This window comes from Chionomys nivalis, chromosome 4 (assembly GCF_950005125.1).
Source record: "Chionomys nivalis chromosome 4, mChiNiv1.1, whole genome shotgun sequence".
NCBI lineage: Eukaryota > Metazoa > Chordata > Mammalia > Rodentia > Cricetidae > Chionomys > Chionomys nivalis.
In genome coordinates this window covers 59,954,873-60,099,051 of record NC_080089.1, presented here as the reverse complement: position 1 = coordinate 60,099,051, position 144,179 = coordinate 59,954,873, and the positions used below count along the sequence as shown (strand labels likewise).

General features: G+C 45.4%; 1 protein-coding gene and 1 pseudogene across 2 annotated transcripts; one reads left to right on the top strand and one right to left on the bottom strand.

Moving 5' to 3' along the window:
* Window positions 1-51,959: 51,959 nt before the first annotated feature.
* Uaca (uveal autoantigen with coiled-coil domains and ankyrin repeats) lies at window positions 51,960-139,653 on the bottom strand. 2 transcript variants are annotated; one of them, XM_057767641.1, is made up of 19 exons: window positions 139,458-139,653; window positions 92,130-92,263; window positions 86,885-86,973; window positions 83,635-83,699; window positions 82,819-82,876; window positions 81,352-81,422; window positions 81,146-81,252; window positions 77,669-77,850; window positions 75,749-75,786; window positions 72,101-72,169; window positions 70,099-70,206; window positions 68,504-68,536; window positions 67,716-67,814; window positions 65,022-65,058; window positions 63,858-63,910; window positions 58,878-61,595; window positions 57,212-57,364; window positions 55,487-55,552; window positions 51,960-52,113 (listed from the first exon to the last, which is right to left on the bottom strand). In XM_057767641.1, exons 1-19 carry the CDS (start codon window positions 139,539-139,541, stop codon window positions 52,042-52,044), a joined length of 4,236 nt encoding a protein of 1,411 aa, XP_057623624.1. In that variant the 5' UTR covers window positions 139,542-139,653; the 3' UTR covers window positions 51,960-52,041. The 2 variants fall into 2 exon arrangements, with proteins under 2 accessions (XP_057623624.1, XP_057623625.1); XM_057767642.1 differs by lacking the exon at window positions 139,458-139,653 and adding an exon at window positions 95,049-95,506.
* Window positions 109,002-109,481, top strand: LOC130873096 (40S ribosomal protein S15-like; annotated as a pseudogene).
* Window positions 139,654-144,179: the final 4,526 nt, after the last annotated feature.

Here is a 144,179-nt window from a genome sequence, read left to right as displayed (position 1 = left end):
CCTACCTCCAACTGCCTCTTTTTCTCTCAATTTCTGCTTTCAACCACCTCTTGTATAGATGCCTTCAGTCATACACACACCACACACACACACACACACACAATGCCCTTCTGGAGGAAAGCTGGGAGGAGCACAGGAAACCTACACACCCCAGTGAGCACCTAGTGAGTGCTCTCGCAGCTTAGCTCTGATCCAGTGTCGTCAAAGGCAGGCCAGAGCCTGGTCAGCCTAGGAGCACAGCCTGACAGATGTCTGGTGCCTGGGGAAACTCGTACATCAGCCACTTTTTCCTCAGACTTTTGGCAGTCCTCGTTCCATTTCTTCATATTAATAATGAAAAAGGAAAAGCCCTCAATGATTGTGCAGCGAAATGAATCTGCAATTAATTTTAAATAAGCTTCGAATCCCACTGTGGAGCCCTCCCTTGGTATTTTAATGGGACATGGTTTCACTAGATAGGCACACCATAAAGATCCTGAAACACAAGATAGACAAAATCCTCTTAGGCGTGCTAAAGGGTAATTTGGTTTTTCTCAAAGCTACGTTTTTTTTTTTTTTCCAAAAAAAAAAAAAAATACAGGATAGAAATAAGCCAGCTTTTAAGGAAATATTAACTGCTAACCCATAAACTATTCCAAAAAGCAACTTTCCTACTCAAAAATCTAGCATATGGTTTTCAGAGCTTAACCTCCTTTTGTATTTTCATTTTTTCTATGTCTCTCTTAAGCCAAGAACTCAAAATTCTTATCAAAGGGGGCTTAGGGAGGCCTTCTCTCATGGGTCTGAAATTTACTGACAAAACCCTCAGGCTACAGGATCTGTGTGTGTGTGTGTGTGTGTGTGTGTGTGTGTGCGTGGCTGTATGGGTGTGTGGTTGTGGGTGGTTCTGTGTGTAAATGTGGTGTCTGTCTGTCTGTCTGTTCTGGTTCTAGTTGGTCGCAGGTCTCTTGGCCAGCCTGGGAGCTCTGTGCTCTCAGGAGGAGCTGCTATTCAAATCCACAGAGGACCTTTCTCTCTCCTACCTCTGGGACACTTTCCAGCTCTATGTTTCCCAGCCCTGCCTCCCTCTGTCTACCCCCTGCCCTGTTCCTCCCCCTCTGATCCCAGGCCAAAATTTGGCTCCAATAATAACAAAGAGACCCAGAAGATGAAAAGCTGAAATCCTTTCCTTTCCAGTCGAAACCAGGTGTGATGCTGGCGGGGAGAGGTTCCAAGCCTGGCAGAGCCAGATGAAGGCATGCGAAAGCAATAACCCGAAAATGAGCCCCACGTGAGGCCAGATGCCCGCACCTTTCACTTATTTTGCTATAAATGAGTTTCCTGGGGCAAAATAATTTCTTCCTTCAAAGAAAACCATAGTCAGATGCCAAAGAAGGGAAGGGAGAGGTTGGGAAGAGGAGAGAAAGGTTCCGGGGGAGGAACCTAGTGGTCCAGCTTCCAGGGCTCCACAGGGCTCAGGCAGGCCCATTAGGAATTCTCTGGCTTACAAACCGATTCTCTGCTGTCTGCAGTAGTGAGAGAGGTCGAGAAGCTTCCCCCAGCCTGCTGGCTGGTGGCACGTTCCTCAGAAGGGACACAAGGATGGTGTGCTGCCTCTTGGAGGGACAAGAACACAAGGCCCCGGAGACTTGGGGACTGGAAGGCTTTCTCCAAGGGATGCATCTTGCCACCAGGTAAGGCTCGAGACTTGGGTGCAAACCTCAAACAGAATTACAAGGCTGCCCCCAGCAGCTTCTTAGTCCTTGGACATGCTCAGATGAGGGGACTTGGGAGATAGCCCTACCTGGCTAGACACCCTTGACATGGGGTCAGAATGGGAGTTGCTTCTGCCCACCACTGAGAAAAAAAAATCAGTTAAGAGTGAACGTCAGGTTGAGCCAGAGCTGATGGACTGGACACCAGACTAGAAATGGACACTGTGGTAACCAAAAATGGGGATAACTTAGTCAGGAAGGCAAAGGTAGCCTGGCTGGAGACTTTCCCACTTTCCAAGACTGGAGCCACCATCTTGAACCTGCACGCTCAGCATCAGACCAACCCTTCACCTTGTGTTGGGGATCAAGCTCTGAGGTCCCGCAGCAGTGAGGTGTCCACCGCCGAGGGAGATGGAAAGCTGAAGTAAGAGGAAGGAAGCTACACCGAAGAGGGTAACTACCGCAGCTGTGGCTCCCCAGTTCCACTAGGGAGTTGAGGACTGTTCCCCTGCCCTCCCACATCCTTCAGAAGGCCCCACTAAGTCGACTGTGATAAACAGTGAGTTCAGTCAGGAATGAGATCGTGGTCTTCTGCAATGGCTTCGATGAGAATCAACAGGGACCCCTAGATTGTGAGTGTCACGAGGTTGATGCAGGGTTAGGCTGTTAGGCTGTCGGTATTGATTGTGGCAGTGATAATATGGACCTGGAGCCAGAAATCCTGCACAGCCTCCTCCCAGCCTCAGAGTTTCCATTCTCCAGGGCTCTAAGAGGCACATCAGCAAGGCCAGATGCGCTGGCTCCTCTGCATTTCCATCTTCCCCACATCTTTACATGCACCCAGCTCTTTCCTGTCTACCTTGTTCTGCCCAAGAAACGGAGGGTAGATTTGTTCATAGGCAACTGGCCCTCAAGTGAGTCAGAAGTCAGAGGGATAGCAGTTTCATTTACGACAAGGTCAGAGGCCAAAGAAGAGAAGGAGGGCAAGGAGAAGGGTTCCGCTGGGGGAGGAACCTAGTGGACCAGCTTCCAGGGCTCCACAGAGCTCAGGCAGGTCCATCAGGAGTTCTCTGTCTTACAAACTGGTATTCTGCTGTTTGCAATGGTGAGAGACCTAGAAGCTTCACCCAGCCTCTGGGCTGGTGCATGTTTCTTGGCAGAGAGCTGAATATGGTGGTAAGTCCATCGTAAGTTGAAAATAGCTTTTAATACAATAATCAACCAGGCATTGTAGCTCAGTCCAGACTACAAGTATGTTCAGAACATGTCCATTAGCGTACAGTTGGGCAAAGTTATCTAACATGGACTATTTTAAAGGATCAAGTATCTCCTAAAATTTATCAAGTACTTGCATCCAGAAAAGCTAGCACCACTATGTACTGTGACTGTGAGCTGTTTCCCCTCATTACTGAGAGCTACCATTTTCTGCATTGTCCAGCATCAAGCCCTATGGTAAAACCAGACACTGTGCTTGGTTCTGTGATCCCAGCACTGGAGAGATGGAGACAAGGTGATCCCTGGGGCTAGCCAGCCAGCCAGCTCGGCCTGCTAGGCAAGTTTCATACCAGTAGAGACCCTGTCTCAAAAGCAAAGGCGGGTGGCACCTGAGGAAGGACACTGAATGTTGTTCTCTGACCTTCAAATGAGCAAATATACACACACACACACACACACACAGATGTGCACGCACACGTACATGCACACACAGAGTATCATAGTATATAATCAAAATGTAAAATTTGAAGTATATTTTCTATTGAATGCATATTGCTTTTGTACTGTTATGAGCTGAGCCTTTGTACCTTGGAGACCATCTCTATCCAATAAAGGAGTAGCCAGCAATGTCATTCATTGCAGAAAATTTGGGGCAAGAGCAGGGAAGCCCTGTAGGGTCAGTATGAAAGCAAACGGGACCTTGATGTGAGCACTTTCTGTAAATGACCAGGGCATCTAGATGGTAGAGCAAAAGCTGGTCATTGGAAGAAAGTCTTTGAGAAGTTCTGGTAGAGGAGTAGAGAAATGATGTTACACCTAGAGCAAAAGATGGCCTGGAGGAGGGGTTTGTAGCCCTGGCTGTCCTAGAACTGGCTCTGTAGATCAGGTTGGCCTCTAACTCTGCGATCCGCCTGCCTCTGCTTCCTGAGTGCTGGAATTAAAGGCTTGTGCCATCACCACCTGGCTCAAAGAAGGGTTTCTAAGACGGGAGGCTCAGAGCACTTTGCCTGCCTAAGGGATGCTTTAGAAAGAGAAGGAAGAGAAGGTGGTTGATAATACAAAACAAGGGGATGACTGCGGGCGATGGGGGAGGGCAGCAGGAAGCCCTTGGAGACAAGGGAGTAGAATCCAGAGTGGGTGGATGGGCAAGCATTTGGAAGTAGCTGTATTAGTCAGGGTTCTCTGGAGGAACAGAACCAATTGTGAGTGTGTGTGTGTGTGTGTGTGTGTGTGTGTGTGTGTGTGTGTGTGGAATGCATTCATTCAGCTTTTGTTAAAACAGTAACAGGTTATCTCACACCCGAGAGGCTGAGAATCGGGTAGCTGTTCAGTTCATCATGATGGGCACCTTAGTCATTCCAATCTGGGGCTGAACCTGAAAGTTTCTTGGTGCTTCCATCCTGGGTCATGATGGAAGACTGGAAAGACTGGTTCTGAGATCAGGGGTAGGATGTAGCAGTTAGAGCGCTGCCAGCAGCCACAGTCAGAGCCGCACCAAGCAGCCACAGCTGCAGCAGCAATCAACTGGCAGCAAGAGAGAAGACTGTTAAGCAAGCAAAAGCTGAATAATCAGCCTAGGTCCCCTCTTATCTGGGCCATCACACTCGAGGAGGGAGTTCCCACATCAATCAAGGCATCCAGCGCAAGTCTTCAAATGAGGCTCCCTACCCAAGTAACTCTAACTTGTGGCAGGTTGACATTACAACCAACCATTTGCAGAGGCAGAGAAACTCCCTTCATGGTAACTGCTTGCTATTCCAAAGACAGAGAGCCTACCAGATGGCCCCGAGGCCTTGCATGTGGGAAGTGGATGAGAAAGGTTGAGCAAACAAACAGAAGCCAAATTTTGGAGACTCTGAGGCCAAAACAAGGGATTCCAAGCTCCTCCTGAGATGTAGTTTGGTTAGGACGCTAGAGCATGTGGCACCAAGACTAGGTAGGTGTGTTGCCAGGAGATGGGATGGCGTTGGGACTAGAGTGGAGTCATGGATTGTGGAAAGTGCAGATGTTGGAAAGGGGGCCAGCTTTGAGTCTAGATGAATCTGCATTAGAATCCTATTGCTAAAGCCAGTAGATGTGGGGAAGGATTCTGTTTTTATGAGCCTCTCTTGTAAAATAAAGGGAATGGGCATTCCTATTAGAGTGGGTACCATAAAGATGACAAGATATTACATACTTAGCTTAGCAATGAGTAAATCAGTGCTTAGTGAATAGTAGCTACTAAATCAGAACTTCTGGGAAATGGGGTTTACTTTTAATGAGTTCATGGTGGTGATTGAGTGGTCGGTCCCTGAGGTCATGAGGGAAGGAAGCTTGTCTTAGGTTTCCTGTGACCTGCACCTTATAAGGAGAGTATGAAGTACTTGTTGAGCTGCTGGAGAGAGCTTAGTCTATAAAGTGCTTGCCTTGAAAGCATGTGGACCAGAGTTTGATCCCCATCACCCTCCTAGAAAAGTCAGGCATATAGCCTGGCAATGGTGGCACATGCCTTTAATGTTAGCACTCAGGAGGCAGAGGCAGATGGATCTCTGTGAGTTCAAAGCCAGCCTGGTCTACAAAGTGAGTTCCAGGACAGCCAGGGCTACACAGAGAAAACCTGTCTTGAAGAACAAAAACAAATAAAAAAGGAGTCAGGCATAGTGGCATGTGCACTAGGGAGGTAGCAACAAGGACATTTAGGGTTTGGGGCCAGTCCCATGTCTCAGTAAGAGATCCTGTCTCAAAAAGCAAGACAGATGGCCGTCGTGAGAAACAATACCCAAGACTAACATGCAGCCTCCACATGCATGAACATATGTAGGCACTGCACACACACACACACACACACACACACATTTACCTATAGGTTCACATGCACACACACAAAGTATCAGAAGTGTTTACTGCATAATTTGATGGTAGACACCAGAATAGATAGACAAGTAATAAATGATAAGTAGATAGCGGGATACGACAAATAAATAGAATATAGATAAAAAGGTAGATAGAACTCGCCACAAAAATTTAGTCCTAATTTAGAACGTTACAATTTAGAACTTTCTTTATGAGACTTTACCACCTTCCTATAAAACACCAAAACCACACCACGCAAGTGGTTTCCTGTTCAGGAGGAAAAGCAGCAAGGAGCACCGAGCGATCATCCAGCTGCTTGCCAGGCCAAGCCAAATGAGCCACAGACTAACAGCTCTTGCAGGCTTGTTATCTCCTAATAGGGCCCACCAGGGTTTTCGGGAACACGCCTGCATAACTGGGCTGTCTACAACCAGCTTTCTCTCTGGCAGCCTCAGCGTTCCATCGGCCCTAATTACACAAAATCTACTTCTGGATCAGATTCCTCCTTCCCATCCCCAGATAGGGTCGGACTCAGACTACAGCCCGTGCGCCCCCACTGCCCTCGCAGTTCCCTCCCCACCTAGCAGGATTTCCAGCCCGGCCAAGGTCACGGCTGACTCAGGCAAAAGGAATGGCTCTCCAGCTGGCCCCTCACCGGTTCTCACCAACGTCTTGTCATCCGCCTAATTTATTAGTGTCTGAAAACCAAAGCTTTGAAATCCATCTAATTTAACTTCTTCCCGCCTGCCTGGCAACTCTCCTGAAGTTTAAATAAGCCAACATTGAAGTGTGTGGGGGCAGATGCCGGGCGATCGAGAAAGAGAAGCCAAGGAGAGGAAGAATAGACCGCCTGACATTTTGTTTCAGGAGACTCATTTGTTAGGCTACTCCAACTCCCTCCTTGGCGTTCTAGGTGATTGTGGGTTTAAATATGCAGCCTCCTCAGCCAGGGTCGGCTGCGCATGCCTTCTTCCTTCCTGCAGACCAGAAATTTTGAAGGCTTAGAAGCAGCCAAGCTCAAAAGGCACAGCCTCCAAAAGGCTGGGAAGCCAGGCTGCACCTCCAGCCTGTAAGTCCTCTAGCACGGAACCTCCCGCCCTCCAGTGGCTGCAAGGGACTTGAATTTTCTTTTTTTTCAGGGATTCAAAGCTGATATTAACAAAGTCCACAAGCAGAATGACAATCTAAGTGACCCAATATTTACAGGTTTCATTTGAAATGGTGGAGTTTGGGTTTGTTTTTTGGTTTTGGTTTCCCTTCCTGCTGCTGGCTGTCTGTGTCAGCACCATAAGGAAGATGGGGTAGGTTTTAAGATAAGTTCAACCTGACTAGAGTTCTTCCAGAACCAGATCTAAATTCAGAGTGTTTTCCATTTTTGTTTGTGAATGATGACAACAGAGTGGAAGTGACCAGGGTTGGGATCCTAGCCTGTCCATCACCTGGCCACACAGCCTTGTTCTGTGTGATCCTGGCAAAACTATTATCCCCCAGTAGTGCTGTGTTCTTTTCTATAAACTGAGTCAGGGATGGCCCCCTCTTTAAAAGAAGCAGAGGAGATAAAGGATGTCGCATTTAAGGCCTCTCAGGCTCCCGACCCAGAGTAGCCGTTCAGCCTGAATCAGGTCTTCCTCTTTCGTTCTGACCTCAGAGGTGTCGAGAAGTCTCCTGGAAAACACACCACATCGCTGTTAGAGCGGTCCTTTGCCAAACTGCATAAATTTAGCATGCCATGCCCACCACACACCCCTTGACACTCAGAAGAGAAAACCTCTCTGGGTTCTCATGTACGGTTACAGCCCCTCACTTTACAGAACAGAAACACTAGCATTTAAGACTCTCAGCCAGATAAGGAACAATCAATAAAAAGAACTGATATGTTAAGGTTTTTAACTGGAGGGATTATATTTAATATGGTGAATCAACTCCAGCAGTCTTACTCTTGCTGTGGCGGAACACCATGACCAAAGCAGCTTGAGGAGGAAAGGGTTCATTTGGCTCACACTTCTGCATCACTGTTCTTCATAGAAGAAGTGAGGACCAGAACTCAAACAGGGCAGGAGCTGATGCAGAGGCCATGGAGGGGTGCTGCTTACTGGCTTGCTCAGCTTGCTTTCTCATAGAGCCCTAAGACCACCAGCCCAGGGATGGCACCTAAGACCATTGGAAAACACAGATATTTATATTATAATTCGTAACACTAGCAAAATTACAGTAGTGAAGTAGCAATGAAAATAAGTTTATGGTTGGGGGTCACCACAACATGAGGAACTGTATTAAAGGGTCACAGCATTAGGAAGGTTGAGAACCACTGGCCTAGAAGCTGTAGCTATGGCTCAGTGGGTCACACACTTGCCTAGTATTCATGAAACCCCAAGTTCCACCCTCAGCATCACATAAAATGGGGCAAGGTGCATACACCTAGAAACCCAGCACTAGAGAGTAGAGGCGGGAAGATCAGGAACCCAAAGCCACCCTTGACTACGAAGTGAATCTGAGGCTAACTGAGATATGTGGGAATTTAAATGAGACAATAAAATAGAAAAGAAAAGAAACCTAATTTTCCATGTTTCCTGAAAACCCTTTTTTAAAATACAGGGCATAGCTGTCTCAAGTGCTGAGTCACGGGCTGTCTGGCCCTACTAGACCATGCAAACCTTTAGACCCATCCTAGGCTGTCCTAAGGATTAAGCATTAGCTTTAATTTGGTTCCCAGGGAACAACACAACAGGAGTTCATCTATTCAAAGACTCAAACATACAACCAATTATATTTGAAAATATAATTGCATTTATTTTCCTCAACTCAAAGGAATTCCAGCCCTCTGAAGTCCTGCAATCTTCCATCATGTTCCCCTCATACTGATGTCTCATGTCCCTCTAACTAGGTTCTTGCTGAAGTTCTGCATTCCTATTCTAACCAGGCTACTGGGTCGGAAGTAGATCCCAGTGGGTAGGTATCCACCTTGTTTGCCTGTTTCTGAAAGCAAGCCAATGGCCTCTCATCCTCCCTACAGTAAGTGGTTCACTCTGGTTTCTCTTCGTGTGATAAACACCATGACCAGAAGCAACGTGGGGAAGAAAGGGTTTCTTTCAGCTACTTCCACAGCAGTCCGTCACCAAGGGAAGCAGGGCAGGAACCTGGACCAGAAACCACGGAGGAATGCTGCTTACCATCATGCTGTCTGGATTGCTCTTATAGAGCCCAGGCCCACCTGCCTAGGGATGGCGCTGCCCGTGCTGAACAGCTCCCCCTACCCGCACACATATCAATCATCAGTCAAGTCAATCTCACAGACAATGCGACAGTCCAAACTAATCTGTGCAATTCCTCAATTGAGGTTCCCTCTTTCCAGGGACCTGGGATTGTATGAAGTTGATAATAAAACTAACCAGAACACCAAGTGATGTTATAATGGTCACCTTAGTACACATATCTCTCTGAGACTCTTTGCTAGTCAAGAGAGGTAGGCTAGGCCCTAGTGAGCTGGATACTCCATTATACTTGACAGCCCCATTGCTTTCTGTGACAATGGACTGTCAACCATGTGTACTGGCTCCTTGGCATCACCCAAACCTGGCAAATGCAGCTTCCCAAAGTGTGTCACCCTGCTGGGTGATATGGGCCTCTCGTTTGGCTTTGGTTTTCCCTCCCTGCGATTTTTAGGAGTGTGAAGCATCTCTCTATGTGCCCTATCCACCCTCCCACTTCTGTGAATCGCCTGCTCATCTAGCGTGCCTGTTTTTATACTATTCTTCATCTTTTTTGTTATCAGTTTTTAAGAGTCCCTTATATATTCTGTATGTTACTTTAATGCCATCATCTTCAAAATTTAGTTTCAAAGGATTTCAAACCACATAAAAGTTGAATGCATATTATTGCATAATAGACTTGGCAGTCATCTCTCCATATGACCCACCATAGATAGATAAAAGACAGAGGTAATCCAGCCCTTAATTGGTTATAACCCTACGCACTGACTGGTCGATTATCTTGGCTTTGTTTTCTTGTCTGGGTAAAAACAAAATAGGAACATAAAATTTACCATGCTCACCATCTTTAAATGTGCCACTCAATAGTGTTAAGTATATTCATATTGTTGCAAAAGTGTGTAAATACATGATGTCAACACATTCGAAAGCAAGCTATAGACTTGTGATTCGTGTAAATCTCGTTAGGACAAAGGCTTTCCCCGCACATCTAACACTAATCTCTAGTTTGACTTCACTGTCAACAGCCTCAATTATCTCACTATTTCCTGACCTTTTATCTCAATCTGTTACCGCCTTCACTTCATCCTTGAAGACCTTCATGCGACAAAATCTTTCATATTTTTGTCATCAAATGTGTCCATTTGTTTTTCTCCCTGAGGATAAAGGTTTCACCTGTTCAGTTTTACAGTTTTACCTTTTGAACTTAGACCTGAAATCTAAATAGCTTCACCTTTGTGCAGGGTAAGAAGTGAGCCCTCAGCCTACTCTTTATAGTGGACACGTTTTTGCTAATGCCACGTGTTCCCCCAGTCTGCTTGTGGAGCTTTCTTAGACATCAGGTTCCACGGGTATGTTTGCCTAGCTCCTCCCTCCAGTGCTCCACCTGCCATGAGACCAATACTCCACCTGCCATGAGACCAGTGCTCCACCTGCCTTGAGACTTGTGCTCCACCTGCCATGAGACCGATGCTCCACCTGTCATGAGACCGGTGCTCCACCTGCCATGAGACTAGTGACCTTCATTTTCATGGTTTTGCCTCCTGCCTGTGTATCCCCTGCCCCACACATCAGCTTCGCTCTTTGGACTCTCTATTTTTCAGACTTGATAGCTTTGTTGGGCAGGGGTTGGGAGTGGGAAGGGGGAGCGTCTATAATTCTAGACAAAATTTAAGTGATGTTTTCTCAGTTCTTCAAACCCTGTATCCACAGCCAGCCTCCACAGTAACCTTGAGTCACAGTTGTCCAGCCGCCTCTGCTCTTTCTGCCTGATAGATTCCTGGACACTGTTATACATGAACATTCTGTTCTTGAGAATTACTGCCTCACCATATCACTAAAACTTGCCAAAGTTTGTTTTGGAAAGAAAAGTTCATGTTGAAAGTGTCTGTGAGTCCCAGTGTACAAGGTCATATATGTGAAGATCGTTTCCAGCCTGCAATTCCAGCCCTTGGCTGGTGGAGGCAGAAGGATCAGGAGTGGTCTCTGGATGCAGCTTCTTCCTGTTTCAAAACACAGACAACCGCAGGGCCTATAGTGGCAAAGGTTGTCGTCCGAGATATTCGGGAGGCTGAGACAGCAGGATCATCAATTCAAGCCAGCTTAGGCAACTTAGTGAGGCTCTGTTTCAAAATCAAAAGTATAAGAAAGGCTTCTGGGTGTATGGACATATGACGACTGAAAGGCCAACACAGGTTGCATGAGACCCCCATCTCAAAACAACAACAAAGTGCCTCCATTAACATCCCCAAACACATTGACCTTCTTTAGGGTTCCAGTGTACCACAAATAATAAAAAAACAGAGACAGATATTAGAGTTCAAGCCAAAAATCAGAAAAGCAAAGCAGCCAAGTCACTAGAGAAGTCTTACCTCCCAAGGCTGGGCAACCACAGCCTAAGCTGACTAAGCCTCTCTTTCCTCCCATTTTATATTCCCTCTAATCTAGTCTAGGATTAAAGGTGCATGGCTCCCTAGTACTGGAATTAAAGGTGAGGCACCACCACCTGGATTTGTTTCAGCATTGACCTCGTGTAGCTGAGGGTGACTTTGAACTCACAGAGATCCACCTGCCTCTGTCTGGGATTAAATCCTGGAATTACAGGTGTCTGCCACCACTGCCTGACCACTAGTGGCTTATCTTTGCCCTTCTGATACTCAGGCAAACTTTAATTACTAAAACATAAATAAAATATCACTATACTCTCCTGCGGAGGAAGCAACACAAAGAAGCTTCCTTTTAGTTTTTTTTGCGGGGGACTGAACCCTCTATTTCCCTAGAATGATATTTGAGCACTGAAGAACATATGAAGAACCATGGCTTCCAGGCACTGGAAATATCTACTGAGCCCTGAGTACCATCAAGACAGGAGGATGTCTCAGAGATACCCCCTTGCCTCATATGGCCTCTGTCAATGATCCCCCAAACCTTCTCTGTTCTTTCCACGCACTCTGAGACCCCTACAGTCATCCTGTGGTTATACAAGGTGACCTGAGAAAGGCAAAGGGGACTCCATCTGCACAGATATGTCACCAAACCTTTCTCTGACTCTTTCAACTTAAAGCTTTACCAGGAAAAACAGGCATAGTTACTCCCAGACTTGACCCATGTGTCCTCAGCAGGGTCATTTCCTCCTTGGGGCTTGGGGACACAAAGAGAACAAGTGGAAGTTGCTGGAACCCAGGACCTTGAAGGAGAGCCTCACAGAACTGGACCCTGACATCTCAGAGAGGACATCAGCCTGCTGGTATGAGCCAGTTAAGGATTCTGGGAAATGGGGAGGAGAGGTTTACAGGGTAGAGTTATGGGGTGCTGGCAAGACTAACCGCTGACAGACAGCAGGAGCTCAGAAGGGAGGCCTCTCTGCGGCAGGGCTCTGGCCTCTTAGAAGGGTGTGCTGGTGCCAGGCCTCTCTGGGGTGTGGCGAGCCCATTGTGGGAACAAGGGAGATAAGGGCTAATGTGCCACAAGCCTTGCACTTCCTTGTGTTTGCCGATGAGTAACTGATTTCTGTTGCAATTACTTCCACCCTATGGTGGAATTCTCTTCCCTGACTACGTGCCTCTTGGCACGATTCTAGAGATAGCTGGGTGACTAACTTTGTTCCAGCCCTCGGCTGTGCTGGGCTGAGCCAGGTGTGGAAACCGGGCCGATCTGGCTTGGGGTGGAGACAACAGTGTTGGCAGAGCCCTATTCTGCAGTAAATGGACGGAACCACAGTGCAGCCCGGGGTTTTTCATCTTGGTCCTCAGACTGATGAGGGATACCGGCTCAGGTGAGGATCCCTGGGCACATCATCTCACTGACCCACTGCAGAACTGCTCATAGTTTAAACCTGGAAGGACCTGCCTTGATGAATTAACGACACTGAGTCCAGGACAGGACTGTCTGTATTCCCCTTCAGCATCTAAGCTGGCAGGACTGGGGGCTTCAGTGCAGAGGCTCACAAAGGTCTGAGGAGACCCTTGGCATACACAGGTGTGAGGTGTTCCATTGCCTGTCTCAGTCAGATAGTGATGCTCCTGTCTGTTCTGGTCCTCACTTCGTAGCTTCTTCTGTTTACCCTAGGTAAGTTAATACTGTTTGATTTACCCAAGTGATGTTTGTATCGGGGTTTTCCTTCATCCAAGCCCACTGCTAACATTTACATACACGCTATAGCTCTTGTGCAATTTCCTGCTGCCTGAAGAGCTTACGTTTTAAAATGTAAAAATGGGTGGTGCAGGGGGAGGGGTCTTCTCATTGTTCCTTTGCTGTCATCTCCTTTCTATAAGGAATCAGCATGGAATGGCCTGGTTGCTTCTCCCAAAATAGAATACAGAGTCAAAGTGCTGGGTAGGTGGATCAGAGGTTAACGACGCGCTTGCTGCAAAAACATCAGGACCCAAGTTCAAATCCCCAGAATTCATGTGAAAAGCTGGGTGTGGCCTTGACTCCAGAGCTGGAGACTCCCAGAGAGACAGGACCCTTGAGTTCACTGGCCAACCAGCTTCACTGAACTGGTGAGCTTCTGGGTCAGTCAGAGACCCTGCATCCAAACCTAAGGTAGAAATACAGGAGGACACCAGGCATCCACCTCTGGCCTCGGCATGTGCACACACAGTCACACACACCCCAACCCTCTCTCTGTCCCTCAACAAGAAGATAAAGGCAGAGTGAGGAAAAGTTACGTTACACACATGTGCTTTGGATTTTATGCTTATTTGGTTTTAAAATGTGACCTTGAAATATTACATCATACCGTGGCCATATAGTGGTTGGTATGCTGCATTGTATAATATTACATATGCCCAATTCACAGAATAAAGACAAGCAGCTACAGAGTGAATATCCATGTAGCCACTATGCAGGGCAGGAACTGTTAGGAACTATCAGGAATCTCCGGATAACCCAGGCGTGTTGGCAGCATCGTCTTTCCCACATGTCCATCCCTCCTGCCTACTGAGGCTTTGGACTCAACCCTCTAAATTGCCCTTGAACTTCAAGAATCCCCGAATTACCTGGATAATAACTCAGAGGGGCTTTCCCTCTCTTACCCCATCACTGCTATCTGTTTTCCCTTCCTTGAGCAATCTTTGGAAAGCAGAAGTAAATACCTGGACTTAGTGTGTGTGTGTGTGTGTGTATGTGTGTGTGTGTGTGTGTGTGTAGCTACTTCTCTGAATGGAAATGGCCCCTTCCAGGTGGAAGAGGGCAGGCATGTGAGAGGAATAAATGAAACTTACCAGGCTCAGGAAGCACCAGAAACTTATAAGATTTACAAGGCCTTTCCCCGAGGAAAGAGAGAGGTTGAGGAGAGGCCTCTGGCCAGGCATCTTGGCTGCAAATTGTTAAGAAAGCCTCAAGGATGACACTTTTTGGAGCCATCTCCCATGCTGGGATAGACTTTCCCATTATGCAGCTGTATTTGACTCACCCATGTTCCTCTGTGTTAGCCCTCACCCTGTTCCTATAAGTAACCTCAGTAAACGTGTTGGCTCATAGATCTGGAAGTGGGTTGCAGCAGTTCTTTGGTCTGCTGGTGGTGCCCCATCTCGGGTGAATAGATGTTTGTCCATGTCTCCCTTGGAAACCACACAACAGAACTGGCACCTGAACCAGGACAGACAGAACTAAAGATGAACTGAGAGGGGAGGCTAATTGATACCTGCAATGGGTTATAATCGAGGCTGCTCTCTCCAAGAGTGGAGCACCTACAGGGGTAATCCTGACATATTGGCCTGGATGGGTTTTGGCCAACTTGATCCAAGATGAAGCTATCTGGGAAGAAGAACCTCAACTGAGAAAACACCTCCATCAGATTGCCTATAGGCAAGTCTTTCTGGCATTTTCTTGATTAATGATTGACGTGGCAAGGGGATCCAGCCCAATAAGGATGGTGCTACCCCTGAACTTGTGAGCAATCCATGAGGGGGAAGCCAGTAGGCAGCATTCCTCTGTGGCCTCCTCTGGAATTCCTGCCTTGAGTTCATGCCCTTACTTCCTTCAGTGCTGGACTGTGACCTAGAAGTCTACACAGAAATAAATCCTTTCTCCCCAAGCTGCTTCTGGTCCTGGTGTTTCAATCATAGCAGTAGAAAGAAAACAGAAGATTACTACTTCCTGCATGTGGTCTGTGATGGAGAACCTCCTAACTGTGGTGATGAATGGAGAGCCTCCTAACCATGGTGATGGGATGGAGAGCCTCCTCACTGTGGTGATGGGTGGGAGAGCCTCCTTGCTGTGGTGATGGGTGGGAGAGCCTCCTCGCTGTGGTGATGAATGGAGAGCCTCCTTGTTGTGGTGATGGGATGGAGAGCCTCCTCACTGTGGTGATGGGATGGAGAGCCTCCTCACTGTAGTGATGGGTGAGAGAGCCTCCTCACTGTGGTGATGGGTGGGAGAGCCTCCTCATTGTGGTAATGGGTGGGAGAGCCTCATCACTGTGGTGATGGGTGGGAGAGCCTCCTCACTGTGGTCCACCTCACAAGTATGGGTGTACCCTGAAGTGGCTGATAGACATAGACTATATCGCCATCCCTGATAGTAAGTACGTGGAGCTACATCATGAGACTGGCAACTGTTGTCCAACCTTTGCCGTAGGCATGAAGCAGAGGCTGAGTTGACTGCCCAGAAAAAAGCTTCCCTGTGTTGGGGAGGGTTTCCAATGGGGAAGTGCATACAATTACTTCTTCTTCATTAGCCTCTGACTTGGCAGAGAGGATGGAAAATGGTAGATAAGTTGGAGGGGCTGGCTTGCAGCTTTACAGATGACCAGTTGCAAGGGAGAGGGCAGATCAGAAGATAGAACTGTACCACAAAATCCTGGGATCCCGAAACTTGAATCCCCTGGGAGGAATGAGACAGTGAGGAAGGAGGGAGCAAGACAGAAGGTGTCCTTAGATACAGCCTTTGACACTGAGGAAGGGAAAAATCCATGATTCCATACACAGTCAGGGCCTGAATGATGGTCCAGTCCAGGAAACCATGATGATCAGAGCTCACTATGCATCTAAACTGCTTGAGTTAGGAAAACTTTCAGATAAACAGCCACAGAGCTGCACACAGCCTGGCTCAGGAGGCCATGTGGCATGGTGTGGATGGGATCAGCCTAGTGCAGGGAGCAGAGAAACTGAGTCATATAGCTACCCATCCCTCCTAGAGACAAAGGAGGCATGACCCAAGACAGCACGAGAGCAGCCAGTCCCTGACACAGACAAGAGCTTCGGGAGAGAAGGGTTTATTTTTGGCTTGCAGTTTAAATGATACAGTGCGTCTTGGTAGGGGAAAGTGTGGTGTGGGCGGTGGCCTGAGGCAGGCAGCTGATCCCCCTGCACACAGGAAGCAGAGAGCAGACAGGAAGTGGTGCCAAGGTATAAAGGTTCAAGGCCCATTGCTGGTCACCCACTTTCTCCAGGGGGCTCCACTTCCTAAAGGTTCCACATCCTTTCAAAAACTGTGCCAACAGCTGGGGACCAAGGATTTCGATACACGAGCCTATGAGAGACATTTCAACACCTCTGTACCCAACATTGCTTTTTTGGATGAAGCAACTGATACGTCTGATAGGATTGTTGCATGCTGTGCTGGGCCTTGCTAATGTTTCTGTTTTAGTATTCTCTTAGCCACCCAAGGCTAACAGGCACTTAGAATGAATGGCAGTGGGCATTCAGAGACACTGTCGGTCCTCTGTAAAAAGTTTTCATTATATAATGCTGACCCTTGGGTATCTTACAGATGTAGAAAAACATCTGGAAGGACAGTAAAAATAGCAATTAAGGAATTTAAATGAGGTACCCTAAGTGAGGGGAAAGAACACTCCCAGGATCCATAAGGTTGTTGGGTAAAAACCCCAGTGCCAGGATGGTCTACTTCTCTCTGAGTTTTTGTCTAGGGTCCCATACGTAAGTCTATTGTCGCTGCTGTTAGCTGATGACAGAACTAGATAATAAGACTCTATTGCTAAAGACACTGTACACATTGGCTATAGGACATGGAGAAATCAGCCTGGGACTCTGCTGGAAACTTCCTCCTGTATGGTTGTCATGCATGGAGATAGAAGTGTGCATACTGTTAGGGCGGAGCTGCTACTGATAGTCCCGCTCCATCATGGACTCTTGCGTGCTACAGTTCCAGGTACAATGTGTCCTCTGGTGACATAGTGGTGTGACTGGTATGGGTAGAACCAGCTACTCTCTGATTGTATCTATCTAAGGCCCATTCCATGGACAGTAACTCGTTTCTAGCACTCAGCTAGGAGAGAAGCCTATGACGTTGAGGTCATAGGCCCCAGTGGAGAAGCAAAACTAGTATCTTGTTAAATGGGGGGGGTATGATTGGCCTGTCAAATTGCCGTATAAACATTTTCACTATAATCTATAGTAAGAGTAATCTATAGAATACTGTTGCTGTTGGCCTTAGTCTGTCATGAAGGAAAACTTCTTTGTTGTGTGTGGGGGTGGCTGCTGAGATGCATAAATGGTCACGCCTATGCTGTGGCATAGGACACAATGTTTTGACATAGGTGGTGGAAAAATAATCAGACATCTGCTGTATTCATATGCCAAGGCTTAGGAACATTATAGAAATGGGGAGGAATTCAAGAGCCAGAGGAAGGTATGCAATGTTTTATAACAATATCCTGTCAATTAGAATATTCTCACCTGGAGGAAAGAGGAAGACTTTTAATGCTCACAAAGGAGACACAACTGAAAGCACTCAGAAGGTTCCTGAAGCAAACAAGATTTACAAGCTAAGGCCCCAAGGCCACATAAGTAGTAATAATGGTGGGGAGAAGAGACTGTGGCTGGATACAGCTTTCATGAGTCATCATTTATGCGAGGGTCAGCTTTTCATTGGAGTCAGCTTACCCAGACTCTGGTAAACCATCCCTTTCTGTACTTCTCTGAATAGTAAGAAAAACTCATTGGCCTACTATGGTAGACTTAAGTTGGATGGTTTCCTTGGCCTGCCATTGGTGCCCTATCTGAAACTGATAAACATGTCTCCCCAGAAAATGTCCTATAACACAGACATTGTAGACCAGTTTCCTGGGTTGGGGAACTGGTCCTTGTCCTCCTGTGTTTTACACCCAGTTCTTCCTTCTAATGCACTCCACACTGAACCAACAGTGACCGGAGCTCACAAGTCACTTGTACCTATATAGAATCACATCCTTCTACTGACTTCCTGCCTCCCACATGGTGGTTTGGATAAAAAAAAATACCCCCATAGTTGGAGGCATTTGAATGCCTGGCTGGTGGTGCTGTTTGGATAGGGCTTAGGAGGTGTGGGCTTGTTGGAGGAAGGGTGTCACTTAGAGGCAGGTTCTCTCTGCTTGTGCTTATGGGAGACCTCAGCTTCTGCTAGAGACCCCATGCTTGTCACCTGCTTACTCCATTCCATTGTAATGGACTCTAACCTTATGGAACCATAAGACCAAATAAAATCTTTCTTCTGTAAGTTGCCTTGGTCATGGAGTTTCATCACAGCAACAGAAAAGTAACTAAATACACTTTGCATGCACCTCTCCACAGTCCTATATAGCAGCTTCGGCATCTGGGTGCCAGACCTCCCAGGAGGCTCTGAAGGGTCCACTCCATCCTTGCTCTCCACAGTCCTATGCAGCAGCTGCAGTACCTGGGTACCAGACCTCCCAGGAGGCTCTGAAGGGTCCACTCCATCCTAACAGTCTTGCAGATGTTCCTCCAAGGTTTTTCTTTATATTTGGAAACCCTTTTCCAGCTGCCCCCACAACTGCGGGTCTCATTCCTCTACTTGTTCCTTCATCCACCAGGCTCTACTTCCCGATAGACTCAACTACAGGGATTTTCAGTTACCACCCTCTTCCTTCTCTCTACAGTGTTGTTATCAACTAGACACACATCCGTAAACACAGCAGTTTAGTTGTGTCTACTGTCTTTGAACCAAGTAAAATTGGTTTGTTTTATTTTATGTCTAGCTTTGTTTACTCAACATTATGTTTGCAAGCTTCATCTACATTGTTATGAGAAGCTGTGGCTTACTCATTTTCTCCGCTGAGAATGTCTTTGTATGACTAACTTACACTTAATTTTTTGCATTCTGTTGTTGATGAACATTTGGGCTGTCCATTGGGACTATTTGAATAATGCTGCTGTAAGCATTCTTGCATCTGTCTCTTGGTGCACCTGCATACTTCTGTCAAATGCATGGATGAGAAGAACTGCTGAGTCATGGAATGTCTTGCAGTTTAGGAGACAAAAATCAGAAGTGGTGGTTTTATCATTTTTATATTTCCATCTTTAGAGCTGGTGTTATCAGTCTTGGCATTTCAGGCATTCTGATGGATGCATAGGGAACATTCATTTGTATTTAAATTTGCTTTCCTTTGACAATGAGTTTGAACACATGTGCAATTATTTATTAGTCCTCTTTTAAGTGTATAGTCTGCTCATTTTTTCCATTAGGTGCTTGTTTGGTTTATTTTTCCTCACTGATTTGAAGATGTCATTATATATTTTAATACCACTGAACATAGTTTGAATCTAAGAAGCCACTTTCATATGAAGTGTCGAGTTCAAAGGCTATGCTATCTCTACTGAATTCTCTTGGTCGACTTAACAAAAACCCGATCACTTGTCTTTGTGCAGGTTCATTTCTGAATTCTCTTCTGTTCCCATCCACCCACCTCACTATCCCCTTCACTGGAACTCTGCAGTGACCCTTGAAGTCAGATAGTCTAAGACCTTGTTCTGGTTGGTTTCTGTCAACTTAATACAAACCTATCAGGGTAGAGAGATCCTGATTGAGAACCCCCTCCCATAAGATTAGGTTGTAGGCAAGTCTGTGGAGCATCTTCTTGGTTAATATTTGATGTGGGAAGGCCCAGCCCATTCTGGATGGTACCACCCTTGGGCAGGTAGTCCTGGGTAGTATAAAAAAGCAGGCTAGGCAAGCCATGAGAAGCAAGCCAGTAAGCAGCACTCCTCCATGCCCTCTGTTTCAGTTTCTGCCTCCAGGTTCCTGCTCTGAGTTCCTGTTCTGAGTTCCCTTAGTGATAGAGCATAACCTGAGAACTGTGAGCTGGAATAAACCAGCTCCTCCCTGAGTTGCTTTTGGCCTTGATGTTTTATCACTGCAATAGACTTCTACTTTTTCCCTTTTTCTTTTTTTTCCTCAAAATTATATTTGTTCTTTCTGATTTTTTTTTAACAAGTCAACTTAGAATTTCTAGTTTTTAAAAGTCTGCTGGGATTCTTGTTGATTCATAGATCCATCAACCCCACTTGGAAAGAACTGACATGTGACAATATTGAGTTTATGATATGTAAACATGATCCATGATGTGGGATGCCCCTCTGTGTGCTGTGAATATGTTTTATTACCATTGGTTAATAAAGAACAAATAGGCTTTGGCCTATGGCAGGGCAGAATATATTAAGACAGGAAATCCAAGCAGAGATAGAGGAAAGAAGGTGGAATCAGAGACACCATGCAGCTGCCCAAGAAGCAAAAGGTAACAAACCACAAACCTCTTGGTAAAATATAGAATAATAGAAATGTGTTAATTTAAGATGTATGAGCTAGATAGAAACACACCTGAGCCATCAGCCAAACAGTGTTGTAATTAATATAATTTCTGTGTGATTGTTTGGGTCTGGGTGGCTGGGAAACAAAGCTCAGTCTCCATTTACATAATTGTGCCCAATGATCAGTAATGTACATTCACATAAAGCCTAAGAAAGCTTAAAAATGTGTATGTATTTACCTTTACTTTCTGTCAACAATGTTCTGTATATGTCTTTTACTACATTTAGTCTAAGTTCCCAAGTTTTCCAACATTGTATATAATGAATCTTTTCATTTTCCAATCATTTGATTCTAATATGTAAATTTACAATCAGTTTATATATTATATTTATATCTGCAGTTTTGCTAAATTCATCATTTTTTTTTCAAGACAGTGTCTCATAAAGCCCAGGATGGTCTTGAACTAGTGATGTAGCAGAAGCTGGACTTGAACTCTTGAACATCCCACCTCAGCCTCCTGAGTGCTGACATGCACCATCACACCTAACTGGTAAATTCAGTTTTTAATTCTAGTAGGTTTGCTGGAGATTCTCTGAAATGTTCTGTGTAAATGATCACGTCACTCACAAAGAAGGACAGAGCACTTCTTTTAAAAATCTATATAGGTTTTTTTTTCTTACCTTATTGCAATACCCAGGATCTCTAGTTTGAAGTAGAACAGTAACTGACCTGACTGGGTTTCTACAAATGGCCTACTGCAGTGAGGGAAGGTTCTTTTTCTAGTTTACAAAAACTCCATCATTCACTAATTTCAAGCTTTTTTCTAGTGCAGTGTACCTATTGAAATTAGACATTGTGCTCTTATTTTGTTTATATATCAAATTACATTGCTTGAGTCTCAAATATTATATTAATCCTGCATAAACCTTATGTGGTCAGGGTATTTTCTCTTTTTTCTATATTATTGGGTTTAATTTGTCAAAATTGCTTTAGATTTTTTTTTTATCTATGTCCAGGAAGAATATTGGTGTTTGTTTGACCAATTGTTTTGTTTTGACAGTGTCTTACTTTGCAGCCTAGGCCAGCTTCCAGTTCATTACTCAATCCGGGCTGAACCTCTTGATCCCTGAGATTATAGGTGAATGCTGAAGCTCTGATTTGGTCTATTTTGTTTATGAAGTGCTTTCTTTCTTGTCAATTTTTTGCATTAGAGCTATGTTAGTTTCTTTTTAACTTTTATTGGTTCTTCGTGGATTTCACATTATACATTCTGATCTCACTTCTCTCCCTATCTCCTAGTATTTGCCCTCTGACCTTGTAACCTCCTCCCCACAAACAAAACCATAAGAAAATCAAAATCAAAACAAAATAAAGAAACAAAACAAAAAGAATGAGAAGGAGGAGGAGGAAGAAGATCTTATTGTGGAAGCTGTAGTGTGACTGGTTGAATCACACAATTTACCTCATTCATCTTTACTTACAAGTGTTCTTTACTATGAGTCAGTGGTCTACTTCCAGGCCTCTGGTGTCTCCTAGGCTACTGATAATGAGCTCTCATGGGGCTCCTCTTGGATAGCCTCTTGTTGTCCTCTATCACTGAGATCCTGTTTGTATCTGTAAGTTTGTCCCCTTCACATGGGCCAGCATTTCACAGATTTTGCTGTTGGCTGGGCCAACTCATAGCCCTGGTTCTGGGCCTGCATGGCAGCTAGGTTGGTCAGCCGACTAGCATTCCCTTGTCATCACCACCAGGACGAGCTTTCCAGCATGGCCTCAGTTAGCTCACCCAATGCAGCCCACAGCATGAAGCAGGGCCAGTTCTGCTCTTGGGCCCTCAGATCGGGGACCCCTCACTCTTACAGCCAGGGCCAGCTCTAATGTTTGAGAAGGCGGTCTCTACCCAAGTTGGGGGCTGGGACACAGCAATGAGGGGGGGTAGAGGGATTGGTAATAGTGTTGGGTGGGAGGACACCGAGAGAGTTGGGGAGGTTCGCAGGTGGGCAGCCTACCTGGTGTTGGGGCAGTAGGGTTGGCCTCTGGTTGAGCAAGGCTCTAATTGTTATATAAAGTTCCCAGCTTCTACATGTTCTAAAGGATTTTGTGTAAGATTGGTGCAGTGGTTAATCTTCATTGACAACTTTTCAGAATTTAGACTCTCCTAGGAGCTGCAACACTGGACACGCCCTGATGGATACTTCCAGAAAAGAGCACTGGGCAGTGAGGGCCCATCCTAAACATGAGTTGCAGCATCAGTGGGCTTGAGTCCAGGAATATACAGAGGGGACAGGAGAAAGTGAACTGAGCACTGACTGTCACCACTCTCTGCTTCCTGACTGCAGACACAGTCACCAGATACGCCATATTTCCACAGCCATGCCCTCCCTGCCATGACCACTATGTCACCAGAACCACGAGCCAGAATACAGTCCCCTTTAAGTTGCTCTTGCATTTGGTCCCAATAAGAAGAAAAGTAACAAATACCATGGCGTCACTTTTTCATCTTTGGGATTTTTTAGTAGACTTTACCCAGAAAGCTATTTGATCTTGGAGTTTCCTGTGGAAATTTTCTTTGAATATAACAAATGAGGGTCTGGGGAGATGGCTCAGTTGGTAAAGCGTTTGCTGTACAAGGTGAGGATTTGAGTCTAGAGCCCGAGGATTCACATAAAAGCCAGGCATGAGCCCTAGCAGTAGGGATGGGGCAGGGCAGAGCTAGGCAGATTTCCAAGATCAGTCAGTCTAGACAGTGTTAGTTCCACTGAGGAAGAGACCATATCTTAAAAAGTGGCAGGTGTGCTGGCTAATCTTGATTGTCAACTTGACACACCTAGGAAGTAGGACCCTCAGCTGAAAAATTGCCTCCATCAGATTGGCCCATGAGTGTGCCTGTGGGGCGTTTTCTTAATTGCTAATTGATGTTTGGGGGCCCAGACCACTGTCCATGGTGCCATCTCTGGGCGGGAGGACCTAGGCTGTCTAAGAAAGCAAGCCGAGCAAGCCAATAAGCAGCATTCCTCCATGGTCTCCGCTCCAGTTCCTGCCTTGAATTATTTCTCTGACCTCCCACAAATGGTGGACTGTAAGTTGTAAGTTGAAATAACTGCTTTCTCTTATGTTGCTCTTGGTCACTGTTTTATCAAGCAGCAGAAAGCAAACTAGAACTTAAGGCTAGAGGAAGGCACACTAACCTCTACCTCTGGCCTGCATAAGCACACGCTTACATGTACACATACATACATGCATACACACACATGCGTGTAAACACACATGTATATACACACAAAAAACCCACAAAAGAACAAATGAAATTCATTTAATAGATGGGTTGTTCTGAGTTTCTGCTTCATTGTTGCCAGCTTGATTGTTTGATGGTTTCAGTGATTGTGAGTTTGTTGCTATAAAGTTATTAATTATACCATATTTCTTCTATCATCTTAAGGCCTGTAGTATCTACAGCAGTAGCCTTCATTTATTTCTGGTCCTGGTCATCTGCCTGCTCAGTCTCGCTAGGTAGGGGTTTATCAATTTTGTCCATCCTTTCAAGGATGGCCTTATGAGTTCATCTTTATTATCACGTCTCTTCCATGTGGATTTCCACTTTCACCTTTATGTTGTTATACATAGTCTAGAGTGCTTTGCTCTTTCTCTTTGTGCTATTTTTAGACTTCAAAGGTGACTTTGGAGCTCATTTCTAGTAGACACATTTAAAGTCTCTGTCTCTAAACACCGCTTTAGTCAAGTCTCTCACATTAGATGGAGTCCCAGCTTACAGTACCAAATAGTTTCTTGATTTTCTTGGAATTTCTCCTTTGATGTGTAGGTTACATAGAACTGTGTAAACCTGTGTAAATGTCTGTTTTAGATGTTTTGTTTTTTATTTAATTAATTTTTTGGTCAGTGAACACATCTTAAAAGGTCCCAATTCTGAATTCACCTATCTTACTTATTTTTCCTATTGATGTAATCACCTCAAATAAAGCACTTTACAGGACAAACAGATTGCTTTGGATCAGTTTGAAGGTGCAGCCCATCCTGAAGGGAAGTCCTGCTGGCAGGAGTGAGGCTGCTGGCCACACAGCAGAAGCAATCAGGAGACAGAGAGGGAAGAAAGCACACTCACACTCAATTCCCTTTCTTCTTGTTCTTGAACCAGGACCCCACTCATGAAATGGTACCATTCACATTTCAGGTGTTCTTCCTGTCTCAATTAACCTGATCAAGACAGGCATGCCCAGCGGCTAACCCAATCTAACCAATCCCTCCTGGGCATGTCCAGACCCTTCTTTCCTAGGTGATTCTGCAGTTTATCAGTTGGCAATCAATATGAACCATCGCATTCCCCGTCTGGACTTCTGCTGTACCACGTCCCATCAGCCCACTGTGATCTTCAATCTGATTTTTAATACGTATTTTGTCTGGTTTTTCTTATTGTTTTAAGGAGGGGAGTTAATCCAAATCACCTAGTCCTACATTGCATCTGCTTTTATACTCAGGTAGCTTCAGCAAAGTCAGTTCTTTTACATAAAACCTGTGCTACAAGTGGCCTTGGTGATCTTTGCCAAAGTCAATGAACTGACTCTGCTCTTAAGATATGATGAGCCAGTTTAGACCCCAAGTCTTGTTTCTTTTCTTTTCTTTCCCTCCCCCCCTCTTCTGGCACAAAATTCAGAATCAACTTGTTTTTTTTTTTTTTTTCATGAGAATTTCCAAGAAGTGCTCCAAAGTGGGGTCTTTCCTCCCAGCTGCTCTTCATTTTCTGTTTTGTTTACAGGGATGTCTGGCTGGAGCAAAGCTGATTTCATTTCTTCCTCTTTCTTATATTATTTGATTCCTGTTCTATCAACATAAGCATGTCATTTGGAACTATATTCCTCTTCAACAATTAAAAGTATTTCTAGAAAATTTTATATACTTTACCTAGGCAGTCCTATAGCTTTCTTAAACCTTGATGTCATTAGCCATTCCTCTGCCATGCATGTCATTCTTTGAAGAGGAGACACCATTCTTTGTAACGCTTCCAGTCTCACTCAGATTGGAGAGTTAGAAGAAAGAAACTGGTCATATGCCGTTCTGCTCTCTCCAGAACATGTGGCCTTAAGGAAACACCCATTCGGCTCCTCCAAGAGTGTCAGCTTCAAGCCAATGGTTCTAGGTCTATGCTATGTAGTTGTTGATTTTACTCGTTGGCTCTTTGGGGGTCCACCACCCAGCTCCAAAATTAATCACACAGAGACTTATTCTTTCTTATGAATTCCCAACCTTAGCTTGACTTGTTTCTTGTCAGCTTTTCTTAAATTATGCCATTTACCTTTTGCCTCTGGGCTCTTATCTTTCTCTATTCTATATACCTTTCTTTCCTTCTTACTCCATGGCTTGCTGTGTAGCTGGGTGGCCCCTGATGTCCTTCTCTCTTCCTCCTTTTCTCACTTCTCCATCTTCTCTTCTCAGATCTCTCCTCCTATTTATTCTCTCTGCCCCACCTATCCTTTCTCCTGCCTTGCTATTGGCCATTCAGCTCTTTAATAGACCAATCTGGTGTTTAAGAAAGGCAAAATAGCACAACTTCACAGTTAAACGAATGCAACATAAAAGAACGCAACACATCTTTGCATCATTAAACAAATGTTCCACAGCATAAACAAATGTAACCCATCTTCAACGAATATTCCACAACGGTGCTATCCATGAACATCTGAGATTTGGGAGGAGAAAGCCCAAACATCATAAGCAGTGTTAATAAGTAGCTATCTTCGTTGTGTATGACAGATTTTTTTACTTATCACTATATTCAGAACATGAGTGAAGTCGAAGAGCGCTACTTACTGTACTCCTCGAGTCCAACAGTTCGGCCACCTTCTTCCTGAAGTGAACCATCCGCCCATTGTCATGAAGGAAAATAACCACATTCTCTCAAGCATGCTGTAAAATGATCCCGGATTTAGTGAAAAGGGTCTTCGATTCAGAGGCACATAAATACATTATTCATTAAACTTTCACTGGATAAAAATCTCTAACTCGTCCACTTCATGAATCAGCTCATCTTTTCATTTTATTTTATTTTATATTTTATTTAGTATCCATCGATTACCTGGATCAGCAATAACGTCACATGATTCTGGAATCCACAAATGAAACAGGAGCCTTCATTATGATAAGAAAAGCCCCAAACAGGAAATGGTAAAAGAATCAAAACTGGGGCAAGATGACAGACATCTATAGTGAAAAACAAAACAGAGTCTCAGGTTTCCAGTGTGAAGTGACAGGACAGAGGACAGCTTAACCTTCCACTCTGTGACTGACACAGATACGCTGGTCTCATGGCGGTCCTGTTCCCTACCCTGTAAAAACAGGGCCAAGTAAAGCCCACCTAGAAGGGGTTGGCGAATGAGGAATATGAGGAATACACTGGAAGGCCTGTGACATAGTGAATATTCAATGATGATATTTCTTTCTGTTTCAAAAAAAACAAAAACAAAACCCCTCATATCCCCTGACCCAAATTCCCTGCTTACTTAAGGAAGTCCTAGGGAAGTGTACTAGGCTTTCTTGGATGGCCAGCCCCCAAATCATGACACAGAGACTAATTGTTAGTTATGAATGCTTGGCCTTAGTTTATGCTTGTCCCACTAGCTCTTTAACTTATATTAACCTGTTTCTCTTCATAGATGTTTTGCCTCAGGCTTTTTACCTTCCTTGCATTCTGTATGTCCTACTCTCTTCCTCCACATCTGGCTGGCTGATGGCTGCCTGGCTGGCATCTCCCCTCCCTTGTTCTCTCTCTCTCTCTCTCTCTCTCTCTCTCTCTCTCTCTCTCTCTCTCTCCTTGACTCCTCCTACTTACTCTGTTTGGTCACCAGTCCCACCTACCCCTCCTCTGCCTAGCTATTGGCAGTTCAGCTTTCCATTAGACCAGTCAGATGCCTTAGGCAGGCAAGGTGAAACAAATGCAACACATCTCCACGTAGTCAAGCAAATGCAGCATAAACAAATGCAACACACCTTTACATGTTAAAGTAATCTGCACAACAGGGAACTCTCTTGGTAATACTGGAAACCAAAGAAACAGGGATATTAGCAAATAACACAAGCCAAAGAGAAGCATGAGCTTGGAGAAGGAGCAATTCGGTAACCTGCGCACTGTGAGATCTTTGCCAAAGGGCTCTGTGCTTTGATCCCAGCCTTACAATTCTGTCGTGAAACTGAGGGGCCAGATATTACTGAACCTATCTGAAATGCAAGGGAACTAAGCTAGGCTCAGATGCCTTATAGCATTCATCAGTTTTCCATCCAGTCATGCCCACTCTCCCCATTGTGCCCTAGACATGATCCAGCCACTCTAAAAGAGTGGTCCACTCCCAACACACACATACAAAAGGACTTAACAGTATATAGGCCTCCATTTACTCTCTTTTAGTTCCCACAATAAAAATTTCTGACCATTTCATAGATGCGAAGCCTCAGAGAGGCCAAGAGCCAAATAGCACATAGCTAACAAGGACTGAACTCAAGTATCTGACAATCCAAGGGCTTCTGTTCCTATGGATGTACAGTTTCTGTGTGATTATATCGGTTCTGGGACAAAGAAGCAGCCTCCTCCTACACATGGGTCATGATCACAGTGCAGAGTGGTGGACCATCGTCCAGGGAGCATATTCTCCATCTCCAGGGGAGCATAATCTATGAGTGGCTCTGGCCTTGTGGTCATAGCAACTGGCACATCCAGTACTCTGCCCAGGTCATTTAGCATAATCCTCAGCAATGTGGTGATTTATTGATGACTCTGAGTCCCCACTGGGCCAGCATGAGAATAATCAGATGAATAATGAGCCTGTGAAGATGGATGCACTCGGAGCCAGCTCCCACAGAAGGGAATTATGCGCTGGGATGCTGCCTGGAGCAGCGGCAGGCGATGGATGTTTCTGGGGAAGGGTGGGCTCCATTTGCTCTTTTGGCTGCAAGTTGCTTCTCTCAACACAGGGAGCTTAAGAGATAACAGCACTGGCACCTCCCTGTTCCAAGAGAGGAGATGGAAAGAATGTCAATGGTCCCAGCAACAAGAGAACAGAACCCACCCCGTTCAGTGGGTGTGGAAAGAGCTGCACAGAAGGAAGGCATCCCTGAGGTATGGCAGTATGTGTGCCACCCTCCGAGATCATGAGCCATTGGACCCTTCATTGTGCAGCTATGCTGTGTTAGTTATCGCTGAATCCCAAATGCTCCAAAGATACTGGAGTGTCAAGCAGTCATCCTGTATTACTTACAACTCTATGGGTCATAATTCACAAGGCTGGGGAGATGACTCAGTCCATAAAGAACTTGCTGAAGGGGCAAGAGGACCCAAGTCTGAACCCAAGGACTTCCAGACATAATGGCACATGTCTGTAACCTCGAGCACCCTGGGATGACAAGGGGGTGGGGAGAGACAGGTTCTTAGAACTTGCTGGTTGGCCAGATGAGCTGGGGACATAAGGGGTCCTTTCTCAAAAATATAAGGTGGGAGGCAACTGAGGGAGACGGCCAATGTCAAACTGTAGCTTCCACACACATCCACACACAAATAAATAGATAGATAACTATTAGGACAGCTCACTGGGAATAGCTGAGCAGACTTCAGATGGTGCTGGCTATTGGCTGGGTGCCTCAGTTCCCCAACACAGCTTCTCTCCAGAGAGACAGCTGGAGGAGTTTGTTTGTATCCCAGAGGGAGGGTGTTCAGGGACCATGAGCTGAAACACACTAAGACTAGAACTCAAAAGCCAGGATGATGCGCTGCTTTGGTCAAAGCAAGTCAAGAAGCCCGACTGGTTTAAAGAGGTTCAGATACACCCGCCAGCTGTGGCTGGGAAGGGCTGCGGTCACAGCAAAGAGGAGGGAACAGGGATGGGCATCACTGAAGCTGACCCTGTTCTAGAATTTAGTGGGCAGGATGCCTGTTGAAGAATGCCCTTGGGAAGCCACCTGAGGAGCAAGCACTGGGGACAGGAGACAGGAATTAGCAGAGGACAAGGAAGAGATGCAATGGGGTCCAGAGAGAGTAGCACCAGGAGCACCGGCGCTCAAGAAGCCCTCCAGAGCTGGCCCTGAATATAACCAGCTCAGAATACATATGCAGACCAGGCCAGGGTCAGCTACATTCCTCTGCTATCTACTGTAAACACCTGAGACCACACAGTAAGTCTAAGCAGGACAGCCTGGAAGCTTCCCACGGCCATCCAGAGTTGGGAACCCGGTAATCATTTCCTTTCCTTTTGCTAGGGGGACACTGAGGTGTGCTCTGAGGGGTCTCCCTGGGTTCCCCGGTGGGTTAAGCTGTGGTTGCTCTAGCAGTGGCCTGCAGGATAACACACACTGCGTACGAGCTTCTCTTCTCCCTTGACTCACTTCACTCACCATTGTTTTCTAAGATCAAGATCAATTACCCTCACACCTTCTTTTGCATGTGTGTGTGTTCATATCCATGAAGGGGTATTGTGGTGTGTGTGCATGTGTACGCACTCGTGTGTGAAAGACAGAGAGAGAGAGAGAGAGCAAGAGAGAGGGGCCCATAGGTCAACCTCAGGTATCATTCATCAGAACCCATACTCCTTATTGTTTTAGACAGGATCTCTCATTGGCCTGGAGTTTACCCAGGAAGGGAGGCTGGTTGGACAGTGAGCCCCCAGAGGTCCCTTATCTCCACTTTAGGGATTACTGGCATCATCTTTGGCTTACGTAGGCTCTGGGATCAGACTCAGGTCCCCATGCTTGCATAGCAAGCACTGTGTTAATTGAGTCATCTCTCCACCCCAGCCCTTCTTGTGCTCAGTCTTCTCTTGGGATCTATATTCTGGCGCGATTCAAACAAAGATGTGATCGCCTTGAAAGCAAATTCTGGAAACCCTGAGACACAGTAGTAGACTAGTGTACAGGAAAACACTCCAAGCCAAAATGCCACCACCTTCATGAGCTCAGCTGCGCCCACTTGCAGAAGATCATCCTAGCTGGGCTTGTCAATGGCTGACCTTCCCTCACAGAAGGAGGGGCCGAGCGAATCTAGCTTTTCTTCTAACAGTTATATACGGTTTTTCCCTAACTGTGCATGACCTCAGGAAGGGGCTAGAAGTGTACGGGCTGGGAAGGACTAGGGACAAGCTCCATCTATGCCACCTTGTAGGAGTTATCAACCCTGCTGGGTGCAGACTTCCCAGTGTGGCAGCTTTAAGACCACCCATGCTGTCCATGACCCCTCACCCACTGATCGACTCTTAATGCTAGTAAACTCATTGACTCCTCAGAGGGAACTTTGGTCGACTCTTACCTGTTTGTCATTAGGGCCTTTTGAAGAGGGGAAGTAGATATATGTTGCCTAGTCTCCTCCCGCCCCGCACCCCCGCAAGAAAATTCTCACAACAAATAGCCATGCAATTCCCCCAGGCTGGGGAGCCAGACAGTCTGTGTTTGAATCTGCCTCGCTGGTACGCAAATATTTAATGCTAACACAACCGCTATTTATAGACTCTAGAAGGAGGTTCAAGAGAAGCAGAGCTGGGAACTTTAGAAAAGGAAGAGAGTTCCAGAAGGATGGGTGACATCTTCCAATTATGAGAAGACAGAAATAAGTCATTTTACAGAAGCAATTACAGAAATCCTGTGTTTTCCCATGATGCTTCAGGGGAGCCAGGCTTTTTAAAGGACAAAGGGCAAGAGATGCAGCTATAGGAGACAGAACAAAGTTCTCCACCCCCAGTCTGTAAGACGAGAGACGGGGAGGCCAAACCCCAGAATGTGCTGTGGCTTGCAAGTCCCTGAGAACAATAGAGAGGATTTTGGTAAAGGAGGCTGCACACAGCCAAGAAGGAGGAAAGGGCGAGCCTGTGCTGGGCAGAGTGGGCACTGTTCAAGGGTGGCAGAAAAGGCAGAGCCTTGCGCCTCCCACCTGTCTGACTCCTGTCCCCCTTGTCAAGCGAATGGCTCAGAGCACAAAAGGTGAAGACAGGCAGAGTTAAGAAGGTGTCAACACTAGCTTAGAGGCCCAACAGCCAGAAACAGAGGCTGCCAGCGAGGTCGTGGGTTCCTGGGCTGACAAGTGCTTGAACCGTAACTAGGAGCCACTTTGGGGCTTTTTTTCTCATCCCAACAGGTTTCCCAAAGAGCCGAATGAAGATCTGAGCGGAGCTCAGTACAGAAAAGGCCTGGCACCAGCAATTATCAACACGGGATGCTGTTACACCCTCTCTCCCTACTACACACCTTGCCAAGGGACTTTGGACAACGTCTGGAGACCACTTTGGACTATCACAACAAAAGCATAGGGGGCACTGTTGGTGCCCAGTGGCTAGAAACTGGATAGCCTACATTACTTCCCACCATGTTAAACAGAGACCCCACCAACAGGAAAGACTGACTTAGCCCAGCATGTCAGTGATGGCAAGACTTAAGAATCATTGGTCTAAACAAACGATTGGAGGATGAGTGGATGAATGAATGAATGAATGAATTAATTAATTAATTAATGTGACTCAACACTGTTGTGAGTCCTGGGAATGAAGATAAGCAAAACACTCTCTCCCTCAAAAGCTCCTAATCCGGAGCAGAAGGAATGGAATTCTGGCCAGGACACAAAGCGGAGATGGAGGGTAAATGGCGGTGTGACATGTTCTTGGCAAACTGGGGACACCACACACAACCCAGTGTGCCTGGAGCGCCACTGGGAAGAGCGACCGAGACAGGCCTCAGATGGCACTGAGTGTTGCAGTAAGTCCCTAGGTGTTGTCTCCTAGGCACATGTCTCAGGAAGGCTACTTCTAGATATATAGAGATATATATTTCAGTTAGATAGACATTCTTCATATCTTTCAAAGACTGCAGAATATGGCATTTAAAAAATTTTAATAACTTAGGGCTTTTCATGACAATGAGACACGTCTGCTCCTGGCAGCACCAGTCTACTTCAAGAGGATGATGGGCATCGAAGAGGCTCCTTAAGGAGTTTGATAGCCATTTGGGCATGAAACTGCTCTTGCTTGGACTGTTGCATGAACTGGACACAGAGAACCCTCAGAGAGAGGACTACTGAACTTGCCTAAAGGTGAGATGGTTTTTCGGGGTTCCTGACTCATAAAAGAGTCTGTGAGACATTCTACAGGACACAGCAAAAAGTGACTGAACTGTCTTTGGAATTTCCTGCTTGATGAAAATGTCTGCTGGATACTATGGGCCTGTAGGCCGAAGATGGATGCCCCAACGGTACAGAGAACTTTGGGTGACTGTCCAGGCAGCGAGATGTCTCTGTCATTTCTAAAGTTTAAAGTTTCTTATTTCTTGTTTACTTAGGTAATATTATATCCTTCTGGAGTCTTTGATGGAGTTGAAGAATAAATAGATAGTTATAGTTTTCCTTAGTTATGATAAAAGATAGATATAAATATTGTAACTAATTCTTGCTTGACAACTGTCTTGTTATATGTAATTTTACCATGTTAAAGTTAAAGCCTTTCTTTTTTGTTTAAACAAAAAAAGGGGAAATGATGGAGGAGTTACTTTCATTTAATAAAGAAACTGCCTTGGCCCATTTATAGGCCAGCCCTTAGGTGGGTGGAGTAAACAGACAGAATGCTGGGAGAAAGAAGCCAAGTGAGGAGTCGCCATGATTCTCCCACTCCAGACAGACGCAGGTTAAGATCTTTCCTGGTAAGCCAGCTCGTGATACTACACAGAATATTAGAAATGGGTTAGATCAATATGTAAGAGCTAGCCAATAAGAGACTGGAACTAATGGGCCAGGCAGTGTTCAAAAGAATACAGTTTCCGTGTAATTATTTCGGGGCATAAGCTAGCCATGTGGGCGGCTGGGTGCTGGGGACGCAGCCCTGCCGCTCATTATTACAACAACACAGTCAAATCTTGTTCACAGCAAACACTTAGCAGCTCTGGTTGAAAAAATTCTTCCCTCCAGCCAAGAATTAGTACACTAGTCTCAATCCATAAATCTGCCCATGATGACCTCATGCACCAAACAGTAGAATACGCTGGAGCCTTGGAGAATACCCTGGAACACTCTGCCCACGCAGATGTGACACATTCTTTTCAAAGCACAATTCAGTAATTTTTAATAAATCTGCAGACTTGTGCAATGATCACGATAATCCAATTTTAGAATATTTCTGTCACCCCAAAGAGTCCCCCGTGTGCACTTGTTCTCAATCACCATCCTAACCCCAGCCCGAGGCGGTCACCAATCTGCTGCCTGTCTCTTCGTAGCTGCTATTTCAAGACAATTCAAATAAATGGAACCCTGCAGTAGCTGCTCCTGTGCCTGCAGCTTCTCTCGCTTAGCGTGAATCAGTAGCTTGTCCTCTCTATTGCTGAGTGCCGCCTCAGCCCTATGCCTATTTAAAAGACTGCGCTGGTTAGAGGATGAAGGATGGAGCAGAGAAGAGAGAAAGTAGAAGCTAAAAGACCAGTTAGAAGATGGTGTTAGTCTGCGTGGAAGAATGACTGAGCACCAAGCAAGAGGGAAGGGGCGAGAGGCAACAGGGAGGGCCTGGAGGCAGCTGACGGGAGGGCGATTTGGAAGGGTTACTCATGCATCAGGTCTGTGTGGGCATAGGGAGAAGACTGGAATAGGGCTAGAGCCCCACTGGGCTATGAAAAGGGATGTGAGCTGATTGTAACTGCGGGGACATTCATACTTGTTTGAAAGGACCACCGTTCTACAGATCTAAGCCATCCTGGGCACTGCTGGGAAGCTGGCTTCTAGGGCTTTGGGATGAAGATAATGATAACAAGTTTGTGGAAGGAATAAATGGCACAAAGCTGTGAGGGACTGCAGGTTGAGGCGGGTAACACAATCTCAGCAGGTTCAAATGAAGGACCAGGGCTGAATCGCGCTGGTAATGTCCAGTGGTCACTAGTTCTGGGCACTTATCTGTCTTTCAGGGTGTTGTGTCTACAAAGGCACAGGACAAACCATCTGAGGACTGCCCATGCTTCTGCTCTGCGTTATAAGGGCCAGCTCTGCTCAGTGTCGTGTGGAATGGAGGACTTCTTCATTCCAGGAGAAGGAGCTGAGCTTGCCCAAACACCAGGGTCCCTCAGTGCACAGCCACTGCTTGCTAGGTCCCTCCTCTAGGTACTCTCTATCTGACAAACCCAACAGGCTAAGCAGTCTCTGGCAGGCCTCCCCACCGGATGCTGAGAAGAGAGGACTTCCTGTTTCCTTGCACAAATTGTATCAGTTCATTCTGTGCTGCGGCAACAGAATGATTAGGTCTGGGTTACTCGCAAGCAAATGGAGTTTTTAAAGCTTATGATCTGGAGGCTGAGGTCTTCAAACAGCCTGGTGTTGGCATCCTGCTCAGGGCTTCCTGGCTGTGTCACACCATGGCAGAGAAATGTAGAGAATTGGCCTTTTGTAGAAGAGGTCACAAGGAGAAGCAGGACACTGGTAAGATTTAGGGGCTGGGCTGGTTCTTTCTTATATCAGCCCTGTGGTAGAACAAACCAGGGTCCCAAAAGAAACATGTTAAATCTCTTCCAAAGGTGATGCCCTCCCCACAACGACCTGATCATCGTTCACTAAGCTCTATCTCCAGAAGGTGCATTACCTCCCCAAATTGCCTCCCCTAAGACCCATCCTCCGGCTCTGGGGCACAGCACTCGTCCTCCAGTGACACCTGCTATTGACCCCCTATATCCTGGGCAGATGACTTATGCCAGTCTCTGGTAGCTGACTGGTGGTAGAATGAACAGAGCCCAACAGGGAGTTCATCACTGTATCCACCTATACCAGCAGGGGGCCAGACCATGGTCAGTGTTAGAGAAATAACTCAAGGGCCATGGAATTCCCAGACTGCTTGGGTAATGGACACCTTCCTTTAAGTCTGTCCAGATTTCTGGGCATTAAGCAAGGACCTTAGCCTTCTGTTCATTGTGACCTATTCCATAGAAGCTGAAACCCTGGAAATAGCTACTGCATTTTCTAATTATGCAATTAGCACAAGCTCTGGGGACCAGATTTAGAAAACATAAGCACTGTTAATTTTTGATCATTTTCTTTTCCTCTCCGTATAGAATGTATGGTCTGAATATTCATTCATTCATACATACACATAAACATACACACATATCCTGCAGATTTTCTTACTGTATAATTGGGATCAGCAGTATAATTTTCAGCTTAAAATTTAAAATAACTCTTTGTCATTAAGAGATAAAGGTGGCAAAATATGTGTTGCACAGGCCCAAGGACTCAGCACATAGAAGCCAGGGCAGCTTTGCCTGAAATCCCAGTGCTGGGGAGGGGACTGCACGCAGCTCACTGCAGTTCCCTGGCCAGCCAACCAAATCAGCAAGCTCTAGGCTCAGTGAGAGACCCTGCCCCATTGACCTCTTGATTCTACTGGCCTCCACATGCATGCACACATGTGTACACATGCACAGACATGCACACACACATGGATCTGCACATGCACACACACGCAGGTACACACGCATACATGCACACACATGCACGAATGCAGTGGAGTCTTTGATGAGACCCTTTATGATCAGGGCATAGTAACCCACCACCCCTAGGCTCCGTGGCTGTTCTACTCATTGCCTTTTCACTGCCCCTATAGTGTCTCAGGACCTGGGTCTGGCTTTGGTGGTAGTTAAATCTGGGGCTACATTGATCTGTGGGGCTCATGAATCTTCCCCAGATACCTCATGCAGCTTCCCCCTTTCCCCACCTTTTCACTGCACCTGCAAACTCCTTTCTGGTAGCCTTGTTGGGGTGTCTGCCCCCTCCCTTCTTACCCTACTGCTCACACCAAGGGTGAGATCTGCACTCTTCCCTGTTATCCCTACCACCTGGTTCCTGTGGTAGTCTTCGCAGTCCTGCGGAGGCCACCATGGCTCTCTCCTGCCACCTCCTGCCCACTTGCAATATCTGTAACATTAACATAACCCTTCCAAAGCTGGGAAGACTTGGGAGAAGACAGACTTAAATCAGCATGCAGAAACTCAAGGGTATTAGGAATGAAGTTCCCCATGCAGTTTCTTCCCAACCATCTACGACTGGACAATTCCGCTCCTTAACCGTGCCAACACAGAGTGAGGGGCCTTCGTCTGGAATATGCCTAGCAAGAATTCAGAATGGAATGAGACTGTCTGAATAAAAAGGAGGAAAGGGAGGTAAGGAGAGGTGAAGAGAGAGAAAGGGATGGAGGAAGGGAAGAGAAACAGAGAAATGGAAGGAGGGAACAGAAGGGGGAAAGGAGCTGATAAAGACTCAGGACTAATCAGAAGAAAAGCCTCAGAAAGACAGAGTTCAGGTCAGAATCAGGAAAAGGCTTCGTAGAAGGAGCTGTGCTCTGGGGAAACACCTGGCAGGAAGTCACCAGATAAGGCGAGCGTCAAGAAGAGGCGGTACCACTGTGGCCCATGAAGATGTATTCCCCACTCCTTAAGAGGCAAGTGCAGAAATCACACCTCTGTGAACCCTCTTTACTGGGGCTGCTTGCGATGCAGAGGCCTTGAAGGCTGCAGAGAGATGCATGGCTGCTTCCTAAGGTGAGTCCTCCAACAGATCTGAGGCTGGTCTTCACTAGCTCTTTGCTCCTGACAGAGAGAAGCAGTGCTTGGAGTGACTGGGACAATCCCAGTGTGCTCTGTGTTCTCTAAGCTATGAGCAAGCCAAGGCCAAAGGCCTGAGTTCCCATGATTCTTTGCCCACACCCCTGTCTGCACCCGACCACACAGTGGTCACTGCAATAGACCCTTGCGTAGCACCTGTTAATTTCCCTCCTCTGGCGTAGCGCAGGAATAATCAGCAGAGGCAGCCTGTGAGTGCCTGAAGAGACGGTTCCATCTGTAGAGGGAGAGCTCTGAAGAAAGCAGATTCTTAAAGGGTCAAGCCAGGGGACATGTGGAAAGGCATAAAGGCTTGAGAAAGGGGGAGACTGGGACAGGAGTTTGAGGGGACAGCATTCAACATGGCTGATGACCTTGTGTAGCTACACAAAGGCTGGGCAAGGCAGAGCACAAACTCAAAGAGGCAGATGGTGTTCAGAATTTTTATTCTATACGTTAAAGAACTTGGTCATCAATGCAAAGGCTATGGCGTCAGGGGAAAGACAATGGCGGGAACATGGAGGAGAGAATGATGGTGACAGATCCCTGATTACAACAGGCAATCTGGTGAGACTCCTGGTGGAGCAGAGACAGACACCAGTGGGTGAGTCCCACCCAGCATCTCCGCCATGGTGTGTGGCTCAGGAGGAGGAGAGGTGTCTGCCTGCCGATGGTTCAGCATGGATGCCTTTGTGACGAGGAGCTGAGTGTTTTCAGACTTGGACAGTTTCATAGATGGGCGAGCCGTTCCTCTAGAACAGTCCATTAGTCTTGTCTAGTCCACTTTCCCAAACCGATACAAAACAAACCAAGCACACCGCTGATACGGCAATTCTATACAGGAAAGGACTTTAGGGGCTAATGTCCCTCTTCAATAAAGGCCAGGGTCGTTTTTCTGGTTAGAGAATCTGGTTGTGGCTCTAGCTGAGGGCAAACTGAGTCCTAACCAGAGTGGATGAGAAAGGTTGTAAAAGTGTAGCCTTGAGTTCACTCGCAAGCATTACAACTGGACCGGCTGCCCGTCGTAGTCATGAATACTAGCTAATATTCCTCATTGTCACTGTCACTATATCCCCCCTCTTAGTGTTGCTGACTTTACAATCAAGTCTCTAGGTCAGAACATAGGTTCTGAGAAAGAATTGGACAGAACTAGGGAAGGGCTGGTCAATCCCAGAGAACCCAGCCGCAGCTTCTAGGAGACATTGGGTTGTCTCCCTTGAGGAAAGATTAAATCTTTTATTGTGTAAGGGTTATAAGGGTGGAGTTTTGGTTTTGTTTTTACATGTTTTGAATGTAAATGTGGACAGAAGTGACATTGCTGGTTGAGGAAAATCCCATAACAAGTACCATCGCTCGTTGAAAATTTGGATATGGCACAAGGAGTGACTGCCATGACCCCCTAGTGACCTTCTACTGACCCTTATTTCATGCTTCTACATCAAGATCAGGGGATGTGGTCTGAGAATAAAGCTAGGAGGGAAAAGGCAGGTGACCCCGAGGGAGAAAGGGGAGAGATGGAGAGCACGGTCCACATCATTGTCACTGCTGCTCTTCCCAGAGAGGACAAAGACATGGCAATAGATTCCCCGGTACTGTCCTGGAACCCCCTTTCACTGAGATACCTGCAACCATTCTCCTGACATTTAAACTGGGGCCCACAGCTCCCACAAATGGCAACACACAGCCCTCAGAACTTGGAGATAACTAAAAACCTGCTGTGGGACTCTCCGAACGTGTGCCAGCTACCTGGCAGCTCCAGTTGCTAAGTCTAGTTCTCAGTAACACAGCCCACATTTCACAACTGTTTATATAAGAAAGGCTTTCAAAGATAAGTGTGTTTATTTAATTTTGACTTCCCAGACTTGAGTTGATGTCTCTAATTGGGAGTTCCCATCTTATGGGACCCTGCTGATAACCTCCAGTACCCACTGGCTGGACTCCTTTATAGCGAGTGTCTCAGCCACAGAGCCCAGAGTCACCAGGGTGGCAAGCCTTCCCTGATTGCAGCATCCATTAATAACTGGGGGCAGTGTACTGACCTACGCCGAAGGCTTGGCTGCATGGATCTTAAAGCCAGTGTTCTGTCTCTCCAGTTATCCCATTAGCTGATTAATAATCATTTTCAACAAATACTTCTCTTCTTTCATAAATATTCATGGATCTGAAATTCTTAGTTCCCACTACTAAATAAACTCTGGGAGCAAAGTAGGGCAGCAGGAAGAAGGGAGGTGGGCCCCTTGGAGTGAAGCGGGACCCTTTGCTCAGAAGCCTGCTTTTGGCATGCACTTGACCCTCTGTGCCTTTTAGTCTCCCCTAGCATGACGCGCCTCTTCCCAGCACTGTCACGGAGACAGCACAGGGCTCTGACCTCCAGAGCTGCCGCACGCTGCAGCTCCCTCTCTGCAGATACTCTAGGGTTCAAGATGCATGTGAGCCTGTGTACATCTCAGCAAAGCTCGGTGGCAGAAACAGCAACTCCAAGGCTCGTAATTCAGAGGAAAGGATGAGAACATTATTAGTTCAATATTGTGGCGAATGGATAATCACAGCAAGATTAGAGTCTCATAACACGGGTGATCTAAGGCATGTTTTTGTGATATTAAAGCATCTCTCTTTTTATTCAGGCCCAGACACTGGGTTAAGTTAGCTATTCAAGGTCACGCCAATAACCAGACTACTGGGAGACAGAGCGAAATCTTGCTGACACCTTGCCTTTCACAAAGCTTTATAAATTCCCATCATTAACTCTGTCCTGGGCTGGGGGGAAGTTGCTTCCTGGCTCTTGGGCTAAGGTCAAGCCCATTGATATTATCTGATCCACACTCACACTCAAACAGCACGCTGTGAGGGACTGAGCTAAAAGGCCTTACCTGAACGGGAAAGGGGTATACCACTGAGCTTCATCCAGGGCCCCATTAGTTTTTATTCTGAGACAGGGTCTTGCCAAGTTGTTCAAGCAGGTCTCGAACTCATTGTGTAGCCCAAGGAAGCCTCAGCCTGCAATCCTCCTACTTAAGCCTCTAATAGCCAGGACTATGGACCTGTGCTACCAGGCCTGGCTATGAGGAAGGAACTTGCTGCACAAAACCCATCAAGGCCTTGGGTTTCAATCCTTTGCATCACAAAAAATGGGGGACCTTCGTGAGATTCCAGGTGAGCCCACTGAACCAGAAAATACACCTTTCACATGTTCCAAAAGTGAATTCCTCCCCACAATGCATTTATTTCTTCTATTACCCAGTGCTATTCTAGAAGGTTCTCAGCAAGATTTTCTCTTTGGAAATTCCCCTGTTTTTGTTTTTCCACCCTGGGTCTTAGCTTCTCTGAGTAAAGGAAGGTAGGGCCCTTGCTACATCTGAACAGAGTGCGGAAGAGAAAGGGTGGTCTGTGAGGCCAGAGCTCAGCATTCCCAGGGAAGTGCAAACCCACAGTCAAGTCCCCACCGCTCTAAAGACATTGCCCAAAGTGAGACAAATGCCCTAACAGTCTCATGTTTCTCTGGGGTCCTCTGGAAGTTCAAGGCTGATTTTCAACCCAAGATCAAGTATTGAGTGTGACCATCAAAACAGATTGGAATGACAGAGCCACAAGCCAAGCAAGGCTGGCAGCTTCCAGAAACTGAGAGACGCAAGGATTGGATGTCACTTCTCTAGGGCCACTAGAGGAAGCTGCAACTTTATGGACATTTTGATTTTGACCTAGGATACTGGCTTCTAACTTTTGACTTCCAGACAGAACCGTGAGAGGATAAAATTCTGTTTTTTCAGGTCACCAAGTTCAGGGTAACATATTAAGCCTGATCATAGGAAACTATGGAGTTGAGAATAAAAGGAAAAATTCTCTCACAAGGGACTTCCTGGGAGGCTTCCAGAAGTCCAATCTAAGTTGTTCCTTCTAGGCCGAGGGAGTTACAGTAGAAGTGAAAGGAACAGACAATCCTCCAACTGGTGGGAATAAGATGGGCAAACCAAGGATGCAGGAGAACCCGGAGGATGCAATGATGACTGGGGACAGTGAGCGAAGCCATGCTGCACCCAAGCCACAGCTGAGTCCACACACCAGCTTCCACAGGTTCCCCTCAAACACACCTAACCACGTCAGTGGTGGGCATCTCCCAGCTTGTTCTTCCGTGGCCTGCGAACAATCCACAACATTCTGCTGTGTTATAGAAAAGTTCTACTTCTAAATCCATTCTGCTCCTTTGCCAGAGAGTTTTAAGAGTGAACTGACCGTTTCTCATTCTCTTAATTACCGTGTGGGACAGTCCTGAGTCAAGCAGATCATCTATCTGCTCCATGTGGCCACAGTTACCCATACGACAATCAGGCAGGATCAGCACCTGTGAGGAGCACGCCTTTCTATAGCTCAGTGACAGCCAGCGTCGTCACTGGATGGTCCCAGCTGAGCCGATGGGTTCTTGGAGACAATGCACCAGAATCCAGAGATGGCATTAAAAACCAGTTGTGGGAGAAGATAGAGTTCTATGGGGGTTGGGCTTGCCTCGTGTGTGCCTTGTGTATGAGTTCCACCCCGAGAACCTCATAAGTGGGGTGTGGGGGTCACACTTACAACCCTAGCATTCTGAGTGGAAGCAGGAGGACCAGAAGTTCCTGGTTATCCTCAGGCACATAGTGAAGTACAGACCAGTCTCAGATCCATGAGACCTTATCTCAAAAACAAGAACAACAATAAAAACCAAAACCAAAACCAAACAAGCAAACAAAACCCCCAGGTTTCCTTAAGGACAATTCTCAAGTCACAGGTTCCTCTAAATCCCTATCATCGGTTCAAGGTTGTTATTTACCGTTTTCAGACACAATTGTGGAAATATCTGAGAGAAAACAATAGATTCTGAAATGGAAATAAAAAGACTCCTAGAAAATAATGAAGGAAGCAAACAAATAAACAAACAAACCAGCCCCAGAGATCAGAGAAAATCTAATCTGCTCGCTGCTCCAGGTGGTACAAGGCAATAAATAACATGAAGATTATTGAGTCGAATTTCTTTAAATGTCAGATTAACCAGATTGTATAGCACTTTAAATACTGGACTATGAAACAAGTTTCAAATAATGGTTTAAATATCAACAGTAATATATAAGTAGTAGGGAAACTGTAGCTACAGGGGCTGTGGAGACAGATAAACTGTAGCTACAGAGGGCTGTGGAGACAGATCAGGAGATAAAGCACTTTCTGAAGAAGCATAAGGACTGGACTTGGTTCTCTAGAACCTGTGTAAAAGGCTGGACTGGTGTGGCAGCCCCTCCATTCCCAGGACTTGGGAGGCAGAGATAAGGGCTCTCGGGAAAAGCCAGGAAGCTAAACCACCCCAATCCAGAAGTGCCCAGTGCCAGGAGCAGCTCTGCCTCTGAGAATATGGAGCGCATCATAGCTTCAGCTGTCAACCTGACACACCTGGGAAGAGGGAACTTGAACTGGGGAGTTGCCTCTCTCAGGCGACCTGTGGACACGTCCACGGGGCATTTTCTTGATTGATGGTTAATGTGAAAAGGCCCAGTTCACTAGGGTCGTGCTATCCCGGCAGGTGGGCTTTGGTTGTGGACAGAAAGTGGCTGAGCGAGCCATGGGAGGGTAAGCAAGCAGTGCTCCTTCCTGTATCTGCCTCTGCTACTGCTTGAGTTCCTGAATGACTTCCTGCAGAGACGGACAGTGATTGGGACGCAAGTTAAGTAAACCCTTTCCTCCCTAAGTTGGTTTTGATCAGTGTTTCATCAAAGCAACAGCGGGCAAACTAGGGCAGAAATCAAGGCAGACACCCAGTGTCAACCTCTGGCCTCTATACATGTGCACACACACATGACCATGCACTGTATGCATGAACACACACCCCACACACAGATAAGATGTGTTACAAACACATGGAGTATTGAAGACGTGACACCAATGCCAGATACAATGAAAGACTGACAGATGTGACTAAACTATTTTTAAACCTCTGAGTGAAAGAAAAAATTAAAAGGAAAAATAAAATCAGGAAAAGATTGCAACAAAAAGTTGGTAGCCTTTTGGAGACGGCTCTTAAACCAGATACAGAGGTCAAGACAACCTCCTCATCTCTCTCTTCTTGTCCACAATGACAAACTTAACGAGATGGAATATCCCATCGCATTGAATCCAGGGAAATAGCTAAGCTCTCCGTTAGCTGCAATGGAATTGATCCTGGCTGATCCCAGAAGCACAGAGAAGGGGAAGAACCAAGCTTGGGCCAGAGAAACAGTAACGAGCTTCCGGATGATGCTCATCACGTGTGAGATGCTCTTTGAGCCACCTCCATCTCTGCACCAGAAACAGAACTTCAGTGTGACCCCAACCGTCCCTCCTGTCAGAAAACTGGATTCTTGTCTCTGCTGCTTCTCTGCATCTCTCTCATCTCTGTGTGTCTATGACATTTTCAGTCTCCATGATGTCTAGACATGTTTAAAAGAAAATTTTGTTTACAATTGTTAACGTTGGTGATAGTTTAGAGCTATATGGATTAATTTGGACACCATGCATTTTAATTCCTGCCTCAGAAAATAGAAAATTCCTGCCTCAGAGATTACTATCTCTGAGTAGAGGGAAAATAGAGTGCGTGGCATTTAGCACGTTGGCATTGTGGTACAAAAATGGGGCATTTAAGGTACTGCCTGAGCACACTAAAGGAAGAGGTGTCGATGATACTCGTACAAGCAAGGGAAGGTTCTGTGCAGAAAGAGCCACTGGGTCTGGAAGGAGTTGGGGTTCAACCTGAATAGTCTGAGCCAGTGGAAATTTATGGCCAAGAATCAGGGTGGGAGTCAGGTAACTAACCAAGAATTCCTAAGAGGAGACATCAGGATTCACTTCTCAAACCAGCTTCTTCCTGAATTCAGACCTCACCTGGGAAATGAAGAGGAGGGATCTGAGCGGATCTGGGGTGAGCGGATCTTTTCAGACTGACCTCATAGTACTCTTGGTTAAAATGTAATTTATCAGGACATGTACAGGGAAGGGCCCGGAGAAGCTTTTAGAACCAGCCTTAAGTTTGGCTGAGGAAAGACAAATGTTTTTAAACACAGATGAGGCCAGAAAGGGGAGGGCTCTGGTAATGAAAAAAGTAGAAAGGAAGGTTTAAAAAAAAATCCAAGACATTAGACATTAGGAATTTGCTTATTTGAAGTATCTGTGGGCCTAGAGTGACATTAGAAACAGAATGTGAACCCAAGTAGACTCATGCTGTAGACACCTCCTCAAATAGCACACTCAAGCACAGGACACTGCACAGGGACCCAAGTTCAACCCTCAGAACCCACCAATGCGCAACCATGCATGTTGTTCCAAAGGTACTGCCTATCATGATTTATGGCGGCATAAATCATGCTGGTGTGGGGGACCGCAGCGGATGGGAAACAGACAGATACGCCATGCAGAGAGAGCTTGGGTATAGAGTTTATTTAGTGGGTACTGGGAAGAGTATAAGGGTAAGGGATTGGGGGGGGCAGTAAAGAAAGAGAGACAGAGAGGCAGAAAAGAGATGGAGAGGAGATGCGAGATCGGGGGAGACTCGGGGTAGGAGAAGTTTGTCTCTTAAAGGGACAAGGTACCCAGGTGACAGAACAGGGCAATAGAGTTATAACACTGTCTACCTGCTTTTTAAATATTTATTTTTATTCACGTGCCTGTTTGTCACATGCATGCAGGTGCCCACAGAAGCCAGTAGAGGGCACCAGACCCCTGCCGATACTTACATTCAGTTGTGAGCCACAAACATGGGTACTGGGACCTGAACTGGCATCCTTGGGAAGAGCAACAAATGCTTTGGCTGCTGGGCCTTCTTTCCAGCAAGGACAGTGGAAGCACTTTGGCAAGCTGTGCCATCCATGTGCCCTCAGAAGTAGGTACTCCAGCTTGAGAAGATGCCAATTACTGTGCTGGACCCACAAGACCAGAAGCTAGGAACAAGTGTTTCTGTTCTTAATGGAGGCTGCATGTGGCGCAGGCAGACACGGGTTCTCATCCTCCTGTGTGATACGAGGAAGTTCAAACTGAGGTCAGTTCCAGAAAAGCAAGCAAGACAGGATGTGTTTAACCAAGTGTTTTCTGGGTCAAAGTCATTGCTTGCTTCCCTACCCTTTACAGTATGGACTATCCCCACCTTTTCCTCTCTCACATTGCGAAGAAAAAAAAATTGCATGCCTCCTTAACCTAATAAAACAGGCACGCTGGCATTTGTTTGGGGACCTAGAATCCACACAAAAAGACACTAGAGCTTTATTCTGGTTCGACATCAAGTCACAATTAAACCTTCCTCAAAGTCTCTGTTGTCCTGGTAACTGCTCGCTACTGAGAGAACGCAGAGAGTGTGATTGCCCAAAAGGGCCTGGAAGGAGAGCAGGAGCTTATTAAGGCATTCTTCCCGGTGCTCAGAGCCGCAGCAGCCATGTCAGACAGTGGAGTGGAGCTGGAGAAAAGCCCTCCTTCAGGTCCTTCCAACGTTGCTGCAATGGATTTGGGGCTCTGCTGCTGTAAAGTGGCTATGCATATTATAATAACAAGCCTGACGCCGGTACACCAAAAATATTGACAACAAATAGTATTTTGAATAAGCAGATGGTAAATCCCCTTAAACACATTCGGCTCTGACGGATATATTTAGACGCAGATGAATAGTCGCTGGGGATTTTTTTTTTTAAAGTGTCAATTGGTGTGAATGAATAAAGATGGTTTTAAAGGAGCTGAACTGCTCAGGGATTAGGGCCAACTGGAACAATTTACTTAGAAAAAGCGGGGTGGGGGTGAGGAACTGTGAGAGAGTGTCTCAGTTTCTGATGGAGCAGGGGGTCTTCAGCCCTTGAGCCACTCCCCTGGGCTAGCTCGGCACTCCCCGCTTGCCCAGCTCACCTTTTTCATTGTGCATAAAGGAGGTCTTGCAGCTCCAAGGGACCAATGATTGTGGCAATGACAAAGAGGGTTTCTTTTCTTTCTTTTTTTTTTTTTTTTTTTTAAGTAGCAGTCCTTCTTATTGTGGTTTAACAGATTTTTAGCAAGAAGACTGAGAATATAAATTGGCTTCATTTTTAAATCCTGAGGAAAATGCCTAAACAGCCCATAAGGCCCCACTTCAGGCAATTAAAAAAAGCTCAGAATAGCAAGCAAGAGGGAAAAAGAAAAAAAGGCGCAAAATTTATCTGGACACGGTAGAGGAGAAAAGGTTACTGATGAGACCAACTTCATTCCCACCTTGTCTCAGAATCCCTGATGTGAACCTGGTGCCCAGTTTGGGGGAGGTAGAGATGGTGTAAGGAGTAAGAGAAGCATGTCAGATATAACTTATGCTTTTGTTCCTGCAATGTGAAATGTGTTCCGAGCATATATGTAATAAAAATGATGGTTTAGACTTTCTCCTCACTAGCATGCAATTCCTCTCATGGACCAAATTCTAGTCCCTCACTGACAATGGAGGCGCCATGAGAAAAAGGTTTAGAAACACCATTAGGGGACATGGCAGCATTGGCAAAGTGCTTTTCCCAAGCACAAGAACGTGAGTTCTAATCCCAGCACCCACATAAACAATCAGGCCTGGTGGCACATGCTGGCAGCCCCAGATTTTCAGGGCCTGCTGGCCAGAAAGGCTAGCCAAAAAAAGCAGTGAGCTCCAGATTCAGTTGTGAGAACTTGATTCAAAAAAATTGTAAGGGCAATGGAGGAAGATCAGCAGCCAAGCTCTGGTCTCCACACTTGTGGGTGGAGGTGAATACACACACACACACACACACACCCCACACCCCCCCACACAACCCCCACATCCCCACACCCCCCACACCCACGCCCACACACACCCACACAACCCTCACACACCCACACAACCCTCACACACCCACACCCCATACACCCCACACCCCCACACACCACACACCACACACACACACACACACATGGATATGAGAGGGAGGGAGGGAGGGAGGGAGGGAGGGAGGGAGGGAGGGACGGAGGGACGGAGGGACGGAGGGAAAGAGAGAGGGAGGACATTTTCCAGCCTCGCTCCTGTCTCTCGGGTCCTGAAAGGCCTTCTGGAGAGGTATTCCCACTCTAACCTTCAGTTTCCTCTCAGGATTTGGAAATAGGATTTTTTAAAGTCCTACCCCAACAGAGGAGATGCTGTCACTCAGCCTTCCTGCGGGTACCATTGGGAAATGGCCTTCACCCTATGCTCCTCATCTCTGAGAAAGCTACTTAATGATGCATAAAACGAATTATTATAAAATAAGACGGACTCCACACGGCAGCTGCTCACAATGTGGAAAATCACAATTTTTCATGGCCTGTTTTCTTTGAAAATGTGTGCCCTTTCTCCATCCTTAATGCATTCTGTATATGTAAAATAAATACTCCCCACAGCAGGACCTGGCTCCGAGGCCTTAAAACCTAATAAAAGAGTCCTGTAGTTTAATGGCCCTTAAATGCTCAACATCTTTTTCACTTAATGTAAAATCCATCTGATCTAATAGCCGTGACTGAATTATAGATATATAATTTTTTCTATTAAATGTTAATCTTCTGACTTGGCACAGCAATAGACGCTCTAAATTATTAAGAAGGCAATAACCTCTCTAAACTCTTTCTAGAATTCAGGATATTCCCAGGTCTGCTATCATAAAAAATAAATCTGCAAACCTGCATAAAATAAATAAGACTTGTGCCTATTAAATAAGACAGTTCGATTCAAATAATTATGGGGACGTTGTTTTTCTGATGCCTCCTCCTCTATTTCATTGCATATAAATTCATATATGCATATAAATATGTATACATATGTGACCAAATCATGTGTCTATATAGCTAGGGAAGCGGCCCTCAAAAAGCCTCTTTTTCATTTACATGTGACATTTTTGTTATCTTCTTTTGGTTGGATCCATTCATTGGTGATGTTTGTTCAAGCGGGTGTAAATAATGAGAATGCCCTCTAATACATAGGGGAAGCCACATGCCTAATTGTGCTAACCACAGCCTTCCTACTGCCCAGGGAGACTTGTGGGAGAACAGCCACTGTCCTGGCTTCATCTTTTCATTTTTAAATCTGTACACTCGCTTAAGGCCAAGGTGAGTACCGGGTCAGAGAGACGATTCTGTGGGTCCTATCTGATGCCTCACCATCTTTCTCTAGGCCTGCTCAAGTCTCCTCTACACCCACCCAACCCCATAGCACGGCAGGCAGGTAACCGACCTTTAGCACATGGGTTTGGGGAGACACTTGAGATCCGATTCATAACAAGACTACACTGACTTCACTTTGGGATTTTAGAATAAGAAAGGTATACCTAGTGGCTAGCCACTGTATGGATTAATTTTAATAGGTAATAATTTGGGGGGTTGGAGTATGGAGTGTAGGATACGCACCCAATTTCTACAAGTGCATGGAGGTCAGAGGACAGCTTGAGGGAGTCAGTTCCTTCCACGAGGTGGGTTCCAGGGACCAAACTTAGGTTGTCAGGTTTAGTGTTAAATGCCATCACCCACTGAGCCATCTCGCCAGCCCAATATTTAAATCATTTTGGTATACATGTATCTTTACATATGTATGTATACCATGTGCATGCCTGGAGCCTGCAGAGACCAAAAGAGGACACTGGACACCCTAGACCTGAAGTTACAGGCAGATGTGAGCTGCCTCATATGGAGAATGTTCTGGAAACCAAACCAAGGTCCTCTGCAAGAACGGCAAGTAAGTGCTCTTAACCACCAAGCCATTTCTCCAGCCCCTCGTTGCCCCAGTTTTAATCAATAATTCTTAATACTGGCTGTAGGTCAAAAAGAATGAGCTTATGAGATGATGCAGGAATGAAAAACAAAACAAAACAAAACCAAAAAACCCCTAAGGATTGAAGAATAAAGGATCAGACCCCTGTTAGAATTCAGTGACTCTCCCAGAGAACTTGCGGATCTTCAGGTGACAATTGGCCACTTCAGGTCACAGTCTTTCTGAACATAAAATGGCAGAGACAAGCATCTCTCATGGCCTATGCTCCACTCTTACTGAAAGGCTTTAGTCATCAATGCTTTAGGTGCAATCTCAGCCTGGCACCTCACCAGGTGAGCGGGTGGCAACAGGACTGGCATAAGAGGATTCCAGACAGTCCACCAAAATGACTATCATCTTCCACATTTAGATTCTGGCAGCTTTCACTCTAAATTCTCCAGAAATAGGAAACAAATTCCTTAGCTTTCTAGTCTTCTATAAGGATACTCTGAGCAATTCAAAAGAAAACAGTTATGCAGGGGCTGGGGAGAAGGCTCAGTGAGCGAGATCACATGCGGCTCTGGCAGGGTACTTAAGCTGGTTCCCAGAACCTGTATCAGGACGCTAAGAACCATCTGTAGCTCCAGCTCCAGGGGGATCTGATGCCCCCTTCTGGCGTCTATGGGCACCTGCACTCATGTGCACATACAGACATGCACAAGATTTAAAAGACTAAAACTTAAAACATGAAGTAAAATGTGCACAAGGTTACTTCCCCAACTACTGAGGAAAACACAGATCTGAACACAGGTATTCAGTTCAGAACATCACTCAGTTAGATTTCAAGCAGTGGCCAAAAACTCTGAAAACAGAATCCATGACTAAAGATAGTACTAAATATAACAACTAAGGAACCAGCTGTCATTCATGTAAACTTTCTGTATCTACCTCGAGAGTTAAAAATAAAACAGTTCTGACTTTTCATTGTTTACACACTGAAGAAATATGGAAAACGCTGACTTAGAAAGAATAAAGTTGTGCCATTTGCAGGGAAATACACTACAACTGAAGATGGCAACGGCAAGCGAATTGGGTGTCTTAGAAAGACAGATACACATGCTTTTCTCTCATTTGTGGCTCCCAAACTTTACAGAGACATAAAACCATATGAATACAGATTACATGAAAGCAGAAGTCACACTATCCGGGAGAACAAGGGGGACTGATGAGGTTGGGTATCGGGGTATGGGGTGAGTATTCTTTATGTACTTGCATGGAAGTACCCTTATGTAACCTTGTCTATTTTGAAGAAATGCTTTTTCAAAAAAGAAATACAATGGCATATCCTTGACGTGAGTGGCAATTTTTCCAACTGTGTTCATTAAAGATAGGATTTTTAAAAACTTTGGTTCAGAATACTCAAGGATTAAGGCACAATTTGCAATGGAAGGGAACTCAGGAGCTGGGGAGATGGCTGAGTGAACACAGTGCTTGCCATGTGCATCTCAAGAGCAGAGTTTGGGTCCCCAGAGCTGACTTATAAAAGCTAGACAGGCCTGGTGGCCACCTGTAATCCCAGCACCAGGGAGCCAGAGATAAGAGGGATCCCCAGGCCAAACTGGCTCACTAATCTAGCCTACCGGCGAGCTCTGGGGTCAATGAGAACCCCTGATTCAGTAAGTGGTAAGCAGTGGAGAGACAGACAACATCAACTTAGGACCTCTGTGTATGCATATACCTGTGCATGTACACACACACAGCCATACACACATGAACATACATATATGCACCACACGCACACACACAAGAGCTTAGCTGAAATGATCCATTTGTGCAATTACTTGCTAAATGTCAAATTAGTGCTTTTAGTGTGAACAGTAAACAAAATAGTAATGAAAATAAAGACATATAAGTTCTCCTAAGATACAGTTAGTAAAATAGCTGGTTAGAGAATTCACCATAAACATTTCCAATTCCATTATCTTCTTGCTGTCTTTATTCTGGCAGTTCACTGCATTGTAGCACTGTTGTCTAAAACTTGATGCTGTTTCCCCAAATCAATTCTCTAACGCAAATTTTTGCAAGAAACTTGTTTCACGTTATTAATCCCGTTCGGATAACGTTCCTATATATAAGTCTGAAACATTTGGAGGGTGCATGCATTACAAGTGCTTGATTACAACAGCCACAAATGGCAAAGCAATTGCAAAAAAGTCAAATTTTTGACACTGAAAAATTTCACGCATCACTTCTCTTTGTTCTCATTTGAAAGACCATGGCAAGAAATATCAAGCACAAGGAACAAAAGGCTAACACTCCGCCATGGAGACCAGGAGACAATCTTCTTATAAATTCATCAAACATTCCGCGCCTGCCTCTTCTTGATCTAAGTGGAACTCAGCGCCGCAAACATTTATGAAGGGAAATATACTTTAAAAGGTATTAGTGTAAGAAGAAAAACAAAGCCGAAGGGACTCATTATACTGCTCAAAAAGACGCACCTCGGCTAGTCCACAGCCTCCTCCAAAGTTTGTAAAGCTTGAAGATCACATGAGAAAATAAATGATGCGTTTGTGAGTATGCATGTGTATGTGTGCGTGCGCATGTGTGCGTGTGCATGTGTACGTGTGCATGTGTGCACGTGGAGGCCTGAGGCCGATATCTGGCGTCTTCACCAATTACTATCCATTTTATTTTTTGAGAACTGCATCTGGCTGCTTTGACCTGGATGTGCTCAGAGGCTCAGAGACTCTGCTCTCTCTACCTCCTCAGTGCTGGATTACAGGTGCACCCTGCTGCACCTGGGTGTGGGAAACTGGATCCTGGGGATTGAACTCAGATCCTCATGGTTGCCTGACAAGCATTTTACTGACTAAGCCATCTCCTCGTTCCTGGAAGATCTTTTGATGCACTTACAAATAGCTAACAGCTGAATTCACTTCTCCAAAATCAATCTTTAAGTACTTACTTCAGCCCCTTTTCATATGGCCCCACTCAAATGGCTCACATTTCATTAGGGACTCACCATTTTTAAGACATAGTTTAAAAAAGTATGAATAGAAAAGACATAGTGCATGCCATTTGCCACTGTGTGAAATGAGCATACACAAAATCTAAGGTTTGAACCAACTGAAAAACTCAATGACATGTTTGTCTCATAAAAATAAAATAAAATTCAACAACAGAACAAAATATATTTTATTTTACTGATACTACCAGAGTCAGGCCCAGAAGAGCCATGGAGTTGCACCCAGAATGCATAGCACCAGCAGGCCAGGCTCCAAGTCAGTTGGCACTAGCACACAAGGCCTTGTCGCATCTGTATGATCTGCAATAAGGCTGCCTGTACGTCTTCATCCATGTGACCCTGGAGAGAAGGAAGAGGATTAGAAACATCGCGTGTCATCTTTACTGAACTGATAAAGGGGAAGCCTTTATCCTAGAGCACATCTGGCTGTTTCACGGGTGAACCCCTCACCAAGGTAAGAGCGCCCCACAGGAACTGGGCCACGGACATAAAGGTGTCCGGTCACAAGAAGGGGCTCTTGCTCTTAAAACTTATGAGCAAAACCCAATGGACAGCAATGGTCTCTCCTGTGCAGGGCTTCATACATTAGAAACAGTAAGCTACAAGCATGCGTATGAGTGTACACGTGTGTCCTCAAACATCCTCTTCCTTCTATACAGAGGCAGGGACTGTCACTTGAAACCAGAGTTTGCCATTTGGATGATGAGTCTTCCTAGCCAGCTTGCCCCAGGGTTCCTGTCTCTGTTTCCTGCCAGCTGGGTTTCGAGCTTGCTGACATACCAACTCAGCGTTTCTGCATAGCTGTGTATCTGAACCGTGGTCCTCAAGCTTGTGGAACCCTGCCTTGCCCACTCAGCCATCTCTCTGCTCTGCCCCTTTAAGGAGAACAGAACTGAGAAAAAAAAATAATTCCCATGCTTATAATTTTTACATAAGCAAGATGACATATCTCTGCAGCTTGCTTTGCACCAGAGTCACAGCACTTTCTCCAAGGCCAGCTAGCTGTTAATTTCTTTATGTAATATCCTAGTATACAGACTTTAAATTTCTTTGTCTCTTTCCTAATTTCAGAGATTTAAGATACACACACACACACACACACACACACACACACACAATCTTTATAGCCAGACACTTGGAGAAGAAATAACTAGCTCAAAAGGCAGGTTTAGCACCGGGTGCACAGTAAACAGCTATAAGGCCAGCACGCAGGAAGTGGCAGCAAGAGGATCAGGAATTTAAGGGCAGTCTGGGCTATATGAGACCTGACTCAAAAAACCAAACCACAATAACTACCACAACAAAACAGCCCAATATTTGTTTTCTCAAAGTACTTCAAAATTTTCCTCACTAGAAAGAACAACTTACACTTCTACCCAACAGAACATAAAAGACCCTGCTCTACAAACACTTGGCCCACACTACAGCTAAAAGTACCTCTTACACATTGGCATCTCCCCTGTTGCAAAGTTGAGTGTGTTAGCCGTTTATACTTTAGAGGAAACCATTAAACCAGGGGCTGGGGAGAAGGCCCAGAGTGGAAGAACAGCTGCTGTGCAAACATGAGTTCTGGGTTCGAATCCCCAGCAACCACATAAAAACTCTGGGCAAGGCTGTATTTCAGGGTGGAGATGGGTGGATCCCAAGAGCTCTCTGTTTGGCCAGCCTAGCTTCAGGCTCAGAGAGAGGCCCTGCCCAGGCAATAAGGCAGAGCGCAGAGGGAGAAAGACACTCGGTGCCCTACTCTGGCCTCCACATGCACCTGCACACTCACACATGTGCAAGCACACACACGTTTTAAAGCAGCAGGGCTAAACAGATGCAAGTCTGTGGAAGGCTTACATGTTTCTCTTCTTTTTTAATAATTTATTATTGAAGCATCTGAATAGATTTTGGAAGGATGTGTCAATGAATATAAAAAGTCATGCCTCCCAAATCTGTTTTTAAATTTCAAACGCTAGCCACAGTTGACTAAACTGGATCCATAGTTAACTGTACGATGCCAGACGGCAAGACGACTTCAGATGCCAACTGCTGCTGTTGCCTCATTGGGACTCAGCAAAAAACAACTTTACATTTCAGAGAAATGTCTGTGAAGTTGTCATTTTTTTTTTTTTTTTTTGCTCTGCCCCCTCTGGCCAAGACCAGAATGTTTCTCATCCTTTCTAATATCGAGTCTCTCTGTCTCTCTGTCTCTCTCTCTTCCTCTCTCTCTCTGTGCGCGCGCGCGCACACACACACACTCGTGGAAAGGACATTGGACGGGTACCCTGCTCTATCTAGCACTGCCTTACTCTCTTGAGACAGGGTCTCTCACTGACCCAGGAGCCAGGCTGGTAGCAGCCCCAGGGATCCTCCTGTCTCCACTACCCTGGGAGTTGGGGTTCTAGGCCTCAGGTAGTAGCCATGCTTGTCTCTTTACATGGGTTCTGTGACATGAACCCAGGTCCCCATGCTTGCCCGGCATTTACGCACTAAGTTCCCCTCGTAAACGCGCTACTCTATTGCCCACTGATAGCGCTAATAATTGAACAACCTTTCAGATCTCAGCAAATGTCCTTCCCACCCAAACAGGAGCAGGGCAGCACCCCTCATACACCATCCCTCCCTCTCAGCGCCCCTCCATCCTTACAGAACAAGTAGAATCCGATGTCAGAGAGTATACTTACTATTTGAGTTTTCTTTGAAAAAAATCATGTTTCTTTGAAATTTTCTCTCAGCATCCATCTTTCACCCTCCCTTCTTTTTTTTCTTTCAGAACAGTGTGGCCTAACACTTTCCAAATCCAAATAATTCCTATTATCGCTTGCCTGTCATTCCAACGTTTGTCTCTCTCAGTTCATTTTCCTGAACAATTTATTCTGAGAACCCGGGAGACGCTGTTCACACGGCTGCCACAGAGCAGTAACAACCCCTTCTCTCACACCCTAAACATTTTCTTAGCACGAGTTTTTTTTTTTTAATTTATTTATTTATTATGTATACAATATTCTGTCTGTGTATATGTCTGCAGGCCAGAAGAGGGCACCAGACCTCATTCCAGATGGTTGTGAGCCACCATGTGGTTGCCGGGAATTGAACTCAGGACCTTTGGAAGAGCAGGCAATGCTCTTAACCGCTGAGCCATCTCTCCAGCCCAGCACGAGTTTTTTTTGAAGGCTTTCTCAGGCCACCACTAAACAGGAGGACTCACCACCTTCTACTTCTCTAAGTTTACAGCTCCATAGATCACTAGCAAGTGTCTCAGAACAGTTTTCCTTAGTTATAGCAGTTCAAAGCATACCCCCTTTGTCCTTTTCAGACTAAGTTTTCTGTACTTCAAAGAACCCCCGAAGCCACCAGGAAACATATGCAGTCCCCTCGACTCTCCCTATGCCTGCTGACAGCCACGTGCGATGTCAGGCATTATCCCAGCTAGAGACACTGCTAACGTGAGCTGCCATCGTGTGTTGCCAAACTGTCTAGAGGATGAGTGACAAGCAGATGGACACAACACTAAATTTAAGATGTTGTGTTGCTGTATAGCTTTGTAAATTGTTCTGGGAGATATGCAAGCCATGATTAAAAGAAACACAATTATTTTTAAATAAGCATATGGGCTAGAGCAACTTCAAATGTCAATTACATTCATGTAAGATTATTCAAAAAATAAAAACAGTATTTTATTTTTCTCTAAAATGAATAGTCTTTCCAAAGACACAGCAGAGCTTACCTGTGCCGCACTGAGAAGGTGTGTCCGATAGATAGCGATGACTTCCTGGTGCTGTCTGTCAGCATCCTAGAACCATGGGAAGGTAGACAGATGGCAACATCAGCACCCACATCTGCAAGACCAGGAGGCTTGTGGCAATGCTGTGCCGAGACCTCCTGCTGCAGACTGGCAGATTAGTAAAGGGCTCCTGCCACTCTCAGAACAAACCACAGATGCTGAATTTCTCATGTTGGAGCTAGTGTAAGATTTCCCATAATGCATAGGGCTATTACTGGGAACGCAATACCAATTATCCTAAGTCACAGGGGATTGCTGCCTCAAGTTTACCTCTACTGCTATGAACTTGGCAACTGATGACTCAGGCCACTACAAAAGCTTCCCCTCTTGTTTCCCATGTCCCCTTTGTCATGCTTCCAGGGTTGAGCTAGTTCTTCCTTTTCATCAGTGTTGGCTTAAAGACCTCAGGGCTTGCCTCCTTACATATGAGAAAGAATCCAAACGAATCAGTTTGGTCTTCCGAGTCCCCCACAACTCAGTCTCAAAATTTTCAAAATTTATTTTTATTATTTTAAGTGTGTACGTGTGTGCATGTGTGTGTGTCTGAGAGAGAGACAGAGAGACAGAGAGAGACAGAGACAGAGACAGAGAGTGCAGAGCTCACGGAGGCCAGAGGCATCAGATCCCCTGGAGCTGGAGTTAGGTGTTGTGAGCTGCTGTGCTCAGCGTGGGTACAGGGAACTGAACTTGAGTCCTCTGCAAGAGCACTATATGCTTCGAACTTTCTAACTGCTGAGCCATCTCTCAAGCTCAGGTCTTTTTTTAAAAAAAAACTGTGTTGGTGTTGTTGTTATTATCGTTGTTTTAGTGTGGGAGGAGGAGAGGGAGAATATGAATGAGAACGTGGGCCCACAAGGAGGCAGAGGGCGGGTCTGAGGAGCGGTTCTCTCCTCCCGCCTGTATGTGTGTCCCTGGGTTGTCAGGCTTGTGCACCGTGTGTTGTTACTGCTGAGCCCCCCATCCTCTGTCTCTAGGATGTCGGCTTACTGCCACACCCCACTGTGCCTGTCATCTCTCTCTGGTCATGGTGGCTAGATTCCGCCTCAGTGGGTCTTCCCACACTATTTTCGTGGCCTAGAAGATTCCTCTGTCTTCCTTTCACCCATCAAAATGCTTTACAGATCCATGCCAAGTTCTTCCTTACTCTTTGGAGCCAATTCCCAATTGCCTGCTAGCCTTCCCTGCCAGGGAGAGAGCTGCTGGAAAGTGCTCCAGACCTCAAGCGGCAGGAACAGCTCCCAGTCTCCAGTGCCCACATTACTAGCGTCATTATCACAGGCTTCTTCCTGCCAGAGTCCTTATGAGGGTCCTTTGCCCCCTCTCACTCTTGTTCTCCTGTGTGACAGTTTCTACCACGCTGTGACACAGCCAGAAGGTCCACACTAGATGCAGTCCCTCCAGAGTCACGAGTCAAGGAAGTCTCGTTAAACCACCCTGCTTTGGAGAATGGAGTAGAGGCACAGCTTAGAGAGAAAATAATGGAATGCTTATTGTAGTGGTATACAGCAGGCATCAAATAAATGACACTATCATACCACAAGTAATGGTGACATTAAAGCAGATCACACATGAGTGTGTAATCGCTGCATGGAAGCTGCGCGCACGTGCGCGCACACACACACACTCACTCCCTCAGCTGGCCCCGCCCCTCGTGCCCTGGACACTCACAGCTAGCTGCTGCTGCAGGTCTCTCACTCGGTGCTGCAGAGTGTCCACCAGCTGGCTCTGCCGCTTGCTGGGGCTGCCACTGGTGTAGGCGAGCTGGGAAAGGCCGTTGAGCGCCTGCTTCAGTCTTTCTACGTCATTCAGCAGTTCAGTGATCTTTTGAGAGACAGAGGGAGGTTGTAGGAAACCATGTGCCATCATTTCTGATGAATGCCTCTGCACAGAAAACACTCCCCACTTGAGACAAACTGTAACCAGCAGGTGGGATGCTGCCGAGACTCTACCAACGGCACCCACGGCGTAGTAACTATTCTTACAATTTCTGGGCCTAAAGTCCCTCGGGCAATTTCTTCCAAAGACAACACCAGACTGAGAATAAACATCACGCACATCCTAGGGCTGGGTCATGAGCTTGGCATTCTATGAGTAGAAAGGGTCCTCTGAGGCATCTGAACTATCCTCCAGGTGAGGTGTGAATACTGGAAAGGGGTTTTGTTAGATGGAGCATGGAAAGTAAAAGAGCTTGGCTCATGTACACGCAAATTAACTTTTTCTTCCCATTGAAGGTTGTATTATTTATTTCTTTTTGGTGTGTGTGCAGTGCCCACTGAGGCCAGAAGATGGCATCATGCTCCCCCAGAGCAGGAATTTCAGGGGGTTGTAAGCTGCCCAACATTGGTGCTAAGTCTTCTGGAAGAGCAGGCCAACAAGTGCTCTTAGCTGCTAAGCCGGCTCTGCGGTCCCGGGAGTGGCACTGTTTACTAACTGGCAGTGTGTGTAAGTAGATGCAGGCATTAGCTAGCACAATGATGTGCTGCTGCATCCTAACGACTTTGCACATAAGCTGAGTGGATTTAAATGCTGGATCTTACGGGAGATGTGCTGCCGAGGAGAGCTGGATCTGAGCCTGCTTTTACTCATTCCGTATTTCTCCAGTGGGTAGAGGCCATTTCATAATTACTTAGTGAATGCATTAAGCTGCAATCAGTCTTCATATTTCATCTCCATGGTACAAACTAGACATCTACCACCTTCAAAAATATTATTATGTAGCTATTCTGTAAAATTGGGCCATAAGGAAGAAAACCAAGAGGGAAGAATAAATTATAAATCCTGCTCTTAAAATGTTTTAATTTAATGAATGGCGAAGCTAAAATAAAGCCTGAGATTTTGGAGGAACTGCCAAGCATAGGTGAGACTGGCCACTGTGGACTTCAGGGTAAAGATGGAGGATGAAAGGGGACACAGGACACAGCACAACACAAGAAAGACAAAACATCCCAGGCCATGTTTGTAAAACCTGTGGGCAGAACGCACGGTGGCGTGGGCTCGGTGCCCTGGTACAGGTGAGTAGGGAGATGGTGTCTGGATGTTCCCAGTGACTTTGACTTCTCAAGGAAGAAGCTCACCAGATTCTGATTCGTCACTACAAGGAAGTGAACCTTATTCTCCCCTTTCCCTTAACTTTCAGCCAAAGGAAGAGAAAGAAGAAAGCCTTTGATTTTTGTGCTTTTTTAATTTGGAGATTTTTTTTTTTGACACACCTGTAGTCAATTGGAAGGGTGTGTCAGGAATGGTTTTACACACCTGTCTGCGGGACATGTGCTACGGAGTCACATCTATCATGTGGGTTTCCTCCGCACAGCCACCCCATTGGCGCCGTGCCTACCTTGTTATCCTTCGCTTCGATCTGTTGGGCAGACTCCTGTATCCTCTGCTGCAGCTCCATGATGGTTGTCAGGGACTTGTCGCACCGTTCCGTCTGGTCCTTGATCTCCTGCTCAATGCTGAGATGAAGCAGTTCCTTCGCGTCTTTGGCAGCAAACTTCTCCTCACACACTTGGTCATACTTCCTGTTCAGGCTGGCCAGTTTGTCATTTAAGTTAGAGATCTGGGTCTCCAAATCATTCTTCGTGGCTTTGTATTTTGACATATCAACGACCTCTCTGGTCTCTAAATTCTTCAGCGCCTGTTTGGTGTTCTGAACCTCTGTCTGGAGTTTGGAGACTTCCTTGGTTTTGTTCTGGCTTTCCTCCTCCTTTTCTCTCAGGCTGGCTTTCATGATTCCGACCTCTTTCTCAAAGGCTTCTTTTATCTGCAGATGATCCGCCAGGGGCACCGAGGAGTTCTTCTGATTCTCCAGCAGCTGCTGAAGCTTGCTCACTGTCTGCTGCTCTTTGTCCAAACACTTCTGTTTACCCCTCAGTTCCTCCCGTAAGTGCTCGATTGTGTCGTTGAGAGATGTTTTCAGAGCCTCCACCTGCTCCAGTGGGACGGGCTGCTTTTGCAGAAGGTTTTGGGCTGCGAGGACCTCGGAGGCTTGCTTGGCCTTTTCTTCTGCCAGCTTCTCTTTCTCGTTCTTCACATCGGTGTATTTCTGGGACAGGTCCTTCAGCTGTTTGTTGAGTTCTTCTGTTTTCCTGCTTAGTGCTCTTTCCGCTTCCTTGGCCTCTTCCACCAGAGCGTTCCTACCCTTCAACTCCTTCTGAAGGGCAGCAAGCTCCTGCCTCAGCCGCTCATTCTCTTGCTTGCCCTTCTTGACCTCTTCCTCCTTGAGGCGCGACTTGTGTGTCTGCTCTGATAACTGCTCCCTCAGTCCTTTCTCTGTGGCCTTGAACTTGCGCTCACACTCTTCCAAGCGGGCAAGGGGAGCGTATTTCAGCTTGATGCATTCCTGGATGGTGTCGAGCTCCTTTTTCTGGGCCTTAATCTCAGCGTGCAGTGTGAGGATCTCCTCCTGACCTCGGCGGTAGTCGGCCAGGATGGCAGTGTTCGCGTCCTGCACCTCCTTCAGGCTCTGACTCGCAGTGCTCATCTTTCTTGAGTGCTCATCCAGGCTCACGTAGTCAGCCTTCATTTGATTCTGAACATTCTCCAGGTTCCTTCTCAATACCTCATTCTCATCTCTTAGTTTTGAAAACTCCTGGCTCATGTCATCAAACCTTTTCTTGGCATCAATCAATGCTCTGTTGGTTTTCTCCAGTGAGTTGCCCAGTGAGGCCTTCACCTCCTCATGGGTTTTGGAGGGCACATACTGGCTACTCAGAGTCTTTTTCAAGCTAGTGTTTTCGGATGAGAGTGCACGCATTTTCTCCTGATCCTCCGCACATTTTTTATTAAGTTCAGACAGCTGCTCTCTGAGTTCGGCAATACTGGACTTGAGACCCATTAGCTCCTTCTCATGTTTTTCAGGAGCTAGAGACCCAGCTTCCAGGCGGCTGACATTCTTAGTCAGCCTATCTCTCTCCACCAGCAGCCTCTCTGCTTCCAGCTTCTTCTCCGTGTACCTCTGTGTTACGTCCGAAAGCTTCTTATTCAGTTCCTCCACGCTCATGTTATGGGCCTTCTTCATCTCCTCACTCACCTTTAGAGGCACGTAGCATGTCTCCATCTCCACTGTGAGGCTGTGCACCTGCTGGCTGAGACGCTTGTTGTCCACGTGGACTCTCTCCACTTCTTTCTGTAGCGTCTGGTTTTTGAGGGTTAGCTCTGTGACCTTCTTCCCCAGCTCTCCCGACTTCTGCTCCAACTTGCTCCTGAGCTGCTCATGCTCCTCCGGTCTGATGTGCTGGGCCAGCTTGGCCCTGGAGCTCTCCAGCTCCCTCTTCAGCTGTCGAACTTCCCCCAGAGAGTTCTCATAGTCCCGGCCCACCTCCGCGAGCCTTTTCGCTTTCTCATTGACTTCACTGGATAGCGAGTTCTTCATGCTCTCAAATTTCTCCACGGGGACGGAGAGGGCCAGCTTTGCCAGCAGCTCTTTCAGCTGGCCCTCCACCTCCACCAGCCGTCTTTCTTTCTTCTCCCTCTCCATCTCCCACGCGCTGCACTCCTTCTGCAGCCTCTTATTGTCTTCCACCAACCTGCCTTCGTCTCTCTTGAACTCTTCCATCAACATCTCACTCTGTTTGATTTGGTTCCTCAGCTTTCCCACCTCCGCGGAAACGCCTTCATACTTGGCCTTCATGTCTCTCAGCTGCTCCTTCAGTTCCTCGGTGATGCGATGGTTCCCTGTGGCTGCTTCGTTGGTCAGGTGCTCCTTCAAGGCCAGGAAGTGGGTCTGCATTTGCTTGACCTTCCCCTCGGACTCGTACATCCTCTTCTGCACGTCCTTGAGGGCGTCTTCCAACTGCTTGACCTGCTCGTCCGAGTCCTCCTTGACGCGCTCACACTCCAGAGCCAAGGCTTTGCACTCTGCGACCTTGTGAGCCAGCTCATTTTGGAGCTTCAGCCGGTCTTGCTTGGCTGAGTCACAGAAAGTTCGCATTGCTTCTAACTCCTTCTTTAAAATCTCATTTTCGGAGTATGAGGTCTGACTGGGTGAAGAGAGCTCCAGAGGTCTTAGCATAGACCTGCTTTGCAGATGGGTGGCTCCGCCCGGGGATGTGCACTGCAGAGGAAAAGCAGGCATCAACCATGGAGCCTTCAGAAGACACTGTAGAGACCTCTGCCATTTACATCAGCAGTAGTCAAAGGGCTTTCAGACAGTGAGATGGGAGAGATGGGTGTGGGAAAAATTAAAGGATCAATTTTATAACTAGGAATGTAGCTCTGGGTAGGATTTCCTCAACATGCTTAAAACATTGTGAGAGATTTTAGATCAATTTCTAAAGAAAATAGCTGTGGCCCCTGGGCTCCTTTCTCAATTCAGCATGCCTCTATTACATAAGAATACCAGTTCTAGCAAGACATGTTTATTATTCCATTATATTATTTGTCTAGGCTTCCTAAACGAGCCATCAGAAGCCCCAAGTAAGGACTGAATCTTGAATATGTAAATAATTACATAGAGCTATATTATTAAACCTCTTTTTGTTTGTATACTTGTTTTGTGAGATACACATATATGGAGATAAGAGGGCAAACTGTGAGAGTCGCTTCTCCCCTTCCACGAGGTGGGTCCCAAGGTTTGAACCTGGGTCATCAGGCTTGTAGGTAGGTGTCTTTACCAGCTAAGCCACCAGGCTGATCCACACACGTTATTAAATTTCTAATAAAATATATGTGACATCTGAGCACTCTCACTGTTAACTCCAATATAATGCTCTTTACATTTTAAAAATTCTACCAAAATAAGCCCATCTCATATGAGAATTATCAGGGAAACGCCAATCAACTCAAAAAAAAAAAAAAAAAGACATGTATTTTCCTTCTGGCAGGAAGATAAATAGAAATTCTAGCACATAATCTTAATATAAATTTGATTGATGATAACTTGTTCCCTTGATTAATTAATGCTGGCAAAAAAGAAGCATAACAGAACTTCTGAGAGAGAGAGTTCAACTATCAGGGCAAATAATCATGGGGAACTCAATATTTTTACTTTCCTTATGTAGCAACAATGATCTTTATATAAGTACTAACTCATCAATGAATGCCATGGGCCACGAGGACAACCTGTCATTTCAATGGGCAGAATGTTTTGTTTAAAGTCATTTGGGTAAATTAAAACTGCCTTGTTCTTTTTCAAGAGAAAGAAATTGCCAGCATAAAACACTTTCCTGGGCTTGGCCTGTCTCTAGACTAGCTTCCAATCCCTCAGTTATCTTTGGACTAACGCTAGTATACTTTGCCGAGAAGTTATATATACAGAATCAAACTTCCACGCTATTTATACATTATTACAACCAAATATTTCTCTAGTCTTCCCAAACACTGAGGATTCTAGCTACTCCCCTCACTGAAGACTCATGGATATTCATCATTCACTCTTTAATTATTATTCTTTTCTTGAGACGGTTTCAGTAGCCTCAAAAAAAAACCCCTCTGCATCTGACCTTTGACTTCTGCTCCTCCTGCCTCGCCCTCCCGAGTGCAGAGCTCACAGATATGCATGCAACAGCACACCAGGCTTCTGCAGCGCTGGGGGTGGGACCCAGGGATTCACACATGCCACATAAGTAGGTAAGAAATAAGTCAATATTCTACCTCTTGGAAACTTTCTCTATTTTGAAGTCAATTTTGAAACAGAGGATAACTATTTAATTGAGAAGAAAAAATATATGTCAATGCCCAACTCCTTTTGAATGATTCACACACAGAGGAGCTAACACTCCTGATGAAGGCTGAAGATTAGAGGACAGGGCGAGAAGTTCAACCTTAAGCTGCTGTCACCACAGACTCTCTAAGTCCCAGAAACAGCAGTCGGTGTGTACTTTCATTAAACTCAAAAAAGCAAGACAAACTTGAGCCATGAAAGCCTTACTCAGTGCTAACGTACTTAGTAGATAATACAGAAGTTTCTTTTTTTTCTTTCTTTCTTTTTTTTTTTTTTTTTTGATTTTTGAGACAGGGTTTCTCTGTAGCTTTGGAGCCTGTCCTGGAACTAGCTCTTGTAGACCAGGTTGGCCTCGAACTCACAGAGATCTGCCTGACTCTGCCTCCCGAGTGCTGGTATTAAAGGTGTGCGCCACCACTGCCCTCCGAGGTTTCTTCATTTTGACAAATCCAGATGTTTTCTTTTAAAAAATGAGGTTTTTGTTTTGCTTTTCTTTTTCTTTTTAGACAGTGTCTCACTATGTTCCAGGCTGGCCTGGAAATTGCTATGTAGACCAGGTTGGCCTCAAACTCCCAGAGATTCGGCTACAAAAGCGAACGCCACCATATCTAGAGCCCTTTAGATAGGTTTTTAGGCTGAATAACAAAGTCTCACCTGAGAGTCTGTCTGGTACATTTGACCTTGTTTCTGAAGCATGTCTTCTTTTCCTAATTAAACCAATAAATGATATTTTAAATATTCATGACAAAGTTGGCTTTAGTGTGAGCTAAAAATAGGCATAATTTGTTGCCCTTTACTATATAATCAATACAAAAGCAGTACAATATAAAACTATTCTTGTTCTGAAGTAGCCATATTTTTCCTGTATCATTTCTGTCAGTAAAAGGAAGGCATCTACAGTGAGCTCAACAGTAGGTTCTAGGGCTGGTTTTCAGAAATATGTAAGACTTTCTGGAGAGATGGCTCAGTGGGCAGGAGCATTTGCTGCTCCTCCAGAGGACATGAGTTCAGTCCCCAGCACTCACAACCGCCTGTAACTCCAGATCCAGGGGATCTGACACTCCTTTGGCCTCTGTGGACATACTTATCCACATAGAGACACGTATTTTAAAATAAAATAAATACTTTAAAAGAAGAAATCCACAAGACTGTTAGGTTAAATAGGCTACAGGATTACTATAAAATGTATAATCAGTCAAATTTATAGGTTAACATTACTGTTGGTCTTAGCTAGAGAAGCAAAAAGATAGGTTTTCTAGAGAAACTATATCAAACTAGAGAATAAAAAGAGAAGATGAAATATGGGTAATTCTAAAATAATAAATAAGCAATTGCCTATGAATATGTGAAATATCTATTTGCACTGAAGTCAATTTTTCCCCCATCAGAAAACTACATTTGTTTCTTTCTATTAAAAAAAAAAAGATAAATCCTGAGTTTGAGATGGTGGTTTAGTGGTTTAAAGAACTGGCTGCTTTTCCGGAGGATCCAGGTTCGATTCCCAGTACTCCCACAGCTGCTCACAACCATCTGTAACTTCATCTCCAGGTGCTCCAAGCCCTCTTCTGGCCTCCTGGGCACTACACGCAGGGCCTCTGTGTCTGCCACATTTCACTTCAGAGGCCAAGTGCTCATCTGAGCCAACCCTTCCATCTGGTGGGGTGTAACATGGAGACAAGAGCTGACACTGGGCAGCAGCAGCACCATGTACAGGGGGTACAGCCCACAGGCACAGTCATCACTGTTTGCAGCACCGTTTATAGGGGTGTACAGCCCACAGGCACAGTCATCCCTGTTTGCCCACATATTCATACTTACGGTTACTGGAGTAACTTCCGGGTACTGAATGATCACTCTGAAATCAGAAGTGTGAATTAGAATGTTTTAGATGTACATGGCCCCAATTTGTCAAATGCTCTATGTGTTTTAGTTCTAAAGGACCCCTCCCTGAAAACACCTTTGGACATGCCTTGCTCCCCTGGAGCCTACAAAGGACAACATGCTAGCAACAGATGGGGTCAGAGGGAGCAAGCACGTTAACAAACTCAGCCAAGAGCTCCAAGGAGAACCTGCATTGCTTTGAACACGGGAGGAATGAGCTGCAAATGAACTGAAAACCTTGGAGGCTCCCACTTGCTATCGCTGTGCCTGGGAGGGAAGGAAGTGGCCACAGTCACAGCAAGGACTCATTTCCATTCCCACAGCTGGGGCAGACTCTGGGGTATCGGAACCCCTTCTTTTCAGAGTTGCAGACTACTACTATTGCCAGGATAAACCGGGGCAAAGGCCTAAACATGGCGGAAAGCCATCAGCGAGGAAAAGGCAGAGAGACGTTTCAGATACCCTGGGTTAAAACACTTGGGTCATCCCTTTTCCCAAGTGAGGATGGCCACAGGCTAGTGCACAGGTGAAAATAATTTACTCCCAGGGTCAAGGTGCATCAGTGGCCAACAGCTCAATGCCAACCTTCAGTTTAGGGGGCACGGCAAACACAGTCCAGTATTTGACATCTAAATTAGTTTCACCTACAGCCCAGCATTTCATAACTAAACTAACTCACCTCCAATGTTAGTGCCCAAATGCAGGTGAAGCACATGGAAGGGTAGGTAAGCTGTTCATGCTACACGGCATTTAATATTAGAGCCTATGATCATTCACTACACAGACTTACATGTATATGTGGGAGGGGGGACACAATACACACAGGAGTTCAAAAGACTTAACTTGGCTTTCTTATCTTTTCTTAATTTCTCAATTAAAACATAAAACTAGCCTCATTCTAAAGTGCCCAGGTTTCTCCCAATGATAAACAAGATAAATATCTCCAAATAATTTTGATGTGCAATCGTTAGGAATATTGTGGACACACAAGTCATGCCTGTGTGTCCAGAGATATCAAGATTCACAGACTCTCAGATCTCTCATATGGCAGAGCGCAGAGCATGGCTTGGACTATGTGCATCCTCCCGCGTGTTTGCAATGTCCATCAGAAGGCAAACGCCAAGGAAGCAGCTGGTATATGGAATCACGTTAGGAAAATAACAGGAAGCAATGCAGCTCTACATGTTGAGTAGGGAAATTCCCCGTTAGTGGTTTATGTACTGTCCTTTCATTTGCGGATGCAGAGCTCAGGAGCATGGACATGGAGAGTTTTCTGTAAATGGTGAGTCTGAATTAAATGACTCATTTCATAAGGACATGTAAGTAGGCCCTGGAATTTTCCTTTTGCTTAAAAAAAAATGCCTGTATAAAAATTCATCACAATGAATATGCACTGACTCAGGAAAATGTCCCTATTGTCCTGATGGGAAAGCAACTAACCAGGGCATATAACATAATCACACCCACTGAAAGAGGAAATAACACACGAATTATGCAAAGGAAACAAAAGACCTTGGCCGTGTGCTCATTAACACTAAGACTATACTATCTACTTTTAGTTTAACTATAATTTTTATTTTAAAAAGTAAATAATACAGCAGTTAAGAGCATTCATTGCTCTTCCAGAAGGTCCAGCTTTGATTCCCAGCACCCACACTGCAGCTCCAGTCCCAGGTATTCCAATGCTCTCTTCTGCTCCGTGGCCGCTGGTATGTGGCACACAGGCATACGTGCAGGCAAAACATCCATACACATAAAGCACAATTTTCATGAAAATCACATTCTGGCTTTGAGATAAGAAAAATAAATGAATTTCCTCTAGGTTAGCATAGCCCTTTTGAAAGTTCTAAACTTGATGCATTTGTCCAAAGCAATGGAAAAATGAGACTTTCTAAGACAGGCTGAATCTGCCTCCTGAAATTGAACTGAAAACTAAGCAGCATGCAGATTTCAGGAGTCAGGCTGTGATGAACTCACGAGCACCCTAGGGCAGAGAAGAGCACAGCAGAGCAGTTCGACAATGCCTGGTTCAAGCCCTGGCTCTGCCACTTCCCCATAGGCGAGCCCCTTTCTGGGAAAATCTCTGTCCAAAACCCTCTGAGTACAGACAAAAATAAAGCCTTCACATGGGATTACATGTGTGCCAATGCAGGCATGTTGCACAGAGCAGCTCCCCACCTACAGCCAGAGCTTTGAAAACACGGCCTACTGCTCGATTTCAAAACCAACTTTAAAGTGGCATCCACGAGTGTGAGGAAAAATTGAAGACAATGTCACCAGCTTGTTGTTAAGCTCCACAGCTGTGTTTCTAAATAACCTTCGATGGCATTCATAAATCTAAAACCACGATTTTTATCCTAACTTTTAAAATTTACTGAAGTATCCCAATATTACCTATGCAGGGCAGTGACCAACTAAATGTCACCTATATGTCATTCACTAAAATGTTCTCACCGAGCCTACAAAGTCTATGCAGTTAAGGAAAGCCACCCCAACTCTGCCAGAGTGGCCACAAACTCAAGGACTTGAAACAAAGAGTGGATTCATAATTCAAGTTCAGTTCTGACACCAGGCCCCTTCCCACTACCCACTGTAAAGAAGAAGAGAGGAAATAATTTAATCTGTCTGTACCTCAAAATATTTAAATCTGTTTTTCAGAGCCTCAATGGTTCTTAAGCTTTCTTCATGTTGCTTCTCTTTAGCTGCCAAAAGGGACTTCAATTTTTCTCTCTGAAATAGGAAGGAAAAATAAACTGTCCCTCTGTTTGAGACAGGGTAAACATTTACTTTGAAAACGTGAACTGGAATTATGCCAGGGACTGGCTGGAGAGAGTCTCCAATCTGGTAGGCTTTAACTATTACCAGAACTTCTACTTTATAGAAATGTACCAATAAAATGTATCTCTTTGTAAGCAATATTGTTAAAGCATTTGAAATTTCATGGTTTTAAATCAGTATTTTCAGACATTAGATTTGTTTGTTTCCTTAACAAGTTTCATGAAAACTACATTCAAAACAGTCTTCCAGGCATACACAGCTTCTGTTTTACCTTAAAACTTTTACTTTAGTAAAAACATACAGATGAAAACTTAGCCAGACCCAAAGGCTGCACTTTGAGTTCAGTATGTGCAGTCTACATTAGGAAAAGGTCTATATGGAAAGTCTATATGAAAAAGGTCTATATGTAAAGTTCTTGTACAATGTCTATACATAAAGTCCATATTATGTAGGGGTTTATATGTAACATCTACATATAAAGTCTATACTATGTTGAGTTCTATATATAAAGTCTATACTACATAGAGTTCAGAAATAGAGTGTTCGTGTCCACCTCGATCAGGGCATGAATCTCCACTTTAGTGCCACCCCCGTTTACAGGCCATCTGTAGTAGGCTTTAAAATAAAATGTAGCACCCTACCTCACTCTCCAGATCATCGGCAACCATTACTTCCTAAGGTTAAGAAGAAGAAATGCATTTTAATTCTTGAACATTTTCCTTAAAGAGCATGAGCCTAGAAAACACCTTGAGGATGAGTGGCGCATGCCTTTAAGACTGGGGACAGGATGTGAGGAGCTATGTCTCTGGGTACCTCGTCTGTCCTGTGAGCTGTCTGTCGTTCATGCTACTCACTAACTGCAAAAATATTTTAATTATTGAGTTAAGAGTCTCCCCGACTCACACGCTCTCCTTCCTCCTCTGTCAACAATCTTCAGTCCTTGTGATATCCACCGCTCTCTTCTCTTTCTGGGTTACCTATTAACTCAGAGGGTGAGGCTCTTACCTGTTCTCCCAACTCCAAATTTTCATACTCGCCAACTCCTTACCCTTCGCTAGATTATGGGACACTTTTCCAGTTTTATTTTTGGAATCAGAATGTTCCTTCTTTAAAACATCCTATTTTTAACTCATAGATAAAACACCTTTTGTCTTACAGATAATACTAACAGTGAATAGTCTGGAGATTTATTCTTGGATTTCCTTTCTCTGCACAATCCACTGCTTCTGTGTTTCTCCAATATCTGCTTGGTATCCACATCCTGGGGCTGAGGCTCTCTTAGGTTATCTGACACTTTGGCTTTTCCTCAATTCAAGAATGAATGGAGAACTCAGGAGTTGTACACTGAGTGTGAAAAAGTGACTTCAGAGCAAGACGATGTGACTGGGCCTACCAGCTAAGGACATCTAAAATCTACCGCAAGAGCAGAGAGTGTTAGCACTGGAAGGACAACCATGGCATGCCTCTTCCTCCTGAACAGACACGTCCCTTGAGACGTCCCCATGACAACACAGGCACTCAAAGTGCAACTCGGCTGAACTGAACTACAAGTATTTTCTCCTTCCCTCCTGAGAATAATGACGCAGAGATCCTTCTTACTTTTGAAATTTCTTATACATCCATTTGAAAAAGGATTTTATTTCACTTTTAATTACGTGTACGTTATGAGTTTTATGTGCACATGAGTGCAGATGCCTGTGGAGGCCAGAAGAGGGTGTTGGTTCCCCTCGAGCTGGGGTTACAGGTGCCTCTGAGCAGCTGGGCGTGGGTGCTGAGCACTGAACCCAGGTTCTCTGCAAGAGCAGTACATGCTCTAACCACTGAGCTACCTCCCTGGCCCACACATCCAACTCTGTATACCCCAGAGGATGCACCAACATGTGTACCACTGCTTCTGGGATCCTGCTTGGAGCGATACCCTCAACTACCTCCTCAGCCCAGTGTCTCATAAGAAGGCCCCTCGGGTGCGGCAGCCCATGGTGATCTGTCCTCTCACCTAACAGCCCGCTGTCATCTGTCAACTGTCTGGTGCCACTTCACATGTATAACATTAAACGTCTGAAGTGAAGGGTTTCACCCCAATAAGATTACGACACCCAGCAAGTACCACCAATGAATTTCACCTCCATCGGCACCCTGCCTTGAAGAGACAGTCCCAGGCAAAGAGTGACTGTGGATGGCTGCTACAGCTGGTACAACAGCTTTGGGTTTTCTTTTTGAAATTCAGACTATTTACCTCATTCAGCTGTAACTGTAAGCCATTGACTTTATCCAGGAGTATTCTTTGCTCTTGCTGAATTTTCCTCAACCTCTCTCTCAAATCTTCATTTTCAATCTCTAGATCCTTTAATAATAAAAACATAATAAATCAACATAACGGAGCAATGCCACAGGAAGACTTTGAAGGTACACTGCTATCACATACAGATGTGCACCGAGAAAGCAGTTTCAAGTACAAATGATACTTTTTTGTGTGGGGGCTGAAGAGATGGCTCACCAGTTAAGTGTTTTCTCTTTTTGCAGAGCACTTGAATTAGGGTCCCAGCCCCATGCTGGGTAGACATCACCTGCAATTCTAGATCCAAGGAGATCTTCTGTGGACATCCACTTCACATGCATATGCACACATACACACGCACGCACACACACATACAAAATAAAAGAATCTTTTTTTTTTTTTAAGTTTTCTGTGCATTTTGTTTTGCTGGCTTGTTGTGTTCCAAGCCCAGGCCCCACACATGTCCTCCACAAGCCACACCCCCACTCAAAATACCATAGTTCCAACAACTCTCACAACTGAGAAATCTAAAACAAAACAGGAATATATATCAGTGCTATAATAGCCAGGAGGTACAAGCCAAACAGGAGCACAGAATTTCCACTGTGATAAGTGAAACCTAGAAGAAACCTAATGGAAACAAAACAGCAGAAGGTTGTGTGTTTTTAGCTTCTGCTTAAGAATTCCCAAACTTATAAGAACATTCCAGTTCTTCCCCCAAACTGATACTTATATGATGGCTCTGACAAAACATTATAATTTCCTATATAAGGGCTCGGTTCACACATTTTAAGTTTTTGGTTTTTTTTTTTTTGTGTGTGTGTGTGTGCGCGCGCGCGCGTGCGCGCACGAATGCACACATCCCCCCCCCACACACACACACACGAATGCAATCCTCCCAGAGACCAGAAGAGGGTGCTGGGTCCCCAAGAGTTGGAGATAGACAGGAGTTTGTGAGTCACCTTTCACGGGTACAGGGAACTGAACTCAGGTTCCCTGCAAAAGCAGTATGTGCTCTTGACCATTGAGCCATCTCTCTACCTGCTTCCAAAGCCCTTTTTTTTGGGGGGGTGGGGTGAAGGCAGGGTCTTCTTCTATAGCCCAGACTGGCCTTGGATTCATGACAGTCTTTGTGCCCAGCTTCCCAAATGCTGGGAATACAGGCACAAGCCACCACATCCAGCTGTAGTCTACTTTCCTAATGCTATACAACAAGGTAAAAAATCCAAACAAAACAAAAAGCAGCTGTTTAATTTAGTTCAACAGTGGTACAATCAAGAAACTAGTTAAGATTCTTTTTATGTAATAGAAAGTAATAATTCCTCCGGATAACTTTAACCAGCATAAAGTGAAAGTTAGCTGAGTGGAATTATTTTTTTCTTAACCAAAACAAATACTACTTTAAATTCAGGCTTTATTTCCTTGACATTAGTGGCTCTCACTTGTAACACCATAATTTTCTAAAATGAACATAAATGTATGGCTTATATGATGATATATTAAATTATATTTGTTTTCAATGGTATAGGTTTTAATTATGTAATATTTGTGAGAAAAGTCAGTCCCTAAGGAAGGGACTGGTGAGAAACGGGCCACAGACCACAGCAAGTTTTCCTAATGTCCCACCCACCTCGACATTATCTTGTTTATTCTCTTCTTCGCACTACACACAACATTCAAATTGTTTTCCTTCTTGAATTACATTTATTTATTTTATTTGATTTATTTAATGTGGGGGGGCAAGGGGGAGAGAGTGAGCAAAGGAGAGAGAGAGAACACCAAGGCACATACATGGAGGTCACTTGCTAAAAGTGGGCATTTCTCCTTCCACTACTCGGGACCCAGGGATTGAACCCAGGTCGCCACACTTGGCAGCAAGCTCCCGAATGTGCTGAGCCCTCTCGTGGGCCCTGCAGTGCTGTGTAAGGCAGGTAGCATACACTAACTTTCCCCTTCTTACCTGAAAGCTGCGATGCTCCCGCTCATTTGACTTCACGTTTCCTTCATCTTGAGTGTGTGACAAACTCCGCTTTGGGAAGACATTAAGAAACCACAGGTTAGGATGTATGAAGTGACAGAAAAGTACGTTTTGTCCTAGCAGGTGGTTCTCACTTTCCTGATGCTGCGAGCTTTTGATACAGTTACTTCCTCAGGTTGTGGTGACCCCAACCAGAAAATTATTTTTGCTGATCCTTTATAACTGTAATTTTACTACTGTGAGAATCATAATGTAAACATCTGATATGCGATCCCTGTGGAAGGGTGGCTTTTTTATCCAATGTTACATTTCCTCATCCACAACACAAGGTGGCAGTGTTTCCACAGATGAAACCCTCTCCAGAGAAGGCATTAAGTAAATTAGAATTTTAAACTTCTACTAAGGATGCATTACTTAACTAAAGATACAAACATTTGATATGGAAAATATGTAAGAGACACAAAACAAAACAGTCATTCTCTAATCGCCACCCACCACGCAGAGGAAGAAGAAACCCATGTAAAAACGTGCGCTGTTTGAAAGACAAGCATGGGCTTCTTTCTGAGCGTGGCTGGAACAAAACCTCAAGAAGCCAGCGAAGGGAGAGGCAGGCAACGGTGCAGCTGATCTGCACAAAGAGCCCATAGAACTGCGCTGGGGACGCGTCTGCTTTTCTACACCTGCTGCTTTGAAACTCTTATTCCAGCTTAGAGATTTGCTTTAACACAACACAGCGCAGCGGTTGACAAAGGACAAATAATCCCTCTTGCTGCTCACCACCTCCATCTTTAAGCAGGCACAACAGCTGATCAGAGAGCCATTTCTCTGCTCTTGGGCTGCTTTCTAAAGCTACGAGTTCAACTCTCCAAGGTGGTTCTGTTTGGTTTGGTTTGGTATGTTATATTGCTGGTTTGAGTTTTGGTTAATCGAGTTTTAAAGCATCACTTGAGCATAGGTCTGGATGGGGAATCAGAAGGTGGGGCTCTATTACAGGAGCACCATAGCCATAATTTGGTCTGCACTATTTTCCCGGGCACCTGACGTCTCTCCATTCCCTCCATCCGACCACCACTTTCTCCTTTCCCCATCGTCATCCTCACATCCTCTACTCTCACCTTGCCAGGCTCACACAAACTACACCAACTCCAACCGTTAAGGCTCAGGCCCTTCCAGGCACCTCTGGCTCCCTGGGGTGGCGCTGCACACTGACTGAGGACTTCCATCCTGCCTTCTGCTGGTCAAAAGTCCTCTGATAAGATACATACGAAGTCCCGACCGTACAAAACCTTCTCTTTTTTTTTTTTTGTATTAATTAAATCACTGATTAGCCCATTAGCTCTAACTTCTTATTGACTAATTCTTACAAATTAATTTAAACCATCTCCATTAGTCTGTATATCACCACAAGGATGAGGCCTACCAGCAAAATTTCAGCACATCTATCTCTGGTAGCAGTTCCATGGCGTCTACTGACTCTGCCCTCCTTTATCCCAGCATTCAGTCCGATTATCCCCGCCTACATAAGTTCTGCCCTATCAACAGGCCAAGGCAGTTTCTTTATTCATTAATGGTAATCACGGCACACAGAGGGGACTCCCACATCACCTCCCCTTTTCTGTTTAACTAGAAAAGAAGGTTTTAACTTTAACATAATAAAATGACATATAACAAAACAGGTATCAAGCAAGAATTATGGTAACAATATTTCTATTTACTTTATCTTTTATCATAACTAAGGAAAACTATAACTATCTATCTATTCTTCAATTCCATCAGAGACTCCAGAAGAATATAATAATACCTAAGTAATAAGAGGAAGTGCATTGCAAGCAACTTCCAAAATTCTAGAATTAACAGAGACATCTCGCTACCTGGACAGTCACCCAAAGTTCTTCTGTACCATTGTGGACTCCATCCTCAGCCCACAGACCCATAGTATCCAGCAAACTTTTCCATGAAGCAGGAAATTTCAAAAACAGTTCCACTAATACTGGCAGTTTGTCCATCACATTTTTCTGTGTCCTGCAGAATGCTACAAAACCTTCTTAATCTGGCATCTGGCCTCTTCACGCCTGTGCACACCACTGCAGTCGCACTGGCCTTAGACGCGCACCTCCACAAAGGGCTTGGGCCCTCCCCCTGCGAGGCTTCTCTCGCAGCTCAGGATCTTTCTATCTTGATCCCTCACTGATCTGCCACGACGCCATGTCCTCTTCCTCTGCTCACTGCACCTCTGTTCCTAACCAGAACACTCCACGAGGGTAGGGACTCAACACACCACACATTCCTCAGCACTCAGAATGGCAACTGGCACCCTATAGACATTCAAGCTAGCCTGTCTGCCTTTGACCACTACATTTGGGTTCTCTGGCACTAGACACATGTCTCCCAGCAAAGAACAAATCCACTCTGTGACTGATTTCTATAGATACATTCAATAAATTAAGAAAACATGGGATTTGGAGTCATTTATCTTACTGTTCCCTGCACAATACTGACTCCTTGCATTCACTTAGACAACTCCTACATCATGGACAAAGTTTCATTTTCATACTAATAATCAATGCTCTTGATTAAATAGATGTGCATCTCAGAATGCCATGCTTCAGCTTCTCTAGGGGTCAGGGAAGACGACAGACACTATCAACAGACAAGACCCATGCATGAGTGTGCATGCGCTCTGATGGAGAGGATGGAAGCCACACTGCAGCTGCAGCAGGCCTTGGGAGAGGAGAGGATGATGCAGTGCGCATGGACGATGCTGCAAAGTACCTGGTTCCTTCCTCCTCAGAGTGCAAGTGGCCAGATGTCCCCACTGAGCAAAGTGGGAGGCCGGGAAGGGAGCAGCCAGCAGGAGGGGGAGCTGCCGCCAGCACTAGCTTTGGAGCCTGGGGTGTCCTGAACCAAACCCCACTCTAACTTGGAGAGACGAGAAGACCGTGTTAAGACTTTCACTCAAACTGGGACACGAAGCGGGGGTCACGTGAGAGTTTTTAAAATTAGTATCAAGTAAAGTGTTCTGCGCATCGTGCTTTTTTTTTAATTAGCCAAGCCCTCAATTAAATGCATATGGAAAAGACATTAAAAAGAAATAAAACCTTTCATAGTGGTATTGACATCACAACATTTAATCAGTTTTGAATTGTTTTCATCAGAGTGTGGTGGTACAGGCCTATTATTCCAGCGTTCAGGGGAGGCTAAAACAGGAGACCAGCACGACCAAGGACAGCCTGGGCTACACAGCAAGCCACTTGCCTCCAAACCCCAAAACAAATCCACTTTTTCCTTCATTTCTTATTCTACTGGAAGAATCGTCTAAAACAGTAAATCAGCTCTGTTGCTAAGGCCAAAATCCCTTGAAGAATCTCAGTAAGGATGTTTGAGACTCCATGTAGGATGTGACATCCTACTGGAAACCTTCACTGCAAGTAAAGTCCCTTGTCTCAAGCTGAGTGGCACAGTATTTATAACAGGACCTCATGCCCTAAGACCTCCATGGGCAGTGACAACCTGAGGCAGACGATATATGGCTAAACCCAAAACCCCACCTAAACTCACTAACCAGTCTTAAGGAAGACATTAGCTAAAGGGTACAGCAAAACAGTTTTAAAAATTAAAATAAAGGCACACCTGTTGCAAAGATGCTCCTTTCCTCCAAAGTTCTCTCCCTAAGGATTTAAAGAGAAAACGCATGAGACATCAGTGTATAACTTAGAAGTCATTCCCCCACTTCTCCACGAGGTCACTTAGGCAATCCCCAACTGCACCACCAGGGTCACAGGGTCACTTGGGCAGATAGGCAATCTTCAACTGCACCACCAGGGTCACAGGGTCACTTGGGCAGATAGGCAGCAATCCCCAGCTGCTCCACCAGGTCACTTAGGCGGATAGGCAATCCCCAACTTCTCTACCAGGGTCACAGGGTTACAGGGTCACTTGGGCAGATAGGCAATCCCCAGCTGCTCCACCATGGTTACAGGGTCACTCGGGCAGATAGGCAATCCCCAACTGCACCACTGAGACAACATCCAGTTTTCTTTTACAGCTTCAATCTTCCTTTAACACTTGCTTTTAAATTTACTCCCAAAACTTAGGTTTAACGCAGTAGTGAAATAGTCTGTTTCGCCTACCAAATTAGCAAAGATTTGTTTAAAAGGATGATATTCAGATAAATAGAAAGGTAATTATCAATATATGCAAAATTTTAAATAAATTTGCATATCCTGCAATTCAACAATTCAAAATGTAGGGAATGATCTTCATTAAGATTTATTTTATTTTTTTCTATGTGAATATGTGGGGAGGGGTACGTGCCTACCATGCCCACTTAGGCCATCAGATCCCCTGGAGCTGGAGTTACAGGCAATTGTGAGCCATCCAATTGGGGGCCAGGAACTGAACTCAGGTCATATGGAAGAGCAACAAGTGCTCTTAACCACTGAGCCATCTCTCTAGTCCTCCAGGCGATTATAAAATATGTAAAAATATTTATAAACACACTAGTAAAAATCTAAATAACTTAAGCACCACCTATCAAAAGCTGTTTTGTTAAGCTAAATTTAAATAAATGGAATTCTGTGCATCAATAAAAATTACACTACAAAACTATTTAGGCAGGAACAGCCTTCCACATGCATTATGTAAGAAAGCTTAGGTCCAGTCAGAGCTCAGGGGGGCTACATGTCACTTTACAGCTGAGGAACAGATAGGAAGGGGTAAGCACAGGAATGTTCACAGAAGCTCCACAGCTGGGTTGTTCTGCAGGTTCTCGCTTTTCCCTAAGAAACAGACACATACTTGGCACAGGCGTTTGGCACGCGCCAGATGAATATTTTAAATACACTGACACGTTCTTTAAAGCAATGTTTTTTACAAGCTAGGGTTATAAAAGTGGGTCAGTAGCTCTTGCAGACCCAAGCTCAGATGGTAGCACCCACACTGGTAGCCCACAAATGCCTGTAACTCCAGGTCCAGCGGATCTGTCACCCTCATCTGGCCTCCGTGGTTAACAGCCCTAGCATACATATCTCCCCCCAGGTATAGATATATGCACATAATTTTAAAGAAGTTTTAAAAAACAAAACAACCTTGGATCTCTACGGGGCCAGCCTAGTCTACATAAATCCCACAGTGGCCAGGGCTACATATCCCAAAGCAAGGAAATAAAAACTTTGGTAAGTATAAAAGTTGATCGCCTCACTGGGAGTCCTTATTAAAACATTAGCATGGGCAGTTTTTATGTATCCATTATGATATTAGTGGGATACTCCTGTTGCCTCTTCTCCCTCAGCATGAGTCAATTCACAGTCACCAGGGCAGGCCGAGGAATCAGATCATAGTGTGGCCCAGCTGCCTTGAAATAGGAGGGCAACTCCCAATCCCCACATGACAGCTCACAACTGCTCTGGCTCTGGGGGGATCTGGCGCCCTCCTCTGGCCTCCACAGGTACCTACACTCACATGCACAAACCAGTACCCAGACACACATATTTAAAACTAAAACTTCAAAATATTTAAAGAACCATATCCTTTATAGAAACCGACCAGCACCTTTGTTGGTGTTTTCTGATGCCGTCTTCAGTATGTTCAGAATGTCCAGATTGTCACCAATTCTTGCATAGTAAGAACTGTCATGGCCGAGGGCATCCAGCAATGTCACATCAGCACCATTTTTAACCAGGACTTCTACAGCATCTCTGCAGCCATATTCACAACCCAGCATGAGAGCCGTCCTGAAAGATAGGAAAGTCAAAACCTTGTGGGAATTGCATAGAATATTCCCGAAGTACCCTGCTAGGTAAAGGGCAGCTCCAACCTCAAGAAGTTATACTTCACATGGACTCAGATACTTTATCTTTTTGATTTTGACTCATCACATTTCTAAAACAAAAATCCTGTTGCTTTCTGTTCAGCCGTAGAAAGAAAATTCTAACCTCTTTTTACTACTGTTTGTCAGCCTCGAACTCACTGTGTAGTGAAGGATTCCACTGATCCTGCTGCCTCCACCCCAGTGCTAGGCTTACACGCATGCACACCACACCTACCCTTCCATCACTAATACACTTTAACTATGCCAGCCACTACATTAACCTAGTTTATTCCAGTTCTTCAATGCCCTACAAATAATGACTGTAAAAATCTTCCCTAACTACTTTGTGGCCCAAGCTGCTCAAAACCCAAATGTTTGCGTACTTCTGGTGAAGTGACCCATGTCACACAAACTCCCCTGCAAATTCTACCCCCAGTGGAGGAAAGCAGATTCTGTTCTTGATGTCTTGTTTAAGGGAGCCCTGTGGGAACACAGGTAGGGTGCTTGCCTAGCCTGCACAAGGCCCTGAGTTTGATCCCCAGTACCTGTAGGCAGGGTTGTACATGCCTGTGAACCTAGTACCCAGGAGATGAGGGCCTGAGGACCAAAAGATCAAGGTCATCCTCAGCTCCATGGCAAGTGTGAGGCCAACCTGGGATAGGCCCAGTCTTAAGTAAGTAAATAAGTAAGACAAAGATACTAGGGTGGAAGACAAGTGCTTCCTCCCATGCAGGCCTTCCAGAAGCACACCCTACTGATCACGGACCTCTTTCTCCTCTGTATCCACTATCAGCACATGAACAGCACAGACTGTACCCACAAGGAACAGTTATGAATTAACTAAGTTCTCAGGGAAAAGTAGTAGGATCCTAGACACCATCTCGTCATTTCTATGCTTGACACTGAGGGAACTGACACTTGAAATACTGACTGACCCTACATCTAATAAGATGATTCATCAATCCTCTAATAAAACAACTGATGCCGTATCTACTAAAGTAACTGATCCTGTATCTACTAAAGTGACTTAGCCTACATCTATTAAAGCAACTAATCCTACTCCTATACTGAAAGGACTAACCTTATATCCTCTAAAGTGACTGGTCCCATATCCTCTAAAGTGACTGGTCCTATATCCACTAAAGTGACTGGTCCCATATCCTCTAAAGTGACTGGTCCCATATCCTCTAAAGTGACTGGTCCCATATCCACTAAAGTGACTGGTCCCATATCCTCTAAAGTGACTGGTCCCATATCCTCTAAAGTGACTGGTCCCATATCCTCTAAAGTGACTGGTCCCATATCCTCTAAAGTGACTGGTCCTATATCCTCTAAAGTGACTGGTCCTATATCCTCTAAAGTGACTGGTCCTATATCCTCTAAAGTGACTGGTCCTATATCCTCCAAAGTGACTTCCTGTATCTCTCCCACAATGACTTACCCCATCTCCACTAACATAACTTATCCTATATCTGACTTCTGCCCCAATTGTGAATACTGGATATCCTTGCCTTGTTTTTCTACGCAAGCTCTCTTCTATAACCACACCCCCTCCATGGTTGCTATCATAAATGTCTATACATAGGAGATTAATAGGTTTCTTAGATTAAAAAATATGCTAAAGATAAAAAAGGAAAAAGTTAAATAGTGTCAAAACCGTATTCCACTACCAACCCTATACAAACACCCAGGACCTTGCCTCACTTTGGGGTGAATTTACAATACAACACAAAGTGCTCTGAGAGATATAAGATGGATAAAAACATCAGTATTATAATGAGGTCAGTGTGGTCGCCCTGCTGGAATCCTAAATTTAACTTTAAAACCAATCTCCTTAGTCATTCTTGGAATCAGAGTGTAACATCTACAGAAATGTCACCTTCTCGATCACAATGGTGACTTAAGAATGTCCTCCTTTGAAATATGTGACAATAAAGGGGACTCGCAGATGGGGGGGCAGGGGCCATGGCAGAATGTGACCAATATACAACATATGCTTGTATGAAGACGGCCTTGGGGACCGCAGTACCATGTGTAAGGAGTCTACACCAGGAGAATTTTAGGCAATATCTAGAAGAAATATCTGAATAATAAAAATTCAAGGTAAAAACTTTGACACCTAAATACAATTTTATTATATCCATCTACTTCCAATGAGTTACAAACAGGACACATGTTTAGAAGAAAAAAAATTAAGTAAACAGGCATTTGTTAGTAATTATAAAAACTCAGAAATTTTGGTTATAAACTATTATAATAAATAAACTAGTTGAGGGAGTATTTTCCAGTTATTTGTCAACAGAGACTTAGTGACCAAAATTATAACTCTAGTGTAAGCAAGCATTGTGACATAATTGATCAAGAAAGGGGACAATTATGAATAGAAATGACTAGACCATATCAACTGAAATAGCATTAAATACAGCAGTATCAATGAAGGACTCAGTCGTGGTTAGCTTTGATTGACAACTGAACCTGCTTACAGTAATTTGAGAAGAGAAGCCTAAATTGAGGAATTACCGAGACCAGATTGACCTGTAGGCATCTCTGTGGCGGATTTTCTTGATTATTAATCAGGGGTCCAGCCCACTGTGGGTAGCACCATCCCTAGGCAGGTGGTTTGGCCTGTATATGAAAACTAGCTGAGCACACGCCTGCGAGTCAGCCGGCAAACAAAGGTCCCCCATGGTCTCTGCTTCAAGTTCCTGCTTGAGTTCCTGGCTTGGATTTCCTCAATGACAGATTGTGTCCTGTAAACTAAAATAAAACCATCCCTCCTCCCCTAAGGGGCTCAGAGAGCTCTATCAGAGCAACAGAAAGGAAGCCAGAACAAGAATTTAAGGCACAAAGTGAACTCGGACCTGGAGACGACACCGTGAGCCTGCTAAGGAGAAACCCCGAGAAAACCCAAACCAGCCAGTGTCAAATCCCGGGTTGCCAAGAACTGCTTTCATCTCAAGATAATCTCTCATGTAAAGAAACACTGTAGATAATTTTTTAATGTCTTTATTTGTACCTATTACCTTAAAGACCTTTAGAAAGTTTTAAATAGCCAGGGTAGGACTCCTCTTTTCCTACTTTTCTGACCTAAATATGGGCCCCCATTGCTGCTTTTCCTCAGCATTCACCCAAGGACAGAAAGTGGGGTGGGCAGACCAGGTTATAGCAACAGTGTCACGGACCTCCAGTTGCTACAGGAGCCATCATAAAAGAATTACCTGTTTTGCTTGTCTCTGGAATTGATATCTGCCCCTCTGTCTATCAGCAATTGACAAATTGTCGGCCTACACATCTGTGTCGCCAGAACGAGTGGTGTCCGTCCATCCTAACAACAAGGGAAACAACTGACGGTAAAGCAACAAGTCTTCCAAAATGTGAGTGATACAATGTATGGGCTGAGATGCAAACAAACTAACCGACTTACTATGTCTTTGGCATTCACGGAGGCCCCATGGTCGCAGAGCAGCTGGATGCTAGAAGGACAGTCTGCCATGGCTTTGAGAAACAAAGGGACAAGGACAAACGGTGAGCATCTGGTGACATCCGGGCTTTTCTGGGTTCATGGGAGACAACCTAAATTCTTTACTTTAAGCTACCAAGGTCCACATCATCCACTCCTGGCTAAGCATGGCAGACATCCATTTTCTATCTTAAAACTGATCAAAGAGAATCTCTGTATAATAGCTAAATTATTTATTGGCTTTGCAAACTATACCTTTATATAAACAAATAAGAGAGGAAAAGGTGATGAATGAGAAATTTTATGTACAAAAATTGTTGCTATTCCCAGGGGGTGTGAGGCCTCTTATGGCCTCCATGGGCACCTGCATACATGTGGCATTCACCTACACACACACACACACACACACAAAATATAAAATAAATCTTTTTTAAAGCTGAAGGAAATTAGAAATTTAATACAGGCCTCCTTATCCTATACAAAAATTCTCTCTATATGAAAAGTTATTTAACTTCCAACTCTAACTTTAATGACGCCAAAATAACAATGCACAACTTCGATACTGAGTACAATTCTTGAAATATGAGGTTTCTAGTAAATAATATTTTACATGCATAGATATGTAATCTAGTGCCAAACCCCCAAATAAACAACAGCTCCCCCGTAAGTTCAGAGATCAACCTGCTACAGCTAATTATAACTGCCTGCACAGGTCCGGGCTTCCCGCGGCAAATAAGAAGGGGGTTTACAGAAAAGGCCTTTCCCAATTCTCCCAAATCCTCTCCCCGCCATACACACACAGTACTCAACATTCCTGGCTAATAGACATCTCTATTATTTTCTTCAGATATTTCCTTTCTACCAAATCTGTAAATATTGGCTGAATGAATCTTCTATTCTTACTTTACTTTTAATTGCATGTGGATGTGGGGGGCAGGAATGATGTGCACATGGATGGCCTACGAAGGCCAAAGACATCCCATTCCCTGGAAACTATTGTTACAGGTATTTACAAGCTACCCAACATGAGTGATGGGAATCGAACTCAGGTCCTCTGAGCCATCTCACCATCCTCTGGATGAAGATGCAATTTGTAATGTAGAAGCCTCTTCTACAGATGCGATTTATAAATTTCAATTTTGTTTTGTTTTTTTGAGACAGAGTTTCTCTATATAACAGTCCTGGTTGTCTTGGAACTCTTTCTGTAGATCAGGCTGGCCTCAAACTCAGAGCCCCGCCTGCCTCTGCCTCCTGGGTGCTGTGATTAAAGGCGTGCGCCACCACCGACCAGCTCATACATTTCAATTTTAAGCATACAAATTCTTCAATACTTTTTCTCCACAAATTATCCAAAGAAATTCATGAGCCCTTGAAATTGCCTTCAAGGATCCCGTGTTTCCCGGAACCACTGTGCCCAGAACCTCTGCTCACCTGCATCGTGAAGGGCAGTTCTTCCCTGCAGGTCCACATGCTCAGTGGGACAGTTGTACTGTTGGAACAGAGCAACGTGATGATGTGCGGGGGGGGGGGGGGGGGGGAGATGGTCTTAAAACTCAAGAGCCACACTTGAATGAACAGCTGTTATTTCATCTTAAAATATTCCACTTATCAAAGAAAATAAAGGCGTTCAGACAATCTACTAAATATTTTGACGTGCAACAAATAAAATAATGCCACATAACTGTGAGCTAAACAGCGTTTCACTAAACAGGAAACATATGCCCATTACAATAGCATGGAGTATTGAAAATATGTCATTGTTCCTTCCAGCAAGAGTTAACACGAACTACTGAATTGAGAGAACTAATCAGTTCTAAGTGTCAACACAGGGCTGGACACTTTGGCCAAAACCTTCAATCAGCCAAGTAGCTAGCACAATCCTGTGGTTGCCCGAGAAAGACTCATGACATTAATATCATGTCATCTAGTCATCGGTGTGGAGACATAGGAACACACAAACCCTATGCTAGACACCATCTCATGCCCCATTCTAGGCAACAGAAAAGGCTAGTCTCCGGCTCACATCAACAGGAAGGTCAGGCCTTTGTTGTCTATTTTTAATGCCCTGAGTTATGCGATGCACTTCCCTCGCATTGTTGTCCCTCATTGCTCACACTCCTCCACAGAGGACGGGAAAACTGCCAGCAAAGCGAGCAGTGAGCCTGCCCCTCGGATCTCACACTCTGAAGACACCAAGAGCACACTCAAGCTTCAGAGTCCCCCACTGAAGTGTTTCCGCACACCTACCTGGAGAAGTTTCTGCAGGCACAGCGCGTGTCCATACTTAGCCGCCAGGTGAAGAGCATTCCTCCCTACAAGCGAAAGCAAACGTTTCAAGTCTCTGTGAAGGATTAGTTTCTTCACACAGGAATTTTAATAGAAATACGACGTTTTTCTGCCCAATTGGTTGACAGGATATTCAATTTGTAAACACTGTAAACAGCCTTTCTGGTCCTAAGATGACAGACATTTTAGTACTACGGTGCAGGCACACACAACTCTGAGGGAGGCAAGGAAAAGGAATCCTGCACGTTCCTAAAGGGTAGGAAATGTGTCCTCATGTGCCACTCAACCTCCAGCACTGAGCAGTGCCTGAGACACAGTAGCACAGGGAAGGTGTGTGTGTGTGTGTGTATATGTGTGTATAGAGAGAGAGAGAGATGTACATATTTACATATGTATATGTGTGTGTGTGTGTGTGTGTGTGTGTGTATGAGAGAGAGAGAAAGAGATAGAAAGAGACAGAAGATGTCTCAGTGGTTAAGAGCATTGGCTGCTCTTGCAGAGGACCTGTGTTCAGTTCCCAGGACCCACACAGTGACTCCAACCATCTGTCACTCCAGTCCCAGAGGAATCTGACGCCCCTTTCTGGCCACCACATATATTGCATGCACAAAGTGCATAGTCACACAAACAGGCAAAATGTCAATCCACATAAAATAGAAATAAATCAGTATTTTTAAAAGTAAGTAAGGCTATAGAAAGGAAAAGAAATTCCTAGATGTCACCTAACATTTCTGGCTAGCTAGTGTGAGGACAGAGAATGTTAAGAAATTGACTCCCAGGACAGTTTTCTCTCAATTGTCAGCTTCGTCAGCTAAACTTCAGTGTTGAGACTGTGTCTCTGAAAACCAGACAGCTAGTTCAAATATAATGACTCTAAATGTACATTAAAATTAAAATTAAAGATTAAAATGTTTTAAGTCTATTTATATTTAGTCGAGGAGAGGCGTGTGTGTGCCATGCTGAGAGTGTGGGCAACTTGAGGGAGTCGGTTGTTTCTTCCTGAGGGTCTGGTGACTCGGAATCAGGACAGCGACTTAGAACAAGGGCTTTACAATCTTGCGGGTCCCAAAGTGCACCTTGTAAAGGAAATGCCAAATAGGCTGGGGAGGGGAGATCTTCAGTGAGAGAGGCTGCGGGGGAGGCCTTAGGGTGGGAGGCTGGGGGGCAGATCTTCAGTCTGAGAGTCTGGTGAGGAGGTCTTCAGTGTGAGAGATTGACTCAAGTTCCAAAGAGGATGACACTGGAAAGAACATTGGGTACTCCCCCCTCTCCCTCTCTCTCTGTGGGTGGAGGTGCCCATGTCCCAAAGCAAGTATGGCGGTGTCAGAGAACAACTTCTCTCCTTCCACCATGCCGGTCCATGTGGGGATCAGACTCAGGTCACCAAGCTTTGTGGCAAGCCCCTTGGTCCACTGAGCTATCTTGCTGCCCCTCCTAACTGTATTTCCACACACATACGTCTCACTTAGCTGGTGAAAGGTTTAGGGTTTGACTAGGCTACGCCAATATCCTATCTGTAATGCTTTTCTGTTTTTTTTTTTTCTTCAATATCACAAAACCTCAATATGCAGCCTGCTTTTCCAATCACAGTGGCTAGAAAAGAAACTGCATTCTGATTGTCCTGGACTGACAAATACATAGGCTTTCAATCTGCATACGGTTTTATGTGAGCTTAGGAAACCCCTACATTTCCCCGGGTCTCATCAGCCGGATTCCAGCACAAAGTACAGAGATCCTTGGCCTGTGAGCCGGCCCTGATGAGCACAGCCAACTGTGCCCACACATCCTCTAGTCCCTCGGATGGGACTGCTTCAGATGTCAGTTCACAAGCCGCAGATGTAGCTCAGAGGGCTGGCAAGGGGGCTCAGTGGGTAGACGCACTCGCCACCCGGCCTGATGGCCTGAGTTCCATCCTCAGGATCCACATGGTAGAAGGAGAGAATCAACTCCTGCTTTTGACCTCTGACCTCTGCATTTGTGTTGGAGCATGTGAGTGCTAACTAACACAAACTCACCCACACAAATAATAAATAAAAATATAAAAGCAAGTCCCAAAAAAACGGTTACCCTAACTAATCAAAATCTAATGCTCTCGTTGAAGGAAACCCAACAGCTGTGTTCAAATACTTGCATGTTTACCTTAAATGTGCAAACTCAGCAGTGAGATTTAAAGACAGACAGAGGTAAACAAGAGGAAAGTTAAAAAATAGATTCCAACTGTCTATAAACAGCCCTTGTGATACTGCCAGGCAAAGCCAGGACAGGCTCCCTATGGACACTGCCTGTTACGGGGCCCGCGACAAGTTCCTGACAGCTCAGTGGCTGCCACCCTCGCTGGCTGAGGACAAGATGGATTAACCTGGGTGATGTGTAGAGCACTCAGCAAATGCAGAGCGGCCACCCAGATGTTCCAGGGACTACACTGCCGAGGCTGCTGTTTCTCCAGCACAGAAGACATCCAAACGAGTGTCCAACAATCTCACCAGAGGACATGCACAGGATAGGAATATACATGGGCATTTTAGGACGAGCACTGGATGGCAGGTCTACCATCCCCCTGCCCTAAAGTTCGGTTCCTGACCTCTCCCACAGAGACACTCACAAATAAACGTTCCTCAGTTCAGAAACTCGGAGCTGAAGAGATGCCACCCATGCTGCTCTTGCAGAGGACAAGGGTTCGGTTCCCAGCACCCACATCAGGCAGCTCACAGCCAGCTCCATGGGGATCTTACACCCACTTCTGGTCTCTACCAACACTGCACTCATATGGTGCACATACATACAGCCAGGAATACACTACATACGTGTAAAATTAATCTAAAAACTAAATAGTAAGCAAACAAGTAAACAGAAACTTCAGGATTTCACGTCTTCAGCTATAGTTAAGTCTGATTTAAAATGTATGGAATAGCAGGAGGTATAACTTTGAATGGTAGAGTGCACGGCAGCATATGAAAGCCTGGTTCAGTCTTTAGCAAGAAAGAAAAGGAAGTGGGTGAGGAGGAAGGCAGGAGAAAGAAAGGGTAAGAGAGGTAAAGAGAGGGAGGGAGAGAGGGAGGAAGAAAAGACGGGAGGGAGGGCAGAGGAGAGGAGGGAAGGGAAGAGGGAGGAGGGACAAGGCAGAGGGAGGGGGAAGAGAGGAAGGAAGGAAGAAGCAAAAGAAGGGGTCAATGACGGGCAATGCCCCAGCCTCTTCCTGGAGGAAGCATACCTGCACTGTCACTGGTTGCAACATCAATTCCATGGGTGAGGATGGCATTCAGACACTCTAGGTTCCCTTTGGATGCCACAACATGGAAGCTAAATGGGAGAGAACATCTGTTATGCCATGGAAACTAACGAAGGCTACAGTTCATGGTGCTAGAGATGGCTCAGTGGTTAAGGGCACTGGCTGCTCTTCCAGAGGACCTGGGTTCAATTTCTAGCATCCATACAGTAGCTCACAACCATCTGCAACTACAGTCCCAGAGGACCCAACACCCTCTTCTGGCCTCCTTGTGTACCAGGCATGCATCAGGTGCACAGACATACATGCAGGCAAAATACCCATGCACATTAAAAAGTGTTCTACCAACATCATCCTTTATTTAACACACACACATATACACACACATATACACGCGCACACACACACGCATGCACAGTTGTTACAAAGGCTTTGCTTTGTGAGATTGCCTTTAGAGATAGAACGTTTTTTGGTTCCCAAATCTGAAATGCTTAAAAATATGATTCATAAAACAAGCCAAGGCATTCCAGAAATACCTCCTAGGCATGAAATATTTTAATATCCAACAGCTTTAATAAGAGCTGTTTAAAATTATTATATAATATCATTAGCCCTATTATTTATTATTCTAACAAAACCCTGGTGCTTGAAATTGAATAAAGCACACTTGAATTTTTCCTTTTGCCTGTTTTTGGCATGTTTGTATGACTGATGCATGCATGCACATGCGTATGCATGTCATGTGTGTCTGTGTGTGCTCATGTGCACGTACACACGGCCACACAGAAGCCCAAGGCTGACTTTAGGAATCTTCCTCGATCAGGCTCTGCCTTACAGAGGCAGGGTCTCCCATCAGAGCCCAGGATTTCCTGAGAAGGCTGGTCTGAGCAGCCAGCCTGCCCAGGGACCGCCTGTCTCCACTTTCTTAGCCAGAGCTCAGGAAATGATGGGCAGGCGGCCACATGCACCCAGCATTTCCACAAGTTCAGGGATGAGAGCTCTGGTCTTCGTGTTTGGGTGGCAAGCATTCATTCTCTAAGCTATTTTCCCAGAACCCATACTAAAACATTTTTATTTATTTATAAGATTATTTTGTTTGATTTAAAATATATTGGAAGCCGGGCGGTGGTGGCGCACACCTTTAATCCCAGTACTTGGAAGGCAGAGGCAGGTGGATCTCTGGGAGTTCGAGACCAGCCTGGTATACAAGAGCTAGTTCCGGGACAGGCACCAAAGCTACAGAGAGACCCTGTCTCGAAAAACCAAAAAAATAAAATAAAATAAAATATATTGGAACCGCCCAAAAAATAAAGGTACAGAAAAGGGTTAAGAGCAAAGCAGATCAAAGGTTCTCTCTCTTCAGAGTTAACAGCCTAACCAATGCTTTCTCCTTCTGACAGTGACTAATGGAAACACAGAATTCCGCCCGTGTCTGAAGTTTCTCACAAGCAGGCCTCATTGACCAAGCTCCCTAACAAAGTAAGTCAATCCTGTTAAGATGCTAACCTCAGGGCTAGAGGGCTCAGCGTTAAGAGTACTTGTAGGCATTCCTCCTTCTGGCCACACGGGCTCCCATTTGCATGTGTGTAACATACATGCATACACATCAAATAAAACCTTTTGTTAAAAAGACAAGCTATATCACTTTGAGGCAGGACTGACATCCTCTCCCCCTCACCGTTCTTCCTCCCCGCAGCTGTATCTAGGCTGAGCAAGGTATCCCTCCAACAAGAATGGGCTCCAAAATGCCAGTTCAAGCACTGTCTTCACTACTCTCTGTAGATTAACGTTTTTAGCCCATGTAAGTCCAGTATTGATTCTCTCCGCAGTCTGCGGTTCTCTGCTCACTCAACTGCAAACCCAGTCAGTGCAAAGGTGACCATGTTTTACTTTCTGTTATATCCCCAGACACCCGTGTCAGAAGTCACACTCTCAAATGTCTGCTAAGTAAAATGCCAAGAGACAAAATCCAGAGCAGCTTGCAAATTCCCTTCCAGATATCACGTCCCTGCCGTGTGACTCTAGTACTATTGACAGGTGAGACGCAAGCTAGAGAGCAAGCCTTCCTCGGGGCAGCCCGGCTACCTTCGGCTTAAATCAGGCAGAGGAGAGGTGTCACGAGACAAATTCCTTCCCCATTTTAATAGGACAAATGCACTTGGACCATGGGCATCATTCAATCTCCCTGAGACCCGGAAGAAATCCACTGGACTCTGAAACACACCATATGGCCCTTTGGAGGCAGTAGCGCCTCCTTCTCACTAAGGTCCTTAGCCTCCTAAGGTTATGTCTTAGGAAATGCCAGTTTGAGGGTCATTTTTCATCCTCAGCTCCACACTTTGGAAGACTGTGGCCTTCAAAACAGTTGACACAGACAGTGCACGAGAGGGCAGGAGGCGTTGCCTACACTGCCCCAAGCTATAAACAGCAGGTGTACTTCAGGAAGAGGACATGTCAATCATAGAAACATATGCACAGACCTGTACATGAAGCATAAGGAAGCACTTTACAGAAATAAATACTCCTTTGCTAAGAGAACCTCTTCTTCTTCTTCTTCTTCTTCTTCTTCTTCTTCTTCTTCTTCTTCTTCTTCTTCTTCTTCTTCTCCTCCTCCTCCTCCTCCTCCTCCTCCTCCTCCTCCTCCTCCTCCTCCTCCTCCTTCTCCTCCTTTTTTCTTTTTGTTTTTGGAGACAAGGTTTCTCTGTAGCTTTGGAGCCTGTCCTGGAACTAGCTCTTGTAGACCGGGCTGGCCTCAAACTCACAGAGATCCGCCTGCCTCTGCCTCCCAAGTGCTGGGATTAAAGGTGTGCACAATCCCCACCCAGCAAGAACCTATTCTTTTTAAATATATGTAGTGTGTGTATCCGTCCATGTGTGTGTGTATGTCCCATATGTGCGTCTGTGTGTGTTAGCATGTGTATGTCTGTGTGTATCTGTATATATGTCTGTGTATGTCTGTATGTGTGTGTTCATGTGCTTGAAGGTATCTGGAGGCCAAACGAGGGTGCTGGATCCCCTGGAGCTGGAGTTACAGGAGGTTGTTTGCTGCCCAGCATGGATATTTATTTTTGTTGCTGTTTCTTGTTTTTGTTTTGTTTTGTTTTTTGAGACAGGGTTTCTCTATGAAACAGCTCTGGCTGTTCTAGAACTCACTCTGTAGACCAGGCTGGCCTCAAACTCACAGAGATCCTCCTACCTCCCAAGTACCAAGATGAAAGCATGCACCCCCACTCCCCAGTGACACGGATATTCTTGCCCACTGAGCTTTGTTTCTACTACCACAGCCATCCCCAGTTCCTTTCTGGAGCCACAACGAATTCAAATACTTGTTGCTTTTTTTTTTCTTAGTAGAATTTCAAAACCTTGGGACTAAAGCAACCACTTTGTAGTTAATTACACTGGCTGCTCTTGTAGAAGACCCTGTTCACTTCCCAGCACACATATGGTGGCTCACAGCTATCTGTACCTCCAATTCCAAGGATTACAACCCATTTTTCTACTTCTGTGGGCCCCTGCATTCCTGTGGTGCACATACATACACTGGGGCATACACGTGTGCGTGTGCGTGCATACATGCACACACACACACACACACACACATCTTCAAAAGTAAAAATAAAAACAAAGTGTTTTCAAAATAAAAGTATCCTTTAAAATTTTAAATTAAAATTGTTTTGCCACTAGAGATAATATAGAACGTACATCTGTAACACACTAAATAATATAAAATGTTTTCATTAAAAAAGAATATATAGTTCATACGTATTAATAAAAAGGAAAATATTTGCCATGTGAGTACCAAGAAGAAGACTCCTTCCTACAAAGACCTTCCTGGAAGACTAACAAGACACAAGTGTTCACCCCTGACCCCGATTCTGTATGGCTCGGTCAGTTCGGATAAGCTCAGGACTAAGCTCTGACCAGAGAGCCCAGCAGATATTCTAGCAACCATTCCAAACCCTGGAAGGAAACAGTCACACTAAGGACTTCACTGCTCAACATCTTAGCACTGGGGAAAGAAAATAGAAAGACACTCACTTGTAGAGATTACCTTTTACCATCTGTATCACAAGCCACATCAAATTGCATGGAATTAAAACAAAATAGAAAAAAAATAAAAATAAAAATAACTTATTTCCTGTAATTTAAAAGGAATGCACTCAGGAGGCCGAGGCAGGCAGATCTCCATGAGTTCAAGGCCAGCCTGGTCAACGTCTTGGTGAAATCAGCTAAGGCTACACAGAGAGATCCTGTTTCCGTGAAAACAAAGAAACAAACCAGAAGGCTGCTAGATAAAACTGACTGTGAAGCCAATAGTTCCCAGCTTTATTGCTGTTAAAACCTTCTGAATGTCCAGTCACACTCTGCTCTACTGAAATATTATACATTCCAAAGTCATAATCGACATCAAGCAATAATGACTAACTTCCTAATATTCACTTCTATATTTAACATCAGCTTCCAACTATAAGTATTCGAAAGAAAAAAAAAACTCTGCAAGGCTGAGACAGGGCTTTTAGGAAATGGGACTTTTCACCCTGGTGCTGGAAGGGCTCCCAGCTAAGGTTGCAGAGGCTGTAATTAGAGCCTTAACAGAGTCAGGATCTGCCCTTTAACCTAGCTGCTTCTGTTCCTCCAGAGGGAAATGGTGCAGATCTGGACAGGAGGGGGAGAGACCTCTGGATTAGAGGCACACAGCAAACTGGGAGTCAGCTCACCCAAAAAGGAAGGGGGGGGGCTCCCTAACCATGCCTATCCAAGGCACACTAGGTATTCCAAAGATCCTTGCTTTTCTGCCCAGTCTTGTCTAAACTAATGGTCTAAATTAAAAGCTCAGATTGGGGCTTGGAGGAAAAGATGGTGTCCTTTACAGAATGTGGCAAAGGAATACAGGAGAACGCTGGGGCCCTCCTTCAGCTTGGGACTCCTGAGGTCAGAACAAGCTAGAGACATTCTGCAGACATCAAACTGCTTCTTCTACATGGCTGCTTCAAAGATCGAATACAAGGACTGAAGAAAAGTCTGCCGGTGAAAAACCCCAAAGAGCAGAGGCTGTACATCACCTCAGCAGCTGGACACTGGGAGGTATTAGATGGAGGACAATCAGAACTAGTCCATAGTAGACAGTTCTGATTCTGGCTCGTAAAATCACAACAGGAATAGCCACAATTCACAGGAGCATTTGGATCCCAAGGCTCTACCCAGGCCCCGGGGACAGGACAATACTCACGCTGATCTGCCTTCCACATCTAGCTTGCCTGGATGGACGCCCTTTTTGGCAAGGATGGAGGACACTTTCTCCACATCCCCCCTTTCAGCAGCCTTCATCAATCGGTCATCATATTTATTCCATTCTGCTGATTGCTACAAAACAAACAAACGGAAAGGATAAAGGAGCATGCTAGTCACATCGCATAGTCGGTTCTCTCAAAGAAGGAAGGGGAAAGGGGGAGAAGCTCTACACAGTGCATCATTCCATTTACAACTGTACCCCAAATTTCTTTCTCTCTGCTGTGTTTTACCAGAATAGAAGAGCATTTATTTACTTACTTACTAACTTATTGGAGACAGGGTTTCTCTATGTATCCCTGGTTGGCCTAGAAATTGCTATATAGACCAGGCTGGCCTTGAACTCACCTGTTTCTGCTTTCTGGGTGCTGGGATTAAAGGCATACAAAGCCTTTCCAAATATGTGACTCATTGAGAAGTCTATTTACCTTAAACTTATAAGAAAATGTATGTTTCGCATGTTCAATATCCTGTTAGCTATCTCTGGGGCAAAGAAAAGAAATTAATCATTACTGACCACCCGCCCCAAGTCAGGCACAACACCTCAAAACCAGAGAGCTACAATTATGAGAGGCTTTTAACAGAAGAAAGGAGTCATGCTGCCAGCATCAAATAACTTGCATGTTGTAGCGGGGTCTTGCTCTGACTATTCCCTGTTCCCCTAGGGCTCACCCTTTCACAGCTGTCTCTGGTTACTATTTCCCAGCACCCTTAGGTGCAATAGAATGCCATGTGTACTGGAAGACACTATTTCAAAGGCATTGTTAGAAAACAAACAATACTGTATTGTTAGAATACAAACAATATTGAATAGAATAAGAAATAAAAACATACACATTAGGATAAAAGGAAACTTTTATACAGGATAAAAAACTAAAGAAGAAAGATTCTAAAGCAATACCTTTTGTTGTTCTTGTTTTAAAGAGACAGGTGCTCCCTATAGCACCCATGCTGGCCTCAAACTGGGCCCCATTCTCCTGCCTCAGTCTCCCAAGGCTTGCACCACCACTGCCAGCAGGTTTTGTGCTTTTGCAAAAACTCAGCGCATATATACTTAAAAGGAAGATGAAGGTAATTTCAAACCCGGGAGGAAGTAGCACACAATACATATTTCAATAACACCAAGGTTGTGTCAGCTTTGATCAGAGAGCACACCGTGAGGCAAATAACTTAGATCTCTCCTCCGTACACAGATGTGCCAAAACATGGAATGAGAATATAAACATCTGGGGCTATAGAAACGAGTCAGTGGTTAAGAGCACTGGCTGCTATTCCAGAGGATCCAGGTTCAATTCCCAGCACCCATATGGCAGCTCACAACTGTCTAGTTCCAGAGGATCTGACACTCACACAGACATACATGTAGGCAAAACACCAATGTACATAAAGTAAAATTATTTTTAGAAAGAAAATATAAACATATATGCTTACATATATGTGAACATCTAAAAGTGTGGATATGGTATAACATTTAAAAAGGAGACGAAGAAAGAGTTAATAGTGGGTGATAAGATAGATGTTTTTAAGCACATAAGATTTAACCTTTTAAAATATCACATTGAGGGTGGAGAGATGACTCAGAAGGTGCTTGCCACCAAGTCTGACGACCTGAGTTTGTTTGCCATGTCCACACGGCAGAAGGAGAAGACCGATATCCCCAAGTTGTCCTATGCTTGTGCACACTCTCATGCACACACACAAAGTTTTTAAAAGCCGGAAGGTGGTGGCACACACCTTTAATCCCAGGACTCAGGGGGCAGAGACAAGAAGATCTCTGTGAGTTCGAGGCCTGTCTGGTCTACAAGAGTTAGTTTCAAGACAGGCTCCAAAGCTATAGAGAAATCCTATTTCAAAAACAAACAAAAAACAACAAAAGTTTTTAAAAATGCAATAAATATTACATAAATTCACTGCTAAATCCATACTAACTCAATGTTGTTTCTGTAACTCTACAAGATTTAAGCATTGTCACATATTGGCAAAGTCAATCCATCCTTAACCCACAAAACCCACTAAAGGTTTAACCAGAAAAAAAATCAACTTCCTAACTTTCTAAAGCCTACCAGTTGACTCATGAAGTACTTGAAAGAGAAAATGAAAAGATTGAATATGAAGACAGATGTAAAAGTTTAATTTCTAATTCACTTCCTTTAACTCACTTTATTTTAACAGACCCTGGTTTCGGCACCTAAAGACTTCAAAAATGATGTACTGAGGTTAAATTTAGTAATCAATCCATCTCTTCTAACTTCAAAAATTCAAACTGTCAACATGGAAATAAAGTCTACCCTCTGACTCAAAATCTGAACTACAGCTTAGGTACCCCCTCCCTCTCGTTTCAGAGCAAAGCAGCCTGGCTCCAGGTTAGGCGAGCAGCAGTGGATTTAGAGGAAGAGACACTGGGCTGTCCGGAGGATTAGGTCATGCTCACCACACAAATACCTGCTCTAAACTGATTAGTTTATCCTTAGACTTAAAACAGCCCGGATCCCCAAGGAAATTTGCTGGGCAGAAAACAGTTCTGCACAGCCCGCAAACTCCAAAGGAAGGCTTTCACAAACAGAAGAAGAAAGATAATTCAGTGTGACTAAAGTCTCATGCTAATGAGTGGTTCTAAGACCGACTTCATCAAGCGCCGCTCCCAGCTCTGGCCCCATGTCAATTAACAGCTCTGCCGCCCAGTTACTAACATTCTAGCTTGTGCTGTTTAAGCCCAGAAAAACAAAGCTCTTGTCAGTTGCTGTTGATACGGTGGCAAACCAGAAGGAAAACCATCAGCACAGAAGCGTCATTAGTAAGACAGAGCACTTTAAAAGCACACGGGAAGCCTGTGTGCGGATCTGTTCCACAAGGTACCTACTGTGTGCTTAGGAGCGCAAGAGAGCCAACAGTTCATCATAGCCAGGCTTCTGGTTCCTGTTGCGACCGTGACCGACCCTGCATTAAATTACAAATCTCGCCTGCAGATTCCTCGCAAGGGCCTCAGCCCCTCACATGCTGGGCTGCATGTAGCTTGAATCTCCAGACTTATTTTCTTCATCTTCTGGCCCCTTCTCCACACTCATGAGGCTGAAACCCTCTCCTTCTTGCTGCCAGGCACTGAAGGCAGAGCTGCCCGAGTCAGGTATGTAACTCCTCCTTTTTCTTCCTCTCTTGTGAGCGGCTGGCTTTCAAAGTCGTCCTCTTTCAGGGACCCCATTGGAAGACACCCCACATCCTGCTTCATCCACACAGCAGCCCGGGCACTGCTGTGCATGCGACTGGTCACCTCCGGAGTGACCAGTAAACAGTGTGTGGCCTGGAACCATCAGTACAGTTCTATTTTAGATTCCATAGGACCTGACAGCTGGGTGATAGAAAAGGGCCAGGAACTTGTTGTCAATGCATGCCTTCCCTATGAGTAACCAAACCCGGGTCTCCTGGGGAAATGACTCAAGTGCATTGTGAAACGTGCTGACCGCATCAGTACAAATCAGTGCAAGTGTGTGACGAGGTGACCAGGAGGAGCACAGATGGATCTGGTTGTTCAACGAAACAGTATTTAGAGCTGGTTTCAATCTTACGGTCATCTAACACGGAGTCTCACTAGCCTAGACAAACAGGATATACAATTCTATTTAAAGCAAATGTGTCATGCTGTCATTTAAGGAAACACACACACAATCACCCCACTTTGAATGTTAGTACCCCTAGCAGGCTTGCTCTGCATACAACCAGGTTTCAGCTTACAACTGCTGCCAGTCTGTCTCCTTGCATGTCAAACAAGAAGGGACAAGGGCACTGCCAAGACAACATCATGGTGAAGTCTGCGCCATAAATTTTAATTTAAAAATTTAAATTTAACTCAGTGCTCTGCGTTTAAAAAATAAGTGCCCTGCCTGTTAGAATGAGTACACACTACATTAGTGGAAAGTCAAATGATCTGGATTCGTGGATAAAAGCAAAACACAGCTAAATAAACTGATTAAAACTGAAGGAAACCAATCTATCCGGAAGCCGAGCTTCATTATAAACACAGCTATGTGGGCGGAGAAAGGCAACAGCCCCCTGTGCTCATATTCCTAAAATACCAAGATTCCCCATATTACCTAGGCTGGTCCATCCTCCAGTCCGGGATCGTGGTTTTGTGTGTGTGTCTGTGTGTACAAAAGTGCACGTGTGTTTACTGTGTTCTACATATCACAACAGCATGAGAATGATTTATATATTCTCTAAAAAGGCATATTCAGGAAAACTGCTTGGTTGGAATGTGACAGATACCAAGCAAGGCTTAGAGGAAGGAGGTGACTGTCCCACCATAGATCATGCTGCCTGTTAAAAATGCTGCATGAACTTCAACAAGGAACTGGTTCCCTCCGGTTGCAGTATAAACCATGAGGCCCATATTCTAATTATAAAGCATATACGGCCACACACCCAGACGAACTCTTGTGAAAACAATGAGGTGTTTTCCTCCCAGACCACAAGAGATACCAAGGGGTTGTGTGGCCCCAGAGACTCCACCCAGCCTACTCACTCTTCAGGGGAGATCTGGGCTAGAGCTCAGGCCCCCACCTTTGGGGTAACAAAGCAAGCACGGGGAGGCTGAAAGGACTCTCCAAAGTTACATTAGGGGTTCTCAGCTCAGGAGATGGGCTGTGTGCCTTTGTGCAGATGGCTGCCCCAAAAGCCACCGTCCCATCCCTAGTCACACCCCCTCCACAGAGGCTCCCTAAGAACCAGAGTAGAGCCCTGGCTCTGCTGCCCCTGGATCTGGTGGGGATTCCCTAGCTCCCACGGAGTGACTCTCAAAATGTCATGTCCCCAGAGGCCTCGCAGACCCCTGTATCTGAGCGTGCCCCCTTCACTCCACCCCATCCCTCTAGCCAGTCCCAGGGACCTTTCTTCAAACTGCAGATACCTCCTACATCCATCCGTTCCCCATCCCCCACGACCCCTCCAACTCTACTACACAGCAGAGGGCTTTGTTCTCTTTCCTGGAGCCACTGGGTTCCTATTCAGGGTAGGGAAAATTCCAGTCCCTGAGTCCTCTCTCTCCCACACTCCCCATTAACTAGGCAGGATCCACACTGCCTGTGGCAGAAAGCTGTGGGTGGCTCAGCTAGTTGCGAGTGGGTCCTTCACTTAACAAAAGATTCTTCTGGCCCTCCCCTCCCCAGCCATGCCCCTCGGGTCCGCCTGTCAGACTTGGCAGACTTCTGTGGGCCCTCAGAAGCACTGTCAGCAGTGGTTTAGGAAGGAGCTTCAGGGTTGGACCAACCTGAGCTCAGAGCCAGGTCTGCCACCACCTGCTGTGTATACCAGGGGAGCACTTCACACTTGAGCCTCTGGTCCCTGACCTCAAAGACAGCAGCAGAGAAAGCTTCCAGCAAAACCAAAGACTGGATACACTTCAAAAGCTTGGTGAGGGGACTGGACCCAAATATCCAAAGTGGAAGGGATTGGTCAGTTTCAAGTGTTCCTAGCCAGGGACACTAAAAACAAAAACAACAAAAAATTGTTTTCAAAAATGAACAAAAAAGTAAAAAGAAAAAAAAAACCTCAAGTGTTTCTTCCTTCTTTCCTCTGTCACCTTCACCCCAGGTAGCCAACTCCCTGATGAAGCTGCTCTGCTTTCGTTTGTTCTGATCTTTTGAGGCAGGTCTCACACAGCCAGGCTGGCCTGGGACTCCACACAGCAGAGGATGATTTTAAACTTCTGACCCTCCTGCCTCCCCCTGCCAGTTACAGTACTGGATCCTAGGAGTGTCTGCCATGCCCAGGTTGTAGGGTACTCACTGCACGCCAGGCCAACATTCCTGCCCAACTGATTCCTTACAACGTTCTCTGTAAGGGTATCGGGACAGAAAAACCCTTTTCAATCTTTACTCAGTCAGGGTCTCTGGGTCAGGGTCCTTAGTGACTGCTAACGTCACACAAAGGTGACTTCATCGTCCGGTAGCCGAGCATACCGTCACCTTTGAAGTAGTCTAAGCAAAAATTTAAAAATAAAAGTCTACCCAAACTTATGGAACTAATCTTTTACAAAAAAAATCCAACGGGAGAGAGGAATATAATAAACCATAGATGTACCATGTAGTGTACAGAAATAAAATTTTTTTAAAAAGAAAAAAAATAGGGACAATCATAGTTTCTTTTTAAAAAAAACAGCAAGAAAGGGCTGGAGAGATGGCTCACTGGCTAAGAGCACTTGCTGCTCACAGAGCACCTGTGCTCCACTCTCAGCACACAACTGTAGCTCCAGTTCTAGGTGATCTGACGCCCTCTTCTGGCCTCCACAGGCACTGTACACACATGGCACATATATATGCAGGCAAAACACTCATACACATAAAATTTTTAAAAATCTAAAAAAAAAAATACAGCAAGAAATAAAGACGGAAGTAGCTAAATTAAAAGGGACATGGAATCATAACAGATGAACACACAAGCAACAAGGCAGTGAGCTTTAGGACTGTGACTACTGACTGCACACTTAAGGACATTAAACAATTATTTAAAAATGGGAGGTGCAGGTATGATAATGTTGGTGTATAATTTTCAAGCCCTAATAGTAAAAACTACATATTATATCATGTTCAGATACAATAAGATGTCTACATTACAAGCTCTGAATACAATCAAAATAGTCAGTGTAAACCAAATTCAATAGCACATCTGAAAAATGAAGTACTATAATAAACTACTGACAGAATCCATCACTAGAATTCAAGGAGGGGTCATGGAATGAAAATCAAAACAGCATCATACACTAAGTGACCTGGACAGAGGACAGCTTCTCAACTAAAGCAAAGTATTTGGTGAGCTTTGGCAGCCTTCCACAGTCAAGGAGACTGTCGAGCTGACAAGACGGGCACAGCACAGAAACATCTCAGTTCAATCCCAGGACCCACATGGTGGAGGAGAGAACAGATTCCTGCAGTTGTCCTCTGACCCCCACATGTGCACTGGGGCATGCACACACACGCACACACACGGAATAAAAATACATGTTTATCTTCTACATGTTGCTTTTTATCTGGTAGATGATTAACAAGCACCCTGCCTTTTCACTCAGCTGTCTGCTGCTTCTGCTGGGCGGAAGTGTTCACACCGGAGGTGACTCTTTGGGATCGCTTTTGCTATGGCGTCATATGTGGCAACGCCATCATGAAGGCTTCTCTTGTGTTTCTTCTGGTTTTACAGTAATAAGGCGTGTGGTGTTAAGGTCTGTGAGCATGTGAAGGCAGCTGGTTTCTTTCAACTGGATGTAATATAAGAGGTTAGCATCATTCTTTTGTGAGTAGATAACCAGTTTTCCCAGCAGTGATTGCTAAGACATGATTTTATACTCATTAGGGTAACTACCATCAGAAAAAAAAAGAAAGGAAAAGAGGAAGATGTTAAGAGAGCGAGCGTGAGGCCGCTCTACTCCTGGGCATCCATTCCAAAGAATCCCCATGCCCTCCGCAGCAGCCCAGAGCAGAAGCAGCCCAGGTGATCCCTGATGAATGAAACGGAATATTACGCAGTTCTTAACAATGAAGGCAATCACATTCCAGGGGAACCCCATGCTAAGTAAGATAAGTTGGTCTCCTCCCCTCCTCCTCTTTCTCTCTCTCTCTTTCTATCTCCTCCTGTTTCCCCCTTCTCTCTCTCTCTCTCTCTCTCTCTCTCTCTCTCTCTCTCTCTCTCTCACACACACACACACACACACACACACACACACTGTATAAGGCCACCTTCATAGACTCTAAGGTAATTAAATTCACAGAAACAAACAAATAAACCGAATGGGGGGTAGTCAGCTGTCAGAGTCAGCGGTAGGGGAGGGAGGGGAGTGACTGGTGAAGGACTGATCAGCCCTGTAGGCTGAGGAACTTCTGTAGCTCGGCTGCTGGACACTGTGAACACACTCAACTGCACACTTAACATCGGCATGATTCTATTGCTATTTTATAGTGGAATGATTTCATATTATGCGCTAGGATTTTCAGCCCAGCAATAATTTCTAAAATAAATGTGATTTTTTTTTTATGATAGCATTAAAAAGATTAGTACAAACATAACTTTTTAAAACACCAGGGCAGGTGAGGGTGGCCATCAGCTCATGGCAGCTGAGCACATGGTCTGGGTAGCGGGGAGGCCTGCTGAGTTAGCTGGTGCGCCTCGGACTTTCCTTCTCTACACATGGATCCACACACTTGATAGAGAACCTTATCTTAAACTGCTTCGCCCGGTTACCAGAGAGGCCCGGTGGTCACCAAAAGCAGCAGTAGGCCATTTTCCCCCTGCAGTCCTTTACAAAGCCACCTGCTACGAACACCCAGAGTGTCTTGGCAAGTGGCAGCCAGACACTTACGGAAAGCCCTGCAGGAGTAAATGCAAGTCTTCTGTGCTGACTAGTTTTAGGTCTACTTGACACAAAATAGAGTCATTTTGGAGGAAGTCACATCAATAGAGAAAATGGTCTACCAAATTGGCCTGCAGGCAAGGCCGTGGTGCATTTTCTCAGTTGATAATTGGTGTGGGAGGGCACAGCTCACTGTGGGTGGGGCCAACCCTGGGCTGGTGGACCTGGGCTCTATAAGAAAGCAGGCTGAGCAAGCCATGAGGAACAAGCCAGTGAGCAGCACCCCTACATGGCCTCTGCATTAGCTCCTGCCTCCAGGTCCCTGCCCTGCTTGAGTTCCTGCCCTCACTGCTTTGATGACGAACTATTACATGGAGCAGTGAGGGTGACAAACCCTTTCCTTACCAGCTATTTATGGCCATGGTGTTTCACCATAGCAACAGTAATCTAAGTTAAGGCACCTGGGTTCCAAGATGGCGCCACTGTGCTGGGGTGGCAGGACTAGAAACCACTAGTCACAGGCTGTGTGGATTTAAAGAAAGGACACAAGACACAGAGACAGACTGTGATGTGGACTGTAATCTGAAATAAACACTTTCCTCTCCAAGATGCTTTTGGTCATGGTCTCTCTCATAGCAACACAAATCCTAAGACACGTCTGAACGCAAACAGCCCAACTTTCCTGAGAAGCATCAGTGTTTGCCCAAAGGATAACATGCATAATAATTTTAGGTGTATGTATATGTACATAGGTGTTTTGTGTGTGTTTGCATGTATGCAGGTGCACATGTGCACTTGTGTCTGGAAGATGCAGGACAGCCTCTGGGTCACCCTCAGGAGCACTTATCTACCTCCTAGCCTGGCTGGCCAGGGACCCCAGGGACCCCAGGGACCCTCCTCTGGCTTACTCTCTGTGTTGGGATTATAGGACCGCCATACCACTCAGCATTTTTTCATGGGCTCTGGGGGTTAAACTTGGGTCTTTGTGCATGTAAGGCAAGAATCTTCCCAAATGAGCCATCCTCCAGCAAAGACAGTTCCATGGTTAGTCACTACACTGGTCTGAAAAGGAGATAATCAGCTCCAAATGCAGCTATCCAAAATACCTATGGTAAAGTCAAATTACAGCTGCTTCTAAAGGATAAATACAACATTCTAACGCAGAACAGCTATTTCACTAGGTGGGTCTAGTTGGATGATAACGTTAAACCCTGTAGTGGCTCAAGTGAGGAATGTCCCCCAGAACCTCAGGCATTTGAAAACTTGATCCCCAATTGGCAGTGCTGTCTGGGGGAGGTTATGGATCATTTATTACGGGATCCTTGCTGGAGGAAACAAGTCACTAGGGCAAGCTTTTAGCGTGTATAGCCTCACCCCACTTCCAGTTCACACTCTCGGCTTTCTAAGTGTGGATGGGCAAAACTGTGATCTCTCAGCTTCCTGCTCCAGCTGCCGGCTGCCATGCTCCCCCTGCCATTATGGACTTTCCCTCCAGAGCTGGAAGCCCAGTGACCCCTTCCTTCACAGGTCATGTTAGGTCCTTGTGTTTTATTACGGCAGCAGAGATGTGACTAAACCAACACAAAGTAAAGAACTCCCAGGTCTTAACATGGGCACCCCACTCATACCAATTGTAACTTCATAACTTTTTCAGAAATGGAATAAAATTTTTGGAAAATTTTAGAGCACTGTGTGTTGGGCCAGATGTGGTAGAGCACACCTTCACAGGCAGAGGCAGACAGATCTCTGTGCATTTAAAACCAGCCGGTCTATAGCGTGAGTTCTGGAACAATCAGAGTACACAGCAAGACCCTCAGACCCTGTTTCAAAAGCAAAACAACAACAAAATAAATGCATGTTCAATCCAGAAAACCTAGGTTACTTTTACATTTATAAATGTAAATGGAGATTACCCATAATCTCCCTGCTATGGTTTGGTTCTGAAATGCCCCCAAAAGTTCATATGTTGAAGGCCTGGACAGTAGCCCTTAGAGAGGGACCTTTGAGAGGTGACCGCATCCTAAGGGCTCTGATTCATGATCTGATTCATCTGTTAATGAACATACACGGGGTTTTCTGGAGGCAGCGGACTGCAGGGAAATGGAGGAAATGGGTCACTGAGGGTGGCCTCTTTAAAGGCACTGATAATCCTGTCCTCTTCCCCCCTTTTCTCCCACACCCCTCTCATTTCTGGACTCACTCCCGACAATACAATGCCTGCCTCATCACCACGTGAAAGTGGCAGGGCCAGCCATGGACACAAAACTCCAAAACTGAGCCCAAACGCCTAAGTCAGTTGTCTCAGCCTCACGATCTGATACTGTCTCTAGGCAAATAGTGTCAAGTAAGTTAAATTACAGGATATACGACTAACAGTTGCTGGAAAATTCTTTGACCTGTGGGGAGCCCTCCACCCCCCAGGTATCTGGTCACTGAGTATTTACAAGTTGACAGCCTAGTCATTTTGTCTCAGAAAAAGGAACTAACTGGTATGCCCACCATAAGGAGTGACCTTTTTTAAAAATCTGTGTGATTTCAACACTTGGTGTAAATTCACTTAGTATTCAGGATAGAAAGTCCTGAGGGAAAAAGTTATAGATGTAAAGAAATAGGAAGGTCTTAAAATAAGGGCAAACTGGGGCCAGTGAGAGGGCTCAGCTAGTGAAGAGTCAAGGCTGGCAGCCTGAGTTTGCTCGCCATGCGTGCCACAGCATCCTCATGCATGCTCACAAAAGACATTTCAGTACCAAGGATCCCTTTTAACAATCACATTAAAACAAAGGGCCCTCATTCTGCGAGACCTGCAGAGCTCACCTCCTCCACGACTCTCAACCCCAGAGAACACTTCTCTAACCAGATGCATGCAGAGTTTCCCACATGCCAAGAAGGTGACACCTGGGTTTCCCATAGCTGAACTCTTACTTGTAGGTAGTTCCTGCTCTTCCAGGTAGAGAGCCCAGCAGCCCTCACATCACAGACACTATGATTTAAACAGACTAAACTGTTCACGCTGAATTTGGTCCTCAGGGTGTCTGGTGATCAGTCGCTGACAGAGACTAAGCTTTTCTTAAAGGACTGGGCTAGTTACCAGTACAGCAGTGCTGAGAGGTGAGGGCACCGGGCCTTGCTTGTCTTCCATGTTAGGATGCCCTCCCCAGAAAAAAGATCCGGACTCTATGATCTTGAACTCCCTAGCCTCTAGAGCTGAGTCAAAAGAAACTTCTCTTCTTTTAGAAACCACCATGTTTCGGGTATTCTGCTATGGCCACAGGAAAACATACTAAGGCATTCCAATTGCCATCCCCATGTTGTGGCCTGTCTTTCCTGTCAGGCTGGCTACCAATCATGTTCCCACAATCCCCTCTTCTACTTGGTCAATCTGCCAGAGCAGCCCAAAAAGTGGCCACCCTTTGGAGAAACTACTACAGAATTGCCAGGGCTACAGCTAAAGACTCAGAATAAAGAGACGCACAGGGCAGGCTCATCTCCTGGGGTGTACCCTCCAGGAAGCTCTCCCAGCCCTGTTCTTCCCAGTTTCCATGGAGACTGTCAACCATCCTGCAGGCCCTCTGTCCTCCCCAGAGGATGCCATCTGCTCTAAGGCTACAGAACACTTAGACGCCTTTAAGACTTCTTGGCTGGTATTCTTTCTACTAACTAAACTATTTCTTCTTCTCCGAGCAAATGAAAAACAAAATCCTGATGTAGAAATACAAATACTTCTTATAACTTTAAGCCTCATGTGGGTACATGTCTTTGATATTTCCAGCACTCCGGAGGAAAACGCAGACAACTCTGTGAGTTTGAGGCCAAACTGATCTACATAGTGAGTTCCAGGCTAGCCAAGCAACATAGTGAGAACCTGTCTCAAAAATAACAACAACAATAATAATATAATGATAAACAACTCAGATGTGATAGCCTTTACAGCAAAAAAAGAAAAAAAAGAAACCATTGACATTTGTATAAACAATATGTACTGTCTGAAATACGTACTGTTTGTAAGTGATGGCCCTGGGATGCTAAGCCCAAACCACCCTCTAAGTAGAACGTGATGCTCTAATGGTGAAGGACAAAGGGTAAACCAGGGGAAAGAGGCGCTGTCAAGGAAGCTGGGGAAGATGAGCCGGATGAGCTGGGAGGAGTCAAGCACGGCAATCAGGAGAGGCTGCTCTGAGGCCTGCAGGAGAGCAGAGAGCCAGCTCTGAGTGACGGAGACCAGCCACAAGATTTCCATCCCAGCATGGACCCACTGCTGAAAGGAGCCTGGTAAATTCCAAGAAAAATGAAGGAATTCCAGGGAAGATACAAGCTGGAGGGCAAGGCAAATGGCCCAGACCAAAAACACGGATTCCTAGTTTCAGCATAAACACATCTGTTTCCAAAGGAACTTCCTCAGAGGCCGGTGTGACTGCCTTCAGGAAACTTGTGGACATGTTGAAACCACTTCTGGCTGAGGAGCGAGTTTAGAGGGTGATATTGAGGGTATAAGGACCCGAATTTGAATCCCCAGCACCACATAAAAGAAAGGTGTGGCCTCATGTGCCTATAATCTAACACTGTGCGGATGAAGAAAGGTGAGGCTTGCTATTGCTATCCCAGCTTCAGGTTCAGTGCATACACCATGCACACATGCATATATACTACATACACATGCACCACACACACATGTACATATACCACACACACATGCACATATACTACACACATACATATCATATACACCACACACACATGCACATATACCACACACACGCATAAACATCACACACAACATATGCACAAACACCACACACATACACATACATCATGCACATATATACACAAGCATGTGCATATACCATACATGTATGCATATACTATACTCACTCCAAAGTTTTTTTACACTTCCAAGATTTTATATCGAATAACCACTTGAAATGTTTACAAGGCCAAGTAATTATTAGAAACCACCAGATATCATAATCTACCTCACCCATTCCAAACCTAAAAATATAAGCAAAATTTTCAACTATACTTTAAAAAAAATAGAAGTTTGGGCCAGTGAGGTGGTTCAACAGGTAAAAAGAGTGCCAAGCCCAGCAACATGACTTTGCTCCCCAGGATCCAGTGGTGGAAGAGGAGAAGCGCCTGCAAGGTGTCCTCTGCCCTCCACATGCACCACGGGACATGCATGTCCCCTCCTTCCACCATGCAAACAAACGTGCAACATGGTGGCACATGCCTTTAAGTCCTAGCGCTCAGGGGCAGAAGCAGGCAAATCTCTGAGTTCTGGGCCCCCTGGAACTACATAGTAAGACCCTGTCTATAAAGAAATAAATATTTTTAATTAAAACCAGCAGCTCACAATCTCAAGATAAAAGCCTTTCTGGGGGAGGCTCTAGAGACAACTAAATAAAACCTTTCCTAGTAGAAAATATATGAGCATGCTAAACAATGAATTCCAAGTGTGGGCTTGAAACATAGCCCAACCTGCTTCTATGGTACCCTGTCATTACCAGTACGCCTCATTAATAAAACCCAAGGCAGGTTCCAGCCCTGCTCAGAACCAAACAACCGGAGAGCAAAGCTCCCAGGCTTTCACATTCCTCACAGATTAGGCTGCATACCAAGACCTGCTCTGCGGCTCACTGGGCTGGGGTGGTTACAAAGATTTCCTGGGTTCTGGTTAGTCCAGAGGTCATTTAGACCCCCTCTTATATAACAGAAGAGGAAGGGAAAAGAATGAGCTAAGAAAACAAATGCTGTACAGCCAGCTTCTGTGCCTCAAACCGACTCTTCTTCTCCATGAGTCTTTCCCTGTCCCTACTCGCCTACATGATGCCCCATGCCTCGCTATCTACCCTACCACTGCATGCCCAGAAAGCGTGGTATTAGGTCTCACTGGACAAACGGAGGGAAGGGAGCATATACTCCACCTTCTTCCTGATGAAGGCACAGGAGATTTCACCCCACTTGATTGACTTCCTCTATTTACTGACAAGGACAGGCTAGGAGATGGCTCCATGGGAAAGTGCTTGCATGCAATCATGAGGATCTTCCTTCAGGTCCCGCACCACAGGCCAGTCAGCCAATCAGTAAGCTCCAGCTTCAGTGAGAGACTGCCTCCAAGAATGAGGCGGATGGTGGCATTCTAGTTGAGATTTCTACTGCTGTGACAAAACACTGTGTCCAAAAGCAACTTGGAGAGAAAGGGTTTATTTCAGCTTAGAGTTTCACATCACAGTCCATCGCTGAAAAAAGTCAATTCAGGAACTCAAACAGGGCAGGAGGGAGGTAGCTGATGCAGAGGCCATGGAGGAGAGCTGCTGACTGGCCTGCTCCTTGTGGCTTGCTCAGCCAGTTTTCTAACAGCATCTAGGACCACCTGCCCAGGGGTGAGACCACCCCCTGGGCACATCAATAATCAATCAAGATAATACCCCCACAGACTTGCCTACCAATCAATCATATTATGGAGACATTTTCTCAATAGTGGTGCCCTCTTCTCTGAGAAGTTGACATAAAACTAGCCTACACAGAGGGCAACTGAAAGACATTCGACATCAACCTAGGGCCTCCACACAAAATCAATGGGCATGTGTGTGTGAGCACACATGTACATGCACACCTACCCACATTTGCACATGTACATAGAAATACAGACAAAAATATCAGAGGTAAAAATGATGACGATTTAAATAACAAGCTTGACTTCTTTGGGATCTCAAGTGGCGTGAAATCTAGAAGAAAACTTTTTTAAAGAACTAGAATCAAAAGAAAGCAACACTCTGCCAAGAGTTCCTGGCCTCCCAGCTTGATTCTATTCTAGGCTACTGCTTAAATACCAGACTGTTCAGCCCTAACTAAGGCAGACATGGGCTCCTTTATTAGCACTGTCTGGGTCTTCAAGAAAGTTTATTAAAGATATACAACTGCCAGACTGGTGCACAGGCCTGTAACCATAGCTCTTTGGAGGCTGAGCCAGGAGGATCACAAGTTCAAGGCCAGCGTAAACTAAAGTGAATTTAAGGCTAGTCAAGGCAGCTTACTTAGACTATACTCTAAAACAAAATGCAGAAAGATGAAGGCAAAGCAGAGTACTTAATTAGGGTGTGTGAGGCCCATGGTTCAAAACAAAGAGATTGAAGGGGAGACCTATCAAGACTCGAAGGTGTCTGTGTCTGTGTCTGTTGCTATGATAAAACACCATGACTAAAACAACTTGGGGAGAAAAGGGTTACTTGTCAAACTTTTGTGCTGAAAGGCTTGGTAATGTCCTGTGATTGACAGCACAGTCTCTGCTGCAGCTTCTCTGCTCTGCCATTACAGAATGAAAACAGCCACAGACTGGTGTGCAGCCATTTGAATGTCCCCCACAGTCTAGGATATTTGAACACTTGGTTCCCAGTTAATGCACTGTTTGGGAGGAGTACCACACTAGAGGTGGGCTTTGAGATTAAAAAGTTCCCTCTTTCTGCTTTGTGCTTGTAGTTCACCATGTGAATGCTCAGCTCCCTGCCTGTGGCTTCTTGCCATGACTCTGTTCTGCCACAATGGACTTAGCCTTCTGGAACCATAAGCCCAAATAAACTCTTCCTCTAAGCTGCGTTGCTCATGGTGTTTTATCGCAGTAACTAATAGGGTACATTACTGCCTGAGCACTACTAACAGAGTACATATTAAGTAGGCAGTAGATCATAGTTTGCATTCCTGTTTTAGGTACCCAATGCACTGTCTTCAGCATTTAGATTAGCTTGGATCATATCAATTCATGCGCCAGCTCTTCATAAGGATCTATTACCCACTCCACAGGAAAGCCAGACAACACAGGCTCAAGGCTGAGACCAAATCAGACCCACAGATCACACCAAGATTTCTGAATTGAGATTGCCCCAGCATACCCTCTCAGTGGAAAAAATGGCTTAGAGAAGGACTTGTGCAAATGGGAAGAAACCAAGAAGGTGCCTTTGAGATGGCTCAGGGGATGAAGACCGCTTGCCACTGTACCTAAGGACCGGAGTTCAATCCCTGGGAACCACAGAGCAGAAAGAGAGAACCAACTCCAGATTGTCCTCTGACCTACACACACACACCATATATATATATGTAAGAAAAACAAATAAGAGGCAGGCAGATCTCTGTGAGTTCGAGACCAGCCTGTCTCAAAAGAGAGAGAGAGAGAGAGAGAGAGAGAGAGAGAGAGAGAGAAAAGACCCAGCTGTTAAGAGTACTAGCTACTCTTCCAGAGGACCCAGGTTTAATTCCCAGTACCCACATGCCACATGGCAGCTCACAACATTCTGTAATGCCAGTTCCAGGGGATCTGACCCCCTCACACAGACATATATACAGGCAAAACACCAATGCACATAAAATAAATAAATCTTAAAAAAAGAAAGAAAGAAAAACGTACGTTTCAATACTGGAAGACATAGCTCCTAGCACACAGATATGGCTGCAACCAAATAGATAAAAGACAATAGTAGCCATCGCTTCCTTTTCCAAGTCGCCGCCAAGATGGCCGAAGTGGAGCAGAAGAAGAAGCGGACCTTCCGCAAGTTCACCTACCGCGGCGTGGATCTGGACCAGCTGCTGGACATGTCCTATGAGCAGCTGATGCAGCTCTACAGCGCCCGGTAGAGGCGACGCCTCAACCGCGGCCTGCGGCGGAAGCAGCACTCGCTGCTCAAGCGCCTGAGAAAGGCCAAGAAGGAGGCGCCGCCCATGGAGAAGCCCGAGGTGGTGAAGACCCACCTGCGGGACATGATCATCCTGCCCGAGATTGTGGGGAGCATGGTGGGCGTGTACAACGGCAAGACCTTCAACCAGGTGGAGATCAAGCCGGAGATGATCGGCCACTACCTGGGCGAGTTCTCCATCACCTACAAGCCTGTGAAGCACGGCCGGCCTGGCATCGGTGCCACCCACTCCTCCCGCTTCATCCCCCTCAAGTAGCTGTGGCCAATAAAGACTCATGTTCAGTCCAAAAAAAAAAAAAAAAGACAATAGTAGCCACCAAACAACCCTGGCTGAAGGCAGGGGGTGCTACTCTTGCCGGGGTCTCTGAGTTCCCCAGCAGGAAGCAGCCTGAGAAAGCAACCCAAACCTTACTTCATTGCCCAGGAAGGATATATCAGATATATCTCCCGATCCTCTGGGGGGGGGCCAAGGATGACAGCCCTAAATAAAACACTTCACAGAGTCACACCGGGAACAACCTGTGCCCAACACGACCTCTGCTGCCAAGAGCTGCCCATCTTCTCTTTCTTCCTTCCTTCCTTCCTTCCTTCCTTCCTTCCTTCCTTCCTTCCTTCCTTCCTTCTTTCTTCCTTTTTTTTTTTTGTGTGTGTAGTTTGGCTGTCCTGGAACTCGCTCTGTAGACCAGGATGGCCTCGAACTCACAGAGATCTGCCTGCCTCTGCCTCCAGAGTCCTGGGATTAAAGGTGTGTACTACCACTGCCCAGTTTCCATCACCCCTTGCTCAACAAGAATGTTTACAGTGAGTATCCCGTCCCTCCCTGCCTAGAGCATGCTGGAGGAGATGGAGCAGACTCGACTACACCCAGTCTTTTAGTTCCCTGCTTTTTGACTCCAGAAGATCTAAATCTATCTACAAGATATTCTATAGAGATTTTTTAATTTGCATCTGTGTGTCTATGTTTACGAGTAGGTATGTGCATATTTGTGCAATACCCATAGAGGCCAGAAGAGGGGATATTGAGGATTTGGAGTTACGGGTAATTGCGAGTCACCCAACACAGGAGGCAGAAACTGAACTCCGGTCCTCTGAAAGAGCAGCAAGTGCTTCATCTCTCCAGCACCTGGATATAAAAATGTTAGTGAGGTTTAAACGTCAAGACTTTCGTGAATGAAAGCCTTGAAGGGCTTCCTGTAGGAAGGAATAGGCACATTCTGAATACAGAGAGCAAGAATGTTAGTAACCGTGATCCAGAGAGACCAGCAACTATTGTCCACTACTGCCCTCATCACTGGAAGAGCTTTACACACTCCTGCTGTTGATGTCTAACCTCAAAGCCCCTGCCCCCTGGTGGTGGGTTTTCTCCACACTCACCTGGAGCTTTGGGAGGGATGTCAAGTTTCACCCAGCCCATGGTTCTGCTCAAACCATGCAAATGGCAGGTGGGCATAGGGGCTGCTTCTTGAGCTGGGGTCCGTCTTAGTCAATGTTCTGTTGCTGTGAAGAGAAGCCATGGCCACAGCAACTCTCATGAAAGAGAACCTTTCACTGGAGCATGGCAGCACATATGCAGACATGGGGCTGGAGATGTTGAGACTTCTACATTCGATCCATAGGGAGCAAGAAGAGAGAGACCCTGGGCTTTGGGCCCTTTAAACCTTCAAAGCTCATCCCCAGTGACACAGTTCCTCTAACAAGACCACACCTCCTAATCCTTTCAAATAGTGCCACTCCCTAAGCATCATGGGGGTCATTCTTTTTCAAACCACCACAGGGTCTTAGCCATTCTGCACAGCAGCCAAAGCCTACTTTGAGCCAGAATATGGTGAGAACTCTCCAGGATTTGGGGTTACTGGTTTCAGCAACAAAGTCAATTAGCACTGAAATAGATGAAGCCAAAGGGAAAAGGGGAGACTGGGTAAAGGCAGGTTCTTTAAAGGGTAAATCAGTTTGACCAGCTGCTGGAAGTAAGGCCATCACCAAAATTAACCCAAGATGGCCAAGATGGTTAGTGTAGGTCATCAAGGATGGAAGTGGAGAGACGGGCCTCTGGGCGTGTCTGTTGGGAAACATCTGGACTATGCTGAGGTGAAAAGACCTGCCCACTGTGGGTGGCGCCATTCCCCTGGCAGGATCCTAGGATGGAGAAAGCAGCCTAGCACTAGCATGCAGGCACTCATCCCTCTCTTCTGACTGCAGATGTGGCACAACTGGCTCCTCCAGCTCCTGATGCCTGCCTTGACTCTCTCACCAGGAAGGGCTGTATCCGTGGACTGTGAGTGAAAAGTAAGCCTCTTCTCCCTCAAGCCACTTTAGTCACAAGCATTTTATCACAGAAGCAGGAGGGGAAACTAAAGCCATTGGCGTTGCCAAGGCAGCAGCTCACATAGTTCTCAACTATAACCAAGACAATTTTATCACCGTCCCATTCCGCACATGCAAAGAACCCACAGCAGCTCAGTGACTTTCAGCGCTGCACAGCTGCCAAGTGCCAGTTAAAAGCCCTGAAGTTTCTTTATCCTATGCCATGCGCTCAAAAAAGAGTAAATATTTACTAATTGGTCCATAAAAGTGGCTACTTGGGGGCTGGAGAGACGGCTCAGGGGATAAAGCGCTTGTTACATATGTGCCAGGACCCAGTCAGGTGGGTTGGTGGCCTGCCTAGAGACTACAGATCCCAGGGCAAGCCGGCTAGCCAGTCTAGCTGATGGGAAAGCTTTGGCAAAAGACCTTACCAAATGAAGAGGGACTGGGGAAGACACCCAAGTCAGTCTTTAGCCTCTCCATGCACACATGTGCCCCCCCCCACAGGCACACACATAAGCACACCATGGGCACACACATAAAGTAGTTACTTGTGTTTATGGCATTTAGCATGCATAATAATGATAAACACAAGAGAATGTTTATACCTAAAACTCAATTCTAAAGCTGAATTCTGTTGAATAAACATATTATTCATCAAGATTCTTTTTAAAGATGTATTTATTTTATGCATGACTGTTCTATCTGCATGTACACCTTTATTCCAGAAGAGGGCATCGGATCCTGCTACGTGGATCCCTGTGTGGTCACTGGGAATTGAACTCAGGACCTCTGGCACTCTTAAGTGCTGAGTCATCTCTCCAGCTCCATCACAGACTTATTTTATACTCTGATTGTTCTTATAGATGCAACAGCCAAGAATCTACAGCAATATACCTTTGTTCTCTACTCAATAAATCTGAAGTTTATGCCACAGTGATTTAGGATCTGCAAATTCATACAAGTGACGTCCTCAGTACAACTTTTCAAAATGAAAAAAAAAATTGAGGCGAATTAATGATGAATCAAAACAATGGGTAAAAAAAAAAACAAAAAAAAACAATGGGTAATGCATGTCAGGTATTTTAAATACCCCATAAATCATTTAGAAACCTTCAAATTCCCTTTCTAAACTACATATACGGGTTATTTTGTTATACAGCAGTGTGTTCACAGTAGAAAAAAAACAAATATATATATATATATATATATATATATATATATATATATATATATTCCAAATCAGATGATATTAGGGACTGGAGAGTTATCTCTGCAGTTAAGAATATGGAAGCTATTACAGAGAAGCCGAGTTCAGTTCCAGCACCCACATCAGGCAGCTCACAACTGCCTGCAAGTCCAGATCCTGGGGGACCTGATGCCTCTCGCCTCTATGAGTACTATGCTCACATGCATACACCCTCATTTAGATAACATACATAATTAAAAATAAATCCTTTCTTAAAGATCATATTCATGTTATATTTTTTACTGACCTTTCTAGATTTTTCAATACCTAGATACACGTTAAACCTTTAACTCAAAATGGAAACTATTTCACTTAAGTATTTATTCTTAATATGACTTCAACAGAATTGCTGATAGGAAAATACTACCTAGATGGAAAATATCAAAGCTTTTATTGAAATATCAATCTCTCTGGCTCCCTCTGGTGACCACTAAGAGAGATTTCTCTCCTTTAGTAGGAAATCAAAATGACCCAACCAAGAAGAGACCAGCTACAAAAGAACATCTGCATCAATCGCCCAGATGTATAGCTCAGCCAGGATGTGTGCAATTGATACGTTTTGGTTAATATTCTTATTTTCCAACACAAACTTGGCAGCATGATTGCCAGGACTGGCTCAGCCACTGTTACTGAAATCACTGAATCCTGGGGGCGCCAGTGTCCTCATCTGTAAACTGGAGCTAACACCAGACACCTTGTTAGGAGAATGGGAGTGAAATATTAGGAGGGGACACGTTCTGCTCACCACCCTCGGCCCCAGAACCCAGCACTTCTCAACCTATAATAGGAATTTAAATATTTGTCGAATCGCTAAATCAACTAAAATCCACAAGCACTGAACTTAGAGAATTCTTGCTAAACCTGATTCCTTCAGATAAATGCTATCCCATTCCAAGCGTTACCCTTTGCATGTCTTCTCAGGCTAGCCAGTGCCCATGAAGGCTGGTAGGAAATAACACTCAGTCCAGTTGGCCCATACCCTCTACGTCCTGCAGGGTTGAATCAGAGCACAGAAATCTAAACGCATGTCCTTTAACAGCCCCACGTTACCTTTGCAAGTGGTGCACACACATGTGCTGAGAACAGCCGTTTACAGCTGCTCTTCAGTGGGTCAGTGCTGGCATCGAAGTCTGGCTGAATGCTCTGCTTCGGAGCTTCGGGAAAGATGTGTGGCCTGCACTAAAGGGAGGCAAACCCAGGGCTGCCTCAAAGTGTGATTCCCGCATGTTTAACATTTTCTCTATTCAGTAAATGTCCCAAGCAGATGGGAGAATGCGGCCCCAAGTAACATTTCTTCTGCATGTTTATGCACGACTTCTGAGAAAGGGAGATGGACAAAGCACTTGCTATGCAAGAATGAGGACCAGGGTTCAAATCCTCAGAACCCAAGTTAAAAACCCAAGAGGTGTGGCTTCTACCTGTAATTCCAGCACTTGGGAGGCAGGAAGGAATTGGCCTCAGAAAGCTGACTAGAATTGGTATCTTCCAGGTTCATGGAGGATCCTGACTCAGTAAATAAAGTAGGGAGCGATCAAAGAGCATACCCTGGTCAACTTTGGTCCTCCACATGCATACACATACATGTGCACCCCACTATGCACATGTACCCAGACACATGCATTCATGCCATATGCACATGCAAAAAAAAATGTGTTTGAGAAAGGAGACCTAAAATCCTCGCATACAGATCTTATATTAAAGTGTTGCTAGGATAACATATTTTTATCTGATAGATTTTTAGCAAGTTTAATGATTTCAAAACAGTAATTATTTTTTCCCACAAGCTGCACAGTGATGTACAGACTATCTAAGAAATTTCCTCTGTTTATATAAGGGACATTATATTTTTAAATATAGCTCATATTTATTTATGATAGAATTGGGCTTCCCTAGGGAATCATCTTGTCCAGTCATAAGAACTGGCCTGTGGTAAATGTATGGGCCTCTCCCATGGAAAAACAGATAATGTAATCTTAGCACTGATTCCTCTAAGACCTCCCTGGCTCCTGAAGACTCGGCAGAAGCCTAAGTGTCAGTAATATAAGAAACGCAGCGACGCTTAAATTGCCGCCGGGGAGCACAGGCTGTTGACAACTGTGTGAGGAAGCAGCCAACAACTTGACGGGAAGAAATCTATCACCTTTCATGGTATCCTTCCAACCTGAACCAGCGCCTCTGTGATAGAGCTAAGTCAGCGGCCTCCACGCAGACAGATGGACTCTGACCTGACATTGACAGTGGACTTCCTGAATTATCACTGAACCAAGAAATGAAGACCAAGGGCAGGGGCACAATTAAATGCACCTGGACGAGAAGAGAGGGACAGTCAGGACAATTTCAGGGACTCTGGTACCAGCCATGTAGAGACAGAGAAAGGATGATGGAGGAGAGACCACACTTCCGACACAGGGCCAGGGCCATCAGTCAGGCTTGACTTTCACTTTTGCCACGGTCCTGATTCCACCTCACAGCTGCGCTTGCTTCTCCACTGGGAGACTTTAGACGGAAGTACCACCTGCCAGCCAGGTATTCAGTTCACATTATATATTAATAAAGTGAAGTTTAACACAGCAACAAATTCATCAAGACACTGCACTTCAAAACACAGCCAGGACTCAGTCTCTGATTAAACTAACATGAATTTATTAAAGAGGCAAAAGGCCTTCTGGCGATCACTGGGTGTCACTTAAAATATTTTTAAAAAGTATTAAAACATTTTCAAATGTACAAGAAGCAGAGAAAACTGAAAACTATAAGCAGGACTGATTTTTCTCAACATCTTAGAAGCAGATTCGCTGCTGTTCTTTTATCATACAACCAAATCTCTCTAAAATTCGGATCTTAAAAATACAGACTCGCTAAGAAGTTTCTCCAATTGCTTCCCTTTCAATCAGCTTCAGTTTCGTTTCGCCTGGACTAGGAACAGGAACATAGAGCCTGGCACACTGGAAGGGCAGTTAGGACTTCAGCATCCAGTTCACAGCTATGGGTGTGGGACCAGAGGTTTGCTTTCCTTAGGTTCTCAGGGTTTTCCACATTTTCTACAGGGAGCAAGGCTCTGTCCAGGCTTCTTAACCAGGAAGGAATAAATAACTATTCAGTTGACATAAGAAAAACAGGATTCATCTTAGACACAAAGTGCCACACGGGCAATCTTGCAGGAAGCGAATGGTAGGAGCCACCATGGCACTGAGCCTAAGTCTGGAGCTACAGGGAGGCCAGAACGCTGAGGCTGGGCGGCTTGGAAGAGGCCTTATAGGGCTGTCACCAGCCCCTGTCACGCTCCCTGCTCATCTTGAAGCCATGTGTGTTCCTCCACTCTTACTGTGAACACCCTCAGCCTGTCTGTGTCCTGTTTAGCTCTGCACAGACATGGTGACACACACCTGAGACACCATCGCTTAGGAGACTGAGGCAGACCCATCACTAGTGAAGGCCAGCCTAGGCGAGATGGCGAGGCCCAGGAGCACCTGTGCAACAGAGAGAGCCTGCCTCCAAAGCAATAAAACAAGGAGTGAGCTTAGTAGACAGAAATATAGCTGTTGGGTAGCTACTCCTTGTCCCCTCAGGTGGCTCAGAGCGGCCAGAACACACTCCCTTCACGCTTCTTAGAGATGTGCTAGTGTAGTGCGATGTTTTACTCATTTTGGCTTTTTTGATTGGGGAGCACCACCTACCCAGCTCCCAAATAAATCACACACAGAGGCTTATTCTTAGTTATGAGTGCCTGGCCTTAGAGCTTGGCTTGTTTCTTGACAGCTTTTCTTAACTTATTCCCGACTATCTTTTGCCTCTGGGCTTTTCCCTTTTCTTACTTCTCTATGTCTTACTTTCACGCTAACTCCACGGCTGGCTGGGTGGCTGGCCCTGACATCCTCCTCTCCTTGTTCTTTCTGCTCTTCCTCCTCCTTGTCTCTCCTTCTATTCTCTTTGCCTGCCAACCCCACCTATCCTTGCTCCTGCCTCGCTATTGGCTGTTCAGATCTTTATTAGACCATCAGGTGTATTAGACAGGCAAAGAAGCACAGCTTCACAGAGTTAAACAAATGCAGTGTAAACAAAAGCCACACAGCTTAAAATCGTATTCCCCAACATGTAAGTGAACGCAGCGAACGGTTCACATCTGAAACTTTCCTTTTCGTGCTTTAGGATGCAGTTGTGGGAAGTGGCCAACATCCTGAATGGAAATCTGGGGACAAAACTGAAGAGCTTGAGTCTGGGATAAAGCAAAAAGCAATTCAGCATCCTCTTCAGCTTCTCACTCTATCAAACCATCCTGTATTTTACTATGTAAACAGAATAAAATAATTTGAGGAACAGAGAATGCCAAGAAAGTCGACCTACTTTCAATTTATTATATTCTGCACCTGAAAGCTTATGAAGCCTAAGGTTCAATGTCTTTGTTCTTTTAGTGTGAGACTGCAGCTGCCTGTATTGATCTGAATATCATGACTGCAGTGCACACGTGCTGATATTGACAACCTTCTGTGTTTGTGGTGCCAAGTGCCGTGATCGCGGCTGATTGTGGGGCACTGGATGCTCGGTGTAACAGGAGATTCAGCTCACTCATTCTCACACGCTGAGCAACATTCCAGTGTTGTCAAGAGGTGTGGACAGCTTTCCTATCCATCATGTTATTTTTTTGCTATTTAGTGTTTTATTGTGTGTGTGTGTGTGTGTGTGTGTGACTAATGCCTGGAACTCACTACCTAGACCAGGCTGTCCTCCAACTCACAAACATCTTCCTGCCTCTGCCTCTAGGTGATTATCAGTATGAGCTGTCATGCCCAGACTTTTCTTTATTTTAAGTTTAAGGAAAACTTTTAATAATGAACAAATCTAAATTCTAGACAGCTGTGTATCTTTATACTGTTATCATTCTGAACCAGTAGATCCATAACTAGGTAGCCACTAGGGCTCAGTGTCCTAAAGACTCGGGAAGCAGTGCTGTAATGTATTTATATTAATATATAACATGCATTAAATTAGAGAGGTGGTTGCTGTTCCTTTAGGCTTAACACCAATGATGGGAAATGAATTTTGAAATAAACTCATGTGTATATTATTTTTAATCACCATCTCAACAGTTTTCATAACTTCAAGTGAAAATATATGAAAATATGCAGATGAACATTTTAAAAATAGCCTAGAATAAAACCAACATATTATCAAATGGCAGTAAGGATGGTAGTGGCTCATATCATCTTCCGGTTTTGGCCCCTGGACTACACTAATGGTTAACTGATTTCCCTGGTCCTGCTTCTCCCTTAGCTCCACAGGTAAATTCTGTATACTGTCAAATGTTTTCTTTTCTTTTTATAATTTTCTAATGTATTATTTTTGCCTGCATGTATGTGCCTGTGTGTGCCTGGTACAGCTGAAGCATCTGCTGGAACAAGGGTTGTGGATTTCTGTGAGCCACATGTGTGTACTAGGAATAAAACTCAGGTCCTCTGCAAGAGCAAAAGCTGAGCCATCTCTCCCATCTTGTAAAATGTTTTCTTAAACCTAACCCAAATCATATCATTTCTTGTTTAAAACCCTCTGGTAGTTAATATTCTTGTCACTAATATTTATCTAAATCTCATAATTTAAGAAGTAATTATACAAACTCAAATTGTAGACTGTTTTATTTAAGCCCCCCCCCCCGGGTGTGTATAGTGCCTGGGGATGCCAGAAGAGGGTATTTGATCCCCTGGTATGACAGGGGGTTGTGGTATGGTAACTAGAAATGAACTCTAGCTCTCTGGATGACCAGCAAGTGCTCTTAACCACTAAGCCATCTTTCCTGCCCCAGGAGTGTTAGTTTTAATTAGTAAGTTTCAGGCAAAAATGAGGACAGACAGGGCTCCCCTCTTCAGAGTACAATAGCTTTCCTTCTCTAAGCATGGTCCTCTCAAGGAACATCCTCAATTCTAACCAGTTAGAAGCAACCACAAGAAAGTATATCTCCAGGGTTAGAGCCAATATAACCAAACAAAAATACAGGGCAGCCTCAGTCCTTAAATGAGACAATGAGTTTTCTTGGGCGTACACACTACCACACCCTAAAGTGTCAGTAATAGGTCCTAAGTGCAGTTCCTTCCTCTTCCTGACTCAGCCTCACCCATGAAGTGCAGTAAGAAGGCAATGGATGCAGAGCAAGCCTCCCACTCCACACGCTCTGCTGCACACAAGGAAAGCGTCATGATCAATGGAACTGACCTGAAGCTACACTGACAAAGATACAGATCCTTGAACCCTGCCATGAAATGATCCTTTCCAGCTGCCACTTAGACCCTTATATGGCCTCTTTTTAAAAGAGGTACAGGCCTGTGTGTCCCCCTTACTAATGTTGGACAGTAAAAGTCATCTCAGCAGGGGCTGGAGAGATGGCTCAGTGGAGGAATACACTTGCAGCCAAGCCTGAGGACCTGAGTTCAATCTCCAGGAACCACATGGTGGAAGGAGAGAACCAATTTGTGCAAACTGCTTTCTGACATGGGTCACAAGGACCAATATGCATGCAGGCACATACATACACATAAAATAATTTTTAATATACTAAATATACTAAAATGTGTTTAATGATATCTTGTTCATAGACTACTGAACTGACCCATGTTCTAAAATGCAAGGTTTTTATTACCTACAGATTTTGACACCAGTCATCTTATTGATAATTAAACAAAATTAAGTCATCCATAGTATCTTCAAGTGTTTCTAGCAAGTGTTTCTCATGCCTATGAACATGTATTTTCCTAGTAATAAATCTCCAAATAAAATTCCTACTATTGTTTATTACACTAAATAGAAATCTATTTTAATTATAAATGCATTATAAAAAAGAAGTAGAAAAATCTTTACATTTCTCTAACACTGCCACACACTGTCTGATCATCTCTGGGTCTGTTCAGGCCTTTGCCTATATAAAATACTTTCCTGACTCTGAGCTATGACTATACCTTCTACCCCGGTTTTCTCACTTCAAAGACTTCTATTTCCTTATAGATCTCTCCATATACTTGCATAAAAGCTCCCCATATTGATTTCCACGCTGAATAACAAATTACTACAAATATGTATGTTCACAGCAGTGTAGGTCAGAAGTCTGGGTGGGACTGATCTTAGGTCTGATCTCCCTAAGGCTAAAAAGGCACAGTGAGTAAAAGCTTCTATCTAGAAGAATCCACCAGGACTCACTTGGTTGCTGGCAGAACAGAGTTCCCTGCAGCTATAGAACTGAGGTCTTTGCTTCTTTACTAGCTGTGATCCAGGAAACTCTCTCAGCCACCTGAGCCACCTACAATGGCTTTTTTTTTCTCTCCTCTATTTTTTCAGTTTCTATGAATGAGTGAAATTGCTAAACATGATTTTAGGGAGCACCAGCCTCACTCTTCCCTCACACCTGTCAGCCCAAAACCCTCAAGGCGGCCTGGCTGATCAGGATACCGCTGTCACCACATTCCTGCTGCAAGGGCCACAGCAAATGAAGTGACTCCTCCTCCAGGAGACCACACCCAAGTCACAACCAGTCCAGACTACTCGGAAGCCTGGGAAAGGTAACACCAGGCAAAGCAAGCCTTGGTGAACTACAGATAACCCTGGATTCTCCCTCAAGCTGAGGGAGAGCATTTCCTGACTTACACAGCAAGAGGCCAGTGATTGGTACCATTTGCACTTCATCTGCATGCCCCACCCATGCTGTGCCTCCCATTTCACTTTCTTTTTGAGTCAGCAGGGAGACACCATCCTGTGCTGCCCTAGATATTTCAACATTCCACCCCAAAAAAGGTTTCTGTGGAATGTTTCTTCTTGCTTGCTTGTGATTGTTGTCCTCAATAGAGCAGGCCTAGTCAGTAACACCATGCAGATGAGCAGCCGAGACAGTGGCTGAGACAGGGATCTGCCTGGGCAAAGATGGCAGATACAATAAGGTCAGTAGAACACAAAAAAGCAGTGCCCAGAGTTAAGACTGTCAGAGGCAGAGGCTGTCAGAGGCAGAGGCTAGGAGCAACTACAGGCCACAGCCACTGAAAGGTTCCAAGCAGCTGCCAAAGATCCTGCATTGGCAGCTGGGATGGGGGGAGGGTGTGTCCCGAAGGGTTCCAACATCCAAAGCTAAGAGCAGAAATGCGAGCTGGCACAGACTACTGCCGTTGATAGTTGCTGCACAAAGAGATTTCAGTAGTCTGCAAGTGTCAGCCGCTGGCATTTGTCATGTGAAGCAGTAAGCCTTGAACCCAGCACCCAGAGCTGTAAGCTTAAGTCTGTAGTTTCAAGGCTTGAAACCATCAACCTCAGAGTCTGGTGGCCTAGTCCATAAACCTTCATCTGAGTAGAGCAGAGACCTGAGCCTGACTGGGAGTCACTTCCTTCTCACTGGGAATGGAATGACTGGGGACCTTCTACAGCTGCAGAAGAGTTGTCATACATCCCTGCAGGGCCATGAGCACATTTCCTCAGCACAGTCCAGGCCCTGGGTGTTAGGGATGAAAGTCTGGAATTCTGCCCATCACCTCTGGATCACACCCTGGAGGCTACAGTCAAAAAGCACAAAGGTCGCCGAGCCACAGCACTAGAAAACAGTGAGGTCCCTTTAAGTCCTAAGACTGCAAACATTTAACAAATACAATAAAATGTAAGGCTGTTTTTAAAACTGGAAAGGCACAGATTGACATCAATTGAAAAGGACGCTGGAGCAAGCAGGAACATACATACATGCATTTATTTATTCATTCGTTTCTTTCTTTACGGCATGTAACCCAGGCCAGCCTTAAAGGCACTATGCAGACAAGGAGGATTTAGAGTTTCTGATATTGGGGTTACAGGTGTGCACCTCAGCCCTGGGATTACACACGGTGCTAGAGAAGGAGCCAAGAGCTCTATATCTGGATCGCCAGGCAGCAAGAAGACAGAAAGAGAGACTGGGCCCAGCTTGAGCATTTGAAACCCTAAAGTCCACCCTCAATGACACACTTTCTCCAGCAAGGCCACATCTCCTAATCCCTGTCAAGTAGCTCCACTACCTAACACTCAAATGTCTGAGCCTATGGGGGCCATTCCTAGTCAAGGCACCACAAGCACCTGGCATACAGTAGGTGGAAAATAGATGCTACATGAAGACAAGACACAGTAGACCAGGAATATCACTAGCTGTCAGGAGTTTCACAACTAGACAGAGTTGTCAGTAAGCAAAAAAAGAGAAAAACTCTACCAATACCAGACTGTTCTGGCTCTAGATGAGAGACAGGCAGTCTACAAGGGGGCTGAGTAACAGTCCCCAGGAATGGGAGAACACCGGGGTAGGCAACAGGAGCCCAGACTTGAAACAAAAAGCTCCAAGTAAGAGAGGAACTGAACTTTGCTGACTGTTTTATGTGTGTTGATGTGTGGTGTGTATGCTGTGTGTGGGGATGTATGCACATACGTGCACATGCAGGTGGAGACTACAGTAATATTGGCTGTCTCTACTCCACGGCCCTCCATCTGTAGTTTTTTGAGATGGAAGTCCCTTGCTAAGCCTGAAGCTCATTGATTCGGCTAGGCTGGCTGGCCAGTGAGCCTCAGGGATCCCGCCGCCATCTCTACCTTGGTTCCAGCCAGGCACGCTGCTCAGTTTTTTTCACCTGGGTGCTAGGGACCCAACACAAGTCCTCACGCTTGGCTGGAATTACTATTCTCAAGGCAACTATAACTTGAACACTGGGGATTCTGCAAGTTGTTCCAATGACTCATTCTCAGTACGATGAGCCTGGACTGTGCCCACCAGTGTCAACCAGTTGAGAGAGCACATTGACAACTGTACATGACACCATGGAATGCGACACTCAGACGGTCCAAAGCATAACACCCTTCACCAAACACAGTGCTCCATTCTGTGCTGAAAGTTAGCGGAGGGAAAAATGTGCCCTTTGTCACCTTTGTGAAGACTGTTCCCTATCAAGAGAGCTTTGTTCGGCTGACCACTCAAACCTACTCTGCAGAGAAACAAAAATTACACTATCTCAGCTCAAGGAACCAACATGAAAGATGATTTGAATTGAAATCCGGAAGACCTTTTCCTTGTGGGTCTAGGCAGTGAACTTCACCCTTTACCTCAGGGTGTGAGCATCGTTTTCTACTTCCAGAACCAAGCTAATCAGGGCCTCAGTCATGCGGCCAGTACCTAACTCTCTCTATACAGTGTCGCACAGCTTCTTTTGTAGACCTTAAAACTTCTGGTCAGGCACAAGATAAATATGTGCAGCTCACCAAGGTAAAGTGCTTTGTCCCAGATACAAGAATCTTAGATACACTTCTGGGACTCAAGGCAAAATTTCTGCCATCTTGGTGTCGCTGGTCTTTTTCACAAACAAACCAAAATAGCAAAGTAGGGGGTTGGGAGATAGCTCAGCAGTTAGGAGCACTTGTTGGTTTTGCAGAGAACCTGGGCTCAAATTCCATCACCCTATCTCTCCCAGGCACTCGTGGGGTACACATTCATATATATGAAGTGAATTACAAAAAGAGCAGAATAATGGAATAATTTCTATCAAAGAATTTTTTATTTTTATAAAAATCCTACTTCAATCAACAAAAAATGAGCTACCATTGGCTAAAATTATAAACTAGAAAGTGTATTTTAATGGTCAAAATATGAGATCCAATACTCTAATTTCCAGAATCATGTGAGCTATTCTAAATATTTTAGTAGTTTATGTAGCTATTTAAAAATAACATTATATCCTTAAATGTAAGCCTGAATGATTAATTTTAAAGAAAAAAGACTCAAAAAAAGTAAGATTTAGACACTATTTAGAAACATACACTGAAGGGTTTTGTTGTTGTTGTTGTTGTTTATATTCCCTGGGCAACACACACACACGAACAAAAGTAAATAAAACTTGAAAACAAAAAAGCCAGGTAGTGTCAAGTACATCTCTAACCCCAGTGCTGGGGTAGGGCAGGAAGTCTGCTTGGATCAGTGAGTTCAAGTTCAGTGAGGACCCTGAACCAAAATGCAAGGTGTGTAACCTCACGGAAAGACACCCAACATCACTGGGATGCACATGCGCATATGCGCGAGAATGTACCCATGCACCACACAGAGACATACACAACACAGTCAGCCAGCACACCAGGAAGTGTGGTGTTTATATGACTCTCGGGCAACAGTCTCCTGGGGATTGTCATTTGAAGTTTCAGGTCAGTCACTGTGAGCAGGAATGGGGTCTGGAGCCCAACAGGAACCAGTTCCAAGCTCACACACGGCCTGAGGCCACATGCTTGACACCAGCCCCCTCCTCTCACCAGTCCATATCAGCAATCTTAACTGCTCTCTACAGAATCTCTGGAGCTTGGGGGACCACCACCCTTTCACCTGATGGCTGACACAGGTTCCTGTCTAAATGGGCATCCTGAAATTTATATATATATATATATATATATATATATATTTCAAGTTTACACACACACACATAAAATGCAAAAAAAATTATTTTAAGAGAAAATGCAGTCAAACATGACTGCCAGCCTCATCCTACTTCACTGCGCTAGTCTCTTGAATTGTGTTTCAATTTTCCATCACAAAACAATGAGAGAACTCAACCACCTATCTGCTAGAATGCTGTGCATTTTCCAGACTCCAACAGCACACTGAGCCATTCATCCCAACTGACTACAGATAAGAATGTTTAAACAACCACCCGGGCTGCTAATGCATGGGAATAAGGAAGCAGAGGTCTCTACCCGAGAGCATAATTACCAGGTAGTCACAGACTAGCTTTAACACCGGGATTTGTGGGATTCTCTCAGGCTAGGAGTGAGGGGGGTTCTGACAATCTGTCTCTTGACTGGTCACTTGTGTGAGTCCTGGTTGCCTGTCTCTCCAGCACTGCATGCCCTGGGCCCTTGGCAGCTCCAGCCTGCCCCACTGCAGCAGCTAGGAATTGCTTCAAGATAACCTTCTCAAATGGGTTCCCCCTGGAGCTTCCACAGAAACCACACTTGAACATGGGACTCCCGCCTATGCATTCACAGTGTGCAATGCTCTCTATTTTTAAATATCTATAAATGTGTGTATGCATGTATATGTTTGTATAGATAAATGAGTAGATGAATGGATAAATGATAGACAGATAATATATAGATCGATATTTATGTGTATGGGTATTTTTTTGCCTGCCTGTATGCCTGAACACCACATGCATGCCAGGAAAGATGCCCATGGAGTCAGAAGAGGCCATTGGATCTTCTGGGTTTGGAGTTATAGACACCTGTGAGCTGTCATGTGAGTGATGGGAACTGATCCATCTCTCCAGCACCAAGGGCAGCACTCTTAAAGATGACATTTTTACGACACTATGACTTCCTTTTCATGCCTCCTTCCCACCCAACCTCCTGGATATGATTCTAGGATTCAGCAATGCTGAGCCGCTGATCTAGGAACTAGTTTCTTCCTCTACTCTACTTCTCTTCTCTATGCCTCTGCCTCTCCCTCCGAATGGTTTTTGCCCTTTCCTGGATGTCTTCCACCCTCCTCCATTAAGCTTCAGTTTAAAGCCCACTCAGCAGATTGGTGGTTGTCAGGGGACAGGAGAAGAGAAAGTGGGAAGAACTGCTTAATGGGTGTGTGGCTTCCTTCTGGAGAGAGGGATATAACTAAGTAGATAAAGGTGGCTTTGATAGCATTGTAAGTGCATTGAGAGTCAGTGAAGAGTCCGCTTCAAAATAGACAACTGGCGGGCCGGGCAGTGGTGGTGCACACCTTTAATCCCAGCACTTGGGAGGCAGAGGCAGGCGGATCTCTGTGAGTTCAAGACCAGCCTGGTCTACAAGAGCTAGTTCCAGGACAGGCTCCAAAACCACAGAGAAACCCTGTCTCGAAAAACCAAAAAAAAAAAAAAAAAAAATAGACAACTGGCTGACTCTGCACTCCCATGCCTCAGCTCCACTCTGGGTCTGGAGCTTGCACTGTATCACACACTCCCCACTGGGCCAGTAGCTTGCACTGTATCACACACTCCCCACTGGGCCAGTAGCTTTATATCACACTTGCTACTTTATACTGCTAGAGCTCCTCCACAAATTGGAGAGCCTCTCATCTCCCAGTGCTTAGCCTAGGAGCTCAAGAAATATTACTGTTCTGTCATTGATAAATGGAGACTGCATTCTTCACCCCCAGGGCAGCTACCAGAGGCAGATGCGGATGACTTTTAGAAATCTAGGCAACCGAGCCAAGTTGGAGCAGTTGATGACTGTGACAAGGTCTCTTAGGCGGCAGCCACAGGACAGGTGCCCGGCACACGGTCAAGTACCTTATCTCACTTCATCCTCCCAACTACCTGGCAAAACACAGGTGTTAGCTTCCACTGTCCAAATACAGAAACAAATACATTTAAGTCATTTGTCAAAAGTCATGAAACCAACCACCAGGAGTGACAAGACTGAGCTCAAGGCACGCAGGCTTCAGCACCCGCTCCTGGAGCACCAGTGTGTGTGCCACCACTTCCTAATGACCAGGGCTCTCGGAAGCTGTGGACAGGCGTTCTGTGGCCCACAACAGACCTTTGCTAAGAATGAAAAGTGCCCTCCTTTCCCTCCTTACCTACTTATTCATTACCATGAGTGTTGTTTATATTTTTGCAGTGAGTTGGTTGGTTGGTTGGTTGGTTGGTTGGTTGGTTGGTTGATTGGTTAGCAGGCTGGTTAGCTGGTTGGCTGGTTGGTTGGTTGGTTGGCTAGCTTGTTTGTTGTAATATGGAGCGGCAGGCTGCGTCCCGCCACCTGGCTAGCTTCACCCGAAATAATTACACGGAAACTGTATTCTTTTAAACACTGCCTGGCCCATTAGTTCCAGCCTCTTATTGGCTAGCTCTTACATATTGATCTAACCCATTTCTAATATTCTATGTAGCACCACGAGTTGGCTTACCAGGGAAGATCTTAACCTGCGTCTGTCTGGAGTGGGAGAATCATGGCAACTGCCTGAATCTGCTTCTTTCTCCCAGCATTCTGTTCTGTTTACTCCATCTACCTAAGGGTTGGCCTATCAAATGGGCCTAGGCAGTTTCTTTATTAATTAACCAATGAAAGCAACAGATTAGAAAGAAATCACTCCCACATCACTTGTTGGTTAGTTTTTTAAAAGTTTTGAAAAGCACTTCCTGCTCTTGCAAAGGACCCAGCACCCACAATGGTGGATCATAATAACTCCAGCTCCAGGTACGCAGTGCTTCTGGCCTCCTCAGCCACCTAAGCTCACATGCACACACCCATAGACACACAGAGTTAGAACTGATAAAAATTAAAATCTTTTTTAAACCACAGAGAAACCCTGTCTCGAAAAACCAAAAAAAAAAAAAAGAGAGAGAAATGAATTCTAAAAGCTATCATAGTGATAAGACATCTAGCTGGGAGTGGTGATCCCTGCCTAAAATTCCAGCACGTGGAGGTGGGAACAGAAGGGTCAGAGTTCAGCACTCGCCTCCACTACGTAGTTTAACCGGGGTTAGCTAGAAAAGTCTCAGTCAAAACCCTCCATAAGGCAGCAGCGTTTCTTTACAGTCCCTCTCACCCTCAGTAAGCTGCCACCCTTAAAGGTCCCCCACTAAAGAGTCACTTTTAAAACACCCCACCCTCTGCTGGGGAGCCTGCTGCAAATGAGAAACCAAGTAAAGAAGGGAGAATTACGTACTCTTACTAGTTTACAAAGCATTCCTGTAGGGGCTAACTGTAGCTCAGTGGCTAGAGCATCTGCCTAGAATGTGTGGAGAAGGGGCGGGGGAAGGAGGACGAGGAGGCCCCACCAGGAAGCACAGCCTCTTAGTTGGATTTCACTGCAGTGATAAACTCCATGACTATACGCAACTTCAGGGAAAAAGGGTTTATTCGGTGTATACTTCCATTACAGCCCATCCTGGAGGGAGTCAGGCCAGTACCTCAGGCAGGAACCTAGTGGAGGAACCTGAAGATAGACGCTGAGGCAGGGGCCCCAGGACTGTTACTGCCCTGTTCCCCGGACATAAGCCCAAACCACCACGGGTGGCCCTGCCCACAGTAGGCTGGGTGCTCCTGCATGAATTACTAATCAAGAAAATGCCCCCCCAGACTTGCCCACAGGACACTCTGAGGGAGGTGTTTCTCAACTGAGGTTCCCCCATCTGAGGTGACTCCTGCATGAATTACTAATCAAGAAAATGCCCCCCCAGACTTGCCCACAGGACACTCTGAGGGAGGTGTTTCTCAACTGAGGTTCCCCCATCTGAGGTGACTTTAGCCTGTGCCAAGCTGACAGAAACGAAGCAGTACACAGAGGATTCTCTGCTGGCTTCCCCTTTACTCTGTCCAGACCCCAGCCATGGGAGGGTGCCATCCACACTCACACGGTCTTCCCCACTCAGTCCTCTCTGAAATGCCTCACGAATCTCCTGAGTGATCCTAACCCAGCCTCTCAGACAATGATGACTACCCACCACCACATGTATATGAAAAGGATGCCTGGCTAGAAAGAGTCAGTCTTAACAAAATTGATACATACAATCAAAATAAATCATCTCAAAAAAAAAAAAAAAAACCCGAACCAAAAAACTGTATGCCTTTTTCAAACACACACCCACACATGCACATAACCTTCCAGACAACAAGCCGGGCAATCTTAGTTTGATTAGGTCCTCATGACTTACACTTTCTTAAACATCAATTGGGATAATATGCCAGATGAACACACATATACACACAAACGCATAAGTACAGATGGATCAGAGTGAAAGTGTAACATCAGTGTGGAACTGGAGATGGCAGCTCTAATGGGACACATAGAGTCTGGGACACTACAGGCTGCACACTAGAGACTGGCATACCACGGGTTATACACTAGAGACTGATATACCTCGAGTTACACACTAGAGACTGGTATACCACGGGTTACACACTAGAGACTGGTATACCGTGGGTCACACACTAGAGACTGGTATACCGTGGGTTACACACTAGAGACTGGTATACCGTGGGCTACACACTAGAGACTGGTATACCGTGGGTTACACACTAGAGACTGGTATACCGTGGGTCACACACTAGAGACTGGTATACCGTGGGTCACACACTAGAGACTGGTATACCGTGGGTCACACACTAGAGACTGGTATACCGTGGGTCACACACTAGAGACTGGTATACCGTGGGTCACACACTAGAGACTGGTATACCGTGGGTCACACACTAGAGACTGGTATACCGTGGGTCACACACTAGAGACTGGTATACCGTGGGTCACACACTAGAGACTGGTATACCGTGGGTTACACTCTTTGGGAAGATAAAATAGCCAAGTCTTAATGTAATAACTGTCACAAAATTAAATACCCAAGACAAAAATGCTAAGAAACAGAAGGGAGGAGACAGAGGCCCAGATGAAGCGAGAGACATGACTTGAGCCCTTCTCAAGGCTGTGACTGTACAAGAAGCAAAAACAAAGATGCAACAGCCTTACCACTGATGCACAAGAGACCTTAGAGAATGAAGTCGAAGAGTTCAAACAAAGGAGTACTAAACATCAATGAGCCACAAACAACAAAACAGGTGTGTACGTCCATTAATGAAAACAATTTAAAACAAGTTTCTCCTATCAAGGTGGCAGAGACCCTTAACTTCTTCAGCAGCAGCAGGATGTGGGAGTGCAGATCACTGACAAACATGAGCTGGTTCTGAGACAGCCCATAGGAAGTCCTTCCTTGCCCTTAAATGGCCCTTCTTCTCCCCATTTCCACACAGTTCACTCCCTAGCTTTAAAGTTTTGTTCTTGCCTTGTTGACACAGGGTCTTTCTGTGTAGCCCTGGCTGTCCTAGACTCACTAATGTAGACCAGGCTAGCCCAGAACTCACAGAGATTGGCCTGCCCCTGCTTTCTGAGGGCTGGGTTAAAGGTGTGTGCCATCACACCCAGCACTAAATTTTAAATTATATCCATTTGCAATGGTAAGGGGCTGAGTTTCTGAGCCACGCTACCAAGCTTGCTATTAGCTACTAACTATAAATCATGAGCAGGTAAATTATTTAACACCATCTAAAATGAAGGCAACAGGGCCATTTGTCAGGATTGCTGTGAGCATGGACTGAACACGGATCACTTAGAACACAAGCCAGGCAACGCATTCAGTAATTATCAGTTATGGGGACTATTGCTAAAATTCCTTACTCATAAGCAATATCTGTGCAAACAATTCACGAGCGATCACAGGGCTCTTAATGTTTGCTCAGGTCCTTTCAAGTTACTAACAGCTTTTTAAAAATATTCTACCTATTTGCCTTGTATGTGTGCAAATGTGTTCATGTGTGCACACTAATATGTGAAGGTCAGAGGACAATCTGGAGACCCAGTTCTCTCCTTCTACTATGTGGGTGTGGGGGATGGAAGTCAGGTTGTAAGCTCAGGGGCAAGAATTTTTACCCCTTAGCCAATTTGCCAGTCCCATGTACAGCTTTCAAGTACAAAGTTAATTTGAATAACAGAGGATTCAGAAGTCATTACTGTAGGATTGAGGGGGTTCTATGTTAACTGGATAACCAAGGTGGTTCGGCATCCTTCAAGCAGTCAGAACCACTATTAACGGTGCTGTGAATGGACTCCTATTTGGCTGTTTATCCTCAACTGTATTTTGTTTTCTACAATAAGCATGCACAATTTTGTGGGGAGGAATGTCTGCTTTCCACACAGAAGGTTCCTGATGCTGAAGAGAGTCTAGGGCTCACACAGGCTCGGCAAGAGCTCTGCCAGGGATCCGCAGCCCCAGCCTGAAAGGTCTAAGACCACAGTCTTCACCCTGACGCTTGCTCTGAAAGGGCTGTGCCAGGCCAGACTGGATTAAACAATCACTTGTCGTCACAGCCCGCTTTGCCAGGGTCTTTGATCACACTAACACATCAGTCCCTCTAACACATAGGTCCTCTTAGATACACTGTGTTGGAGATGTCACCATTTGAAGATACCCACTATGTCAGAATTTAAGTATCAACAAAACTCTTTGTGATTACAAACCATCCAATTTATTTGTGGTGGTTGGTTTGGGGTTTGGTTGGGTGTTTGTTTGGGTTCATTGTGTTGTTTGGCTGGATGTTTTCCTATATTCTTAGCTCTAAAAGAGGTACCTACATTGTTTAGCTATGTACAGCTAAGAACTTTTTCACTGTATTACCATGGGCGGGGGGAGTAAGGCAACATGAGTCAACCATCCCACCCTCCTGCTTATGATTTCAGAGACACACTTAAGCCATCTGTCCTGAGGAATCGTTGGGCCTGTCTCCTGTGACTGTTCAGGCCTGGGGGAACTCTAGCACCCTTAGGTGGCAGGGCAGATGCTTGCCTAACTCTGACAGGGAGAAGTAAAGTTTCCAGGCATGGGGAAGAGGCAGAGACAGTAATGGTATAATGTGTTAATCCAGTCTTCTGTAAGGTCCGCACGACTGGGAAGAACTTAAATCTGCTCACTCTTAGATCTGTCAGGAAGGGAGAGAGAAAGAGATGAAGCTGTCAAGTTCCAAGTGTGAGGATAACTTCTGAGGATAACGGTTTCATGGCCCTGCCACTTCTCCAAACAACAGTTGAAACTTGTCAAGTAATTCTAATTTTAATTCAAGGTGTTTTTGTTGTTGTTGTTGTTTTGGTTTTTTTTTTTTTTTTTTTTTTCGGTTTTTCAAGACAAGGTTTCTCTGTAGCTTTTGGTGCCTGTCCCAGAACTAGCTCTTGTAGACCAGGCTGGCCTCGAACTCCCAGAGATCCGCCTGCCTCTGCCTCCCGAGTGCTGGGATTAAAGGCGTGCGCCACCACAAGTCTCCTATGAGCCCCAAGCAGCCTCCTGCCACCCTACTGTCTCCCAAATTCTTAAGTGCTAATGGTTTCTTTTATCTACATTGTAAGACCAAAGTTTGTTTCCAAACCTGCTGCCCCTCAGTGGGCTGCTTAATTAAACATGTACACACACACACACACACACACACACACTGTTCTGCCTCAAAGGCTATTCTAATATTATCTTTCTACTGACCCCACCCTACACATCTGTGCTCCCACAGCAATCTATATGGACCTCTTGTGCATAGTGTATGTGCAGGTGTGTGCATTTTCATTCGTGTGTGTGTGTGTGTATGTGTGTGTGTAAAACAGATGAAAACCTCAGCAGACCTTTCTCAAGGACCTTCAACCTAGTTGCTTGAAACAGAGGCTCTCAGAGGCCTTGGACTCACCAAGCAGGCTGTGCTGGCGGGTCAGCTAGCCCCAGAGCTCCCCTAGTGATGGAATTATAAGCATGTACTACGACACCAGGGTTTGGAGATCACACTCAAGTCGTCAAGCTTGCAGGCCCCCTACTGGCGAGCCGCCTCCTCAGCTCCGGCTTTACACAGACCACTACCATGGTGCTCATACTACTGCTTGTTAGGCTTTTATATCCAACTCCCTTCAAATCCTTGGAGGCTGTGACCAGATGTTTATTATAGAAACCTTAGTGAAGAAAAAATGAGGACAAGATCACTCCAAGGTATGGATAAGGTTTACTGTAGCTATGAGGGAGAATTTAGCCAAAGGTTAAACAGATTGAACATGGCCACCAGACTGAACTAGGCCATGGGGAGAGGGGTGCTGTCAAGACTGGAGAGATGGGGGCAAACAGACCAAGAGGTCAAGAGGCCAAGAGAGTACAGAACCAAAATGGTTGAGTTACAGGAAAGAGAAGCTGGAGGAAGGGAAGCAGAAGCCCAGGCCCAGGGAGGAGGAGGAGGTGGTTTAGGATGGGGGTGGGGTGGGAGGTGCTGGGAGGAGCCACAGGAACTGGGTGAGGCTTTTCCTGGGTTTCTTTGAAAACTAACACTTAGGGCATTGACTAAATTCAATAAGCCCATTAAAGCAAATGCATTGTGAGCCCCCAGCTACAGTTATGAACTCACGACCAATCCTATTTCAACTATATCCCGTCTCCTCCCCCAGGATATTCTGAAGCAAGCTGCAGACTCCCTATCAGCTCATTTAGCCCACTGGAGATAGACAGTCTTCATAAAGACAGTCCTGTCACCACCGTCACAGCGAAGTCTGTTGGATAACTCCATGTCGAGTTTATAACTGCTGGTCGCGTGTCCACAATTGTCTCAGAAACTTGTATATTTTACAGCTATTTAGCCAGGGGCTCACCATTTCGATTGGTTAAGGGCTTAACTCTCTTGGGACCTCTAGGCTCCTTCTCCATCTCTTTCCACTTCTAAAGACACTGGTTCATCTTAAAGTTTCCCATAACCAGAATTTCGGAGGCTGCTTCCCACGTTCCTCTTCTGTATTTCTAAAAACTGGCTATGAACGTGAAAGGCTTCTGTGTTTGGGTGTGGCTCTTCTTATAAGAACTCTAACGTGGCAAGGACTACGAATAAATTATGTCTGTCTTTCTTGAGAGACTGGTAGCCTCTAATGGTCACTTGGTACAGACTCTAAATCCAGTAACTCATTCATGACTGTAAAACCCTAAGGTATGAACCCCATTCATGAGCTAGAACAAAACATGTAATGTACTAGTTCAACCCTTTTCCGTCTATTGTAAGAGTTTTCTCTTTCAGAGATTCTGTTTTGCTAAGATACAGTTCACACAGGGAAAGAAGTCTTTATTTTCCCTGAGCTTAAAAGAATGCATCTGTGCCCAAGCATCTCCCAAAGGTGACTAATCAGAGTGCAGTCCACTGACATTATCTTTATTGATGCTCCTGCTGGGGAGGAGGCCTCCTGACTGTGGTTTCAAAGTCCAATCTTTGATAACATTCTTCCATCCACTAAGAAAAGTGATCACAGGCTTTGCTGCCCTTGCCTTGGAACTGTCTAGGTCTCCAAAGAGGGTATAATTATTAACCCATTATTGAGCCCAATTTATGTTTTCCATAGTTTCAAAACTAGATAAGACATCTGTGAGGCTGGAGAAATGGATCAGTGGATAGGTGCTCGGCTTGCAAGCCTGAGGGCATAAATTTGAGCTCCCAAATCTATACACAAAGGCAGGATAGCACATGCTTGTAATCCTAGCCCTGGAAACTGGAGGCAGGAGGATTTCTGGGACTTGCTGGCTAGCAGAGCTAGCTTAACCGATGAGCTTTAGCTAATATGAGTCCTTGTCTCAAACACGTGCTCCTGAAGAGGACATCTGAGGTTGTCCTCTGTCCTCCACATACATGACTACACACACATGCACCCTCACATATGTGAACACACAAGCATGCAAAAATTTTAAAATAAAATAAATAGGCTGACTATTCCAGTTTCTAACCTGATATGGGGGTTGTCTATTATGCATAATAAGGTAATTAAAATCCTAAACTATCACTCAAGTCTGGACTATGTGAGAAAAAGACATGGAGTGGGGAGGGAAACATATTGGGAAGATGTGGATGGAGCTGAAGGGATGAGTGGGAGTGGATGTGACAAAGATACATTGTATACATGTATGAAATTTTTACAAAGTGTGTATATATTAACATTATATATGTAAAAATAATATATTATAATATTTTATGATAATATAGAGAGACAGGGAGAGAGAGAGCACTTGATAGACGAAGAGAGTGGTTGAAAGCACTTGCTGGTTCCCAATATTCATGTCAGATGGCTCACAACTTCCTGTAACTCCAATTCCATTAGGTCTGACACCCTCTTCTGACGTCTGAGAGCACCTGCCCTCGCATGTGCAACACACACAGGCACACATACAACTAAAAACAAATCTTAAAATAACATAAAAGAGCTTGAACACTGTGGGGGGAATGACAGTAAGTCTGCAGTTTAGATATACATCCGTTTCCAGGTGACCCTGATGAGGCATTAAGGCTGAAGCTGAAGTACAAAAAGGGAACTCTGTGGGTGCGTGCATGCACACATGTGCACCCAGCATCACGTATGAAAGTCAGAGGACAGCCTGGTATGTCATTCCTCAGGAGCGACAGTCCCCCTTGTTCTGAGACAGGGTCTCTCACTAGGGTTCCTAAGCAGGCTAGCAGGGCGGGTCAGTACTGCCCAGGATCTTCCCACCTCCACTCCCTGCACCAGGTTATAAGCACAAGGCACCCCACCAGCATCTCCCACCTGGGTGCTGGGGCTCTAGGTCCTCACGCCTGTAAAGCAAGCATTTGCCCAACTGAGCCATCTTCATAACCTCAAAAACCCTCTTTATTTGTAACCTTTCTCCCGGGGCCACAAGGAAATAACACAGGATAACAATAAGAAGCTATCTAAACAAAGTATTAATTAAGATAAATGTTTTAATTAAAGGTTGGGCTCTTCAATGACAACAAGTAAACTGTGCTTAGTAACTCATCCTGAGTTTAGGATAAGTGTAACAATTTGTGCTCTTAATTATTCCCATGACCCCCAAGTCACTGCCCTGATAATTTAGCATCCTAGCACACATGCAAATCCTGGGGTCTAAAACCTGAAGCCTTCATTCTTGGAACCATAACCTAAACAAACTCATGTTTAAACCTTTATGCTTTCTAATACGTAGGGCCTAATATCCCTGGTGGGAACAAAAAGTGGGTTTGGGGTTTTGTGTTTTTGTCCACAGTTGCTCTACTTGAAACCTTAATCCTTTAGAAACAGCAATATTTTTATCAGGGGCAGAGACCAGCAAGATGCTTCAGAAGAGTTTTTTAGAAAATCCACTGCTCTGTGTAACAAGTAGAGAAAGGACAGCAAAATGACAATTACAATCAAAGACTTAATAAACCAGCTCAACAGTTAAGACAACTTGATGCTCTTGCAGGGGATCCACGTTCGGATCCCAGCACCTATATCAGATGCTCATAACTCCAACTCCAGGAGATCTGATGACACCCTCTTCTGGCAACACACACACACACACACACACGCAATTTTTTTAAAGGAGCTTAATAAGTTACAACAGTCAGGATAGGTGCTATTTAAAGGGGAGAGCCCTGACAAGAACTGCTTACAATATTTGTTTGTAGCACCCTCTGCTCCATCTTGAAATACAGCCCCTTCATTTTATTGCTCAAATGTCCTAACCTGAACTCTACAAAAATGAGTAAGCCTACTATTACTGTACATCATATAACTGACATAGATCTGATGTAGTACTTCCAGCCATTTAATGATCCCATTGGGAATTGGAAGCTCCAATTTAGCAATTAAGAATAAATGTATGCCGGGTGTGGCAGCTCACACCTGTTAATTCAACATTTAGGAAACTGAAGCAGGGGGACCTGCATGAATTAAGCCTGGACTAGACAGTGAGTTCCCAGTCAGCCTGGGATAGCAAATGAGACCTCATCTCAAAACAAGAGAACACAACATAAACATTTCCAAGTCTGTGGTTAATAAATGCAGCTATCTCCAAATCTGAACAGGAGAAGATCAACCTTCAGATACACACCACCAGCCAGTGTAGTGGCGAATGCCTTTAATGCCAGCAATGGGGAGGCAGAGACAGGCAGATCCCTGAGTTTAAGACCAGCCTGGTCTGCAGAATGAGTTCCATGACAGCCAGGACTAAACAAAGAAATCCTGTCTCGGGGGAAAAAAAAAGACAAAACAAATCATATATTTAGCAATATTGACCACTGTGAAGTGCACTTACTCATATGTGTATGAACACATCCTCATTCACTGAACTCTAAAGCCCTTGACCTTGCTCTAACTAACGCTGCTGCCGTGGAGAATGGTGAAGCTTACTTCTCCTATATGCAACCATAGCCTGGCAGGGGACGGCACAGTGTGCTGCACACGCCGTCATAAAATACTCACACGGCTACACCCTCAGTCTGTAGCTCAGCTGGTCAAGCTGAGACGTAAGCAAAGACAGCTATGGTATAAACATACCAAAATTGTTCAGAGTAAATTATGATCATTTCCATGAAAATTAAATGAACATTTCAAGACTCGCATTAGAAGATTCAAAACTTGGAAAAGGAGGGAGAAAAAGGAAGCCAAGCTGTACACCCTCTTACATTACAGGGAATAAATGTTTAAAAAATGAAACTGAGCCAGGTAGAGGGGCCCATGACTCTAATCCCAGCATTCGGGGAAGACAGAGGCAGGTGGGTCTGTACGGATAGCCTGGTCTGCCTAGTTGAGTCCCAGAGCAGCCAGGGCTACATAGTGAAACCTTGCCTAAAGAAATAAATGTAACCAAACTAAGAAAAAAAAATGCACACTAAACCAAATTTGGGAGGGCTCTGTTGTTCAATATTGCCCCTTGAGAAGACCAATGTGTAACATAAAATCACAACAGCAAAGGTTAAACTGTATGAAAACAACCACTTTCTGCATAGGGAACACTACAGCTATCAAGAATCATAGTAAAGAGTAGTTTGTGTGAAAAATCTGGGCTTCCTAGACAGGAAGTACATACAAAATCAACAATGCACAGAAAGGTAGAATGGACGATCGGTTCCTAGCAAAGATGCAGAGGACTCAGAAGGACATGAAAACAGGGTCAAGTTTACCCACCAGGAAAATACAGATCTAAAGTATCCTGAGGGTCTGTGAGACCCTTGGCGGATAAAGGGATGCACCAAGACTGACCTGAGTTTAGTCCCCAGGACCCACATGGAAGAAAAGAACCGACTTCTGATAGTTGTCCTTTGACCTCTACACACACACCGTGGCACACATGCCCATACACAAGCAAACACACACATTCAAGTAAATAATGTGGGATTAAAAAAAATTAAAGTACCCTGAGACACTGTTTCTTATCCATCAGACACATTGCGCTGTTATTTCTATAAAGTGTGTGCATGCGTGCACGTGTGTGTCTGCTGGGATGCGCTTTCTGGAGGAGCATGAAGGCAAATAATATCCCCAGGGGATTCTGAGGAAGGTGGGGCTGAAGGACAAGGATGAGAGACTGACAATCTGTTGAAAATATTTTTGTTCCTGGTAGACATTAAATCAGGTGCTGGATCTATCAAAAAGGTTTATGGCCAAAAGCGGAGCTGAAGAGAGGGACCCGGTCGGAACAACACGCACACACCTAACCAAAGCAGACTCTGGGTTGTGCAGACTGAAAAGCTCTAAGGCCTGTCCTTCCCGATGGTTTGGCAGGCTTCTCCCAGGCACCACATCCAGCTCTTTCATTTTAAAACTCCTACACAATATATCCTGTGTCTTAAACTGAGCCGTGTGTGCCGCTTCAGAGAGGACAGTTTTCGCACCATGCATTTAACTTGTATGATGCTAAGAAACGGCAGAATGCTCAGTTTAGTGCATTGTTAAAGCCAAACTTGAGAGCCTCACGGTCCAAGTGTTTGAGCCAGCATGCAGCTACGACCTCTGGGCGTCTAGAAAATGGGAGTGAAGAAAAGGGACATAACCTCCACGTGGGAACATAAATCCTTGGTGCTAATCAACTTGGGAGAAATACAGCTGCAAGGCTGGGGAAAGGCAGATCTTTTGCTAGCGGGGAAGAAGCTGATCTGTAACCATGGTTACCTCCAATACATTACGTTTTTTCTGTCAAATATATTTAAGTCAAACAAACAAATGAATTTTCCTGTGAATTTACAAAACATATCATCCAACATCAAAGACTAAGCCGTCTGAATCAATTATTTCTTTCCCTCCCCACCCTACCCATTTTGTTGGTTTGTTTTTGAGTCAGGATCTCATAATCCAGGCTGGACTCCAACTCCCCATTTAGCTCAGACTGGCCTTGAACTCGTGATTTTCCTGCCTCTGCCTCACAAGCTGAAATTCACAAGCTGGAACTACAGGCAGACAGCACCACACCCAGACTCCAAATAATTTTTCCTATTTTTTAAAAAAAATCTTGTTTCTCCTGTTTCCTTTAAGACCAACTGAACTACTACTAAAGGAAGCCCTTCAGGAAGACACTGATCTGAATTAGTCCGAAACCGGCCACAAATTAATTGGTATTCTCACAAAAAGCATACAATCTCCTCGGTGAACTCTGTATAAAATTATAGAGGTCTATTTTAATTACGACCACCAGGTAAGCAGGCAGTTTGCACACTCCACCTCCTCCTCTGTTTGACTCTGTAAAACTTTTAAAGTAGAACGTCTTTAATGACAGAATTTTGATGATCCGGCCATTATAACCTGCCAAATTATCCAAGTTCCAACATCTGCAGGCAGGATGTTTCCCAAGATTGCTGTTCTCTCTGCCAACTCACAGAGAAGCCGTACAGCTAGCTCCACTTCTCTCCGGCCGCACACGGAGGCCAGGCTTCAGTTGGGCACCCACATCCCGCACCCACCTGCCTCACAGGTGGGATTTACTCTGCCAACAACAGGACAATCACCTTCCCGACTTCGCCATCCCCAGGGCTAAACACACAAGCGGGGCTTTGTCTGCATTTGAGATCCCTATTCTCTCCCAGCCTGGCTGAGAACCAGACTTCCCTCTGACAGCGGAGGACACACTACGTCTCTCCCAACTCTGGCAGGGCTGGAAGCCGCGGAGCCAGGAGGGTCCGGAGTCCGCGCGGGGCGGCACCGGGTTTGGAAGACCGGGGCCACCTGGACCCCGGCATCGCGTGTAGTGAGCACGATGGGGACACGCGAAGAACAGGGGGACACCACGGGAAGGCAGAGAGGGAGTCCCCTGCGGAAAGATGGGAATGGTGGACCCCCGCAAAGGCCAAAGTGAGGAGACGTGGGGCTCCTCCGAGAAGCTCAGATTCTCGGTGAGGGGCTCAGCAGGAAGGGTCCCCAGGGTCCCCGCCGCAAGCGCTGCTCACCGTGCTGGCCACCGCGGTGGGCGATGAAGGCGATGTGGGGCCGGGAGCGTCCTGCCTCCACAGCCGGGACTTGAGGCTCTTCATGGCCGCGGTTCTCAAGGGTCCCGGTTCCCACCCGGCTGCCGATTGCGAGCGCTAGGGCCGGAGCAGCGGACACTCTGGAGCGCGCCGGGCCCGCCCCACCTGCCACCTGGGGCCCGGGGGCCTCGCTCAACACGGTCGTTCCGGCAGCCAATCGGGCGCACTGCCTGGCTAGGGTGGGGTCGGTCTCGACCAATTGGAAACCGGGAAGGGGGCGGGACTTCCCTTTTAAACTTCATAACCCCCTTCCTCTCCCCTCTTGAGGAAAAGTTAGGGAACTTCAGCTCTGTAGCGCGTGGAGTTGGACTGCTGGGTGGGCGGAGGCGCAGCGCTGGTTCTGGCCTGTGATGCCTGCACACTTGGGTGGTCTAAGGTTAGAGAAATCCAGCCTAGACCGGTTCTTATCTCCCCGGAATCCCTCTTCTTTTTAGCGGGTAAAATTTTTCTTCCATCAAGTCCCAGCATACCTACACACAAACCAGCCTCAAACAACTTCCCATTCAGGATCTTCATAAGGACACGAACCCCAGGACCACAAATCTCACGGCCACACGGGAAACTCTGGGACAAACAAGCTTGTAAGAAAAAGGAGCTGTTTAGCAGATGGACAGTTAACAACTGGATTAGTGGATGCAGTGGAGTTGGAGAGACGGCTTTGAGGTTCAGAGCACTGACTGCTCTTACTGATGAGCTGGGTTCCAGTTTCAGCCCCAGTCCCAGGGGAGCTGATACTCTCCTCTCTTCTAGCCTCCGTGGGTGGCGCACACTTAGACTTAATAGTATAATTCAAGGCACCTGTTAATGTACTGGTGTGGAGGAAAAGATGGAAATAGGTGTCTTCAGTAAGGCTTCACATGTAGCCGATGTGGTAAAAGAAATCCAAGAGGAGTTGGAGGAGGAAGTTAGGGGTAAATGTAACTGAAATGCATTGGATATGAAACTCTCAAAGAATAAATGTAAAATATCATTTTAAGAGTCCCATGTCCTTTTTGTAGACACACAGATGTAAATATACAAGGCATTAGCTCATCCGACTCCGAAGTCTGAGTTAATGAAAACCATCTAAGGGTGGAATGAAGACACTGTCTGGTGACCAACACCCAATAATGTCCTGTTAATAGGATGGCTTCAAGAGTCTTCCTTGGAGTGAGATTTCCCCCAGAAAAATGTTAATTCTCCCATACAACCACATGAAAAGACAAACAACCTGCCATTCTCACAAAGGCTCTTTTTGTCTCCAAGGGGAGTTTCTTCAGCTTTCCCTCAGAATGACTCTAGGTTTTGTTCCAAACGTGTGAGAAAATCTTCAGCACTCTCCTGAAGACACAGTACCCAGCCTGTAGTCCTCAGTAAAGTCAGTAACAAGCACTCAGGAAAACGGTCAGTTTTCTCTTGGTTAGGCTTAGGGAATCTTGACTCTTCCCCCTGTAAAGATCCACATCTGTTCTGACTTAGCCGACCGTGACCCAACCGCCTGTGGGTAGCAGGTTCCTGTCTTCACTGCTGCGAAGAAAGCCAGCATTATCTCACGCTGGACTCTGGAGAAGCTGTCCCAGCCCTTGTCCCAGTTCCCAGTTCTCACCTTGTCCATCACAGCGAGTGACTAATTGATGTCTCATCCTGGATGTCAGCCTGACACACCTGGAAAGAGGCAACCTCAGTTGAGGGATTGCCCCCATCATATTAGCATGTGAACATGTCTGTGGGGCATTGTCTGGATTCCTGGTTGACTTAGGAGGGCCTGGCCTCCGGTGGGCAGTGTCACAGCTAGGCAGGTGGGCCTGAGCTGTCTAAGAAAGGTAGACTATATGAGCCTGGAAGAATTCCTCCATGGCCCCTGCTTCAAATTTCTGCCTCCAGATTTTCGCCTTTAGTTCCTGCCTTGACCTCCCTCAATGATGGACTATAACCTGGAAGCCAAATAAACCCTTTCTTCCCCAACGTGTTTTACAACAGAAAGCAAACTGTAAAAGTCACCATCAATAAAAATGTCTTCCACAGGAACCTTGGCCCGAAACTCCTCAGGTGGACTATTGCAGGGCTAATGTGTGCTTGTATCCCAGCATTCAGGATGCTTACTTCTTTATTGCTGATAAAACATCATAGCCAAGGCAGCTATGAAAAGTGTGGGGGCCTTATGGTTCCAGATGGCTGGAGTCCATGATGGGGTAGCAGAGGCAGCAGGCAGACATGAAAGTCCAGAGCAGCAACTGAGAGCTCACATCATGAACCAAAGCAGGAAGCAAAGAGCTAATTCAGAGTCTTTTGAAACCTCAGATCATACTCCCAGTGACATGCTTCCTCCAAGAAGGTCACACCTCTGAATCCTCCCCAAAATGCCACCAAATCCAGACCACATTTTCAAATGTCTGCGACTTCTGGGTGACATCTCATTCAAACTGCCACAGACAACTAAGGCTGGAGAATGTGAGGTCAAAGCCAGGCACATGGCAAGACACTGCTAAAGAAAGGGTAGTGGGGGCAGGAGAAGAGGGGATTCAGAAAAAAAGGAGAAGGAGAAGAAACAAAAGAAAGACTAAATGGAAACCCAGACAGGAACCCTTTGGTAGCTTGTGAATAGAATCTGCCTTCTTGGCACCCAGTGCTCTACAGCACAGACTAACCTTTCCTTCATCTGGCACTAGAAGCCAATTAGCCTGGGCCCATTCTTCAGACAGGGGCCAGGGCTACCTGTGTCCTCATCTTTACAGAGACTAAGTAGTCTTCTGAAGAGCCTGCCTACATTTACCTGACAACATTCTGTCTTCAAGAGTGGTTGGAAAGGACTACAAGGGACAGGAGTACCCTGAAGGGCTGCACCCTGTTATGTAGGTGCTGGTCACACAACCAGTATATTATATTTGTCACAATTCAGGGACCTATGCACTCTTGCGTGTTAGTTTCTTAGCTTGTTTGTGTGTTTGCTTGCCTGCTTGCTTGTTTTGAGGCCAGCTTGAGCTGTAGGCCAGACCAACCAGGAACTCACCATCTTCCTGCCTCTGTCTCCTGAGTGCTGGGATTACAGACGTGATGCTCCACCACACCCAGCTGGTTGGGCTAGGCTTCAATTAAAAGGTGACTTTAAAAAATAAAGCAGGACTCCTTCCCAAGTGTGTTCCTCTGACCATAGCTCCCCCGATTGCTCAAGTAGAAGCGGTCCACCCCTCAGCTGACCCCACCCTTCTGCACAGTCACTGTGACTCTCAGATGTCACTGCTGTCAAACTTCATTCCTTAACATAAGAGAATAACATCATTTTTAATATGGATTGTTGGGTGTTGTGTGCACATGCGTGGGTGGCAGTGGTGTGCACTGTTTGGAGGCCAGAGGTCAGCATCAGGTGTCTCCTTTGCTTACTCTTCACGTTATTTTTCTTGAGGAAGGATCTCTCGCTGAACCTGAGGCTCAGTGATTCAGCCAAACTAGCAGACTCTGGGAGTCTGCCCATCCCCACCTCCCAGAGCTGGGATCACAGCTCACAGCCTGTCTGGCTTCCTGCATGGGTGCTTTACTCACTGAGTCTTCTCCCCAGCCCCAGCAGCCAGATATTTGGCTAGTGTGATGGATATTCAATAAATACTTCTGAATGGATTGATCTGTTGTTTGTGCTTATTGGAGTGAATCATGGTTGTTCTTTCTGAATTTCCAGGTGCCGTTTAATCAGGACCCTGTCACCTGTGGACACAGGTGGAATAGTCTGGGGACTGTGTTGCCACTCAAATACTCAACACCTATGCTAGGGGCTTGAGATGCATTCTGGTCCTCTGCCTGGATCTTATGCGTGTTGCCTTCAGTAGCCTGTCTCCCCTGCATAATTGACTGTCACGTTAATTGTGGCCTTACTCTCTGCTGGTGTAGTCTGGGTGGCTAGCTACTTTTTGTTTGCTACTGGGTAAAGCGAAGGAAGCAGACACAGCCACAAGAATAGTTTGCATCACGCTCCAAAAATGTTGGGCAAGTTATTTTTATGAACTGTCTGCATGATGTCCGCGTGGTGTCTATGTCCAGTGACCTTTTTGGATTTTCCCAGTCTAGAAACTTGATAACTGACGTCTGCTCGCTCTCATCTGAGAGCAACTAAATAAAGAGCGCCACGCTGAATGTGCGGGACAGCTTTCTGTGTTGATCCAGAGGCACCGTGTGTGAAGTCCAGTCACCGAGCTGCATTTAGCCAGGCTGGCTTTGATTTGGTTCATTATTCTCACTTTACGAAAATTACTTTAATCTCTCCAGAGAACACTTAAATAAATTTTATTTCTTACCATACTGTATCTGCAGAAATCAGTTTTAGGTTTTGCTTTTATTTTTCTTTTGAGAAATACATGTAAATAGAAGGAACAACACACTTTAGGAAAAAACCATTTTTAGTCATGTGTAGGTGTGTATGTCCGTGTATGTAGGTGCACAAGGAAGCCAGAAGAGGGCATCAGACCTCCTAGAGCTGCCGTTACAGGCAGTTGTGAGCTAGACAACATGGGTGCTGGGAACTCAACTTGGGTCCTCTGGAAGAGCAGCAAGTCCTCTTATCCACTAAACCATCTCTCCAGCCCCCTAGGGACACACTTTAAAAAAATGTTTTAGTAGCCAAGTGGTGATGGCAAATGCCTTTAATTCCAGCACTCAGGAGGCAAAGGCAGGCCT

Excerpts from the sequence above, each read along its gene's own strand:
- Uaca (XM_057767641.1), bottom strand. The coding sequence starts at position 139,541 with ATGAAGAGCCTCAAGTCCCGGCTGTGGAGGCAGGACGCTCCCGGCCCC. Across the intron at positions 55,553-57,211 it reads ACCTGCAGCAGCAGCTAGCT|GATGCTGACAGACAGCACCA; the intron begins GTGAGTGTCCAG and ends CCATGGTTCTAG. Across the intron at positions 52,114-55,486 it reads ACCTTCTCAGTGCGGCACAG|GGTCACATGGATGAAGACGT; the intron begins GTAAGCTCTGCT and ends CCTTCTCTCCAG.